A 104745-nucleotide genomic window follows, 5' to 3' on the forward strand; every position below is an offset into this window, starting at 1 on the left:
CTCCTGCTCTTTCTGAAACGCCGCCTTCATGAAGTCATCACAACATGGCTCCTCTATTATCCCTCTAACAATGTTTTACCACTGAGAAGTAACTCCTATAATGAGCTCAGCAGTTCCACCAGGTGTTTGCTAATTGTTGCTGAAGTCTGTAGTCTGAAGGAGCTGAGTGGGGCAGGAGCTGCACTTCGAAGGCGGGGCTAGGGCTAACCAGGCGTTTTGCACAGCTAAATGGTTGCCATGGAGATTAAAAGATTTCTCAAACATGCATGAAAGAATAAAATCAACACTCCAGGTTTGCTTAAGATGAGATAAAAACATTGTAAGACTTTGTTAAAAAGTTTGTTTTACGTAATTTTGTCCCTATAATGTATCTGATCAGCAGCAGATGGATTCTCCATTTTGATTCTTCTGATTTTATTTTTTTGTTCTTTAAACAATAAAATAAGAACGCTAAGTTTGGTTTCTTGTTTGAACATGTTATATAAAAAAATTAAGTTACAGAGAACATAAAAAGTTAACATGCTTTTATGATGAAACTTTTCCAGTTTTACTTTGAAAATTCTGATGTGATCAAACATTTTTCCTTCTTGGTGAAATTCTTCCTCCAGTTCTAATCAATCCCAGCAGCCAATCAGCTCTCAGCACTCTGTTACCACAGCAACCACGTAATCGATCTGCAGACCACGTTTTGCTGCTTCCTGTTTCCACCTGAACGGTTCTCACCTCTGCAGCAGTTTGACCTCTGACCTCTCAGGGCTCCCACAACAACAGCCGCATTCCAGAGTAACGGCTCAGCTCATGTATGTAAATGGCTGCTGACACACACACTGAGGCTAATCAATGGTCCACTGACAGCTCTGATTGTCTCAGCAGCTGCACTTTATTTCACATGTAAAAGCCTCGTTTAACAGCTTCCAACCAAACTGCAGATTTTCTCTCATTTCACAGAAGAAACATTACATGTTGCCACATATCCCGTTTCAAAATGGCCGCCAGGCGATTTGACTTTGATTCTGTTTTGCTCTCAACGTGTGAACACAACATTTATACAAAATATGAACAGATGGTTTAATTATTCTCAATGGTGCCGTTCTGGGCTCTCTGTATGTAACAGTGAATAATTAACAGCAATATTTGGATTATTTAGTTTGTCATAAAAGAAAAAAAAAGGGTTAGTTTTTCAAAGTAATATTTTCACCATGGTATTTATTCATTTGTAAATGTAAAAGCTACATATTTAATTAGCAAGCTAAAGAGTTAGCTAGTGTGGAGAATGATCTTTTCTCCAATAGGTTTTTGGAGAAAGGAGTCAGTGAGTTGAATTCATGAATTCCATTTAATAAGACTAAAAACAGCTAATCCATTTGTTCAGGCTATCCTTATGGGCTAACAGAGCAAAATGCCATCAGTCTAAGCTGCGCCCTAAAGTGGGCGTTCCCTAGTGTCTCATTTCCTTTAACCGTAGCTTTGCAACCAGCTAAAAGAGATAGAGGAAAACACAAAATTATATATTGTCAACACTAGCAAGCTAAATATTTAGTTCACAAAACAAAATATCTTAATTAAATATTTGGCACCAAATGAAATTTTTAGCTTCCAACGTAAAACAAAGTATATACCATGGAGATAAAGATTTAGGCTGAAGCTAAATACTAGCTAGCTAAATTGCAAACTCAAAATAAATATTTAGCTTCAAACTAAATATTTAACTCCAAACGACTAATCATTCAGCTTGGTACCAAATATTTAGTTTGCAAACTAAAAACATATTTTAAAACTGAATATTTAGCTCAGAGCTATATATTTTTTGACGCTAAATACTTAGTTAGAAAGCTAAATATTTAGCACCAACTCAAGCTAAATATTTAAATTAAAGCAATTTTTTGGTTACAAACTGAATATTTATCTTCATACTTCACACCGAATATTTAGCTCTGCGCTAATCATTTAACTAACATATAAAATCATTTGTCGATAAATACTGAGCTACAAGCTACAAGCTAAATATTGAATTTATATATACTGAATATCCCTGATTTGAAGTTGGAGTCCCTGCTAGAGTAATCTGTCTGACTCACCATACACAGCAGGAATATCTCATAAAATTATTGTTAGAGTCATTCTGATAATCTGGTGTCCCTAAAATTGTCAGAAGGAGAAGATTGAGTTTAAAAGTAGTGTAATTATCTTATCATATGAGTCTGTGTTCATCAGAGAGACAGTCATAGGAAATAAACAGTCTCTGTTGCACCAAGTTAAAGGTAAACGTCTAAACAGTTTGTGTCCAGAATCTGTGGGTTCTGCAGAGATGTTAGCCGCCATTAAAACCTGAGTTTTCTGTTGAATACAGGCAGATTTTATCACCATTATTTTGTAGTACTGCACCATGATCAAAAGAGCATTGTTGTCATTATTTTTATTATTACTGTTGTTGCTTAAACAGTAAATATGTGTTTAATGATACATCCCTGCTGTTTCTGCTAAATGTGTAAATAATCTTGGAGATTATTTACTCCCAGATTAGACAGACAGCTGGTAAACTCCTGATGATCTACAGGCTGAATAAATATTGATTATGTGATTTTTGTGTCCCTGAACACCAATAAAAACTCATTAAACATCGACAGTTTCAGTTATCAATTTAAATGAGATTAAAATAACGGACAGTCGCCGGTGGGAGTAGACGCGCAGTTGACTTTAAGCTCTGATTGGCTGGCAGAAGTCTGGAGGCGGGAAGGTTTGGACCTCTAAACGCTGTGATTGGTCGGAGCAGGAAGCGTGGTGCGCATGAGCAGCCTGTTAATTAGACGCCGGTTTGAGCTTTGGAGCAGACGGAGAGATGCTGCTGGTCTGAGCGGAGCCTCGCGGCTGGAAGTTAAAACAGTGAAAAAGGAGCAGGAAAAGCGTTTCTGCTGGATTAGCAGAGTCTCCTGCGGTTGACTGGAACAGTCTGGGACCATGGTCCAGCACAGGGAACATCCTGGAGCGGGAATCGCCAAGGAGTCCCGCGAGGCGACGGACACCGAGGAGGGTGAGCTGCTGGCGGCTTCGGCCTGCAGCGCCGTGCCGCTGAAGCCGGACTGGTGTAAAACGGCGTCGGGTCACATAAAGCGGCCCATGAATGCCTTCATGGTCTGGTCCAAGATCGAGCGGAGGAAGATCATGGAGCAAAGTCCGGACATGCACAACGCGGAGATCTCCAAGCGGCTCGGGAAGCGCTGGAAGATGTTGAAGGACACGGAGAAGATCCCGTTCATCCGGGAGGCGGAGCGGCTCCGACTCAAGCACATGGCCGACTACCCGGACTATAAGTACCGGCCCAAGAAGAAGCCCAAAACCGAGGGCTGCGCGTTTCCAGCGGGGAAGTCATCCGCTCAATCCCCGGAGAAGAGCACCGTGAGGTCGGTGAGTAAAAACCCCGGAGCCGCCAAGAAACTCTCCAAACTGAAGGCCGGGAAGACGGTGGCCGCGTCCGGCCGCGGGGGCAGCCACCTGCCGCCGCAGCCGGACCACCGGTACCGGTACATGGTGAGCACCAGCTTTAAAACCGTCAAACGGGAGTTTACCGACGACGAGGAGGAGGATGATGATGATGATGACGACGATGATGATGAAGGCTCTGAGGAAGAGTTCAAAGTGGAGGAGGAAGAGGAGGAGGAACCGTCCCGGTTCAGCCTGGCCAAGATCCCGTCCGAGCCGCAGTTCGAGTCCTCCGGCCGGCTCTTCTACAGCTTCAAGAACATCACCCGGCAGGGCGGCGGGGCCTCCTCCTACCCGGCCTCCCTCTCCCCCGCTTCCTCCTCCCGGTCCGGATCCACGTCCTCCTGCTGCGGGGAGGACCTGGACGACCTCCCGGCGGAGCGGGCCGACCTGGCGCTGGGCTTCCTGGGCGACCCCTGGGCCTCCTCCTGCAGCGCCGCCGCCGGGAACCTCAGCCTGTCCCTGGTGGACAAAGACCTGGACTCCTGCGGCAGCGAGGGCAGCCTCGGGTCCCACTTCGAGTTCCCGGATTACTGCACCCCGGAGCTGAGCGAGATGATCGCCGGGGACTGGCTGGAGGCCAACTTCTCGGACCTGGTCTTCACGTACTGACCGGTCGGAACCGAGGCCCAGATCCGGTGCTGATCGTGGAGGGGGGCGTGGCCGCTGCCGGCTCCCTGCCTGGACTCGGTACCGGTTTCGGAGCTTTGCTCCCTACCTGGACTAGGTACTCTCCAACAGGGTTTTTATGAATTAATTTTCCGTCTCAGGTCCGACCCATTTTCCGGACTATGCAGTCTCACTCAGTCCCATAAAGAACTGTAGAACCAGAACTGTAGGACTTCAGGTGTTTTTTAACGTCGGATACTTTTGCAGCAACTTTAAAAAGAACCAGAACCGAACTAGGCGTGGCAGGAAACCTTTTTGATATTTACATAACCAAACATACCTCATCTTTTTAAAGATATCAGAATAATAATAATAAAATGACTATTTTCTGGCATATTTTTGTACATTCAAAGGGAATGTCAGGCACTTGTTCCACTCTGGGTTTGTTTTTCTTTTTCCTGAAAACTGTTGGTTCCGGTTCTGCCTTGATTTGATGCCTTGCAGTTGTTTTAAAGCGCAGATGGAGGTGTACTGGGAGGTTTACTGGGAGTACTGGTCAGAGTGTAAATGTTGTGAATAAATAGATTAAAGTTTAGCAAGTTTGTGTGACTGGTTATAAAGATGGAGGAAAAGCTGGAGTTTCTGTTGCTTATTTTAATTATTTTTGTATCACTTCATCAGCAGCACACGTCTGTTTTGTTGCTCATTATTTTTGTGCAATATGAAAGAAAATGAACGTAAAGGGCCATCCTGAGTGTTTTGTAGCAGAAGGGAAACTGTGTGAACTTGTCCTTTATCATAAAGTCTGTACTCTGAATAAATCAGCTGGAACTGAATCAGATCATCTCATTATTGATCCTTCTGGACTCTGATTGGCTGATTAGTGGAAAATAGAAATGAAATACTCCTGCAGGTTTTGTTTTTTGGGGTAAAAGTTCTTCATTTGTCAGAATTGCATAAAACAAATTCATAACTTCTGACTAAACTGTTGACAAAAACATATGAAGTCATGTTTGATGGTTTAAATGCATCTGTTGCAAATTATTGCACATTTATCCAGCCTTTTTCCATATTCCTTCAAATATTATTCATATTGTAAAATTCTTATAGGAATTATTCTTGCAGATTTTGTTTTGTTAGTTCAGATAAATTTGACTCATTCTAGAAATGGAAAAATGTTATGAAAAATAATCCATCAATTCTAACTAATGTTCACAGAAATCAGTTTTTCTGCTTGAAATTCAACATTTTTCTTTTCCATTTGTCTTCTAACTGTATTCATATAAATGTAACGAATCAGGACTACAGATGCATCTAAATATCCAAAACTTAATTTATTTCAACAAATTGGTTCCTAAAATATTCATTACATGATATATTTCAAGCATTTCTTCCAAGTGTTTGGATTCCCCTGTTTGTGCACCTTTTTCTTTCCACTAAACTTTCCATTAATAAACATGGTTACAGTACTGTGAAGCTCCTGAAGTTGGCAGTTTTATAACATATTGGATTGATTGGAGGGAAATAATTTAAATTTGGGTTTTAAATGCCTCAGAAATTCTCTAGAATAACTCAAACAGTTGGAAAGTAAGGAAATAAATGAGCTTTTTGAGGTTTAAATTAATCCGCCGATTTCTCTCTTCCTCTCCTTCCAAAGGTGGGAAACAATTCTGAGCAAAAGTTTTAAACCAGGTCTGCTGAAAGGCAGATAAAATCCTGTTTTTTGTCTAAAATCTGTTTATGATTCAACAGTGACCTCTGACCTTTAACCCACTGTAGAAATCATGTCAGTAAATTAGTGAAAATTGGAGTGTTTCTGGACGTCTGAGGCTGAAATGAAGAGCAAACATCAGATTTTAAATCCTGGAAGCTGCAGACGTTACTTAGCTTCGTCTCCTGTCAGGTTCTGCTCCCATGCAGGAGCTGCTGCGGCCTGAAGGGTCGGGGTCCCGACCACAAAGTCAAACTGTTTTCACAACTGCAGCTCATTAACTGCAGGGATGGGCGACACAAACCGGCCTTCATCAGAGGAAGAGGAGGAGAGCCAGTCACATCTGTGCGTTTAGTTTCTGAGCGTCTTTTAGCCGTTTAGGTCTCATGACTCCTGCAGACAGACGTCTCCGTTTATAAGTGCTGCTGTTAACAGGCGGCGTTTAGAAATGCTCTGTAAAAAGCCGCTGGCTGCCGTCCAGATCCTGGAGCTTAAACGGTTCTGATTGAGATGTTAACGGAAAAGAAATGGCAGCAATAATTTGGGTTAGTTAGCTCATCATGAGAGGAAAAAGACAAAGTTTAACCCTATTATCACTTTTAAAAGTCACAGCTTAAAACTAAATATTTACAGTTAGCAAGCTAAATATTTAGTTTGCAAAATAAATATATTTAGATTACAAACTAAATATATAGTTAGCAAACTATTTAGTTTAGAAAGTAAATATTTGGTTAGCTTTCAGCTAGTTAAACATTTAGTTTACAAGCTAAATATTTCTGCTTCAAACTAAATTCACCTGTTGATACTGATTTGTTCTCTGGCTCGTCTTTTGCTTTAACCTGAAATGTTGGTGAAAAACGAGGAGAATAAATGTGATAAAAACGATAAAGCCACTTGAAAGCAGGAGTTTACAAAGAATGCTGGAAGACCCAGCTTTTATTTTGGTAGTCCACTTCCTGTTATCAGCAAGTCAATTTTCAAATACTTAGCTCTAAGTAAAATATTTAGCTTCAAACTAAATATTTATCTTTATCTTAACACATCTGAGACATTTATAAAAACAAATCAATAACATGGTGAAAATATAATTTGATTCTTTTTAGGCTGAACAAGTTATTGCGGCTAATTCTTCTAATACTGTAACTTTACAAACGTCACCTTGTGAGTTCCACTTCCTGTTTCAATCAGTGTTCAATAACTGCTTGTTTCTTTTCCTGATGATGAGACAAAATGTTGTTTTGATGCTTTCAGTGTTTAAACATGCAGATTGTGAAGGTTTAGCTAAAAGCAACCAGAAGCTGTAGGGATGCATCGCCCCCTCAGGCCGGAGGTTTCTGGTTCTGGTTGTTTTTACAGTGCAGGGTGGAGACGCAGTGAGCGTTCCCAACCAGCTCAGGGTTTCAGCAAGACGAGTTTTAAGGTTAAAGATCAGTCAGAGACACAATGTGTTCATCAGGAGCTGCAGTGAAACCGCTCAGTGTGACTGACGGGTCGATATGAGCCGGTTCTGGATCCGTTTAAAAGCCTCTTTAAGGCCTCGATGACAGAAGGGCTCATTTTACCTCCAGCCGCAGACAAAAGCGCCAGTGTTGGACGGCGGTGAGGTCACAGAGCAGAAACCACATCAGAAATATCACCTGACACCAGATACCAGCCAGTATCATCGGCCCGGCCCGGGACTGGTCTGGTTCTGATCAGCAGCAGAACGCTCCACACTAACATGAACTCTGTCGGGTCAGGCTGCTGATCCGAGACGGACGGGCGGACGCAGAACTTCAGCTGCTTCACCAGCGAAAAAGATCTCAAAACCAGAGAGAAACCTGAGGAGTCGCCAAACAGAAACTTTTAGTTCCTGCTGACGGACAAAACGGCTCCATTCGGGTCGGACTAACGGTGTGGTGACGCTGCAGAACGTAACTTTTATAAAGAAATGTTTTTTACATATTTGTTGGAACTGTCACCATGTTGAGTTTACTATGAGAAAGACAATCTGAAAAAAACACTGCTCCCGGTCAAAACAACCAATCAGAGGCAGGAGGAGGGTCTTAGTGCTGTCAATCATCCTCATGTACATGCTGCTAAATGTGGTGATGTCAGAAAAAACAACTTACCATTACAGGAAAACCATTAATCCACTGGTCATGTTAACTAGCCTTAGCATTCACAACAGGCTATGCTAATAGGGAGAACACAAGCATGATTGACAGCGCTAAGACCCACCTCCTGGTTCTGGTTGGTTGTTTCTAGTTTGCACAGGGAGCACTGGGAGAAGGCAGGGGATTATCTACAGTGACAGTTTCAACAAATATGTGAAAAATATTTTTATGTAAGTTACATACTGTACCTTTAATAGTAGCCCTTTAATTGACCTCTGACCTCTGGTCCTCCAAACCTCAGTCTGGGCTCGGTTGAAGTGGACTCTGGTTCGGTTTGAATGTGAACACCAAGCAGACCGGACACCGCTCCAAAAGCTGGAAGTGGACTGCAGCGCAGGGCATTCTGGGTAAATACAACCAAAACAAACATGATAACCTAGCGTTAGCAGGAGAAAACAAGATAAATCATCCAACTGCTAAAAACTGACGCCTCTCCATTTGTGTTTCTGAAGAAGCAAGTATCTTCTGGAGATCTTTTGTGTTGTTTCCTGGGTGCAGCGCCCCCACAGGCCAGGAGGGGAACAGGTTGGTTGGTTTGACTCAGAGCAGAGAGAAAGAGAACCACAGCAGCTGGAGGTGGAGCAGATGTTGAAGTTTTGGTTCCCAATTGGATCAAGTCTACCGGACTATCAGATGTAATCAAAAACTTTATCTTTTAAAATCAGAAAATTACCAGAGAGCCATTCACTGATTCAAGAAAACATTGGATGGACAACCTGTCCACCTGGTGTGGATTAAATGAGAGAATCAGTTGGATGTTATCAGCATAGATGATAAATGACAATAATAGTGGGACCAGAGCTGAGCCTTGTGGAACGCCACCAGCTAAACTCTGAGGAGAACCTGCCTGTCTACACAGAATGTCCTTGGAAGAGAACCGGTCCTGTTGACAAGGTTACACTGAGACCCAACAGGACCAACACAGAACATGTTGGTCTTACTGGACCAACATGTTAATGTCTCTCCATCAGCAGCCATTAACAGATCGTTGTAGACGTTCACTGGAGTGATGCTTCAGAAAGCCAGACTGAAAGTGAATCAACCGACAAAACCTGGATCTGAGTTGAGTTTCTACGACTTATTCAAGTAATTTACTGAGAAAATGCAGCTTGGAGACGGACAGAAGATCAGTTCAAGGTTAGTTTCACTCCAACCGTTTCAAAATACAATTGAATGGTTGCCATGGAGATTAAGCATGTCTGGAAAAACATCAAGGCAAAACTCCAGATTTGTTTTTGATGAGGATTAACATCATAAAATGATGGAATAAAAAGTCAATTTTACATAATCCTGAGCCTTTAATTACTGCAGATACTGTTGGGTTGATGATGTTAGAACCTGAACGAACAAAGACGGTTTATATTTCCAATGAACAGGTAGAGAGTTTCATTAATGAGCTCAGATTGTTTCATATAATCACAATGAAGGAAGTAAATGGCTGAACTCTGAGTCTCCAAGCTGCTTTTGCCTCATGTTTCTAACTTTCTGATTGGTTCTAGTTTGGTTCCTCCTTGCTTTCATGTTTTTATTATTCCACCTCGATGATCTGATGTTTTTCCCAGAACTGGTTCATGTAACTGGAGAATCAAACATTTGTGGAGTTTCTGAACCTAAATCTGGATCCCAACCTGACGGAACGAGACGAGCTGTCCTCCGTGGTAAACCAGCACACTGCAGCCGGCGCAGGAATTGGGAACGGGGGGAACTCAGAGGGGGCAGGAAGCCGGCGCTTGGCCCTGTCTGACCCCGTCTGATGTTTCCAGTGTGTGTGAACCAGTTCTCCCAGTTCACCAGAGCCGAGTGGTGGCAGGAAATGGTTTAAAGTGAGCCAGTCCTGCAGAGGTGTGACGACGTCTTCATCAGAAAAGTTTCATTTTGAAGAACGAAAGAAAAGAAAACGTCCCGATGTGGGCTGGACTCACCTGGTCCTGCTGATTGCCGGCGTATTTTTACCAGCTGGGTGTTAATGGGAGCTGTTCTGGAAACCATTCACACCCACCAGCAGTCAGCTTCCTGCTCTGGGTGTTTGTGCAGAGATTATTTCCTCTGGTTCTGCCACAGCCAAACGTAAAGCAAACAATGACAGATTTAAACCAGAAACCTTTGAATATTCTCTATTTTTAAACCCATTCAGAGTGAAAACTTTCAACCCTTCATTTAGTGAGATAAAAGAATGAAAATTAAACAATCAAAGTTGGATTTTCTGTAGAGAAAAAGGTTCAAACCCGATCTGCTCCCAACCAGATGGTATTTCTTCTTCAGCTCAAGCAGAAACAGAGGAAGGTGTAGATTTCTAAACTCATGTGGATTTGATTAGACCGTCCTGTTGGAGTCTGTAATCAGTGAGACAGAGGAGCTAAACTCACCAACACCAAGGAAACAAACCCTCTGAGGAAAAACCTCCCCGTAGTTTTCTGGTGTTTAATAATTATTCAGCGGTTCTGTAGTTTCTCTGTTTTCATCTGGTTTGGATCCTGATTGTTCAGCAAGACCTTTTTCAGGAACACAGAATCCAGATATTTAGAGTTTCTGCTAACAGGATGGTGATCAGATGTTGTGTTTCTGAAAAACTGGAATTTTATCATTGTGATAATGGCTTGACTTGTTCTTTATAGTCATTTAGTTCATTGGTAACCTGGTTAGTTGGTTGGTTGGGTGGTGAAGTGGTTCATCAGTAGGTAGGTTGGTTGGTAAGTTATCTGATTGCTGAAGTGTAGGATTGGTGAGCAGGTTGTTTGCTTGTTGGTCGGCTTTTTTCATGAAGCCTTTATGTCATTTTGATCCAGATCTTGGATCCCATCACCTTTTCTTTGTAGCATCCATCTATTTTAGAGCTTTGCTTTTTGCCTTTGGAGACCAAAGAAGAGAAAACATGAATTATTTCTTCCCAGGTTATTTGGAAAGCTGAATGGTCAGTTTGGTTTGGCTCTGAAATAAACAGGAGCACCATGAGTAGAAAAGGAATAAAGCTATAAGGCAAAGTAGCAGACTTGGTTTGAACCTTTTGTGTCCCTTCATTTAAACAATGTCATGATTTTTATCCAGAACTTTCTCCTTCAACTCTGCTAGACTCGGGAGTCGTTTCTTCTGGAGGAACTGAGTTGAGCTTCATGAAACACATTTTGATTCACTTACAAGAAAAGTGAAAACCAGGCTTTAGATGTTTTCCTTCAAGACGTCTGGAGAGTCAGAGCAAAGCTCCAAAGGTTTTGTTCCTAAATCTTCAGAGCAACGTTTCCGTCCGGATGGAGGAGCAGAGACTCAGCTGCTCTCACAGTAATCAGACTCATATCAGAGGAAATACTGAAGCAATCCGTTCGCTTCTCCATCTCTGCTGCTCTCTGATCAGATGTTTGGCAGCGGATCAAAGGCAGCAGCGGCTCAGCTGGATCGTCTCCAGCCTGATAAATCTGGGATTCTGCTCGGGATAATTGAGACCAACTCCAGGGCATTCTGGGTAACGGGGAGACAGGTTCGCACCGAGGTCAGAGGGGATTAAAAAAATTATGCTGAAACTTTTTACCTGCAGAACAGACATTGTTCTGGATAAAAATAGAGCAATAAAAATGATAAACTGAAACCTAACGCAGCAGGAACTCTGTGAGGGAAACTGCAGAAATCCTTCTCTGTAAAACAGGAAACATCATAAAATATGGCTGATCTGTCTCTGTAGTTATGCTGCCATAGGCCTCTTCTCACTTTCTTCTCCTACTACTCTCCAATTTGCATATTATTTGTAGTTATTTCAACTGTTAACTTTATCTGTTTCTGAAAAACAGATACAAAAAATGACTTTTTGTTTGTTTTTGAAAAGTGTCTCGGAACAAAATTTGTTGTTTTTGGTGCTATATTACGACGGATTATTAGGTCTAGTCAAAGCACGGTTTTCAAACTGAGCAGGACATTAAGCTTCATGGTGAAAATCCCTCCAATGTGTCTGAAAAGTCAGCAAAGTTAAAAACTCATTCATTAGAAAGTTACGGTGAAACATGTAAATAGATTAAGTTTCATAAACTTCATTAAATTACTGTATTGTTTTAAGTTGGAGCTGCATTCTGTTTTTTCAGTGTAAGAGAGGAACAACCAGCGGTTTAAGGTGGGATTACTTTTTCACACAGCGCCAGGTTGGTTTGGAGCTTCTTCAGAAACAGAAATCTCAAAAAGTTTTTCCCACCTCAGTCTGGATTCTGTTCGGGGAAAATGCTGCAGCGCTTCCTCCCGGGTTGCAGGTTCGAGTCCAGGTCAGTTGCGCTCTTATCTGCTTCCTCCCGCAGATATTTGCATATTTTCACTGTACCTTAAGCTCTTATCGGCGGCAGGTCGCCGTGAGACGTCACCTCTATCTGGAGCGTCGCACCAAACCAGCGCCGGGTTGAGTTTCTTTTCTCTCACGCTGCTCCCAGTTTGGTGACTCTGATCTGAACTCTGATCCGTTTCCAGATGTTTATCCGACATTTTGCTCATTAAAGTTTCGACCCAGAACGTTCTTTACGGTTACATCTGCTTCTTACACTTTATGTCTGAAACTCAAACTGCCTCTAAAGAGCATAAAATGAACATTATTGTGTTTAGAAATAACCAACAAATATTAAAAGTTTTTTAAAATGTTACATTTTTCTTCCTGATTTAGATTATCTACTGTTTTTGAAAGCAAGTCAGTCTATAGCGCCACCTGCTGGACACTAACGGTTACTTTGAGGCGATTACAGATAGAAAACCGAATCAGATCATCTGCTGTTATTTGTATTTATTTAACAACATTTAAAAAAACACACGGATTAAATTCAGATCAGATCCCAGACAATTTAAGCTCAATTAACACATCAAAATATCCGTTAAAAATGTAAATAAACTAATCAAATTAGTTTTTTCTTTTTCATGTTTATATATATTTTTTAACACAATAAGAAAGAAACGGACGAGACGAATAAAGAATGAATTAAATATTTTAAAATCACACAAAGAAAATTCTTTTTATGTTTTTTCAGTAAATGATTAGCAGTGTTCAACAAAACATAAAAATTACAAAACAAAAATACATAAGTAAATTGTCATTAATTAAGGTAATAATTGTAAAGAGATTAATAACATTTTCAGCTCATCAATAAACATATTCGATAAGATATAAAAAAGGGAGTGTCACACACAACGTAAACAAAACATAAATGAAAAAGTTCCACTGCAGCTTTGTTTGCATACAATTCGTTTTCCACACATTTTATAAATTGGGAGTCGTAAAAGACAGAAAATGCACCGCATAGCTGCAGCACCTTGTCTCCGGGTTTGGCTGCAGCACCTTGTCTCCGGGTTTGGCTGCAGCACCTTGTCTCCGGGTTTACCTGCAGCACCTTGTCTCCGGGTTTACCTGCAGCTCCGCAGCTCTCCTCTGACCAACGGCTCAAACATGCAAAGCATGACGGGAGGAGTGATTCTGCACAGGGCAACACCTGCTGCAGGAGGTAAACAGATTTTATCTTCCCCAAACATAGAAACTGCAGTTTTCTGGATGGATGTAGAAAATTAGCTGTATGATTAACTGTTTTCATGATATTTAATATTATTTATTAGGTTTGTAGAATTATTTGTTAGCTTAAGTTCTCCATTACGACACACAACCTCTAAACTACAGACAACGTCACATTTTTCACGCAGTTTGACATTTTGTCGTGTAAAATTAAAAGAAAAATAGTCTGAAAAACAGCCGGAAGCAGCATAAACGTTTAACATCCAGGTTTTATTGAGTGTTTTTGGTGGTCACATACAACACCAACACCATTTTCACTTAACACAGATTTAAATAACAGCCTGTTTATTCATCAGTCTGGCTTTTATTCTGAATGGACAACTTATACAGGAAGTTTGATAGGTATACTTTTAATTTTTTTTCATAATTTTAAGACTCTTCTAGAAGAATCTAAAAATATTTTTCACCACTGATTGAAACCTGATGAAATCCGCATAATTCCTGCGTGGCTCAAAACGAGCCTTTTTTTTTTTTTTTAACGTTTAAGGTTTTTCAGAATAAAAGCAGCTCTGAATGGAACAGCTTCACCAACACATCCACAGGTTTAGCATCAAGTCCACTAATTTTAGCAGGAAATAGCGACACCTGGTCCAGGTAGCAGCTAAGCAACATCGACAAGGACCGACCAAATTCAGAGCAAGCAGCAAAACTTTCAGCACGAAACTATTTCAGTTAAACACAAACAGGCTAAGCTAACGTGATCTACGTCACATTGACGGTTCTTAGTCTAAAGTCAGAGGTTCCAACGTCAGTCCTAAAGGGACGGCAACAACATGTAACAAACTGGTAAAATATGATGTGACACATACAAAGGTGTGACCACTGATTTTATTGGTCGCTTAACATAATTAAAAGGGGGTGAAAGTAGCGGAGTGTAGTACCGAGTTACACCACAAGGTGGCTGTGGTTTCCGTGAGACGGTTTGGTGCATCTTTTCCCCTCTCTACTTTACCAGGCCTCACCGATAAAGTGCACAAATGGTAAAGTCTCCGTCTTATATTTGTTTAATTAGATGTAGCTAATGTCCACCAAGGACACGGTGATGATTACAATAAACTGTTTATCATACAACATTTGTTACTGCATTAACTAGGTTTATAAACACTACGTTTTAAGAGTGAAATAACCGTTCTACTGTGTTAGCGTTTTTGGGGCTAGCATGCTAGTTGCCCCGCTAGCTTAGCAGCTAACTGCTAAACCGTTAGCGGTGATAATACCAGCTTGATACTTGATACATGATGCTACAGAGGCATACAATGATGCATTCAGTGGCGTTATTAGCCTTTCATAATGGTTTTCAGACTTTCGTTTAAAATAAAAAGTGAATTTACATTGACTGCACAGTAAAATGACGTGTTTTTTGTTGTGCTAGAACTTTAGCCCCGTGAAACCACGGTTAAAGTGGAGCTGTAGCTCCCAAATGTAAACTAAAGTGAGGGCACACTTCCGCTATTGCACCAACAGAGGAGTAAACGCTTTAGCATTTTTGCTGACTTTGAGAATACCTAGCTTTAACATAAATTACTTTTCCCCACAAATTCTAAAGCGCTAATTTACTTGGATATTTTGTCTTTTCAGTTGAATAAAGTTTGACATCTGAGTAAGCGCAAACGGTACAGGTAGGTGTATAATATGCTGGAGCATGTGTCATTGACAACAGGGTTGAAGCTTGTGCTTTAGCATTAGCTTTCATTAAATACTGTGCTGGCATAGCTCTTTAGTGCTTGCGAACTAATACTTATGATTAGTGCTTTAGGGTTAGCACAAATAACTTCTTACTTAATGGTGTCCTGACGTTGAAGACCCCTGTCCTGGTTCATTCATGGGCTACTGAAGAACCTGGAGCTAAAGAGACATCTAAAACACGAAGGACACCTTCTCTTGCAGACAGGAGTTGGTTCCTACAGACGAGAACATCACAACAACAACATGCAGCAGATTTTTTACGACACTACAAAGCATGCAACTACAGAAGATGGCTCTCCTTCGTCTTCATCATGCGCTCACAGGATGCTCTCGCGCTCCTCGCCGAAGGTGACGGTGTCAGAGGACACGGTGCAGATCTCTGGAGGATCACCGGGTTTCAGGCCCCTCTTCAGGTGGACCACTCGGACGTTCTCATTGTTGGGGCCGGGCCTGGTGGTGGTGGTCGGTGGGATGATGACGTCCCCGGTGGAGGTCTGGTTGGAGGAGGTGGAGCCCTCAGTGGGCGGGCGTGGTCGGCCTCCCTGCTGGGCGTTGGTGTTGTTGTTCAAGGTGACATTGCTGGGCGTGCGGTTGAGGTTGTAGCTCTTGGAGGAGGTCCAGCTCTCCTCAGGGCTGCTGGTCAGCAGGCTGCACTGGTCTTCGGAGCAGATGGACATCCGGGTCACGGCCGGGTCGTGGAGGCCGCTCAGGCTGCTGGGAATGCCGCGCTTCCTGGCAGTGCTCTCCTCGTCCAGCTCGATCAAGTTGGCCCTCTCCAGCTGCGACAGGTCGGCCTCCTCATCCTGAAGCGAGTGGTTGGGCGAGCTTTCGTTGGAGCGCACGCCAGAGTCAGACGAATCTTTCTTATCCAACATGGCGTCTGAAAGGTAATCCTTCCCCTTCAGCGCCAGTGACCCGCCAGGCAGCTTGGCATCGACCGGCTTCTTTCCGTCTTTTGGCAGGAGGGGGTTGTCGGACTCTTCAGACTCCTCGTCGTCACTAGTCAGCTTCTGGTAGCGCAGACTGCCACTACCGGCCTTCACCTTCAGGTCGCCGGCGCCCTGGAACAGCCCGCCTCTCTCGGCCGATAGCTTGCGGGTCAGCAGCGACTTTGAGGAACTGCTCTTCTCGTCCTCTTCGGTGATCGGATCCAGAGCGTCGCCACTAGAGGCAAAGTCGGTGTTGTCGGCTGGTAGTTTGGTGCTGCTTCTCTTGTTGAAGGACTTACGTCCATCTTGCTCCGTGCTGTCCTTGCTCTTGTCCCCGGCTGATGATGTCATGAACTGCCCCGGCTGCGGTTGGACGGGCTTCTCCCCGACTCCGCTCATCTCCAGCTGCGCCATCTGGGCGATGTACTCCTGGTAGGCGTTGCGGTACTCGGCCTGCTGCTTGTCGGTGAGCTTGCCGATGTCGTTGGAGGACTCCTGTGAGTTCAGGCTGGTCATGCTGGCTGTTCGGTGAGGGCCACCCTGTGGACGGTTGGTGGAATAACAGTTAGCAGCTGACATCATCGTCCCGTTGGGCGGTTCTGAGGGGACTCACCATCCAGGGCATGTTTCCGGGTCGCGGCGCCTCGTCTAAGCCCACGCCGCTCAGCTCCTCAAAGCTCAGGTTGAAGCTGTACATTGGTGACGCGTCGGCGTTGGCGGCTTCGGCGAGAGGCGGCGCCATGACCCGCCTTCCGACCTCTGTGGGGACACCGACTACGCTGCCTTGCTCGCTGGCGGTTTCCTCATGCAGCACCTGACTCTCAATATGACGCATCTCCAGGATCTGCAGCAGAATGAAGGGGAGCCATTAAACCCGGACCTGCTCTGTGTTCTGAACCGCCCCGGATGGACCGATACCGACCGTGGCTCTGAAGAGCTGCCAGTCTCCAAAGTTCATGTTCATCTCCTTCTTCAGCTCATCAATGTTGCACTGGGACAGAACTCTGCCGTTCACGTTGGCCTGCAGACAGAACATCAACACAACGCCGTTAGCCTCAGCCCGGTGGCGCCGCCACAGTCAGAGCGGGTCGGGATGCGGACCTTCTTGATGGTGGTGGTGTACTGGACCACCATGCTCTGGTCGATGCCCTCGGTCTGCCGCACGCGCTCACAGACACCATCCGTCGTCATGGAGCTGAGGAGGACGGCGGGAACACCTGACACGACCGAAGCCGAGCCCTGGAGGCGAACAGAACCAGCCATTACAAACCGGATCGACAGAACTTCATGAGATCTGAGTATTTATCATTAGTGTCGTCACGGAAACACGGGTCAGTAATTAGCTGCCAGGAAGACGGAACACATCAGGAAGATGGATTCCAGCTAAAATCTGGGAAACGGGGAAACTGAGAGGCTCAAACCAAACAATTTAATCAGGATCATGCAAACAGATCTGGTTACCATGGAGATCAACAGTCATATTTTAACAATGTGGTAATACAGCAGAACCTAATCTAATAAATGTTATGATTATTAAAAGTAATTATCATAATGAAAAAGACAGTAATATACTTAAAAAAAAATTATACTATAAAATTTAGTGAAGTTAATATATGGACATAAAGTTAAAGAAAAATTGAATATTTTATTCTGAATATTGAATATTTTAAAGAGACAAATATAATTTTCTCTCTTTAAATGAAACTACAGCTGGGGAGTGAAGTTAAAATAAATAAAAAATTAAAATATTTATCTTAATAAATATTTTTATTGTCATTATAAGACAATAAAAACTGACAGTCATCTAATTTTTAAATTATGTATATTTATTTGAATTAGATTTAAGTGAATTTATTACTAATATTGATAATAATAATAATCCTGAGAAGAAGATGAAGGAAAAAAAAGTTTTTTATTTTATTTATAGGACATTTAAGCTGAATCTAAACTGATGGTTTCACTTTTTATCTTAATAAACATTTGATGTTTTAATCAGAACCTTAATCTGTTGACCTTTAATCTGAAATCCTCCAGTATTTGAAATAATCCCTCAGTCAGGGTCAAAGTGCAGGTTGGGGGGTGGGTCAAACGTACGTTTCCCCAACAGGTGAGAAAGTTTTCAGGTGAGGAGATGAAAGTGCAAGTGAAGCTACAGGTTGTCCAGGCAAGGTGCATGCTGGGAAACCGACTCTTTATGTCCACAGAATCCAGTTAATCTGTGGAGGTTTCAGTTCAGAAACGATCAAATTAAAGAAATATGAGCAGATGCTAATGGCTAGCTAGCCGGACGCTAATCGTCTCGTATTTTAGAATGCAGAGGACTTCTGTGGACATATGAGGGACGGGGTGGGGAACGTCCAACATGGAGGGTTCAGTACCTGCTTCCTTTTAAAAGATGAACTCTTAGACTGCAGACAGACAGACAGGCGAGGGATGGACACATCAGGAAATGAATCTGATAACAATCATCAGCAGCTCTGACACAAACCAACCCACAGGAGAGGAAATGGAGGAAAAACAGAAGAAGAAGAAACTAAAACCCCTGAGGTCTGACTCTGCAGACCTGATGTCAACCTGGAGATAACAGAATCTGACATAAATGTAATCTTTATGAATCATTTATAATGCTTGTTTAGGATCAGCCGCTTCAGCTGCCACCAACATGCTCAGCAGTTGGTGTGCTGACCATCGGATATTTTGAACTGAACTGCAGCTAATTTCACCTGGCTTTCCTCTTGTGATGTCAGAACACCTAGACAGGTGAGTTTGGTGAGTCAAGTCTCTGATTTTTACTGATTCTTCACGTGGATAACTTACGGCTGCAGCGGCGCCGGCGTCCCGGCTGAAGGAGACTTTGGGCGGCGGCCGCAGGTGAAGATGTGGAGGGAAGGGAGCCACGAACGGGCGTGGCAGCTGGTAGAGGTGGTGGGAGAAATATGGCTGAACGGGGGTGAAAACCAAAATAAGGGTCATGGATGGAGGCGTTCAACAGAAAATAAACCCTGAATCTCTCAGAGATTCACTGCAAAACATGGAAATTAAATCAAAATGATGAAAAGAAATGAATGAAACCAAAGAAGGAGGTCACATGACATCACAGGCAGGTGGGCGGGGCCCGGACTCACCCTGTTGTAGAAGGGGTGCTGCGGGCCGGCCATGCCGCTGTAGTAGCTGCTGTGCGGCTGCGGGGAGATGACGCCCCCTACTGGCGGGTTGAACGGCCCGCTGAAGGAGGCGGAGGGCGAGCAGGCGGACGACACCTGGCTGTAGACGGAGGTGGGGCGGGGCTGGGCCTCCTGCAGTGGCATGGCGGGGTACGTGACCCCGCCCAGGTTCATCTGCTCCCGCGCCGCACGCACATCTGGAACGAGACGGAAAACATCTGGGATGAAACATCAAACAGAAACAGAACCGGATCCAAACTAAGAGAAGATGAACAAAATGAGGAGAAAACATCTGGAGAAACAAAAACTAGAATATCTGGATCAAACTGGAACATCTGATCCAAACTGGAGCGTCTGGCCCAGGCCTGGTTCTGGAGCTCTGACCTGCGATGATCTCCCTCAGCTTGGGGTCCAGGTTGACGGTGCAGGGCAGGAAGGTGCGGACGTCTCTGGCGGTCAGGACCGGTGTCCGTGACGACAGGAAGACCTCGAAGCTGCGGATGTCGCCGTCGATCTCCAGCAGCGGCTCCACGTCCTTGGTGGTGGGGATGTTCTTGGACACCCTGAGGAGCGGAGGACAGCAGCGGTTCAGACGGCGGGTCGGACCGGCGGCGGCAGCGGGAGGTGAATGTGCCCTCTGACCTTTCATAGATGCTCTTGAGCGCGGCCTGGTCGGGGACGCCGTCGGTCTCCTCCAGGTACAGGATGAGCCAGGACGTCCTGTAGGGCCACTGCTCCGTCAAGTTGATCCAGGACGCCAGCCGGTCCCAGTTGAAGTTGATCTGATTGGCTCTCAGGAGGCGACCTGGACAGAAAGAGGCGGAGTCAGACATGAAATGATGACCGTATGATAATCTGAGGTCAAAATATTATGGTTTGGTGAAGGGCTGAAGAATATGGCTGAAAAACGTATCATAATATCAGCATTTAAATCAGTCGATATTGATAAGTATTGATTAGCTTTTAGTTTTAGCTAAAAATTGAGTTTTGGCTGAAAATTGAGCCAAACTGGTGACGTGTCATTTCCTGTTTTATCCACCGTTCTCAACTCGTTATTTTAAGCAGTTATGAGGCATAGTGGCAAAACCTGAAACTGCTGCTGTGCAAGTTATTCAACTGGCTGTTGCTAGGCAACAACAAAGTGAGTGAGTTGATTCCACAAACCGAGCTTAGCGGTTGTGAGAGGCTCCTTTGACTGCATCTCCCAGAATGCTGTGCGGTTCGGAATCAGTTCAGTGAAATGATTGAACATTCTATTTATTATCTATTATCTATTGATACTGATCACATGTTATTGATTTACTGCTCAGCCCTAGTTTTGCTGTATTATGATTGCAGCTCTAAATTCTGTTATTTTGAATTTCTTTAGCATGTTTTGCAACTTTCGTAAGCGATTTGCTGCTCATTTGTGGGCTGATCTTCACTCTTTGACCTTTGACCTGTTGCTGTCAGATCCACCAGTGTTCTGAAAGGACATTCGTGAATTTAATTGGAATTTCAAATTAGCCTTTAACTTTAATCTCTGTAGTTATAGTCAGTTTTAATCATAAATATGAATGCTTGCTTACAAAGTACGTATTTGGGACTCGGTATTTTTAGCTTTCACTCAAAATTAGTTAAATTAACAAATCCAACGACTCCAAAACACTGCAGAAAACATGTTATTTGTTTCACTATTGCTAAATGCTAAAGGCAGCTCGTTTATTTGAAGGCAGCATAAACTTAACCGCTAACTGGCTCATGCCTGGTGTCCAGGTGTGAGCGATCGCCGAGGAGGAGGGCGGGGCTTACCTGTGACGGAGACAATGTTGAGCAGCCGCCTCATGGTCTGCGGGCTGATGTCGTTGAACCAGTCCTCTGTCACCATCAGCTTCGTCAGGTCGAACGACATCTGGCGCGTCACCGAGCGCTGCACCTGGCGCCGCCGGTACGTGTCCTGCACCAACGCAACAAAAGTCACATGACCTCAAGCAGCTGGAGGACCAGTCAAAGTCCCAGTTACCTCCTAGTCTGACTCACCCGGCGGTTCAGCGTCGTCTTGCTGCCGAATTTTGTTAACTCTCCCAGACTATGCTGAGACAACTTCCTGTCCAGCTCTTCGTGCCAACCCACTGAAAGCACACACACATGCACACGCTATTAAGATGTTTTAAGACCTTTATGAATGGCATTTAAGATTTATACAACCACAGAAATGTGCGAACTTTGTCCAGCCGACTGGTGATAATAGATGCAAAAAAGTTAGCTTGCTAGCAAGCAAGTTAGCAAGGATATATTAGCAGCTAGTCAGCAGTAGCTTCAACAGCCTCGAGTCGCTCAAACTTAAAAGTTTGAGACTCAAAATGTTGAATTTCTATATTACTACAGAAATATACAAACTTTGTCCAGCAAACTAGAGATAAATCTGCACTTACCCATGATCGACACAAAAGAACTAGTTTGCCAGGTAGCTAGCAAGCTAGCAAGGGCATATTAGCAGGTAATTAGCAGTAGCTTCCACTGTCTTCTGTCACTCAAACTTAAAAGTCTGAGAGAGACTCAAACCTTCTAGTGTCTCTTAAAAATTTGAGACTCAAGACTTTTGCCAAAAGTCCCACAATAAAAAAGTACATAGAATATTAAATTGACCTGCCATGACAAAATTTAAGACCTGTGATTAACATATTAAATTCAATTCAGAAAGACTTTATTGATGCAAAATTAAAATTAAATGTTGGTATAACATCAATTTAAGATATTTTAAGGCCTTAATTGTACATACATGAAATTAAGAAATTAAAAAAATGTGTGGACACCCTGCTTGCTTCCTTTCTCATCGTCATGGTTACCTTCAGAGTTGGCAGCGTCGCCGTTGGCGGGCGCGGTGGCACACATCTTCCTGGCGCTGGACAGCCCCCTGCTGTTGAGGAAGACGGGCAGGTGGACGATGTTCCTCATGTAGTCGTGTCCGTTGATGTTGGAGTCTCTGAGGACGCTGTTCAGGTTCTGGTTGATGGCTTTGATGATGATGTGGGGGTCGCTGGCGAAGATGGAGATGAACGGACCTTTGGAAAATAAAACCCGGACCTGCAGGAGGCGGAGAAGAAAGCCGTGTTTCTCAGTGGTGTCTAAATTTAACTAGGAGTTCCTCAGGGCTGCGTATTCAGGTCCATGTAGTTCACTCAGTGTCTTCTCACCGTGTCGAGCATCTGCAGGACTTTATCCTGCTCACAGGAGTCCAGACCATCGATGACGACCACCAGCCGGGTCTGGTGCTGCGTGAAGCTGTCGATGGTCTTCGCCATCTTCGCCATCAGCTCCACCTCGTTCTTCAACACCTGAGGAGAAAACCAGCGAAGTCTGCAGCGTTAAAACACTCCTTCAGGCATGATGGAGATCCTGCTAATAAGTGCCTGTGAAAATAAGAATGAAATAAATTAACTGAAAAATAAATAAATTAATAAAGTGAAAAAAAAGAAATTAAATATAAAAAATGAAATTATTGCCAGCATATAAAAAATACCTAAAAATATAATAAAAACAACAAAAATGAAGTAGCTGTCAGTAAAACTAATAACATAAAAACATTAAAATGAAAAATAATGAAGAACTGCTAAAAATAAATACAAATTAAACACAAAAATAAATTCATAAAAAAGAAGCTCCTGCCAGGAAAAATAAAATGATAAAAATTATAGCAAAAGTCATAGAAATAAAAAGGTAAAAAATAAATTAAAAATAAAATTTATAAATAAATGAGCAAAATAAGAATAAACAAAAAAGCTAAAATTAAATAGTAATAAAAAGATAAGAAAACCAAAAAAGATCATGTCAGGAAAAATAAATAAAAATGCAATAAAAAAAGTTGTGGGCAGACTAAAAGCTGGAATCCCGTCTGACCTTCATGAAGCCCTCGCTCTTCAGTTTGTGCATCCTGTTGGCGGCGCCGTGGAGCCTCTTCCTCTGCGAGTTCAGCACCGAGTCGGTGACCTGCCACCACGTCTTGCAGTTGAGCAGCAGGGCAAGGCCGACCACGCTGCCGATGGCGATCAGCACGGCGTTCACTGTCTGGTTCTCGCCGTCCACCTTAAAGACGGCCAGCAGCGCCATGCCGGTGATCAGGCAGGCCAGGACGAAGACGAAGAGGATGAAGGACGGCACACAGCACGTCTTCTTCCACTTCTTTTTACCTGCAGGAGGGCAGAGAGGAAGAGCTCCACTGTAAAAATATCCACATGATGTAAAACTAATATTACAGGTAAATATAGAAATGTTGATATAAAACTGATCAAAGATCCTTGAAAAAGATTTGAAGCATCTTTACTGCCCCCTGCTGGCTGGTTGGAATATTGACAGGATATAACAAAGCAATAAAATAATATTTTAATTCGTTTAAAGGATATTTTAAAATTAATTTTTCAATTCTAGCTTCACCTTTATTTGTCTTTTAATATACTTAAAGTTTATTGTCTTAATTTGTTAGAATAGAATACAACATGGTGTATGTTTTGAATAAAAGAGTTTCTAACTCAATAGAGTCGATAATTGAATCGGTATCAATAAATTCTTATCAGTTTCCATCCCTAATCGTCTAAGCATCTCACCTTGCGTCTCCTCCGTCTTAAACACCCTGAAAAGTCGTGTTGCTAGGAAACCAAACTCTCTCTCGCAGGCGTCCGACAGCGTTGCGATCATCTCCGCCATGGACGTCTCTCCTCCCACGCTGGACAGACGGTTGTAGTCCGTGAACAGGAACCTGCAGAGGAGGTCAGAGTATCATCAGCGCTCAGCTCTCCTGTGTTTCCACGGCGATAAATACAACTTCCATCTTGTCGTCTGTTTCTGGTCGGTTTTTTTTCCAAAGTTGTCAGAAAAGTAGAGAGATATATATAATATGGGTAAATATCGGTTATTGGCCAAAACAGTAATGTTAATATTGGATACTTATATCGGCCCAAATTTTCAGATCAATACATTCCTGATATTTACGTGTCAAAACTCGTTTTTGTGGATGTTTTTTGTATTTAATGTTTGTAACTGAAGCAAATGCTTCATTTTAAGGTGGTAAAAAAAAGCTTGTATTTCCTGTCTTCCACACTTTGAAGATTAAATGTTTCTGCTCCTGGTTTTATGTCCCTCCTGAGGAACTGCTGATGGAGCAGTCCGGTCTTAACAGATGTGGTAATTTAGACCCCATGAGTCTAAATTACCCTGAGCATGGTCCAGAGGGGTTGCGTGGGCTTTTACAAGGTTTCCCGCTGTCTGACTGTGACATCTGCCGCGCTCCTCCTGAGTGTTGAGCTATATTCCTGATCCAAGTTGAGATAACTGATGGTTTTACACCTGCCTTTTTAAAAAGCTCTTCCTTTGTGCTCTTTGCCACGCTGCTTCCTGTTTGCTCTGCTTTAATGCCGGCCAAACATCACTGTGGTTAGCTGGTAGGCTGCAGATCTCCATCGTTTCTACCATATTTATGATGCATTCCCACCAGGCTGTGAGCGACGTGCGTTACCTGACAGGCAGGGCTCTGGTGCTCTGCTCTGGCAGCTCTGGCGGGTTGACGAACATCAGCCTCAGCAGCAGCTCCAGGTAGCCGATGTGTCGGGCCAGGCGCGTGCTCAGCAGCCACGCCCACGTCCAGTTGTCGCCCTCGCGCCGCCCGCCGAAGTACACCACCACTGTGGAGCAAACAGACGGCTCCATCAGCAGTTCCTCTACAGGAGGAGGAAGAGAATAAACCCTGACGCACCGAAGAAGAGGTAGAGCAGCGCCAGCAGGCTGAGGGAGACAGCCATGGCGAGCTTGGGGTCGACGGTGAAGCCGAGGACGACGGCGACGGAGCCGCAGAACAGTAGAGACAGGAAGACGACGAGCCAGGAGAACTGGAAGAGCGGCTCGATCTGCTGACCGGCAAACGTCTTCATCTCATCTGAGGTGGAGGAGAAAAAGGAGGAGGAGGAAGTGGAGGAGGAGTGGCGTTAACTCGTAGGTATGAAGTCAGGGTTCAAACACACTTCACAGAAAAATTCAAGAACTTTTCAAGCATTTCAAGGTCATTTTTCAAACTTTTTCAGCTCCATACTTTGAAAGACGACAGTTTCAATTCACCGTTTTACCACATGATTTATTACTGTTATCAATCATGTTTTATGGTAGAATTTTACATTCCAGAACAGGGACAAGAAAAGCTAAAATATAACAAAACATTATGTTTCGAAACCTCTCTACGCACTGACTGTTCTGAGAAAGATTTTAATCAAACCTTATAGTTTATTAAACAAATTGTGCAGTTTGAATATCAAGCACTTTCAAGGATTTTATACAGAAATAAACCTTGAAGATAACACATTTCTTATCATAAGAATTGTAATTTATTGCGGTCTCAATAAATGTAATTTAATTATGTTAACTGAAAAACAAAATCTACATTATTTTCTCAACATTTTGCTCCACAAGAGCATCAATAAATATCAGTAAATTTGAAACAAGTGTGATTAACTGCAGTTACTGTTTGCAGTTTGGTGATATAAATCAGACTTCTTTAAATAAGAAACTTAAATGGTAACGTCTCTCAAGAGCTTTATTTGTGTTTGTGGTGACATGAATGCTGAAGTTACAACCATAAAGTTACCAAAAAATTTAGTTTTTACCATAATTTTTATCATTATCACAGTACTATAACAGAATATTGTAATAAAATGCTGTATTGTGTGTGTGTGTGTGTGTGTGTGTGTGCTGACCCTCCAGTTTCTTGAGCAGGAAGGACTTGCCGGAGCCCCACTGGGCGTACAGACCCACGCAGATGGGCGGCTGCATGGTGGGTTCGCTCAGGATGTCGGCCAGAGCCGAGCTGTACAGGTCGTAGCCCAGCATGTCGCCGTCCGTCTCCGTGGGCGACAGGTGACCTGTGGGGGGGCGGGGCACATGAGAGGTCAGGTCACCGTTAGGAACGGGTCACATGATCGTCAGGGAGGAGGAAGACGTACGAGCGCCGAAGATCTGGGTGAGGATGCTCTTCTGGTGGCTGCAGTCGATGTTGTACGGCGTCTCTCCGGCCTTGTTGGGCCGGTACAGCAGGCGGCCATCTTTGGGGTTGCGGAGCAGCAGTTCGGCGAGGCGACGGCTCCGGCCGCGGATGGCGACGTGGAGCGGAGTGTCTCCTTTCTGAGCAAACGGACAGAAGCAATGAGGAAGTCAGGTTACCGTTAGGAACGGTAGGACGTGTCTGTACCTGCGTTTCCATGACAAATGAGCGCAAATCTTTGTCTGCTAGTTTAAAAAAAACCAACAATTTCATAATTGTGGTGTTTCTATTTAATAATGCATTAAATTAAAAATGCATGAATAAGGTTGTTCACATGATAAATCATAAAAAATCATGGCAGAGACGGATACACACAGCTAAATAAGATATATTAATAATTCAGTCATCATCCATCAGCCAATCAAAGGAGATGTCGGAGTCTTCTTCAGCTGTTGGAGCGACAAGCCCCACCTACTTGTGGGGCTCTGTGTGCAGCGTTTTGGGGTCATTTTAGTTGTCCATTTTACATTAGAGCTGAGAATTCAACACAGAATGACACAACCTTTTATGAACCACAAAGAAGACCACTTCCTGTTGTCTTCTTTGTGGTTTTCGGCAGTAGTAACATCTGGATGTTGATCACGATTCGTTTGATATGAAAAAAGTTTTTCCAATACAGTTTTGTGAAATACATCTATTTCGATACGTCTGAAAGTTGCCTCATCCCAGCTTTTCTCCCAGAGTTTTTTTTTGTTAAATTGCCGTGTTTTCATTAAGCTAATTTACTTCATAGTTTCAGTTTGTGTAATTCTGCTGTTTATGGAAACGCAGTTTGTGTTTGGAGGTTTCTGTGACTCTGAGTCTCCCACCTTGTCCACAGCCGACACTTTGGCTCCTTTGTCCAGCAGCAGCTCCACGATGTCGATGTTCCTCATCTTAGTGGCTTTGATCAGCGGCGTTTCTCCGTCCTGACAGGAAAACACACACTCATCATTGATGTGATCAGCCCGGTGTGTGAACGCTCTCTGGGATCCAGTGGATTCACCTTGGTGCACGTCTCGGTGTCGGGGTTGCACTGCAGGATGTCCCGGACCATGGTGGTGTTTCCCTTCTCCACAGCCCAGTACAGAGCCGTCTTGTTCTCCTGGAGACGCAAAAGGTCCGACAAAAACATGAGGGAGGAAATCTGCTAACAACAAACAAGCTAAAACCCACAGAGGACGTTAGCTAGTTTATAATTCACCAACATCCTGGAACCAGAATGTCAGTTTATGTGTTTTTTCTCACTTAATCACTTTTATTTTCCAACATATTGATGGGCTGCAGCATCAAAAAGCTGTCAAAAGTTTTAAGGAAAATTCCACCAAAGTGGGCGGAGCCAGAAACAGAGGGGCGTGGCCAGGTCAACTGTTCAGACAAGCGACTCGCAACAAAAATACGACCTTAAAATCCGCCGACTTTTTACAAAAAAAGAGAGTAGCAACAAATGTAGTGACTTCTTTCAAAAATCCAAATAGTGAAAGATCTACAGACTTTCTTGAAAAAAGAGACTAGCAATGAATCTAGCAACTTATTTTTCCTCAAAATAGTGACTGGCGAGTCCTTAAAGTTTCATGTTTATGATCTGAGTAACCAGACCTTTACTTTGCACCCAGGAAACAGCCTAACAGAGTAACCGTCTCACGTTTTCTGCCCAGGAAATTGAACAAAAAGTCTCTGAAATTAAAACGTTCTTGTTTACCACCAGCAGGGGTCTTCATCTCCGTTTTTGGTTTGTTTTCCAAGAACAGACCCACCAAATATCAGAGAAACTGATCTCTGTGGTCCATTAACTCTTAGATTCTTAACATGGACACAATGTAAACGTTTCTACAAGAACTTGAATCCATTTTTAACGGTTTTGAGTTAAAGAGCAAAACACACAGGTTGAGGAGAAAGTTGTCAGTTACACAAAAACTAATAAAATACTTTAAAGTTTCCAGTTGTAACAGTGACAGTGATGCTGCAGTACTTTTTGACCTTTGACCTGCCGGTTGGATCTCACCTGTCCTCTGATGTCGATGTCGGCGTATTTGTGCAGCAGCGCTCTGACGATCTCCACATGGCCGCCCCTCACCGCTCCGATCAGAACCGTGTCCCCACTCTGCGAACACACACCGTGCCGTTAGCTTCCCAGTGGAGCAGAACCGGAACCAGAACCAGAACCGGTCGGGTCCTAACAGACGGCGCCTCACCCGGTCGGGGATGTTGACGTACGTCCCAGCGTCCAGCAGGTCCTGGACGATCTCGGTGTGGCCCTCCTTGGCGGCGATCATCAGCGCCGTGTTGCCGTCCTTGTCGGTCATGTTGACGTTGGGGTTCCTCTTCAGCAACTCCTTCACCACCTCCGTGTAGCCGCCCTTCACCGCCACGATCAGCGCCGTCATGGAGTTCTGTGGAGACCAGTGTCTGTTGTTTCAATGACAGCGATGCTTCAGCAGCAGAAATGTCTGCACTAAATGAGACCAGGATGCAAATTTCTGAACAGTTTCACCTCAAATGTGACGTGTAAAAATAGACTTATCAATTATTCTGATGATTATTCGACTATTCTAACAATTAATGAGATAAAAAATGTTGCCACTCTCTGCAGATTTTTCATTTAACCAGTTAAGCTTATAATCAATGTTAAAATACATAAAAATGCAAATAAACAAATAGTTTAATTCACTTTTTAAATAACAAACTAAACATTTAATTGCCTAAAATGCATTAACAACATTCCTTTAGTGAACACTGGATCATTTGCAGCACAGGATGCATCTACATGTGAAAAGCTCAGACCTTTTTGCTTGACTTAACATCAACACATTGTTGTGCTGATCTGATGATTATATTTATTTAAACGACAGAAAAAGATGCTCATGGGATTATTTTACAGAATCTGAACGAGCTGAAGCTAAAACTCTTGAGAAGTTCTTGGCAGAACAAATTTACAAATAAGATTTTTCTTCTTGAAAGCAAAATGGTTATATTTTGATACAGTTTTGGCCTAGTTACTGCTCTGAGTGTGTTCTTTCAGCAAAAGTTCTTTCATTAAAGAATCTAATAATCCAGTTCGGATCAAACGGCCCTGTTTGGGTCTCAGTTGTTCAGCAGAAATGTTTTAAATTTGTTTAGTCTCATGTACGGTGGCTGGGTGCGGACATACCGCCCCCTCCTGGTCGATGTCGGCTCCTTTCTCCAGCAGGTGCATCACGCAGTCGTAGTGTCCCTTCCTGGAGGCCCAGATCAGAGAGGTGGTGCCGTACTGTCCACAGAGACACACAGGGCTGTTCAGAGACAACATGGCTGCCGGTCATGATTCATTCTGCCTCTGACTGAGCGTCACCTTGTCTGAACAGTTGACTTTAGCTCCATGCTCCAGCAGCAGCTTAACGATGTCGGCGTGTCCCCGTCCCGCCGCCCAGATGATGGGATACACGCTGTACTGCTCAGACAGGAGGAAGACGAGAGCATGAGGGGGTGACGCTCTGCGGCGGGTCAGCAACATGTGGGGGTCTCACCTGTCCCGTGGTGTTGGGATTGGCTCCGTGCTCCAGCAGCAGCCGGGTCACCTCCACTCGACCTTTATAAGCCGCCCACATCAGCGCCGTCCAGCCGCCCTGAACCACACAACCTCATCTTAGACACACATCCACAGCACATCTGCTCCAACTACGTTTCCCATGAGGCATTGCTCTCCCACCATGTCTCTGTGCTCGATGTAGGCGCTGCTCTCCAGCAGCTCCTTCACCACCTCCAGGTGACCCTCTTTGGCTGCAGAGATCAGAGCCGACCAGCAGTCCTGGAAACACACAGGAAGGCCGTGTTACCATGGAAACAGCAGATAATCGACCCACTGGTGTCCTAGCAACCACACAAGATGGAATAAAAACACAGACGGGTGAGCGGCGTTGGGTTCGCTCACCACGTCATCCAGGTTGACGTTGGCTCCCCTCCTGATGAGCTCCTGGACGATCTCCAGGCTGCCCTGCTCCGCCGCCAGCATCAGCGGCGTCTGGCCGTTCTGCAAAATAAATAAACAAGTAAACAAACCAAAAGACGTGAGCAAACACAAACACATAAAAAACACGCAAACAAACCGAAACACATAATAAACCAAAACATGTCAACAAAACGAAACATGTCAAAAACACATGAGCAAACAGAAACATGAATAATTTCTGCATAAATAAATTTTTTGTTCAACAGACATGTTAAATAAATAAACCAGTACTTCAATAAATATTTTGATTAGTACATTTATATTGATTAATTCATTAGTCAACACATAAGCAACAATTTGATCAAATAAAAATAAAACAATTATTTAAAAATATTTGTATTAATACTTCATTATTAATGTTATTAATTTAACATTAATAATGATAACTTTTTAAAAATATAATTTTACAAGTTAAGATGAAAATATAATTTAAAAAATCTTATAAACTATATAAATTAAAATATTAACTACCAAGGAGAAAAAAAGACATTATTTATAAATCCATGAAATTATGAATTTACAAGATACATCATTTCGTAAATTATGAAGACAAAAAAAGAAACAGCAAACAGTCATATGTTACGGTACGGTGCAGTTTGGTTCAGTGCGGTTCGGTTTGGTTCGGTTCGGTTCAGTGCGGTTCGGCGCTGTGCAGTACGTACGTCACTGCGGCCGTCCACCTCCTTGAAGCGGTCCAGGTGAGCCTTCAGGGCAGCCAGGTTCTCCTCCTCTACGTAACTGAACAGGTTCTGGATGGCCAGAGTGGTCATCTTGATGGACGTGGTGGTGTCCATGTCTGCGTTTCCTCACTGCGCCCCCTGCAGGAAGACAGAGGAGTTTCAAACACCTCCAGAAGTTCACAGGTCTTTAAAATAAAAATAAAAGATGAGAGACTCCAGAGCTTCCTGCTGCGTCAGGAACGGTTTGAACCCGCTGAGCTAAAGCTGCTGCAGCTGATATGAAGGCCTGAGCTGACCCCAGATCAGCCTGCTGCCTCCGCTCCCCGCCGATAAACACTTCAATGGGGGCTGGATCTCATTTTCCATCACAGCCAGACGGTAAAATGTGGAGCTGTCGCCATGACAACAGCCTACACGTCTCCCATACAAAGAGGGAGCCAGTGAGCGAGTGAATGTTAATGCAAATGAACAAACAGGGCGTTAGCTACCAGCTGAATCTGGGAGTTCAGACCTGAGACCTGGGTGTGGATCCTTAATGTTCACCCTGACGCTGTAAAAATCCCTAAACGCTGCAATCTGGGGCGATTTCTCCATCCTAAAACCACAGAAACAGCTTCTGCTCGTTTTTAACGTGTAATCAGTCAGAGCCTTTAACAACAGCAGGATAATGAGCAGAATGCAGAATAAAAACATGGTTTTCTTCTCTAACACGGTTTTAACAAACCGAGCAAATAGACTGAAGCTGACGAACCGATTCCTACATGAAAACCTTTCTGATATTTAGGATTTCTGTTCCTGTTGTCTTTAAATCCAGTCAATAAACAACCCAGAATTTTTTTATTTCATATTAGTATTAATAATATGAAATATTATATTATTAATATTACATATTAACAGCATTACACACTTTTTCTGTATAAATTCCAACGTTTTATTATTTCTTCCATAATTATTACAGGTATTTATGTCAACAATGCAGTTAAAAGTGCAAATCTAAATTTAACTTAAAGTGTTTTTAAACATTATAAGTTTAAAAACACTTAATTAAATCCTAATTTTTATTCTCTCATTCATTTAGTATTTTTTCTATTATTATTATTTCATCACATAACTGAGTCTAATATGTGTTGTTTCTGCTTTTGTATGGAAATACAATTAATAAATACATGTTATCCTAATTTTTACACTACTGTTTCTATCGAATTGTGATAATAACAAAAATCATCAGTTGCTTTTAATAAAAACAATAATATACTTTATTTCTAAATGTATGATAACAGGCCACGCCCCCGGTGTTGTGTGGCTGCTGTAACCTGAACAACCTTCACACTGTCGGACACGTTCACTGATTTACGGCCTGCGGCGCCGAACCGCGCAGAAAACCACCTCAAAACAAACCAAAAACGAAACAATTAACAGCTAAAACCTCCATTATAGCGGAAAATACCAGAACCTCGGTGAGGATCTGATTCATTCCGACAGATTCCTCCGCGACAAGTGCGGATCAATAATTCATAGATGGCAGTGAAAGGATGCTGACGGTGAGAAGAGCGGAGAGAAGGAGATTTACCTTCAGAAAAGAACAGCTTTCAGCCTGAATAGCCCGGTTCCGGTTCGGGGTTCGGGTTTTAGGTGCGTTTCTTCGGCCTGTTTTCGGATGACAGTCTGAGGTTATTCTCCATCCCCGACAACAGCAGCCATCTTGATTAGAATAACAACCGAAACAGCAGCACGAGCCAATCACAATCCTCCAATGCGTCATGCGCCAAAAACGAGGACTTTATTTCCGCTTTATCCTGTCAAACTAAAAGCCCCAGTAACAGTTGTTTCCTGCATATAGGTTATTAATATCCGCCAACTTGATAACCCCGAGTTAATTATTTCTCAAAATGTCCACTTTCAACGTTAGTATTATACTAAAAAACATTTTTTTGAAAAGCCTGCCAGGTTTATATTCAACTGCTGCATAAAAATTAAGATATGCATGTTTATAAATATTTTAAATAACATGGTGTCAGAGTTTCCTTTTCTCCTTTATACAAGTTTAATTATTTCTTTGTTATCTTTGTTGTTTAAAACAGTTATAAATGTGTCCATAACATAAGGCCATAATGGATAAAAAAATAGACAATCGTCGTCATAAAAGTTCCAGAGCAGGTTTTGTTAGATGTACTCTGAACTCATAACAGCATCTCTGCTTTCTGAAACTTATTTATTTACGTCTCCAGCGGATGAAAACTTCCCCCAAAATACTTTTAGCTGTAACAACAGTGAAAGGTGGTTCAAATGATCAAAACCACAATTTTTAAACTACTTCTAAAACCAAAGTTATGCACTACTTTGCTTTGGTCCAGCACATAAAATACATATAAAGTACATAGAAGTTTGTGGTTGTAATGTTGATCAACATCAGGTTGTGTCAATATATTTGCATACCACTGCATGTCTGGCTACTTTTGGTTTCAATGTTTTCTTCTTTGAATCTGTTATGAATGCAGATTATAATCTGTGCAGTAAATCTACTTATCTTTATCAGTTCAGAGCATTAGCAGGAACTCTGCTCAGTATCAGTTTACTCAGGGTTAAAGTGCAGAAGTGTGATCTCATGAAAGTACAAGTACAGTGTTGGTATTAGGCCATTAGCTCTAATCGCAGCTGTATGATAACAGGCCACGCCCCCGGTGTTGTATACAGGTGTAGGTTATACAGATAATCTTGACTCTGCCTTCTCCCAGCCATTTGCCTACATTACTAATACTCTCACCTATCTATCTTCTTCTATCTAATGATTTATTTGTAAATTCATCTGACTCTCCAGTTCAATTTAGTGTCAACATACAAAGTGATAATAAGTTTATGTTTGTGGTTGTAAGACATTAAGGGGCTATATATTTATATGATTTTATATGATCCCTCATTAATGTGCTGTGCAATGATGAAAATAACTGGAAGCTTGGACACATTAAGTGTAAAAAAAATCCAACATTTATTCACATAATTTACAAAATAAACCAAATAAAATAAACAGTCAAAACAAACATGTCAAAACTACAAAGATAGGTGGCTGGTTTTTAATCACTGTTTTACATAAACATGTTTGTTAGCAGTCACATCTTTTCAACCAGGTGTTATGGCAGAAACCTAAAACTAGGAATACAACTGTAGAACAAATACAAAAACAAAGATTGAGATTTTTCTGTGTTTTAGAAGAAAAGAGGCAAAGAAAACACTGATTTTTACTGATTGGCAGAACTGCTGACTGTTAATACTCAGAGTAGTTTGGACGGAAAAATGAGATTAAATTGTTTAGATAAACTAAAACCAGAAGTTTGATGGAAGAGAACATTTACAGCAACTTTATATAAATGTCTTGTTTGATTCCTGCTGTGCTCTAGTTGTCTTGAAAGTTTGAAGTTAGAAAACCAGCTAAATTTTGTCTTCAAAAGCCAAACTAACAACTATAACCAACTCAACTCAAGAACATTTAATGAGAGAACAGTTTATTACTGTTTATTTTTTATCAAATTTTAAGGTGAGGGAGTGCAGGACAAATATTAGTTGGTTTTTATTTGAACACAGTTTTAGCTAGCTCCCTTGATGTACAGTTAGCTAACAATTAGCAAGCTTGAAGCTCAAAAGTAAACACAAAGTAGCTATTCCAGCACAATTTTTCAGCTACACTCAGTGTTAAAATAAATTAAACAACAAAAATATTGGTGATTAAATTTACACATGGATCAGTTTGGTACATAACTCAAAATATGAGCAGCTATAACTAAATTAAACCACTAGCTAACATTAAAGCAAACAGTTCAATACTGATTTTTTAAATTGAACAAAACAATGAAGGTTAGGTAAACTTTCCTTAAGCTGTTTTATTTTATCTCCCAAAGAAAACATTGATGGAACATAGAAGAACCTATAAAAATCATGGCTACAGCTTTACTCACAGCCAACACTCATCTAAACTTAAACAAATGTAGAAACTGGGCATTCAGGAAGTGAAACATTGTTGTAGCCAAGATGGAAAAACTAATTTATTTAAAGCTACAAGCTTTTTATCGCTACTTCCAGTGTGAGATTATTGTAAATCAACTGCTATAATACTGTTTTATGTCACTTTTGTCTCATCAAACTTACTTTATGGTCAAATACTATTTCATTCCTCATATCTTCTGTTTTGCAGGTGGAAATTTATTCAGTTAGCAAAACCCACCTAGCTGTAGCATCTTTGTAGTTGGATTTAAAAGCACTGTGAAAACTGATATATTTTCTGCAATTCAAATTTAAAACTGAACCAATATGGAATATTTTCTGTTTTATCTTTAAAGGTCATATTCTCTCACATGATGGAGCCAGACAACCTAGAATCTCACCACAGTGCCAAATCCTTAGGTTTTATACAAAAATCTGACTGTATTGTTGTCAATAAAGATTTTTCTAATGTTATTCTAATTCAGTCAGGTTGTGATGAAAACAAAAAACAAAACAAAATCAAAATTTCTAAACTTTTCTTCAGCATTTTTGACCAATAAACATAGAAGGGTAACCTCCATATTGTGAGTGGCACGGTCTCCTTGATAATTATTAGAACTGTGTGTGCAAACTGAATGTTCAAAATAAAATCCTGAAATTTCATTCAGCAAAATTACAAATTAAATTGTTTTACACACAATGAAACACTTATTTAGTATTACTGGCAAAAATATCTGCAAATCAGAATAAGCTAAATCACTATGAAACACAAACGCACTTAGATCTACATTAATTTACCTCTTAAAACATAACAGACCACTTAATTATTTAGTTTTTGTCATAACAACAAAACTGTATCTATTTTGTTTCTCCAGAAATATATGTGCTGTTCAAAAGGGTCGCTGTAAAATCTTTCAAGTGTTTCAAAATGCCACTCACAATATGTCTTTTACAGAGCCGTAGTTTCTACTCTTTTATGTCTATCGTTTTATCCACAATAATTAGCTGCAAGACCAAGCAGCTTTTCCTCTCCAGTGTCTGAGCTAAATGACATAATGAGAGTCTGAATGATGTGACAAACTATAAGCTGTAAAGGAATAAAATATTACCATCCTGAGCTACAAGCCCAAAACCAACTGGAAAGGAAAATATGTAAAAAAAAAATCATCAAACTTTAAAGGAAAACCATTTTCTGCTCATTTCTGAAGGTTTTGTAAAGTTGTTTATCTTCTGCTTATCAAACCACATCTTTTTATGGAATGAAACACATCAGTAAGATTTAAACCAAAGTTACACATGTAAACACATCAAGACTTTTCTCTTTTTTTTTAGAACAAATAAGGTGACTGAGTGAACAAACATTGGCACTTTTTTCAAAACTAACTTCTGTAAAATATTTAATAGCTTTCCTTTAATCAGTCTGACTTTTATTCACACAACCCCTGTTGTCATCAAATTGTATATTCCAGCTTTTCACCTCTTTTTCTTTTCAAATCTTTTCATATCATCATATATTTCCTCCTTAATCCACAAGTTTCTGACAAGTAAGAAAAGGGAGTTGGTTTAAAATCATGGTAGTTCAGGCAGTTTGCACTGATCACACGCAGCTCTCCCATGTAAACTCACATTAGGTATTTATATTCTTAAACATGGCAGGTTTTTCTGAGTCTGTTTGCTGTCATTTCTGGCAGTCAAGATTCCTTTAAGAAAAAAAAAAAGAAACCCAGAGCCTGCTTTCACTTTTATCCCCCACTGAATCCAAATTAATCAGGTTTGGCCTTTTTTCTGTACCTAGTCCAGCAGGAGCATCACTGGGTCCGTCCGGCTTCACATCCTCCCACACAAGTCCATGGAAATTTACAAGATGCTTTTGGCCCTGGCCTCAGGAGGCTTTCTCTTTGTGACTGTGGGTATCTGCAGCCTCCAGGGGCTTCAGGCCTGCATCCTGGGAGCAGCTTTTCTGCTGCTCTTTGAGGCGCAAATGTCTGGGTTTGACCGGCAGCGCTACAGCCAAGAGGATGCACATGATGTGGAGGCTGAAGTACCACGATCTGCAGGAAGGAAGAAATAAGGAACATGAACCTCAATTCCATGCAAATCTGATTGTCAAAGTACAAAATTAAATGTACAACCTGAAAAAAGAAAGAGATGGCTGACCTGTAAAACTTTAGGGACGGGCCCACAGACAGCAGGACAAAAGGCACCACCGTGTAGCAGATGGCGATCTGAGTGGCTGCCCACGTGATGACATCATAGAACAGTTTGTGGGCCGCAGAATGCAGGAAGTGGGGCCGAACTTTGTGTCTCACCTGAGAGGACAGAAGACGGACAGGTGAGGACTAAAGACGGACAGGTGAGGACGGACCATTACTCAGCCGCAGGACTGATAGAGTATTAATAACAAAGTACAATGATGTAATAATATTAGCCTGCCCATCCATCCATCCATCCATCCATCCATCCATCCATCCATCCATCCATCCATCCATCCATCCATCGTCTCACCGCTCTGGCCGCCAGAGTGACAACGATGCCGGTCAGGAAGGTTAGGTAGTATCCTGGATAGGCGCCGTGCCACATGGCGGACAGGATGAACGTGGCTGCTGTTGGGTGGTAGGGACATCGCTCGTAACAAACCCTGTTTTCCAACAGATAAAGACAATATGGTTACAGAAAAATGTGTCCTTTAACTGGCATAAACAGCCATGGATCTCCAGACAGACCTTTTGAGCCATTGCACCGTCTGAATGTTCCAGTTGTCAAGAAAAACTTTGAAACTAGTGGCAAGCTGGAAAACACAAAGTCTAATTAGTCCAGCTGCCAACCTATAATGTTCTAAAACATAATAAGGATATGTTCTCTCCTAACGATCCTGACCTCAATGTTGAGTATCCTCAGGTTGGAGATCAGGTCCCAGCGGGGTGCGCCATTACTGTCATAGCCGTTAAAACCAAAGCCGGCAGCATTGTTGATGGCATCAGCTGTTTGGTGAGACAGTCTCAGGTGAAATATGAGCAAACAGTCCAATAGAATAAAGAAGTTTGGGAAAGATGAACACAGTCACCCACCGAGTGTCCAGACAAAGTAATACTTGGGTCGTGTGGTTAGCATGGAGAGGTACAGGTAGACCACCTGGGCATAGAACGGCGTGTTGGCAATGAAGTCGTCCTCGATGTTTCGCTCCACTGGAAATACTTTACACACTGACAGGAAGACCAGCAGGCAGAAGAAGGAGGTGGCCACTTTACGAACCACCTCCATCTAAGGAGAGACACATTTGTTCTGGTCAAGTTTCTGCTTGTAGACAGGAAGATACTTTTGTCCCCATTTTCTCTCCAAGAAGGAACTTCCATCGCTTCCTCGTTGCTGATTGGAGCAGCAGTAAACCTTCAATGGCATGTTGAGCAGTAAATTTCTAACTGAATCTCTACATTATGGCCTTTTTGAGTTGTTTCACACATAAAACTCTAAATCAAGACATCATGAAATCAGGAAACAGCAATCATCGACTGTTCTCAAGCAAGACAATCTTTGTTGGATCTCTCTTCGTCAACATAATACAAGCAAAGCTATCCAACTGCCAAAGAACTAGCCGAGTGCAACAGGCTCTTGAGATTCTTTCACATCTGCAGAATAAGAACTGCTGCAAGACGCTGGCGGTGACAAAGATCTGCATCGTTAAGGATGTTATCCCAGCTGATAGTCTGGGAGACTCTATTTGATTGGGGACCAAAACTGCAACATTTGTTCCATTTTCCTCTGGTGCTGTTTTCTTTCACACTGCACTGGGTCAAACCAACCAAACCCTTTGAGCAACCCGTTTCTCCTCTCGCCTTTCGGGGTGCTGGACCGAGAACCACTGAAGGAAATGACACAAAAACCTCTGAAGAAGACACTGAGCGCAGCTGTGAGGTTTTAGCGGTTGGAGGATTTTTCTTTTGTCTTTGGGAAAAGACCACAAGCCATTTCTTCTGCTAGCACTACACTCCCTCATTTGTTTTCGTTGTGTTTACCCAGAAAGCCCTGCACTATAGTCCACTTGCTGCTTTTAGATTAGAGGTTTTAGGTAGAGAATAATCATTATCTTAATACTTTTTAAGCCATGTGATTGATTATGTCTGGTGGATGATTGCTATAGAGCCAAACCAGTAAGGTGACCTACGTTTGGCGATGGCTCGCCTTGACCCAGTCTGGTCTTGGACTTGTCGGCCTCTTGTTCTCGGTGGCGATGTGGTTTCCCCTCGATGAAGGCAATGTAGTCATTGTAAGAGCAGGTTGGACCGGCCAGAATCCCCATGAAGTTACAATTGTAGCTGAAATACTCGAGAAGGCTCGGCATTCGCCTAAAGAAACACACAAACACATAGGTGCTCAAACTTCCAGAGGGAAACTGCTTTAAACCCAATGTTAAATATTAAAAACAATGGAAAAAACCTTATGGCTAAAATCTTCTGTCCTGCGGTCAGATGTTCTTCCTTCCTAGCCATTCCTACCAAAACAAGAGAGACCTTTAACACCTGAGTCCCAGTCGTCCCAGTGTTGTACAACTACAGCAGAAGCAGCTCACCATCATGGATCTCAAAGGCCAGGCTTGTGATCTTCTGAGTTATCACCATCATGGGACTGGAAAAGGAAGCAAGACAGCAGATCAAACATCACTGATCATAACTCAAGGCTTTTTAACCAACATGACAAATAGGAGGAGTTTTACCCTGTGAAGTCAGCAGAGTACATGCCATAGTCAAAGACGTAGACTCGAGTGATCTGGCACAGACTCAGGTAGCTGAGAGCCACCACGAGGCAATACCTGCAACCAAAAGAGAGTCAAACCAACAACAGCTCACTGATCTCAGGTCAGTTAGTCTGTCTCCCTTAGAGAGACTTCAGAAAGACTTCCCCAACCTGCTTCTTTAGAGGTATGACCACAGTTTCAGCTCTTAAAACTAAATATGTAGTAACAATGTTGGGTCCAAAGACTTTAAAGGATGCATTGGGCTTCTTCTTTTCAAGTATCTCCAGAACATCTCCAGCCTGGATCATTGGAGTCATGACCCAAAGAAAGAGATCCTGGATGCAAACACCTGAAAATAGTTCCTAGGTAGAGTGATGAGGCTTGAATGTAAGGACACGGTAGAGTTAGAGTCAAGAGAGTGAAGGCACCCAGATACTCTGGCATATTCTGTGAGCCGTATGGACTCTGTATGAACAGATGAGATTTCACAGTAAATCTTGCAGATTGCCCACATTTCTTGTGACAAATTCCTGCATTTCTCGCAATCCAAAGTTTGGTGGGCTAATTGGGAACCCAGTTCTATTTCTGATTGACCAGGGCAGCCACTGCATATCCGTCAGTGCAGCACAGAGAGTGGCGATCACTCTATGCATCCTTTTGGCTGGTTGCGCCCACTTGCTGCCTTATTTTGGTATCGCACTATCTCCTGCTGAGGGTCTGCTATATGACACCAAGTGTCTGACACTCACTCATCGTTGCGTTCACTTGAGCACGTGTGGAGTACTCAAGTACTCACTGTACTCCTCCAAACTGGACTCAACTGATCAGGATACCTTCCAGATGGCTTGATCTGAGGGTTCTCTGGACATATTCCACAGAAAACCCTCCACACCCAGAACACACTGGAGGAAATCTGCACAACCTCTTTAGCTTGAAAACATCTTAAGATCTTTGAGGAGGAGGTGGATGGGATGGCCTGTACTTGTATGGCACTTCATCAAACCCAGAGGACTTAATTCACCCATTCATGAACACATTTACACACTGATGGCGGCAAGCTACCCGGCCTGGGTATATCTGACCCCTCAGACCACCAAGGCGGGTGAAGTGTCTTGACCTGGGACACAACAATGGAGACAGATGGAGCGCGGGATCATACCGGCATCCCACCAACTGCGGATTGAAGTCCTCCCACAGTCGACACCATTGGCCCAAGAAGAATGTTGGGGTTTTATTCCTGAACTGTTGACGATTGAAAGAAGGATACTGATTCCACCCATCTAGTTATCTTTGCCTCTTATTTAAGATGCGACTATTTTCTGAAACAAGTCCCCATGAAGGAATCCTTTTAGTGTCTTCTGGACTAGACAAAAGAGCTTTATAAGTACAGACCATTCACCATATGCCTCCGTCTGATATGGGGAAGCGGTGACTCTACTCTGGGCTCCTCCCTACGTTTGAGTCCAGCCTCCTGAAATCAGTTTGGCTCAGTACACGGCTAAAGCTCCTGTGTTGGAGCTTTAGCCGCTTGAATTCATTATCTTATTTATATTTTAGACTTCCTGATGTAAAACTGATACTTTTCAGTACTGAGTTTTAATCTTCAGTTTGTGTGAGTTCTGAATTAGTTGTATGACCATAACATAATCTACTTATTGGCAGTCTGCCTGGAAAAAGCATTCCACTATTTAATGTACACAAGGAGCAGGAAGTTGTTTTCTACGTGAACTGAGAAAACTGTGGAGTTTAATGGATCAAACAGATTAATTTCATGGCTGCTGCTTCCTCTGACAGTTTTAATGTCTCTATAACAATGCCATTATCTAAGGAGTCCATGATGCTCACTTGTGCATGTGCTCCACTCCGGTCAGGATCATGATGCCGTAGGTGAGTCCGCTCTGAAGCAGGAAGTGAAGCGCATACCTGAAAGAAAGAAGGAGCAGAGAGTCAAAGAAAAACTGATGGACCTTCTTTAAAGATGTGAACAATAACAATAAACAAACATTTAGCAATCATTGTGCCTGCTTTAGTATAAGTCCTATTTCAACCTGTCATTGATCACAGTGTGTCTGCTTCTGTTTTGGTAGCATCATGCTATGGGCTAACTGAAATAAGGTTGGAAATTTTCCTCAGTACTATGTTCTGTTCTTCACTTTGAGATCATTTTAGCGTTGAGACTCTGTGTTTTATCATGCAGGAAACCCAGAAAATCACCATCAAAGTGTTTCTGGATTGTTGGAAAAAGTTGATTCTGGAGGACATTTTGATCTCCATGGAAGAGTTGCTAGGATTGGAAAACTAAGTATTTAGTTGGCAAGCTAAACATTTAATTAGCTTTCAGCCAGCTAGCTTTGTCAAATATGTAGTTGACCAACAAACTATTTAGCTAGCTCAGAGCTAAATATTCAGATAATATGCAAATTCACTTGCATATTAGGCTGTAGGTCCATTGGTAAACGTCTGTACTGCCTTTAAAATGAATCATCTTTGTTTAAGCTGAAATGTTTGGAAAAAGAGGAAAAGAAACAATAAAGAAGTGATTTTCAAAGTTTATGTTTGACAGTCCACTTCTAGTTATTGGCAAGTAAATCTGAATATTACCTAATTAATTAGGTCAAATTAAATATTTAGCTATCTAACTAAATATTTTCGTTGGATAATTTGGTCAAATAACCAAATTATTGCTGTTAATGTTAGACTCAGTACAAACGGCACCCAAGGCTGGCCTCATGGCAGCTTGCAACGTTTCTTCTCCAAATGTCCCAAATAATCAGAATTTATCAGGAACATTAATTTCTTCTGCTAGCATTTTAGCCACTTTTCACCATTCTTCACCTCGAGGTGATCCAGAAATTAGTTTTTTCCACCGCAACATATTGATCAGTTTGGCAAAAACAAGCTAAAACTGGGAACCAGGAAGGTTTTGCAGCTGTCGCCTCACCAGCCGAAGCAGAACAGGGCGAAGTAGAGCCCCAGCACAGTTGCCACCACATGTCTAATGAAAGGACTGGTTTTACTGGGATGGAGGAAGAGACGGAACCAGAAGGCTGAGATCAGAGCACAGAGCTGACACACCACGAAGTTGACCTGCAGACGGAGCAGAGGGAGCAGAGGGAAAAGTGGCGTCAGAGTCAGGAAGGAGGAGGAGCTCACACACATCATCTCAGTTTCCCGTTAACACATCAGTGTCACTAGATTACATTAAAGTCTTGGAAAACCTTTTAAATGCAGCAGAGTCAAATTTATCTCCTGTTTCTCCAAACCAACAGGGAGAAATCCGACCTGCAAGACCTTCAGATTCGCCTCACTCCTTCACGTTAAAGAACCAGCAGAGCTGTGGTTGTTTTTTCTGCTGTTCTGAGTGAAGTTCTGGTCCTTCCTGTCCGTCCCAGCAGGAAGTCGACCGCAGCGGGTCAGACGAGGTTTGTTCAGCTGCTCAGATGGTTCCCATCAGCAGCAGCGTGACGAAGCCGGGTCAGGACAAGACGGCCCACATGGTGCGACACCTTTCAGTTCGCCCAACAGTGACAGATTTATCTCAACCATGAGAGGCGAACGAACTGATCTACCGTCAGAATCAGGAAGTAAACTTTATTCAAATCATCAGGTTTTACAGGCCAGAAACCAGAAATAAAAATACAAATGATAAAACAACAACCAGGTGGAATAAATGAGCCTTCTGCTGGAGTGGCCTAGTCAAAGTTTGGATTTTAGTCTGATGGAGATGCTATAACCTGGGTGTTTGTAGTAGGAAGCCCTCCAATGGATCTAAATGAAATCAATTCAGCAAAGCAGAGTGGGTCAGTATTGTGATGCTAAAGGCTAATTAGCAGATCTGATGACCTTGATGGTGGAACCAACAAATAAATCAGATAAAACAGACCGGAGCTCCAGAGTCAGATTTATTCACGCTTCCATCGAAGTGTGAGGAATTTTAAAACTTTGTGTTTTGATTAATGAGACTCGAGTCGGTTGGTTCCCGTCTGGATTTTTATTAGATGCGTCAACACGGGTCAGACTCGGTTTTACAGAGATTATTCTGAGGTGTCAGGAAGATTACATAGTGGGTCCATCGCCATGGCGCCCGTCATTATGAAGTAGGACGGGCTGGACACCATGCAGGAGAGAGAGTCTGTGTGTGAGTGTGTGTTGGTGTGTGTGTATCTGGGGAATGTAGCCCGGCGTCATCTGCTGAGTGACCTTCACTGCCACAGACATGAACATTTCTCTGCAGAGACGATCCAGTTCTGACAGCGCAGAGAAGTATTCACACCCCTCTACTCCATCCATCCATCCATCCATCATTTATCATTTCAGCCTCTTCTTCACCACAAACTGATCTAGAGACACCAACATCCTGAACTTCCCCAGACAGACATCGAATCCTGATCTCTGAGAACCGACATCTGGTGGAAGGTGGACTTACCAAAACCCAGCCTGTTTGGATTTAATACTCTGACTTTTCTGATCTATGCAGCCGTCATAAATCACCACCAAAACACACTAAATGCTCTGCTGTCACCAAATCTCACGGCCAACTGCAGGTCTGTGTTTCTGCTGATGACGAGCAGCATCTTCATCCCATGTAGTCTTGTATTTCCAGAGAGTGATCTCACTGAGCATCTGATCTGTCTGTAATCTGAGACCAAGTGTCATAAATAATAGAAAGTGTGTAAACTGAGCGATTACTCATCCGACACTAAACTCCGACCCGCAGCGGCTGGACTGAGACATTCGGTCTGGAGAAACGAAGATCATCTTTCCTTTTCTTTAGGAAGTTTAAACTGGGAGAAAAGATCCAGAAGTAGAAATGGAATCACAAAGTATTTCTGTTTGATGCTCTGAAGCAACATTCCAGGGCAGAACGATATCAGCAGTAGGCCTGTCGTAATGAGTAATAAATCAATAAATCAATTAATGACATAATAAATTAAAACAAGCTCAATAATTTCCATTCGCAAAGACTGGATGATAAAAGCTTTCAGTCTGGTGCTTTTGGCTCAGCTAAAGGACAGTCATGTTTACAGAGACGTCATCATTCATTTTATCTGTTGTTTCTGTTTCATTTATTTATTCTGGTTATTTAAAATGTCTTCCAGAGTTAAATGTTGATTAGAATTTAAGGTTTATTGATCTATGAGGATGAGTTCTTGCATTATTCTGCCATTATCATTAGATTAGTGGAAAATGGTCGAAAACAAAAAGTTTTATCACGACACTTTGTGATAATGAAAAAAGTGACGATAATAACTATTAAATACTTAATTTTTATGTGTGACTGAGTTACAGCAATGATATCCCCACAAACTATTGAAAAACATTTTTAATGTGCGTCTAAAAGAATCATGTAGTTATTTGTATCACTAAGCTGCACAATGTAAGTTTATTTCCATATTTTTCATATGTATTGTTGTTTTTTATTTAACAAACTGGATAAAATAGGAAAACTATGAATCCCAACAATAAGGAAAGTTTTAAACATCATTAATTGGAATTTATTCTGACGTCAATAAATCTAAATTTTAAATAAATCCCCATTTCTAGTTGTAAGAGACTGAAACCAGGAAAGACAAACTTCGGTTCATCTGATCAACCTGCAAACATTTTCATGAAACGTTTTTCCATTTTTCAGCCATTTTCTTCCCTGAATCAGATTTCGAACCGGTGAGACGGACAGATCTCGGTTCAGGACGCCATCTGGACGTTCGGGTCTCGGTATCACCAACCGGAGACCTTCTGACCTCCAGCAGCAGCACCAACCACCTGCATCCAGTCAGCTGGCTCTCAGCCAATCAGAGCGCAGCATTGTCTACCTGTTACACGCTGAGGTATCACCTGTTGGTCTGGAGGCTCAAAGCTCTTCAGGAAGTTTTTATCTTCTGTCAGCTGCAGGAATTAAAGTGTTGATGGTCGACGCAGCATTTCACAGCTTCAACAGAATATTAACCTTTGACCTTTAGCTTAGCTCGGTCAAACGCAACGTTGCCACATAGTTTATCTGCTAATTCATAAATGACTTTTTTTTTTTACATTTTATCACCATAACAACAGAAATATTTTGCTCTCCTATTGTTTGAATCAAACTAATTTATAATTTGAGACAAAAATAACCAATAATAATTTAATAACTTGAAGTCGAGTCTTTGGCATCATTTTTCAGGAAGTTTGACCTTCAGTGCTTTGATGAGTTCATTTCATTTAGACAAATTGGGAGATTTTTAAAATATAAATACTTGCTTGTGATCAGCCAGTGGAATCTGAATTTCTTTAGATTCGGGGTCGGGATGTGTTTGTGTTTTTGATTTATTGCAGATTTATTGATTTCATGCTGCCATGCAGGCCCTATTTGAGTGACTTTGTGATGAAGACGTATTTAAAACCGTCCCTAATTCATCAACTTTTATAAAACAAACAAACAGAATCCTAATCTACTTAAACATAATCCCAGAGCATGATACTCCCACTACCGTGGTTTTACTAATGTTACTGACTTGTTTTTGTCCCTAAAGGATCCAAAAGTTCAGATTTATTTCCCAAAGAGACATTCTCCAACGACAATCAGGAAGATTTTCGGCAGGTTTGAATGTTTTCCGTCAGAGGAGAATCCATGGAGACGACAGCAGATTATTGAGACCCAACACAGCCAGAAATTACTGCAGCTTTTCAGCGTTACAATAAGGCTCTTAGCAGCCTCTCTGATCGGTTTCTACATGCCGGTTCAGGATTTTTTCTCCATATTGTTCGTAAATCACATATAAAAAAATCAAAAGAAAACGCTATGTGGAAAGCTCAGATAGCTTAGATGCTAACTGCTAGTGGATGGTGTTTACAAAGCAGCCAATCCAGAAGCCATATTCATTTTCCTGGGTGCTGATTGGCCTGAAGAGCAGAAATAAGGAAGACTGTGGATGCTAGCTTCTGTGGCAGCGCTAAAGCTGTTTACACTGAGCGTACTGATGCATATCAAGGTATATTTACTGTTTGAACTGTAAAAATAAGCAGTTAGAGGCATTTTAGAGGAGGTCTCAACTATTTGTGGATTTTAGCTCTTTGAAACAGTTGTAATCCAAAATCCTCACAAATACCAGGCTGGTTAAACTGTTTTAAACCTTCTCCTGACTGGTACCTTGGATCTGATCCTTTGTAAACTCTCTACAAACGATAGCTTTACTAAATTATCCTACCAGGACATCTGAACTTTATTTATTGTTAATTATAATTCATATTAGGGTGTCTCAAACAAAATAGTGTGCAGCAGTTTGTTAATCCGTTAATATTTCTCTCCCTGTGCTTGTTTCAGCTGAAATCTGGATATTTTATGACACATTAAAGGTGGAAAATGTTGGAAAATTAGAGATTAACTGTAAATAGACCCCATATGTGAATGATATATCCCTGAATTTGGGAACCAGAGGAGAATATCTGAAGAAGTCAACACTAGTTCCTGTTGGTCTGGGCTCCAGAGTTGGGGGAATGATTGAATCACCTGATAACCGATTCTGTTATTGATGAACCCTTCATCCTGGTTGGACTCTAAGCTCCTCCTCAGCGTTTTATTTGGTATAAATGATCTGGATTTGCAGATGTTTGGGTGGTTGGAGCCTCTGCTGCAGACCAGGCTCATAGATTCCTGATTATTTCCACCACAAAGAGGCGCATCTTCTCCTCAGACCTGATCATCGTTACAAAACACATTCCCCTCCCACAGCTGGACTCTGAGAGGCCTCCGTCCAGCCAGGACTCATCGACCGCCTCGCCGCCCTGTTCAGGCATCTTTTGTTCGGCAGAGGCGCCTGTTGGAGACCCGATCCCCGCCTCGGAGCTGCGGCGCGGCGTCCGCCAGGCTCCGAGGCACGGCCCCCGGGAGGATGCATGGGGAAAGAGCCCGGTCCGGGTCCTACCTGGTCCAGCGGCAGGTTGGTCATCTCGCTGACCGGCTGCAGGAGGCTGGAGCCAGTGCAGGCCGTGGTTCGGGTGCTTTCGTCGGCCATGGCTCCGGCTGCGCTGCTTGGGGTTCCGGCTGCAGCAGCTCCGTGATCCACCGGGAGGCTGCTCTGTTAGTCTGCCTGAGCGTCGTCCTCTTCTTCCTGCTCCTCCTCCTCCTCCTCCTCCTCACCCTGTCTGTCTGCTCCCCCTCCTCCCTCGGAGCCCCTCTTTCTCCTCCCCCGTCACCCAGATCTTTACTTTCTCCTCCATCTGTATCCCTCAAACCTTCCCTTTTCTCTATAAACATATTCTACTATTTCTCCTGACTCAGTCACTGACATACCACAAATTACTGAGAAACAAAACATCAGCTTTTATTTATTTATTTGTTTGTTTGTTTGTTTGTTTGTATTAATTAAAATTGATGTATTTTTTATTTGAATAGTTTTTAATGTTTTTTAATGTTCTATTTTAATATTTTTCCGTATATTTCCATGTTATTATTTATAGTTTTTTAAGCACACCGAAAATTGCATATGAAACAAAATGTGTTTCTAAAATTGCAACCAAATTCTAATAATTGTAGAGAAAAAAGATAAAGAAACAAAGAATTGGAATGCAGTTTGTAAAACTATTTTTATGCCAAAAGAAACAAACAACTGAAGTGCAAACAATGTTTATTTATGCTATATTTTTATATGCCTTTAATTTTGTTTAACTTCTATTATTATTATTTTATGTTTATTTTCTATTCAATCACATCTACAGTTATTAGTACATTATAGTTAGTTTATAGAATAACCTTTATATTTGAATATGTTTGTGACGAAGCTGGTGTACATATTAATTAAACAAAGTATTATTTTTTATGCTAAAATGAAAAGGACGAGAAATACATTTGCATTGTAATTGTGATTTTCAAGCCAATTTAATTGGAAGTTTCATTTGTTTGATTCATTATTTTAATATTCATTTAACGTTTTTAATTTAATAACACTTCGAATTTCAGTAAACAACCTTTTGTGTTTTTAAACTTGCCATGTAAACCGGTTTGGTGGTAAACGGGTATTCATGGTGTCGTCCAGCAGGTGGCGGTAAACACCGGAAGGAGCATTAGCAGCAGCACTTCCGTATAGTTTGTTTTGGTCTGTTGTCCTGACAGCAGCGGCTAGCTTATATCCAGATGAACATGTCGGCTGCTGAAGATGATACCGAGCTGCGGGACCTGCTGATCCAGAACCTGGAGAACAGCGGAGTTCTCAACAAGCTGAAGGTCAGAGATCAGAACCGGAAACAGAACCGAGAAGCCCACGGTTAGCGGCTTTAGCTTAGCGGCTAGCATCGAGTTGCTAATGTACTGATGAGGCAGTTTAACCAGTTTAACTTTGAAGAAACAGCTTTAGCTAACTGTTGGTTAAAGTTGATGAGTATATAGCAAGTTTTATATTATTTTATTTTAATATATTACATAAAAAACGAAATAACAATTTAATATTCCCAGAAATATGTAATTAACATACTATATTTTAGTTGTTATTTTGAGGTCAGACCGTATCAGCACTCGTAGAATGATTTATGCGACCCATTTAGTACAGCCTGACTTGGAACAGTTCATACTGAACAAGAACTAGTTATAAATTCAATTCAGACCGGCTGAAATGAACTGATTCAACTCAATTCAAAAATCCTGTCGATCCCAAAGGAAATTAAATGTTGTCACAGCTCATAAATGTGAGTTATGTTGTCATAAATAAATAAAATAAAATTAAAAAAATAACTCCATTGCCTCTTTTCCACTAAGTGGTACGCCGGATCATAAACTTCCTTTAAAGAGTTGTTGTGGATGCTGATGCTGTGGGCAGAAAGGATCTCCAGTTGCAGTCAGTCGTGCAACAAAACTGAGGAGGCCTCTGACTGAAGACGGCTGCTGTATGACAGACTCATGACTGCAGTGACATGCTAACTGCTCCATATGCAGCAAGTTTACCACCTAAATATTTTAAACTTAGCTTACAGCCCCGACTTGAAGTAGTTCTTGTGTAATTTGCAAATTAGCATATGGATTTTATGCCATTATTAAACATATGTTTTATTCTCTATTCTAATACTTTCATCAGCAGCAACGAACACGTTGGCTGATTGTAACTGCGGCCACTTTTTAGCTCTTCTTACTATCAATTCATCGCTGGAGTGAATTTTCAGAAGTTATTTCTCTTTTGCCCTTTAAACCTTTAACCAAACATACAGCTATGGAGAAGAAGAGCCAAAAACTTAAAGCTGAATTTGATCCTGAAGGAAATTACTCACTTATTGCACTTTTGTTTTTGATAAATCTACAGCTGTAATGTCAAAATGAATTCAGGCTGTCTTTACTTTATCTTAGCCTCTAGCAGGAATTCACTGATCTGAACATTTGGGCCAATATTGATATTAATATTGCTGTTTCAGCCGATATTATACATTATTATAATTTTCCTACCATTTCAACGCTGTGAACAAATGACCACATTGTGATGCTGCATCACTGTCACATGACCAACCTCCTCATGAAACACAAACAGCAGCAAAATGGAAACAATCATAGGTTGAAATGAGTTTATCAATTTAAATTATTAGGAAATTATCCTCTACAGTACCATTGCTACTTGTGTTAGCAATGGTTATCTTCCAATAAAGTCTGTGTGTTTTTCCTGACAGGCGGAAATGAGGGCAGCCGTTTTTCTGGCCATGGAGGACCAGGACAGACTGGAGGTGAAGCTTCTTCCGGTTTGATCCACAGTTTGTGTTTTTATCAGCTGATGTTCACATTTATCATGTTTCTCTCAGAACAAAACTCCCCTCATCAATGAAAACCTGAAGAAATGCCTCCACACTAAAGACGGTGAGTTCAGGGTCTCTCTGGAAAGCAGATTGATTTTCCTCTCATGTAAAGATTTATCAGCTTTTTAAGAAAGTCTGGGCATGAGGAAGGAAAATCTAAAGAAATGATGGATGGATCGTGTTTGCTGTTGCAGCTGTTGACCACCAGGAGGCACTGTTGCACCATCAGACAGCAGTTTGCTTCAGACCTTTAAGCGTTTAGTTTCTGGATCGTTTCTCAGATCTGTGTGATGGGCCGTACAGCTGTGGTTCTGGTTCTGGTTCTGAACCCGTGTGTGTCCCACAGGACACCTGGTGGCCAGTCTCATCATGGACTTCCTGCAGGTGTTCAACCTGGACTTCAGCCTCTCCGTGTTCCAGCCGGAGATCAACTCGGTGAGTCCTGCGGCGTTCCTGTTAGCGCATCATGCTAGCAGCTGCAACTCAGAGCGTCTGTGTCTGTGAACGCTGGATCCCACAGAGAACTCAGCCCGGCTCCTGCTGCCTGAAAATGAAACTCTGAGACCGAACCAGCCAGCAGGAGAACTGCCTCACATCTGCAGATTTTCACATCATTTCTAACTGGACTGAATGGGGAACAGTCTGGTTTTCCACACTAGGCTTTAAAGAGGCAGTACTATGTGTTTTCCATTCACATAATGCCATTTTGTAGCCCAATCAAGTAACTATGTTACCTTCAGTTGTTATGAAAATGCTACATACATGAAATATAACTTGAAAGAAGTTTTACTTAGATATTTAACACCTTGAAATTGGGCCTCTGTCTCTTTAAAAACTCCTGCTCTGTCTGAAGCTCCGCCTCCAGGAAGTCATCCCAACATGGCTCCTCTTTAACCCTTTAACGTTTTTACCACGTTTATTCATCTGAGCAGCAGCTCCTATAATGAGCTCAGCAGATCCACCAGCTGTTTGCTAATTGCTGCTGGCTAGTCTGAAGGAGCTGAGTGGGGGAGGACCTGCGACTCGGAGGCGGGACCAGGTCCATTCATTCAGACTGATCTGAACCTGGAGGGGTTTGTTGTGGTTTTAAGTGTTTGACCTTTGACCTCTGTGCAGCTGAACGGTCTGGACAGCCGGGACCTGGTCTGCAGGGAGCTGGGCGTGTCCGATGCGGAGCTGAACCAGAACGCCCCGGTTCTGCTGGAGCTGGTCCGGAGGGCCCGGTGGAGTGGCGGCCTGTCCCTCTGCTCTGAGGTGAGACCCGGTTCCGACCCGGTCCAGGTTCTGATCCGACCCGATGGACACGTCGTCAAGGTGAGCTGAAGGTCGGATTCTGTGATTCAAAACCAAATCGAATCATTTGGGCCCAAACAAAGTAATCTGTTCTAGATCCTAAAGAAACAAAGAAGGTTCTGGAAACCAATCAGAAAAAAGATTAAGATGTAAATCATTCTAAATTAATGGCGTTCTGTGAAGTTTAAATAAATGTTAAATGTTCTTGTTCCATCGGCTCCTTTTGTTCTCTGCAGGATCTCTCTCAGAAACAGATCAGTCATGCTCGGAAGACGTTTGACTCTCACGATAAGGTCAGTGCCGCAGTTTAACGTTTTCCGACCAATCACTGACGGCGGTCTCACCTGCGCTCTCTGCTGCCACCTGCAGGATCAGAGTGGATCAGTGAGGAAGGAAGACCTGAAGTTTGTCTTCACAGATCTGCTGCCCGGCCTCAACAAGTAGGATCCATGTCCTAACTGGTTTCACTGGTCAGATTCCAGTTAGGTAGCCAGTAATCCGATGGCTCATCTGTGTTCCCTGTTGTGTTTGCAGGAGCATGCTGGAGAGGTTCGTCGACGAAGAGCTCCGAGCTGCAGACAAAGGTGAGTGTTTGTTTTTTAGCAGAAGCTAAGGCTAAAGCGCTACACAAACATGATATTTAGCAGAAGCTAATGCTAAAACATTAAATTCAGCCATGTTGATACGTTCCCCTCGTCAGTGACAGGTGGTACAACACACTGTGTTGGTAGGTAATTACAGACCTACCTGTATGACTGTGCTGATGTTTTGCGAACTGTTGCTGATTTTCCCCAACTGAACACCGTAGTATTTCAGTCAGAAAACCTGCAGGACTGCAGTAGATTTTATTATTAATGTTATAAAGTAACATATTATTGTGTTGTTCTGTTTTCTGCAGAGGTCGACTTCCAGACCTTCCTGTCAACATACAAACGCCTCTTCGATCAGTGCAGGAGTGTGGTGAGAGATTCACTTATTCTCATATTTTCCTCCTTCAGGCCAGAAATCTGAAGGGTTTTTCTCAGTTCTTTCACTCTAGAGCCTCGTTTGAATAAAATCCAAACTGTTTCTGCTCCTTATAAAACGTTTTCTAAAAAGGAATCCCAATCTAATGGACTCAGTTGGAGATGAAATGGAGAAAATCTTTTGGAAAAGTTTTTATCTTTTGGCTGCTCCAGGAAACCCAAACTGAGCTGTTTGTCTGAACTGCTTGCAGGTCGTTTCGGACTCAGAGGAGAGTCGACATCAGACCCAGACTGCTGAAGACAAATCGGGTTCTCTGCCTGCCAGTAAGGTACAGGGGTCAAGTTTTATTTTTCCCTCGAAGAAACAGAGAAATTAACTGGGAATCAGAGAAAATCAGAGAAAGAGGAACACATGGATTAGAAGTTGGAAAAATCTGCTTCTGTGATGTGCAAATAAAATATAGGAAAACTTGGGACAGTATGGGAAATACTGGTGATTGCTTGGTTCTGCAACCAGAACCAGAACCACAGCTGAACGGCCCATCACACAGATCTGAGATATCAACATGATTGTTGATATCTCATTCAACAGCCATCTCGTTCTTTTGATCCTTCGTAGTTCCAGTACTCTCCCAAGTTTTGGTTTTTATTCAATAGAACAGTAAAAGTATATTTAGAAATGGTTCTAGACTTTAGGTCTGTAACTCAGCAGAGCAAAGCCTGCTGTTGGTCTCTGAGTGAGGCGCACAGCATCCAGTCTGTCTGTCTGATGGCTGCTGTCTGTGTTGTGCACAGATCCCCAGATTCAAAGCTCAGAGGAGCCAGACAGCAGCGAAGGTAAAAACAAAGAGGGCAGCACTAACACCATCACTATAAACAGCATCTTATCTCACTAACTGGATCCCTGCTGCATCTAACTCACCATCACATCTCATCCACTGCCTCGTTTCCACTATGCACATCATAAAAAAACGCACTGAACTGCTCAGTGGAAACGTTTCTAAACTGTCACCCAGTGAGTAGCACAGAGGGGTTTACTACAGAGCTGCTCCAATCCTGCCCTGCTGAGCTGCTTGGGTCCAAAGTTTCTGCTTAAAATCACTGGAAGAAGCTTCAGATTATTTTTCTGATCAAATCTCAGGCAGAAACAACATTTAATCTGAAAAGAGATTAGATATACAAATACATATTTTAAGAGTTTAAACACCAAATATATTTTAACCTGCATTAATGTGCTTAGCGCTACAGCAGAAGCTAATATCTAAAGTTTTTCTTATTTCTGCTCCTGGTATGGCTGCTTTGCAAACAGCAGGTTGTTCAGCTTCCCAAGCTGCATTTTCTATTGAGTGTCGTAGATTTACTCTACAAAAACCCACAAATACAGAACCATGAACTGTACTGGTCCTCTGCACTGGTCCTCTGCACTGGTCCTCTGTACTGGTCTCTGCACTGGTCCTCTGCACTGGTCTCTGCACTGGTCCTCTGTACTGGTCTCTGCACTGGTCCTCTGCACTGGTCCTCTGCACTGGTCCTCTGCACTGGTCCTCTGCACTGGTCCTCTGTACTGGTCTCTGCACTGGTCCTCTGTACTGGTCTCTGCACTGGTCCTCTGCACTGGTCCTCTGTACTGGTCTCTGCACTGGTCCTCTGCACTGGTCCTCTGTACTGGTCTCTGCACTGGTCCTCTGTACTCATTTGAACTGGATTTCCCAAAACAGGAAAGTAAAAACTCTAAAAACATCTGAGATAAACCAATTTCTAGGCCGTTTAAGTTAAAGCTTTTGGAGATTTTTGTTACAACTTAAATGGCAGAAAAAATGTATTTCATGATTAATTTACACATCTGACAGTAATCAGCTGCATTTCTTAAAGCTTTGAACTGAAGATGGATCAGAACCAGGTTCTTTTAGATTCTGCTGATGCAGAGAAAGCACTGACTCTCTGTAGCAAACCCTTCTAATGATAGGTTTCAGTCCTTGGCACCATTCTTTATGTTGGATGTGTTTGTTGGAACTTATTCTGTTTTAGACGCTTGGTTAGAAACTGGTCACGGTTCTGAACGGTCCCACAGTTCTTAAAAATAACCCAGTTTTCCTCCACTGGTTGCTGATCTGCTTCCATGTTTATTATTTGCTCTTTTTAAATACAGTTGAGCCTCTAACTCTCTAGGACTTGGTGGTTCTTTGTAAATGTTTTAATTAATAGAGTAGCGCATCGTTGCAGCTCCAAACCCAATGAAACCCGTCCAAGACTGGAGTAATCGTTAACGGTTTAATAATTATACCTGTTCAACGCTGTAGTGTTGTTGTTCAGGTTAGCATACAAAAACAGATCTGAACACCCACTTTAAAAATACTAATCCAACCAGCAGGGAGAGTTTGGGAGGTTATGAACCTGCGAGATTCAAATGAATGGAAAACCTCTGAATCCCGGACAGGCCCTCATTTTTAATTTGTACATGAGAAAAAACCTACAAAAAAACACCACTGTCTTTGGTTTCCGTATTGATCTAATGCTGGCATTAAATTAATGCGAGATCAACAAATCCCTGCATTTTTTTCACATTAATGCATAATTATGAGTTTATTATTAATTTTCTGCATAAACGGTGAAAAATATTGGCTTTGTGTGATTGATAACTCCCACCTGAAGGTGGCAGTGTTTCTTACTGCTACAACTCTGCTATTTAAACATTGAGCTATTCAATCTGCCTGCTTGTGGGTTTTGGAAAGGGATTTGATTTGGACAAAATACTGCACAAATACTTTCAAATATTTATAAAGTACCACTACAAAATCAGTCAGTTTGACTGACTCCAAAAACCATTAGATCCCGGACAGGACCCCAATTTAAACAACAGCCTCGTTGGGAACAATCCCACCAACAAGCAGCAACAGAAACAGTGGAAAGCGTCCAGTCGTTTCCGTTCAGGGTCAGTTTGTTTCTGCGCTGCTTTGTAAGCTTTGCCAATTTATCACCAAACATTTGTTTTTAACAAACCGCGTCATAGCAACACTAGCGTCTCTGTTTATTTCTGTTAGAAGTCAAGAGATTTAAGGAAACAAATAAGTACAAACATGCACATTTTTCTGAAGGATTTACATCAACATCCTACTTTTACTTTCCTTTGTGGTTCTGATTCCTGTCGGACTCAAAGCAGGTAAAAACCTCCACTTGCTGATCACCAGTTGATGTGTAGTCGGTAAGAAACATATTTTCTCTGAAAACGGAGGTGTAACAGAAAAAAGTTGGACAAAATGACCAGTAGAAATGGTTTCAACTGATCTGTCGTCACACAAAATGCCGTTACTGATGAGACAAAACGACTGGGCCGGCATGAGGGAGAACCTTCAGAAACATCAGCTCCTGTTTCCTGTTTCATACCAGACGGTTCCTGGAACAATCCTCTGTCTTTGTTTGTAACCAGCGTTGCCTCAGTTTGTTGCTCAGCTGTGGAAACTGTTTGTTATCCAGGACTTGGAGCAGGTCCTCTCCCTGCCCAAACGGTACCTGCAGCAGCAGCCGTCAGCTGGGAGCGTGGAGCATCTGGACCTGGAGCTGGACGGAGAAGTGGACCATGATGAAGGAGACTCCTTCTTCGACGACCCGCTGCCCAAACCGTTCAAGACTTACGGCTGGTGAGAAAAACTCCTTTGGGTTGGAGGAAACAGGCTGGAGACCAGAGAGCCAGCAGAGAGAAAACGTTTATATCTACAAATCTCATATTTAATCATCTGTAATGTTGCATCAGCTGCATTTAGAAATGAGGAATAAATGACGACTAACAAGACAACCAGCAAGGCAAAAACAATTATGCTTTTCCAAATTGTTTGCAAATTTTATTTTGTAAGAAAAAATAATAATGGATTCTGAATTTTAAAAAGAAAGCTGAAGGTTTTGTTCTTTGGTTGCTTTTTTCTTTTGAAGAACTATAAAATGTTTTTTTTTTATATATTGTAAAAAGTAAAATAAAAAAACGACAAAAATCCCATAAAAATAATAAACTAAATAAATATTTTTGACATAATAAATATATATTTTAAGAAATTTAAAGGACTTTTCAGGATTGAGGTTTTAAAATGATTTGTTATCAGCTATTAAAGAAAAAACGGAATTGATAATGAAACACTGGAGTTATATTCAGTATGTATCAAATGTTTATTTTTATTTCATTTTGCATCTAGAATATATTTTCAAACAATAAATTATCTTTTCTACATGTTAGATATCTGAAAAAATTACTCTGGACTTTTTTTCCAGAATATTTTGAAATGAATATTTAACAAATGTCAAACATATTTGTTTTAAATGTCTGTAAATTTTCTGTGAAATTTGAAACCATTGAATTTAAATTTCTCAGACTTTTGGATCTGATTTTGTTCTGGATTTTTCATGTTTGGACTCAGATAAATCAATAAAAATAATCTGCAATGTGCCGTTTTCATCGGACGAGGATCAGGTTTAGCGTTTAAACAAACTGAACGTCTGTGTCTCTCTGGTGTTTCGTTTCTCTTCCTGCTGCTTCGGAAGCTCTCCGATCGGAGAAAAGGACTCATCAGAGAAGACAAACAGCCCCAAGGAGTGAGTACAAAACCCGAGTCAGAGGAGGGGAAAATCAGAAGGTTAAAGGTCATTTAGGAGAAGAAGGAAGAAAGTATACTTTATTATAAGAAACTTCAGTTTGGGATTTTCTTCCTCCTCTCCGTCCTCTCAGTGAACTCTCACCTGTCCACTCTGTTTCCCTCTGACCGTCTCTGAAGCGTCTCTGTCCCTGTCCTGCTTTATCCCGTCCTGTAGCGTTGTCCCGCTGAGGGAGGAGAGTCTGTCTGGGCCGCCCGTCTCCCTGATGAGACGAGGCCAAAGCCTCAGCGAGTGAGTGTGCATGCGCCGTCCAACCAGACCAGCCTCGTTAACGCTAACGAGCCCGCCGCGTCTAAACCGAATCAGACCTGATTCAACTCGCCTCCTGCAGCGAGGCGCTTACAGACCTCAGGAGACGATGACTGCAGGATTCAAGAGGGATTCAGGAAGCACGAGAAAACGTTTCCACAAACTCTTAGAGAGGAAGCAGAATCAGCTGCGATGATTGAAATCATCTAAAAGTCTAACATCTGTTTCGGTTGTCGCAGAAAAAGGTTTTAGCAGTAAACAAAAACAGACTTCTTGATGTCAGACCTGTCAAGATAACACATTTTGCTAAACAATAAATTGTCCCAGAAGTTATCTGATAAACGATAATATTGTGGTTTTGAAATCATGTTTGAGTCATATAATGATAAAAGCATAAAAATCCAAAACCACATTCTGAAAGACCGATAAACTTTAAATCCTAAAAACATTTAACTGAACTGGAAATGGAAGACATTTTAAATATCAAAAATAAATAAAACAACAAATAAATGAGTTATGAAGTCTCTCCCTCTCAGCTCCTTCAGACTAGCCAGGAGTAATTAGCAAACAGCTGGTCAACCTGTGCTGCTCGTTATAGGAGCTGCTGCTCAGGTAAAAACTTCGTTAAAGGGTTAATATAGGCGGAGCTACAGGAAGAGCAGGAGTTTTTAAAGAAACGGGTTCAATTTTAAGACTTTAAATCAGGAAATCAGTATCATATTTGATACATACAGCATTTTAAAAACAACTGAAGGTAACACAGTTATGAGTGTGCTATAAAATGACATCATTTACCTGGAAAACACATAATACTGCCCCTTTAATGACTTATCATGTGAACAGGCTTATTCACGTGATTTTAAATTAATTTCTTATTTAATGGAAACACTGCACTTGTGAAATTGTGTTTGTTTATCAACATTAGCAGAATGTAGTCAAAGATTTGCGTGTATTTCTAATTGAAACGCAGCCAGTGTTGGATTTTTCTTGGCCGGTTGAGTAAAATCAGCTGATTCCTCTGAGAATTAAAACTCTTCTACCCTCCAGATAAGGAGGTTTATGTGAGCTGAGAGCCTCTCAGGTGTTTTCTCAGGTGAGTTCCTGAATGTTTTGGTTGGGCTGGACCCGATGAATCCTGCAGATCTCTCTGATTGGACAGATTTACCCGCCGCCGCTGTTTGGTGTCTGTGCCCCGCCTGCAGCAGGTCCCTGTATCTGTGACCGCTGCGTCCCATCATGTCAGCCGACTCGCTGGGCTCGCATGGGGCCCGCAGGGCGCCCACAGGGGGCCCCCGGGCGACCGGAGCCCAGTCAGATCACACTCCGCCGTGGGCTGCATGAAAATTTAATGCAGGAGGAGAAGAGCTGAACGGTCGCCGTGGTCCGAGTCTCTGCGCCTGCTTGTTTAACACCTCGGGGTGTGTGTGTGTGTGTGTGTGTGTGTGTGTGTGTTCTCAGACACATGACGCTCTCTGATTCTCTCTTTCTGTCCCTTTTCTTCCTCCTCCTCCTCTTCACTGGTTTCAGCCTCTCGGTTCTGGCTGCAGACCCAGAACCCGAGCGAGGCGAACCCGTCTCGGATCTCGGCTCAGAGCTCAGGTGAGCTGCAGGTCGTCTTCCCCCTCTGGGATGAACCCAGCAGAACTCTGGGTCTACACCTGCTGGTTCTGGTTCTTTGGGATCGGATCTTGGTTTTATAAAACCATTTTGATTAAAGCGTTTTGATTCATCAGAACATAAATATTAGGATTTTTTATATTTTCCTGCTTTTCACACCTGGAATTAGATTGGATAATCTGGAAAAAGACGACAGCAGGGAAGTAAACTAATGAACTTATTAACTGAAAGAGGCTAATTTTCTGGAGAAAAGCTGCTGACAGGGGAACAAGTGTTTCCTCGCAATCAAAGGTTTGACTCCAACTTCCTCCTGTAATCCAAGATAATAATAAAATAATAATCCAACATAATTTCCTTCAGATGTTTTCAGCGTCGCCTCTGTTAGTGTGTGAAAGTCCTGTAACCTTTATTTAAACCTCTGCCTGAACAAACGGGTCAGAAAACCCGACCAGCTCATTTTTTGATCCAATGTCTGGAATCTGATCTGGGTTTTTCCGTCCCCAGCTGAACATTCTGGGTTTGTTTTGGTTCTGGTTCTGGTTTGACTGAAGGAACCGATGGGAACATGGAGGACGGAATCAACCGGGTTCTGTGTTCTGACCCACAGGAAGCCGGAGGCGTCCGGTACCAGAGGGAGTCCAGCGGGAAGCATCGGGTCGGAAGCGGGCCACAGCAGGAACGGTCAGCTTCACTCAGCCGACCCACAAGGAGGATGAATCTTCTTTCTTTCTTTCTTAGAGAATCAGTTTCTGAAGATCAAATCTTTTTCTTTCCTGTAGGAGAGAAAGACTTCAAAGAGAAATATTTTAAGTCTCCGAGCGACAGAACCGGGTCTCTGCATTTGGGTCAGAACCATTTGATCTGCTTCTTCCTTTTGCTTCCATTAGTTCCAGGAAGGAAACCGGGTCTAACAGTTGGATTGAATTTTTTGTCTCCACAGACGAAGACGTGGAATACGACGACGACTTCAACAGGTGAGACGCCGAAACGTTGAGGTTTTACCGTCATCTGATGATTGAGCTGCTGCAGAGGCAGGTTGGAGTAGGGGATGTGTTGGAGTAGGGGATGTGTTGGAGTAGGGGATATGTTGGCGTAGGGGATATGTTGGAGTAGGGGATGTGTTGAAGTGGGGGATATGTTGGAGTAGGGGATATGTTGGAGTAGGGGATATGTTGGAGTAGGGGATGTGTTGGAGTAGGGGATGTGTTGGAGTAGGGGATATGTTGGAGTAGGGGATGTGTTGGAGTAGGGGATGTGTTGGAGTAGGGGATGTGTTGGAGTAGGGGATGTGTTGGAGTAGGGGATGTGTTGGAGTAGGGGATGTGTTGGAGTAGGGGATATGTTGGAGTAGGGGATATGTTGGAGTAGGGGATATGTTGGAGTAGGGGATATGTTGGAGTAGGGGATGTGTTGGAGTAGGGGATGTGTTGGAGGAGGGGATGTGTTGGAAGAGCTTCAGTCTGAGGAACCTGAGTTTCCCTCCACCTTCTTCAAGTCTAACAACATTATTGTCAAACTTCTGTGCAGTACGAATTTCCGTTTTTGCCGCTATTATTTTAAAGATTTTAAGAAGTTTCTGGAGGTCATCAGAGGTCATCATGAATATCTTCAATGCAAAAGCAGCACAGGCTGAGCTGATTGACCCCCAATGTGTTGGATTTTGTAAATGTAAGCGGGGAGTGTTTGACCTCTGATGACCTCTGGAAACTTATATTAATATCTTTAAAATGATAGCAGCACAAATTAAATTTTTGCTGCACAACCAAAATGTTTGACACCAGTTTTGTTTGATTTGAAGGAAGTGGAGACCCGGTCAGACCCGGCTTCACTCAGGTCTGACCAACAGCAGGAAAACAAATTCAAATTCAAAAACACTTTATTGACCCCAAAGGGAACGTAAACTCGGCAGCTTCAGCTTTAAGGAAGGAAGTTTTGTGTTTCAGCCATCGGTCGGACCTTTCCAACGGCGAGCTGAGCATCGGCGAGGAGATCGAGGAGGTTTCCATCGAGGGTCCGGAGACGAGCGACAAGGTTTAACCCTCTTCTGTCTGGTCTGAGCGTCTGACCTGAGGTCAGTTCCAGCTCTGAATGTCTGTCTGTCTGTCTGTCGCTCAGCTTGACGAAACCACGCAGGATCTGAGCGTCTCTCAGATCAGTCAGAGTCACGGAGCCGACTACATGGAGGACGTGTCCTGAAGCTCCCATCATGCACCTCTTGCCCTCTGGATATTTAAATCTGTACAGTTTGATTAAAGCAATAAAAGGTTTTGTTTTACTGGATTCACCTGGATGGAAAGTTTCTGTTCCAGTTTCTGCCTGAAGGAAACTTTACGAGCTCAAAGAAACGTACGGAAGGCCATTAAGGACAAAAAAATTAATATTAATATAAAGGTAATACATTCATTGGTCTGTGGAATAAATGCTACAATAAATAAGTTACACTAAACAATAAGAAATATATGTGACATAAGGAAATAAGAGATGTATTTCAAAATAAAAGTAATACAGAAAATAATTTTTTACTTTTTATTGAAAGTAGCCAAAATCAAGGAAGCATGCACAATAATATTTTCTTGTAAAATATTAAATAAATGTTAATAAGTAAAAGCTCCCTGACTTAAATGCGTGTAGGATTTCAAAATAAAAGTCATGCTATATAAATCATTGATGATGACTTTAATGATAATTAATTAATGATAAATCAAACCAAACATGTGAATGTGCATTTACAAAATAAAAGCACTCCATAACAAATTATGTTTTCTAAGTAATAAAATTTCATCAATTTGATATTTTACATATTTTAGATATAAAATAACAAATAGCATCAATCAATATGACCTAAAATAAAATAAAATTCTTCCAAAACAAATAAAAAATGCATCTAAATTCACAACAAAGACAAAACAGGCAACTGCTGAGAAAACTCTAGATCTCCATATGTAAACGGCTCATCCAGCTAAGTACAGCAGTGGAGGTATGATACTGTGGGAGATTTCTTTCCAAACAAGAAAAAAACCAGAAATGCAACAACAGAACGTCTGATTTAACGGCCTAATCAAAGTTCGGACCTCAAAAAGTTCTACTTTAAATCCACTGGATGGTGGATTTAAATAGCAAACAATAAGTTCTGTTTTATTCTGAAGCAGAGCAGCACTCTGATGAAGAGACGGTTCCCGTTGCTGGTCTGCTGGACGGTTTGCAGCTGCTGCATGATTTATTAATCGCCCTCTGATGTTTACAGGCTGAACCAGAGAGATGAGATCGGACCTCTGAAAGCTCTTCAGATGAGTCAGAACCAAATGCTGCGCTGATAGTTTATGCCTGCCTCAGCTGGCTTCGTTAAAAGGTCCAGAATGTTTGCAGAAGAGCCATAAATAAGACGTCCGTTTCTGCGTCGTAAATAAAGTGATGTAAGTTTAAATAAACGTGAGAGGGCGAAGCTTCGAGTTCAGCAGGAGGAAGCTGGAAGGACAAAGCAAAGATCACTTCTGCTGGGGCTGAAAGAGGAAGACTTCAGCAGGTTTCACACACACACACACACACACACAGTTTCCCTTTTATCAGCAGGGTTTTAGTGTGTGATGTTGAGCAGCAGCATCAGTCTCGCCGCCGCTGCTCCCACGCTGCATCACCAACATCAGCCCTACTTCCAGGTGAGCTCTAAATATTTTCTCTAAATGTTTTTTGCTTTAATCTGTTGAGTCTTAAAGTTTTTAAAGCTTTGCTTTAGCCGTTTGGTTTTCTTGCTTTCTGCTGTTTTGTCAGTTCAGGTAGAAACATTTCGGCTGAGGGTCCATCAGATTTGAGTCTCTTCGTGTCGTTTAAATCATGATGTAATGTCTGTTGTCTCAGATGACGCCACACAGCTGCTCACTTTTATCTCCTTATCTCTAAAATCTTCACGATGTGGTCATGTTCACGTTTGTCTATTTAAAGCCTTTTCACGCTGGCAGACCACAGATGAATATCAGTGAAACTGACGATGCGCGTTCTGACTGTGTTAAACCCTCAGATAACAACCTGCTGCTCTTAAATGTAACTGCGTCTGTTAAACTGAGTCTCTAAGACGGCTGGGTGGAAAAAAGACAGATATTATGCTTTCTTGTCTCTGAGGTTCATCTGAATCTAATCTATTAAGAAAATGTTTGAGCTCAGAGCGAAGTGTGTGAAGCTCAGAGCCACAGTTTCCTGTATCGTTTTTTATTTGAGTTTTTTTTTAACACCTTCAATTCATTATGTTCCAACTGCAGGTTAAAGGTTAAACATGTTGGTCATTTGCACAACTTTCACTTTGTTTTTAATCATAAATCCACCAAATTAAGAACAAAATTCTTGCTGTTCATGCATTTTAGTCAGAATCTGTTTATGTTGTGCAGCTTTTATTAGGCTGCAGCGACATGTTTATTTGTTTAACCTGAGCTTTATGAGGAAATGTTTGAGAACTGGTTTACAGCCACTAGGTTGTAATTAATTGTTAATTTTGACTTAAAAACAAATAAAAACAGTATAAAACTAAAAGTAGTTTGACTTTATCCCAGTTATAGAAATGTATCGGCTTTTATTTTAACTAGAAAGGAAATTATTCTTACTGCTGCTGAAATAATGTAGCATTAATGTATTTAGAGATTCTTCATTATGATTTTAGTTGTTGTTTTTTTTTTACATATTTTTGTTGATATAGACTTATTGTAATTATTATTATTAAAGTTTTTATTTTTAATACATTTTTAAAATTATATTTACTTGCAAAAAATAAATCCTAATCCCTACATTTAGCTGTTGTTTCTTAAGACTTTCTGCTCTTTATTCAAGCTAACACCAGCATGTTAGCTGGTGAATTAGTCAGGCTCTCTGCTCCGGTAGCTAGTCCGTTTAGCAGAAATGCTAACATTAGCTTGCTAGCTGTGGTTTTTGTACAGCGGTATCTTAATGAGAGTGAAGGCTGCTACTCTTTGTGTTTGGGAACCCGCAAGCCTAAAGGAAACCCAAACACTCTGACCCAAAGTATCGGAAAAAGGAACCAGAGTTCTCCCGGTCCGGACCGGCTCGAGTTTCTGCTGTGAAGAGAGAAGCTCTGAAACAGAGAAACAGGAACGCATTGTACTGTAATTCAATTAGTCATTTCCAGCTCTGGTTTCTGGTTTCTGGATGGACCAGAACCAGAAGTCGGTCGGGTTCTGCTGCATAAACGGCTCAAATGGACACAAATGAATGGATTCAGTTTTTAGACAAGAATGACTCTTTGAGACTCGGTTGGAAATTCATAAATACAGTTTTGTTCTTACTGTGTGTGAACCTTGAACTGCTCCAATGATGCAGCATAAAATGAAAACACTAACAAGTTTCTGAAGGTTTTTTTTATCTCATCTATGACTGAAATCGTTTTGCATCATCAAGGTTCATATTTTACTGTGACCTGAAGATGAGAGGCGTTAGATTTTCCCCACACAGAGAGACACGTATCAGTTATTTATTTCATTTTGAGTAAAACTCAGATTGTTAAAGAATCACATTGTTATATCAGAGTAAGACTTTTAGGAAAGAAATTAAATGTTTTGGAAAAAGTAATGATGGGAAAAATGACTCAAGTTTAATAACAGGAAGTTGAGTGGAAGGAAAAAGTGTGATAGGAATGAGAGACGACAAAGCAGACGAGCAGAAGGCCAACCTGGGCTTCCTGAACACCTCAGCAGAACTTCATGTTCCTGTGACTCTTTAACATCAATGATTTGAATTCTTGTTTCAATTTGCAGTAAGAAAATCCAGGTTGGATGGAGAATTAAAGTTATTTTAAAAGGTGAAAGTTCCTCAAAAGCTTCAAGTTCCTGATCTGTACTTCTGCTCAATGGACAGACTTTGGTCTTCACCGACTTCTCAAATTTAAAATTTCAGTTTCAGCCACAAGGAAGAACAAGCTGACCTCACTGCTCTACGCTGGTTCTCTGGCTCTCTGGGTCTCTGGTTCTGGTTCTGGTTCTCTGGTTCTCTGGTTCTGGTTCTCTGTTTTGACGTTTTCACCTTTAAAAGATGAAAACTGAACGTTTCATAATTCAGTTTCCCAAAGTTTTCAGGATTTTAGTTCCTTTTCTTATTGTTTCGACGTCGGCTTGTTTCTCAAAGGAACCAGAACCAGAACCAGTTGGAGCAACACAATGATTATAAATAATAATAATGAATTATCAATATTATTAATAATTGTTATTGTCATAATAATAATTATTGTTTTAACATAATAAAATAAAAATTGTAGTTATTATTTTTATTAATAAAAATACAAAACATTATTGAAGATAATGATATTATTTCAATTAATAATAAAATAATTATTAACAATAGTAATTAAATATTTTAATACATTCAAATAAAAGATATTATTTTTATAATTATTGATATTAAAAATATTATTATGATTATCTTAAATAGATGCAGGGTTGATGGACTGATCCATGGATTCTCAAAACAAAGTAACAAATATTGGAAATAAGACATTTACTTTTTCTCAATAGTCAATAATTGTTAACTTACAGCTGCTCTGTCTAAAGAAGTTACTTGAAAGTAACTGTAACTGTGGAAACTAGACAAAGTATTTGGTGAGATTTTGTGTTTTTCAATGTAACAAAGCAGATGAAATAAAATATTACATGGTAAGGAACCATTTTCTGTCTGTCGGCTGAACTCAGCTGGTTGTTACGTTTATTTTCCGTCTGAAGTGCATGAGAGACGCAGCACAAGTCACAAAATGTACGGCACAAAAAAGAGAAACTGCACCTTTAGTTTTGATAGAAGTAAATAAAAAAGAGGAAAGTAACAGAGGAAATGCACATGTGCTTTTATTTCTATAGAGATTGTCTCATTGACTTGAATTGAGCTGCACTGATAAAGAACAAAACGGTTCCATGATGCTGAATTTTACTCAGGTTTGTGCATTAATTAAATTTCCTCTTCAGAAGGTCACAAAGCTGTAAAAAGCTGCTGAACTGCTGGAATAAATGAACTAATGTCCCTTATATTGGTAACTAAATACGTCAACAATAAGATACCATCCTTCTAGACTCTTTTCATGTTTTCATCTTTTGGTTTTTCCCCAGATGTGAAATTGTGAGATTCTGTATTTACTCAGTTTTGTAATTTGCGGTTCTGATCTGTGCTGGGGAGGGAAAGAAACCACTCGTGAACTGGGTCACTCCGAGTCAGGCTGACCTCTTTTCTGCAAACTTCCTCCCAGCTCCGACTCTTGTAAAAAACAAACCCATCTCACCTTCAGACCTTCTGCAGACCACAACTGGGACGTCCTGGTCTGATGCCTCCACGCTCTTTACCAGCAGAACCAACCTTTTCAAACGCCAAAACGTCTGGGTACTGATCAGATCATTTAAATATCTAATGTCAGGGTTTCTGAACTTCTTCCGTCGCATTGAATAAAACTGACAGAAAGTCAAATGAGAAACAATTTTTGTCTCAACCTGGCAACGTGGAGGTGGAAAAGTGTGTCAGTGACAAATACCTGAAAGCAGTTTCTTATGATCTCCTGAGGTGTAGCTGCAGCAGTGGTTCAATGGTTTTGTACATATTTCCTGTTGATTAGAACTTTATAATGAGAAATCTGCTGCTTCTGCTGTTAACAGACATTTGAACCAGAAACAGAGGAAGAAATGACAGGAAGTAGAAGCATCTGCACAGAAAGTTCTGCACTCATTTATCACACGACCTATTTAACAATATCCTTTTGTAACCACAAATGTGTAATTTATTCAGAAAAGTGCCAGAGGTGCCTTAGGTGACTCTACTAGGGGCATGAAGCCCCAGTGTGACAGTAAAGCTCAGGGGTTTCATTGAGTGTCCCAATGATCTCCAGAGTTATTGGAGGCACTCAGACTCCTCCACCACAGTGAGATGGCAGCTCAGGGAGGGGAATTTCTCCTCTTGTTTTCAAAATGTTTCTCAGTGTTTCTTGCCTAAATACATAAATCAGATCACCGAAGCTTTGATACATGCAGAACTTTAGTCAGATCTTCTTTGACTTTCTGTCTGTACTTTTTAATTCATGATATCAACTGAAAACAATATCTACACTCAAGCTATAATTTAAAAAGAATTTTCTGACTTGGAATGTTTTTACTTGTTGACCGTTCAGCTTGTGTTTAATGTTCACATTATTTCCACCTGCAGGTTTTTAATGACGGTTAGAGTATTTTGTTTGGAATTACTGTTTTTTATTGTCTTATTTTAATATATTAACAATAAAGTTTCTCTTTAACTTTTCTTACAGCAAAACAAGATGAACATCTCCAATGACTCCACTTTTGCTCCCTATGACGATTATGACAATTACCCTGGTTATGAACCGTGTTCTTTCAGTAACAACAACAGTTTGAACGTTGTGGTTGGTCCTTACATTCACTCCATCATCTGCATCCTGGGCTTGGTGGGGAACAGCCTGGTCATCCTCACCTATGCCCTCTACAAGAGAACCAAATCCATGACTGACGTCTACCTGCTCAATGTGGCCATCGCTGACCTGCTGTTCGTGCTGGCTCTACCTTTCATCGTCTACAACGAGCTGTACTCTTGGCCGATGGGGCAGGTGGCCTGTAAGCTGCTGCGTGGTTCCTACAGCGTCAACCTGTACAGCGGCATGCTAATGTTAGCGTGCATCAGCACCGACCGCTACATCGCCATCGTCCAGGCTCGCCGGAGCTTCAGGTTACGTTCGGTGTCAAACAGTCTCATTATCTGTTTCCTGATCTGGATCTTTGCCTTACTGGTGTCTGTTCCCACTTTCCATTTCCACCATTGGTACGAACCATCACATAATAACATCACCTGGTTCAACAGCAACGAACAGGAAGAGACAACAGATCCACAGTTCGTCTGTGAGTGGAAATTTGATGACAGCAACACTGCTAGCATAGTGAAGGTTGCTGTTCCCAGCACCCAACTGGCCATTGGCTTCTTCCTGCCGCTATTCATCATGATCTTCTGCTACACTTCAGTCATCATCACCCTGCAGAAAGCTAAAAACTTCCAGCGACACAAAGCGGTCCGAGTGGTGATGGTGGTGGTGCTGGTCTTCATCGTCTGCCACTTGCCTTACAACCTGGCCTTGTTCTATAAGACAGTCAATTTGTTCAAACAGAGCGATTGTGACGAGGAGGACTCACTGCGTACGGCGATGTCTGTGCTGCAGATGGTCGCCTACCTGCACTGCTGCCTGAACCCGCTGCTGTACGCCTTCATCGGAGTGAACTTCAGGAACCACTTCAGGAGGATCTTCCGTGACCTGTGGTGTTTGGGTAAGAGGTACATCGACCCGCGCCGTTTCTCCAGGGTCACTTCGGACACCTTCATGTCCACAATTCGTCGCTCGGTGGATAGCTCCAGTGAAAACGGCACGTCTTTTACCATGTGATCAGATTGAGGCCTGCAGGTCTCTAAAATTCAAACTTGAGTCTTGTTTTTTACTCTAAAGCAAATTTTAGCCACAATGTGATGAATTTAAACAGAGAAAACAGAACATGACAAACTCCTTAGGTTTGTTGTGTTGATTGTTGCTCTGCTGCCATTAGGATCCTGGCATATTAGGCATAATGATGTCTAAAGGTAAAACTAACCAAATTTAATTGGAAAGAAGAAGAAAAGTCCAGATTTTCTTCTGTCTGCAGGAGTTTGGTTAAAAAGAGAAAAATGTTCTGACAGCTGATTCCTGGTGTCTGTTTGTGGTTCAGTCTTTGATGCACCAACTTTGATTCTCAATGTTTCTATTTAGGATAAATTTGGACAAGACAAAAAATGGTTCTGGATTTTCCAGTGGTTTGAGACGATGGTTTGTGTCCACCACCTTGTTAAAAGGCAACGTTAAACATTTTATGTGACAAATATCTGTAGCTTATTGGAAAACCAATAAATTAGATACAATACATTATTTTTCTCATCTTAAACTAACACTTTGTTCAAACACCTTTAGGTTAAAGTTCAGCGTTTCTGTAGGAGTTTATCTGCATCTTGACTTATCTTTTTTAAAAAGTCAAATCTTTTTATCTGTGAGGCCATCCACTGCATTTTCTGGATTACCCCAGGAATTTAGTTCTGGACTTTGACTAGGACTGCAGTCTGAAACCTTTGCATCCATAGAGCCACTTTTATCCTCAGTTTATCTAAATAAACTCATTAAAAAAGAAAGCAAATGATGATTTATGATGAACATGTCCAGGAAAGGTGTCATTTATAAAGAAGCACTATTATATTTCTGTAATAAGGATTCACATAAAATATAATCAGAGGATGTTTCGCTGATATTTGTGAAAAGTTATTTAAAAAGCAGGTAGTTTCCCACTTAATGAGAAAATACGGATCTAAAAATAATATTTCTGGTACTTTGGTTTCATTCTTTAGTGGAGATTCAATGTAATTATTCCTTGGAAAGTTGGAAAAACTCTGAAACCTCCATTTTATAATCTGTATATTGTTTTATTGAACAATATTAGTTATTGAGACGAAGTTAAGAATCCTTGTGGTTCATTGCTGCAGATTCTCAGGTAAAGAACTTTAACTTCGTTTTGTTAATTTCCAAATACGATTGGATTCACTATGACACAGAACCACCGACGTAACCCCACAGCCTGATGCTGCCACCACCATGCTCCACTGGGGGTTTGGTGCCATCTTGGAGTTGTGACCCAAAAGTCCAGATTTTCAGATCAGAACAGAGCACATCCTTGTAAGGTTTAGGGTTACAGATTTAGCCTCTAAAACTGTTACATTTTTCAAACTCTTTGGAAAATGTTAATCAAAATACAAATTGTAGTTAAATGTTTTTTACTGACTTGGAGATTTTTTTTTTTTTGTACATTTTTTGGACTTGTGTAACCTGAGGATGTTAAATATAGAGACGTTATTTCTCAGAAGGATGCAGCTCTAGTTGTTTTTTAATGTTCCAGCTTTTCTCTGCTCAAACTTAATCAGCTTTTAAGGATTAAACTCTGAAACCTTTGCCAGCCTTGAGGCTTTTATTTTGATGCTTTGAGCTGAAAGAGTCTTCCTGTCATACTTTAAGCAACGTTAATGTGTGTGAATGTTGTGGCTGATATAAAATCTGTATTTTGGGGTATTTTTGTGTCAAAATAAATATTTTTTTTTTAACATAAAGTTGTTTGTTGTGGATTTCTCACCCTGGTGGTAATTCGACTGTCGATACTGTGAAGACGTCTCGATCGGTTTGGCCTTTTTCTTGACGTGTTCTAAATGTGTTTGAGTCGCAGCATCGTGAACCCACAGAGGTGAGAAAACCTCACTGTGAGTTTAGTCATTTATCACAGGAAGAAGAAGAGAGTCGGTGGTGGAAACACGACGTGTAAAACTGCAGCAATGTCTTATAATAACTCTGCCCTTATTGTTGAATTTCCTCAGTAGAAATTGCAGCAGTTTAATTTTTGTCACGCAAAGTCAAATCCAGAATAAGTCATAAATCTATATTTACTGCATATTGTGTAATATGGTTTAGAATGTTGAATTACAATTTATTTGTAGTTAAAATCCTGATTTATTAATTTAAGAGAAACAAAACCTTAAACGAAGCCAGTTTGTCATGGTAATAAACTTTATGGTGATGCCCAGCAGAGGGCGCTGTTGCATGGAGGGGACTGATGAGAACAAGCTCCAGGAAATAACTGAAAAAACTCCAAATGTTATTTATATCAGTGTTAAATCAGCATCATTATCACACTCTCTACTTTTAAGACTATGCTTAAAATGAACTTTTTAAAACTGATAGTTAAACTGGCTCAGGTCGTCCTGATCACCTGTACAGTCCTGCTGCTGAGGCCTCAGGATAACCACCTCCTACTCTCACAGTTTGCTTTATTTGCTATTATTTTATGTTGACTGAATCTTTTCTGTCAGTTTTTAACTTTTTATAGAAAATACACCTGGTCTGGTGTTCTGTTTACCTGTAACACCTTGCTGGAGAGCGGGGCTTTTATTGTGAAATACCTTGAGGCGACATGTTGTGAATTAGTTATGTATAATTAAATCAATTAATCAGCAGTAGTGTTCTTAAAAGCCCATTTACAGTTTTATTATTATATTTTATTTTGATAAAAAAGATGTGATTTAATCCTTTTCTGTTCTAAAACCTCATAGTTTACTTAAACTCGGGGCCCTAAAGGCCCAAATCCTTCGCTCTGATTGGACCAAAGTATCCTATTATTGTCTGGGAACATATTAGATCAAAATAAATAGGAGAAGGGAAAAACTGAGGCTGATTGAACTGTCCCTGCGACAGACTGGCGACCTGTCCAGGGTGTACCCCGCCTCTCGCCCGGAACGTAGCTGGAGATGGGCACCAGCAACCCTCCCGACCCCATTAGGGACAAGGGTGAACGGAAAATGGATGGATGGATGGATGATTGAACTGTAAGTTTCCTTCCTAAATGTGACATGTAAATATCAATTTAGCTGAAAAAATGTACATTTTGGCCAGAAAATACCTCAAAGTATCTAATAACGGGCTGTTAGCAAAGCCAGCTACGATTTAATCTGCAGTAAAAAGTTTTCCAGGGCCAGAGAAGCAGCTCAGATGCAGGGAAATGGAAGAAACTGGAGTCAAGTGAACACTAGAACTGGTTTGGAACTGGTGAAGATGGAAAATGTAACTGTGTTGCCCAGGATTCACAGATAAATATCAGAATATCATCTGCATATCGAGGAATTTCTGCTGCTTTTTCTTTTATTTGATGGAAACAAACAGTTCAAGCACAGGACCTTGTGGGATACCTCAGTATTTATTTATAGACCTGCTGGGGAAACACCTGTTTGTTATTTGAGGACAGAGGACTAGTTCAATCCCTGAGTTTGGGAACTTTAACATTAAAAAACTAAATTTTTTAAAGAATTTCTGATTAATGTGGGTCAAAGCACTAAAGTCTAAAAAACAATTTTTACAGAGCCACATTATGAGATAACAGGAAGGTCTGACTGCTTGGATGTGACAAAAACTTTATGGATAAAAAGCAGTAAATACATTTTAAAGATGTAAGAGTTCAGCATAAACAACAGAATATAAGCCAAAGTTGATCCATATTTGATTTCCATAAAATACTCATAAAATCAGACATTTTCCAATCATTTCCAAATCTCATGTTTCTGTAATTTCAGGTCTAAAAGTTGGATTTTATGTCTGGATTATATTTTCTCTCAGATGATTGCTTCATGTTGCAGCTCAGGATCACATTAGTAATCCAGACACATGCAGGATATTAAACTGAGGAGAGGAAATATGAAAGAGAGCCATTCAGGCCGGAGACACGGCAGCTCTGTTGGCTGTTTGAGGGAAGCAAAGCGCTGACTGCAGGAAACACAGCCGTTCACTCACAGCTCCAAGGATAAAACTGTTTCTGCTCGTCAGATTCCAGCCTGAGGAAGAGGAGGAGAGATTCAGAGGAAGGAGACACAAACCTGTTAAATACTGGAGGCAGCTTTATTCTCCAGTCGGATCAGAGTGAAACATTCAAGACTTGAAAACTAAGACATCATTTTAGTTTAATCTGACAGGAAGCAGAAACAGCCCTTAATCTAATCTGGTCCTGATGGGAAAAACTCCCAAATCATCAAACCTCCACCAACTTTTCGGTACATTTTGAGGGTATTTGCTGCTGTTCAAAGATTGATGGACAGCAACAGTTGCTTCTCTAAAGGCATTGCTGGTTGTCTTTTCACCTGGATGTGGTTGACACACCTGTGTGCTCCAGAGCAGGAAAAATCCAAAACGTTTTATTCCACCAATAACCAGGCAATCAACCCAGTGGGACCAGAGCATGCCTTACATTTCTGTTGAAACATTTATGAGTTCATGTTTATCACAGATTACTGACCTCAGGATGTGACACCGTCGACCTGAGAGGTTTTGGGCTCTTCGGCCCTCAAAAGGCTCTTAATATTTTAATAAACAGACAACCAATGCTAAGCTAGCAGTCTCTGTGTGATTTGACGTCACATCTATAAAACTTATTTTTGTTTATTTGTTTCATGTAAATCGTACTTTATTTCTTAATGTTGCCTTTATTTATTTCTAGTTGTCCTCATTTTTTAAAAGATATTTTCAATATATTTCATTCTATTCTTCTTTTTCTGCTCAATAAAGATAATTTATCCGGCGATAAACCAAATTATCATTGATTAACACATATATGTTTTTATTAGCTGTAAGCAATAATAATCAAAATGAATGTATTTAATTTACAAATTGCACTTTTTGAACTGAATTACTGGTTAAATTAACTGATACTTTTACTGAACTGGGACTCGAACCAGCAACCTCCCACCGGAAGGCACCGCGGCTGACCCGGTTCGGGTCACTTGTCCAGGCTGAGGACGAACGGTACCAGGGACCCGCGGGCCTCCGCGGGACCCGGAAGCACCTCCGACAGGAAGCCCTCGCGCTCCTCACGCACCTCGAACTGCAGCGCGTGGCCGCGGCTCACGCAATAGATGCGGTCTCCGAGCACCGCACAGCGGAACGGCTGCGGGTTGTCGAGCGGGAAGCGCGCGCCGCCGAGCCACACCTTCACCAGCGTGTTGTACCTGTACACGCTCACGGCTGCGCGCTCCCGCTCCACGTCGAAGCGGTAGATGAGGCTGCGGTGCTCCACCATGTCGGCGGAGCGCCGCCGGCTCTCGTTGAACGGACACTCCTCCCACTCGTCGCGGCGGCTGTCGTATCGCAGCAGGCGGTAGAAGAGCGAGCCGCCGGACACGAACAGCGCGTCGCCGCACGCAACAGCCTCGTGCGCGACCGCAAAGGAGCCCCTGGGCAGCGGAGCCACGTGAGCCCACCTGTCCGCGCGCGGGTCGTAGCGCTCCACGGTGAACAGACACTCCCCCCCGATGGCGTACAGGTGTCCGTCCATGGAGACCAGCCGCAGCTGGCAGCGCGGCTGCGTCAGCGGGCGGACCCGGGTCCAGAGGCCGGTCCGCGGGTTGAAGCAGAACACCCGGTCCGACGCCTTGGAGCGGCCGTCCTGCGTCCCCATCCCTCCCGCCACGAACAGGTAGTTGTAGAGGGTGCACATCCCGGAGCCTTTAGCCGGGACTTCCTCCGGCAGTACGGTCAGCAGCTCCCAGCGCTGGGAGTCCGGGTGGAGGCAGAACACCCGGCGCGGGGCGGGGTCCTCCCGCTGCGGGCTCTGCGGGCGGCTGCTGTCCAGCACCTCGGAGGTCTCGGCCACCGCCAGCACCTTCCGCCCCTCCATCCTGCGGGCCAGGATGAGCTCCCTCTCCGCGGCGGTGAGCCGGCCGAACACGGCGGGGCTCCGCAGAACCTGCAGGTACTGGTCACTCATGAAGTCCAGCAGCCGCTGCTTGTCGCGCTCGGAGCCGCAGCGCTTCGCCTCTTCCAGCAGATCGTAGCAGTTTTCCGCGGTGATCTGCGGCAGGTTGTCGCTGCGGTCTGGATGCTTCACCTCGTCCGCTGCCATCTGGTCCATAGTTACCGGCTCGGTTCGATCGGGATCCTGTCAGGCCCAGTGATCACCTTTTTAATAAAATCCTCAGCAGTTGACGCCCAGTTCGCTGCGCTCTTTCATTCACTCTGTTGCTTCAAGTTTCCCTCCTGCTCTTCTTCTCCTCCGGGGCGCGGCGGCTGCAGCCGGGCCGTGTCTCCGGACACAAGGCCGGACACTGACCGCTGGACTCCTCCTCCTCCTCCTCCTCCTCCTCCTCCTCCTCCTCTAGACTGGACTTCGCGTCTACGCCCTGCAGGCGGAACTCCGGCTGTTTGGTGGAACAATGGCTTTGCAGAACCTCCCAGACTGCAGAAAGTTGGGCGGGAAGAAAAAAATATAAAAAAAACCCATAAATGGATGATAAATTCTGAAATAAAACACAAAATGCTGGTTTGTTTCTGTGTTTCTATATGAAGCGAGTTGCTGTCCTTGGTGCTGAACCGGGACCAGGTTGACCCAGCAGGATGTGCAGCAACCAGAACCAACAAGCAATTCGGACAAATTACAAGCAACTCCATCTATATCAGGCAGAACCTCTAAACAAATGAAGATCCGGACTCAAATCGATCATTAATTAACTCCTTAGCTTAATTAAAAGGTTAATTTATTATTTTCCTGAATGCATTAACAGGATTTCTGCACATTCTGGTTTCCAAGCTATGTAATAATAATAATAATAATAATAATAATAATAATAATAACGTTTAGGTGGAGAATTTGATGCTAAATCCGTTAAAACCGTTTCTGTCAGACTGAAATGTTCAGTCAGCAGGAGAATTTTCTCCTTCAACAACCTGCAGTCCAATTAAAGCTAATGCGTCTTTTCTGTAAATCAATGAAAGTGCATGAGATGTTTCTCAAATGAAATGTCAGCGAATTTACTGCCGAACAGCTCCCCCTGCTGGATGGATGTCGAAGTCACTTTTCTGTTGGTTATAACATATTTTTAAAAACGTTCCAGTTGAATTTCCCTTCGGAAACAGTTGAATGCGATCATGTCTGTCTGTACAGGTAGAGATTAAAATGTTACTCCATCAGTTCCAAAGCCTCAAATGTTTTACTTTGACTGGGCCACTGCAAAATCTTCATTCCTGTTGTATATTTTCTACTTTTAAGTCAACGTAGTGACAGCAATGTTGAGAAGCTGCAGAGTCCCCGGTCACGATTCCTCCACCACCGTGTGAGCATGTTGATGAGATCTAATGTTTGACTCAATCCACTCATTTACTTCAATAAAATCCCATCATCACGTTTCCAGCTGCTTCATTAAAAATAAAAGTTACAAAGGGAAAAATCCTCCTGATTTTCTTATTCTGTTATTTTGCATCTTTGTTATTTGTTCATTATTTACAATCTATGTAAAGTTTTAGTTAAATGATGTCATGCATGAACAAATATCAAGCTGGTTATTCCAAAGCTCTACTTTAAAATTCAAACCAGGATTATTATTAAACTATGACAACAAAATGAATATTTTCAGTTTTTATGTTGAAGCTTGTTTTCATCAGTTCTCTTCTAGCAACAGCGCCCCCTGCTGTGGAACAAATGCGTTAAGAAATCCTACTTGCAGCTACAAATATATCACAAAACAATTGCCACTGAAATTGGAAATTGTTTTTATAACCAAGATATTATTTGGTTATAAAACAATAACCAAATAATATTAAATATAAACTGTAAATGTAGATTTATCCTCTTTCTTTCTGGCTCAGTAAAAAGTAAAAGTGCTGTGAAATCTGCTGATGACATTTAGGAACAAAATGACAGATTTATTATGGGGAAGTGAAGATTTGAACATGTTTTTATCACTGAATTGTTAAGTTATAAAACTGTTTATATAAGAAAAATACAAACCAGTTGATTCATCTTCCAGGTAGTTTTTATCAAAACAAGTGGGACCAATAAACCTGATGGCAGATCAGAGGAGAAAAGACAGAATCAGTTTTATGTTGGTTAGTTGATATTCCTGGTTCATGTTCTAGATAATCTACTGACTCTTTACATCATCAATGACATCATCCAAACACTTTCCTGCACAACCCATTTCTCATATTCTCTGCATCTGTTTTAGTGAAAACGTGTGAGCAGAAAAAAAAAGCTCAACTTTCCAGGCTTGACCTGGTTTCTGCATTTATCAAAGATGCTGCATCAGCTCCAACTGACAAACGTCCTCCTGGTTTCCTAGGAAACCACCTGATGCTGCCAGTAAACAACAAATAAAACCAGACAGGAAAAAGTTCAGAGGAGTGAGACCTCCTCAGGGTCAGAGTTTATTGCTTTAGATAACAAAAACACAAGACAAGCAACAAATATTACATGTTATCAAAATCCATAAACATAAAATATAAAATATATGGATCAATGTTTCAGTTATTATTAATCAAAGCAGCTCTAACCAGCTGGTTTTTAGCCTGGATTTAGAGGAGCTCAGTGTTTCGGCTGTTTTGCCGTTTTCTGGAAGTTTGTTCCAGATTTGTGGTGCATAGAAGCTGAAAGCTGCTTCTCCATGTTTGGTTCTGGTTCTGATGCAGAGCAGACCCAGAACCAGAACCAGAACCAGAAGAAATATTATGGTGCTGAACGGTTCAGTGATTTTTAAATTAAAAGAAGCCTTGCTCTTCTTTCCTGGTTTTAGTCAGAACTCCAGCAGCAGCGTTCTGGATTTGCTGCGACTGAGGATTGATTTGTAGTCAGACCTGTGAAGACGCTGCTGCAGTAATCGACTAAAGAGAAACACATGGATGAGTTTCTCTAGGTCTCCCTGAGACATTAGTCCTCTCATCATGGAGATGTTCTTCAGGTGATAGAAGGCCGACTTTGTAACTGTCTTTATGTGGCTCTGAATGTTCAGGTCAGAGGTCATCACTACTCCCAGGTTTCAGCCTGACCCTATAAAGGTCTTTTGAGCCAGTGCCAAGGAACATGTAAACCAAAAATAAGTTCCCCAAAACAGAACCCTGAGGTTCTGTTTGGTCTCAGTGTCTTAAAGGAGACACTAATTTGAAGCAGTGAATAAGAAAACAGTTAATGTTGTTTCAGAGTTTTTCAGCCTTCCAAGGTTTAGTTACATGGAATCTCCACAACAGAAAGATGCTAAAAGTAACAGAAACCTAAAAACATAAATAAAATGTTGGTTCTTTAAAAAAAGTAACACATTTTCCAGACCACGTCTTCAGTTGTAATTTGTCTTTTTTGTAACATTAGAAGTTCAAAGTGAGTTTATGTAGCTGGACTGAGGATAAAACTGGCTCAACAGATGTCAAGGTTCAACTCCTATGGGAGTCAAAGTCCAAGTCTCGGGGGTCTCCCTCCAACAAGAAACTTTATCTGCAGGGACATCCGGGTAGAATAAAGGTGAACTAAACACCCAGAGAGGCATGAATGTCCTCACAGAAGCATCAACTGAGCAGCGGATATTGGAGGACCACCATGGAGAAGCGACTCAGGCTGCGGGGTGATGATCTTCTTACCAGCACAGGTTCTGGAAGGTCCTCCTGAAGTGGTTCCTGAAGTTCACTCCGATGAAGGCGTACAGCAGCGGGTTCAGGCAGCAGTGCAGGTAGGCGACGGTCTGCAGCACAGACATCGCCGTACGCAGTGAAGACTCAGCGTCACAATCACGATGTTCGAAATAACTGACGGTGTCATACAACAGGGTGAGGTTGTAAGGCAAGTGGCAGACGATGAAGACCAGCATCACCACCATCACCACTCTGACCGCTTTGTGTCGCTGGAAGTTTTTAGCTTTCTGCAGGGTGATGATGACTGAAGTGTAGCAGAAGATCATGATGAATAGCGGCAGGAAGAAGCCAATGGCCAGTTGGGTGCTGGGAACAGCAACCTTCACTATGCTAGCAGTGTTGCTGTCATCAAATTTCCACTCACAGACGTATTGTGGATCTGTTGGCTCTTCCTGTTCGGTGATGTTGAACCAGGTGATCTCATTATGTGTTGGTTCGTACCAATGGTAGAAATGGAAAGTGGGAACAGACACCAGTAAGGCAAAGATCCAGATCAGGAAACAGATAATGCGACTGTTTGACACCGAACGTAACCCGAAACTCCGGCGAGCCTGGACGATGGCGATGTAGCGGTCGGTGCTGATACAGGCTAACATTAGCATGCCGCTGTACAGGTTGACGCTGTAGGAACCACGCAGCAGCTTACAGGCCACCTGCCCCATCGGCCAAGAGTACAGCTCGTTGTAGACGATGAAAGGTAGAGCCAGCACGAACAGCAGGTCAGCGATGGCCACATTGAGCAGGTAGACGTCAGTCATGGATTTGGTTCTCTTGTAGAGGGCATAGGTGAAGATGACCAGGCTGTTCCCCACCAAGCCCAGGATGCAGATGATGGAGTGAATGTAAGGACCAACCACAACGTTCAAACTGTTGCTGTCACTGAAAGAACACGGTTCAGAAAGTCCATCATCATTGCTCTCGTTGTAATCGTAGGCTGAATAATCAGAGTTAATGGAGAAGTTCATCTTGTTGCACTGTGATAAAAGTCAACAAGAAAGTCAATCAAATATGTTAAATTAAGATAACAGAAAGCATTGATTCCAAACAAAACACTTTCTGTTATTGTCTTTCATGTCTGGTCCTTTGGCACCACGGCCTGCATGTTTTAGGTGTTACCTTTCTGATTCACAGCCGTCTGCAGCACCTGATGGCAAGCAGAGGAGGTCATGCAATCATCTCAATCAGGTGTTGTGCAACAGAGAAAATATAAAATATGGAGGGCAGTAGTCCATGAGAACAGGGATTCAGACATTGGACATGCCCAGAAAATTTCCATCATCTGTGGTTTGGGTACTTTAGGATCTCAGAGCTGAGATCCTAAAGTCTCAGAACTTAGGATCTCAGGCATATTTGTGGAGAGAACTATACACATGTTTAAGGCTTTCATATGTTCATAAAAGCCAGAAACAAGATCAGTGTCAAAGGTCAGCCCTGGCAGAGTCCAACTCATACCTGGAAGAGATGAGACTTTGTGCTGCTTTTGCTTTGGGCAAACAAGGATTGGATATTCATCGGAAGCCACCTGGATACTCCCTAGAGGACACAGACTTACGCCTTCTCCAGATCCACAAAACACGTTGACCAGATACTCCTTAGAAATGTTTCAGCCATTCTGCAAGAGTGAAACTCTCTTCCACAGTTCAGATTTCAAAAGAGCCACATCTCTGCTGCAAAGGGAGCCACCTGGCAATTTGACAAAATATTAGTCCATGTGGTCAATGGTGACGTTACATGGAGAGGTGTGATTTACTCCAGCACACCTTGACCCAATCAATGACTGAAGACCAAATTTGAAATGCAAATTGTTGCCCTGTGAGTTGGAGACACAGAAAACTGATCACAACCTGGTGACAAAGTGGATCTTATAATATGATGGACTGGTTTCCCAGGAGTCCATCAGGGTCGACCCATTTCATCCACCCAATTGGTGTTTGGCAAGAAAACATCAGGGTGGCGACGTGGAGCAGCAGCTTTACCGGATCATTTTATTCACCTTCCTTCCTTCAGCAGACACTGGAATCTCTCACAGTCATGCAAAAAGTTGTTGCAGAGATCACACTCTGATGTTTCGCTCTGTCAGTTAATCAGTGTTTGTGAAAAAACACACACACAAAAAAACACACAACACATAAAAAACACACAACACATAAAAAACACACACACAAAAAACCCACACAACACATAAAAAACACACAACACAATGTAACCCATGTTATCTTGGTGAATATGAATTATAGCTTGTAATACACTGTATTGCCGATAGGTGGCAGTAAATAGCTTCAAAATAGTCTGAAGCTCCAGTGATGTGCTACAGAATATGAGCTAGAACAACCCTAGCTCTCATATAGAGTTGTTTCTTCTTCTTCTGTGAAAACATTCTGTGGTCACTTTATTGACAAAACTCAATTTTATTTTCAATATTTTTCAATAATTAGTTTTCATCTGTGGTTAAGTTTTGATTCCTGTGTATCTGGATCCGGAAGAAGTTTGTTTTTTGAGATTAAATTTCCTTCTTTTTCTTACTGCGAATCTCTGGTGACTTCCATCCATCCATCCATCTCCTGTTCACCCTTGTCCCTAATGGGGTCGGGAGGGTTGCTGGTGCCTATCTCCAGCTACGTTCCGGGCGAGAGGCGGGGTCACCCTGGACAGGTCGCCAGTCTGTCGCAGGGCCTCTGGTGACTTCTGTGCTATAATTAGCTTCGTTAGCTAACGATTAGCCACAAGCTAATATTTTGCTGTTATGTAATAAAAGTTATATTGCAATTTAATTTTATAGTTTCAAAACAATCGGAGATACATGTTTATGGGTAAGAATGCATGTTCTCTACATGACGGTTTGTCAATGCTCATTATGACTAACTCACAAAGGCTGTTCTGCTAATATTGCGCCTTTTCTTGTTGAAGTGCTGATACTGATGAAGTATTTAGTGACAGTGAGTTATTTATTCCACTGTTTGGAATTTAAGAGTGCTGAAAAAAAGATATCGATGTCAATTCAGTGAATATTATGTTGTGATGGCTTTTTTGAACTGAAAGACAAAAGTTATTTATCACAATAATTTTATCTACACGGAGTGAGGAGATAAAATTTCACTGAAGTGACTTAAAATCGTATATGACACTACAGTGAAAGATGTTTCTGCTGCATGCAGGTTGGGTTTTTTGTGATGAGAGGCAACGCACGAAGAACGGCGAGCCAGGATCCACAAGAGCGGATTCACATTGTGTCCACTACGATGCCAAAGAAGAACCTGCGTCTGTTCCACCAGATCGGTGGGTTTGCACATATGAACTCCACCCGGGTCGCTACAATACAACATTCAGGTCTGAAAACTGAACTGAAAACAAATCAAAGGAAAAGAAACTCTTGAACTTGTACGACTTGACTATTAAAAGGAAACAGTGACTATTTTGTTCTGTTAGTGTTATTGTCAAAATGTGTAATAAATATGTGTTTTGTTCAACGCAGTGTTTCCCTTGCTGCTCCTGAGATGAACCTAGTTCTGATACGTTATTTGATTATAAAGATTCATAGTCACTGATTCCCTTATCGCAGGTGACTGACCAGGTTAGTAGATCTTATAACAAAAAGCACACAACACACAAAAAAACCACAACACATAAACCACAAAACACACAAACACTATCCGGAAGAAAAAACCACTAAAAACAAAACAAAGCAGATAAAAAAAGAGAAGTTCTTTGCAGAATCTTCCCACAGTGTTAGCTGTGGCATGAAGTCAGACTTTTATCTTTATTGCAGCTATAAAACTTTTATCAACCATAAAACTATGAAAAGGTCAAAGGTTACTGCAGTACCTACTATTAAATAAACACTAACCCTTAACATGTCAGTTCATTGTCCAGAATAAATGTCAGGCGTTGCTAAAAGGTCACTGTTATAGTTCCACTTTAACAACTCAGTCAGACCTGAAATGTCATCATCATGAGAATTTGCTCTGCATCGTCACTGAAAGATATGATACCTGCACTATATATATATATTATATGTAAAAATACAGATGTAATTTTCTTTAGTCCTTAGCAATAATAAGAGCACGCCCTGTAAAATTATTAAGAACTTATTCATCCAAACCATCCAGCATTAACTGATCTTCAGCTTCATATTACAGCAGGATTCTCACCTCCTGAAGTCGATGTACAGACGGTTTCCTCCTTCCTGTGGTGAATTCACGCTCAGATACCAGAACCTGATTGTTTCCAGCTCAGAGCTGCTTTTTATGTCAAAATGATCCAACTGCTGCTAAACATCCTTGTTGCTCCGGTGCCTCATAAAACTCACTCTGTCCTGTGAGGTTGTTCCTCCATTCGTCCACCTAGTGGAGTAAATGTGCCAAACACATTTACCACATTTCCTCCATATGCAGAAAACACAAACCGTCTGCCCTCCAGAGCCGGGGAGTCCAAACTGCGGTCCGGAGTTCATTCTGGATGGTTCTGTTCGCCTCCCTCCTCTTTGCTTCTTCTTAACAAAAACTCTTTACATTTTCATAGAGTGAGATTTTTGAAGAGGAAAAAATTTAAAATATATATTTTTTTTTAATTTTTGACACAACACAAAGCATTTGTCTGGTATTAACAGCTGTTATGCTTAACTAATAACTGAAAGTCCTGATCCATGTCCTGCTTCTGTTGAAGTGAATCCAAAGCAAGGCTTTCAACCGTTATGATGCTTTAGACAAAAAAAGATTTAGATTCCTTTTATACAAACAATACATTTATTTGTTTACTAAATGAAAATATTGTACATTGTTATAGTTTGTAATAATAACAATAACAACAACAATAATAATAATATATTAATGATAATGATTTGGTGAGCATGGCAAGTTCGCAATTTGGCCACTCCCCCTAGATATGGTCAAAAACTCAAGATTTTGATAACTTTTAACCCCCCATTTCTTAACTGCATATTGAAAGAGGCTGAAGCCAATAGCTCAAAACCATTGGAGGAAGACTCCAAAGTTTGAGTTGTGTAAATGTGAAAAGAGGCTGAAATGACCCAAAACAGCAACCTCCCTGTAGATTTCAGGACATATTTAAGAGACTTTGTTTACTTGATCTTTGGAGCAGTTTCAAATCCCTAGAATGTACTATTTTTATCTGTTTACACGTTGAGCAGTTTGGCCACACCCACTTTTGATTCCATTAAAAAGTTTTAATGCGAGGGACAAATGTGGTGAAAATTGGTGAGTTTTCAGATATCGTCAGGTTCCTAAATTAGTGATTTTGGATGGAAAAGCAGAAACTGAGCAACAATTAACACAGATAATGAAGTTTATTTTTGTTTTCTCTTTTAATCCTTTTTAAGTCTAACATATTGTGGCTGAACTGTGCTTGAGAATAAAAGTAATTTTCATTTTTAGTCAAGTTTGGCATTTATAGACCTCCATGGCAAGATCAGAGCTTCTCACACAAATATCTTCATGTAAGAAAAGATGTGCTGGTTCTGCTGGGACCGTCAACCGAGCGGCGAATTGTGGACATGTAGATATCGGAGGTGACCCCTGGATAAGTGTCGCGGGGCGATGTACCTCTTACCCGCACACCACAGCTCATGGATGATCCTCCTGAAGTGGTTCCTGAAGTTCACTCCGATGAAGGCGTACAGCAGCGGGTTCAGGCAGCAGTGCAGGTAGGCGACCATCTGCAGCACAGACATCGCCGTACGCAGTGAAGACTCAGCGTCACAATCACGATGTTCGAAATAACTGATGGTGTCATACAACAGGGTGAGGTTGTAAGGCAAGTGGCAGACGATGAAGACCAGCATCACCACCATCACCACTCGGACCGCTTTCCCAAACCTCTGTGACCACAGAGCCGATAAAAGTCCAACAGGTTCGGTCGGTTCGTGAGTCCAGCAGCAACACACCACAGAACCGATTCCAGAAGAAAATCCAGTAAAACCCCCAACATACCAAACATGAATTTAGAATAATCAAACCCGGATGACGATGTAGAAGCAGCAGTGATAGTTTGTGGCTCATTTTAAAAGACGAAACAAAAAGAAAAGGCGTTTGATAAAAGATGGCGGAGCAGCTGCTCTTTGCTGCACTATGATCTGGAGGTGAGTTATGTTTTTTCATAGTTAACATTTTTAACTGAATAAACAGTTAAATATAAACATTATATATGTTTATTTATGTATAATAAACATATATAAAAATGACCTTTTCATGTAGTAATAAACATTTCCACATATCACCTCTGATGTCCACCGGACTCTCAGTTGCCATGACAACGGTTTGGGATTCCCCTCCGTTCTTACGTCACCGTGCTTTCTGATTGGCTACCTGTCACATTCAACAGGCTGCGTTTCGCTCCCAGTCAGTAAAAACCCACAGGATGAGATAATCAGGCCACGACAAGATAAAAACAACAACAATAATAATAATAATTATAATAATAATATTGATCCAAAACAACAATCTACATTCAGAGTTTATGCTCATCTAATGTGGAACAAATTCACAGAAAATTTCACTCTAATTAAAATGTATCAGTTATCTCAGGCATCAGTTAGCTGTGCAACCACAAACATCACAACACAAATCTTTTGATTAAAATGATTTTTATTGTTATGCTTAAAATCTCAAGTATGCAGATTTTAGCTCAGTATCAATGGTAACATTCAAACAGCATATAAATGTAGCCTAAAGTGTAACATCAGTGCCTGAAGTTCTGACTCCTTAAACATTTAGCAGCAAATAAAAGCATCAAAGTTGGCAAAACGCTCAGAGTTTAATCCTTAAAACTGAATCCAAGGCTGATTAAGTTTGAACAGAAAACAGCTGGAGGGAAACTGACAGAGAGAAACAACAAACATATCAAACATCCTCATGTTATACAAATTCAACAAATCATCAAAAGTCATACAAACATAAGGTTTTATTTACAAAGATGTACTTTAGGTAAAAATGTTCCAGTCTGAAGAAATTAGCCAGTTTTTGGGTCTAAATCTACAACCTGAATAGCAACGATATTTTACAGCAGCTTTTCCCTGATTCACACATTTAAGCTGAGATTTTATTCAAATACGTTTTATTCAGTTTTAACTGCGTCTCCCTGAGGTCAGCCTGCCATCATGGTGAATCTGGTCAACTTGAAATAAAACTTTGTTGTCCTAGACAATAACACAAGTTGTAGATATTAAATATTTCTATACAATAACTAAATAGTATCTCAACAGTAACATAGCATCATGAATGCTCTCATGTAATTCACGCACATGTCCACCAGGCGACGTGTTTGGCGAATCTCCCAAGTCACCTTCAGTTCAGTTCAGTCTGAGTCCAACAGCAAGTCTTTAAGGTTAGGCTAAGAACTGACAGGAGGAATTGTCACTTCCTGTTTCCTCATATATTGGCCACGACTTGCTGCAGGCTTTTGAACACATTATGTTAGTGGATACCCTTACAATCTCCTGTCACACACTGGGACATACCGGAGAATTCAATCTGGAGAGACTCAGACGGAGAAAAGGGAAGCAATTAGAAAAGTTTATTAGCAGCATGATTTAAATCTTTGGCGCTCGGGCCCCGGCTGAGGACTTTGATTATCGCAAACTTGCGATGGGCTCGGATGAGCATTCCATATGCTGTTAGGAATGTCATCCCCCGGGACCCGGCACTGGTGGTGGAGGCCATGAAGGATGCGGCCGGATAGCCGAGCGAGTGGAGGTGAAGGGGTGGAGGTGGGTTGAGCTCTGCTGGAAAGCGCAGGATGCCATGGATGGTGGTCCTTATCAGCTAGAGCTTGGACGGTGATTGGACGTGATGAGTCTTGGACCGGCGCTGATCAATCAACAGTGATGAGCCGGAAGCTTCGGTTGGATGATGTAGGTGGGGCTAAAAGAGGCTTCGAGTTTGAATTTGCGCCTAGGCTTCATGTCACCAGTTTGTTCATTGAGTGGGCGGGGCTTAGGTGATGTCATAAATATCATCAAGGTCTTACATATCCAGTTTGGTGCAAATCGGACAATGCGTGTTGATTTAGAGCCAACTGGATGCAAACGGCGAAGGATTGGAATTCGCCAATCTGCCAGGCCCAGTTTGGTAAAATAAGCGACTTCCTTTTGGAAGGGGGCGGGGCTAAAGTGATGTCACCATCTGACTATGTGAATGTGATGATTGCTGGTCTGTTATGACACAGGAAGTGAGATGAAGCTGGGAGTTGGCACGAGAACATCTTGGTGTTTTATGGCGAATGGTCAGATTTTGAAGCTTCGCCACGCCCGCATGCTTTCATAAAGCAAAAAAAACAAACAGTGGGAGGAGTTTGCTCAGATCTGTGTGCAAAAGAGATAAAATAGTGACTTTGATCCAAAATGGCCAACTTCCTGTGGAAGTTACACATATATACAATTTCATTGCTGTTGATCAAAGGATGGGTTGGGGTTGATTTTTAAAAAAATTGTAGGGGGATGAATTATTCCACACAAACTAAATATTAGGATTAGGACTGATCATATCGAATGTGGAGCAGATCGACTGAAACATTTAGAGCCAGGCGTATGAACACAGGGGCAGGGATGTGATGATGTCAGCATATAGCCACATAGTAACATCCAGTATACAACATGGATGACTCAGATTAAGGCTGGTGTAATTCAGCCATTGTTGTGAAAGTTACAGCATTTCCTTTGATTTGGTGAGCATGCCAAGTTCGCAATTTGGCCACTCTCCCTAGACATGGCCAAAACCACAAGATTTTGATAACTTTTAATCCCCCATTTCTTAACTGCATATTGAAAGAGGCTGAAGCCAATAGCTCAAAACCATTGGAGGAGACTCCAAAGTTTGAGTTGTGTAAATGTGAAAAGAGGCTGAAATGACCCAAAACAGCAACCTCCCTGTAGATTTCAGGACATATTTCAGAGACTTTGTTTACTTGATTTTTGGAGCAGTTTCAAATCCCTAGAATGTACTATTTTTATCTGTTTACACGTTGAGCAGTTTGGCCACACCCACTTTTGATTCCATTAAAAAGTTTTAATGCGAGGGACAAATGTGGTGAAAATTGGTGAGTTTTCAGATATGCTCAGGTTCCTGAATTAGTGTTTTTGGATGGAAAAGCAGAAACTGAGCAACAATTAACACAGATAATGAAGTTTGTTTTTGTTTTCTCTTTTAATCCTTTTTAAGTCTAACATATTGTGGCTGAACTGTGCTTGAGAATAAAAGTAATTTTCATTTTTAGTCAAGTTTGGCATTTATAGACCTCCATGGCAAGATCAGAGCTTCTCACACAAATATCTTCATGTAAGAAAAGATGTGCTGGTTCTGCTGGGACCATCAACCGAGCGGCGAATTGTGGACATGTAGATATCGGAGGTGACCCTGGATGAGTGGCGCGGGGCGATGTACCTCTTACCCGCACACCACAGGTCATGGAAGATCCTCATGAAGTGGTTCCTGAAGTTCACTCCGATGAAGGCGTACAGCAGCGGGTTCAGGCAGCAGTGCAGGTAGGCGACCATCTGCAGCACAGACATCGCCGTACGCAGTGAAGACTCAGCGTCACAATCACGATGTTCGAAATAACTGATGGTGTCATACAACAGGGCCAGGTTGTAAGGCAAGTGGCAGACGATGAAGACCAGCATCACCACCATCACCACTCTCACCGCTTTATGTCGCTTGTAGTTTTTAGCTTTCTGCAGGGTGATGATGACTGAAGTGTAGCAGAAGATCATGATGAATAGCGGCAGGAAGAAGCCAATGGCCAGTTGGGTGCTGGGAACAGCAACCTTCACTATGCTAGCAGTGTTAATGTCATCAAATTTCCACTCACAGACGTATTGTGGATCTGTTGTCTCTTCCTGTTCGGTACTGTTGAACCAGGTGATCTCATAATGTGATGGTTCGTACCAATGGTAGAAATGGAAAGTGGGAACAGACACCAGTAAGGCAAAGATCCAGATCAGGAAACAGACAATGTGGCTGCTTGACTTCGAGCGTAACCCGAAGCTCCGGCGAGCCTGGACGATGGCGATGTAGCGGTCGGTGCTGATGCAGGCTAACATTAGCATGCCGCTGTACAGGTTGACGCTGTAGGAACCACGCAGCAGCTTACAGGCCACCTGCCCCATCGGCCAAGAGTACAGCTCGTTGTAGACGATGAAAGGTAGAGCCAGCACGAACAGCAGGTCAGCGATGGCCACATTGAGCAGGTAGACGTCAGTCATGGATTTGGTTCTCTTGTAGAGGGCATAGGTGAGGATGACCAGGCTGTTCCCCACCAAGCCCAGGATGCAGATGATGGAGTGAATGTAAGGACCAACCACAACGTTCAAACTGTTGCTGTCACTGAAAGAACACGGTTCATAACCAGAATGGTCGTAATAATAGTCGTCTGTGTAATTATCTGAGGAGTTCATCTTGTTTTGCTGTAATAAAAGCCAAAGAGAAAGTTAATTAAAATATGTTACAATTAAGGCATTTGTTACTTCAAGGCTGTAGTTCTGTAATTCTTTAGAATGCATCAATTTGTTTCTGTTTGTGTTTTAAGTGCCTTAAAGTGACATTTCTTATGACTTTAAGAATGTTTCACTGATTTCACCAAACAGGTTCTCTGTTCAGTTTTAGAAAACCTCAGGATGAAGGACGGATGTTTCCAACAGTTTGAACAAAAAGCTAAACAACATTCACTGACTGGCTGTTTCTCTGTCTCTGTATGTAGATGTGTTCATAATCATCTCTTCACACAGCCTGCCTTTTCTCACAAGAGGAAGGAAAAACACAAACCATATTATATGCAAATAGTCACATGAATGTCAGAGGAAGTTAAAATGACCTTTAAATAAGTAAATATGTTTACTCAAAATCAAGTTTCCTTAGAAGGTCCATTCAGAGATTAGGAAAAACATTTTAACAGTAACAATTGGGTAATAAACTGATTACATATTCACTGCAAGATTTTTACAATTTCTTACTTTGTTGTCTTTTAAATTTTTCTAAAATTCTCATTCTGAAAAAACAGTTTCCAATCAATCAAACTTTATCTGTAGATAAGTTTCAATAGAAATGGCTTAAGTGCACTGTCCTGGTTAAAACAGGCAGACAGGAAAAAAAACACAAAGCAGGAGTTAACTTTTTACATCAACTGTACAAAGGGAAAAGACAAATGCTTCCTTACATTCCCTGCTGTGCTTTTCCTGAACTGATTGGTCATTTTATTGTTTTCACAATAAACGTATATTAAATATGGCGTAGAATATAAAGTTAAATTATTTCATTCCCATGTGTTATTTCCTGGAGTGACACATCACCACATACTGGGTGAATAAAACATTTTGGCAAAATCTGAGATTCTACTGTGTGACCATAATATGTATTGGTCTTAAATACAATCTACAATATAATCACTGAACCGTGAAACAATAAGATGAACCAAAGCTGCAGGATCAATAGAAGATCTCTGCATTCATCCACAGTCATTCAAACCAAACATCTTTTCAGTTTCCATAAGAGTAATGGGAACACAATCTTTAAAACAACTGAGATTTTACTCAATCATCTAAACAATCCAGCTTCAAACTAAAAACTTATCTGCAGCGTTTCTCTCAGCAGTAGCTGTTCGATCTGGATTCTCACCTTCTGAGGCTGATTGACAGACAGTTTCCTCCTGGTTGTGGTGAATTAAAGCTCAGACTAAAGAAGCCGATCCTTTCCAAGTCAGAGCTGCTTTCTGTGCAAATGCCTTTTTGTTGCTTCGGTGTCTAAAAAACAAAATCACTCAGAGAAATATTAGGAACTATCTGAACAACTGTTGTTCCACTTTAGCTTTTTAAAGGTCATTTTAAAGTTCCTCAGTACTTACTCTGAATTTCATTTTTATATTTATATCAATATTTGCATATATAATTGTCTGCGTTCCTCCTTCCTCATGCGAACTGGAAGAGAAGGTTACAAAAACACAACAGAGTAACAGACAGAGGCTAGCTGGTCATCAGTGAAGGTTGGCTTCAAATCAGGAACTTATTTTGTTTAAATTCTTGTTCAGCATCTGTGAAAACATCAATCCATCATTGTAAAGTTTTCCAAACCATAACTGGTTCCAGTCCTAAAATGGTGCTTGTACTGGGCCAGTTCCAAGGACCCATTTGGACTTCAAGTTAAAACAGTGAAAACTTTAAGAGGCAGCAATATGCATTTTCCAGGCACATGATGTTAATTCCTAGCACTATCACGTAACTGTTTCCTTCAGTTGTGATAAAATTGCTCCATACACAAAAAGTAATTTATAAAATTGACTTGTAAATGGTTGCCATGGGAGATTAAATGATTTCTCAAACACGCATGAAAGAATTAAAACAACACTCCAGGTATGTTTTTAATGAGATAATAACATCATAATGTGATGCAAAACTCCAGGAAGTCAAAGGTAAAATGATTAATGTTTTATTTGTTTAATATTTCTGCTTCTATTCTGCTGCATTTTGTCCTCATTACTCATCTTCAGCTGTGCTTTATTGCTAAGTGAAGATCCAACTTCTTGAGAACAACTTAAAGGGAATGAACTCAATCTCACCCCCCAGTGGACAACTGCGGAACTACATGAACAAACATAATGGCAAACGGAAAGTGACAGGAAACAGAACGTACAGCTTCCTCTTTCAAAGCAAATCATGAACACATAACACAAAAAGGTTAGTATGAGAACATTATCCAACATATTCAAATCAACTGATCAGAAATAATTAGGGTTTAATGATACATATATCTCAGTTTAATTAACCAAACAATAAGAATTGATTCCACAATATAAAAATTACATTTATGAAAGAAAAGGAAAAGGATTTGTACCTCACATTTGATCAACAAAGCAATTCAAAGTGTTTCACATGAAAAACTAAAATAAAAATAAAAAACAGACAATTAACTTTACACTGCAGTGACAAACCCAATGCTTAAAAAGAAACAACAATCAAGACAAATTGCTTTAAAGTAAACCTACCAACCTTCCAATCATCAACAAAATCATTTAAAAAGCTGCTTCAACAGTTAAACAGGTTTAGTGACCTGAACCTGTAGAGACACATAAAGACAGTTACAAAACCAGCCTTCTATGGCCTGCAGAACATTTCCAGGGAGGATTTTCTGGGTGTTTCCTTATTAATTTACTGGTTGTTCATCAGTATTAATTTTATCACCTTATAGTTATTTATCGCTTTGTGGCAACATGCTTTAAAAATAAAATTAATAACATTTAAGATCTAATGAACACAAAAAGATCTTGAGAAGTTTATCCATCCATTTATCTTTAGTTAAATTGATTGCTGCAACATGGTTCAAGTGTTTACACCATAAAAACATAATGCAGAAACCAATTATAAAACAGCAATTAACATGATTTTTTTGTTAAATGCCATCATCAAAATCATCAAGAAAATAGATTAGAAGATTTGGAGAACTTTGAAAGGTTAAGATACAGATAGACTCCTACCTGAAAAGTGAAATTTAATTGAAAGTGCTTGAACAAATTCTTATTTTAAGGGTGTGAATCTGACTACAGAGGATCATGACGTATTTATTGGGTTTCCAGGTAAAAACTGCAGGATTTATGTCACAAATTTTGTTAAATTGCCTCAGGGCAGTTCAGGCTACAATGTAGTAGCTCAGCACCATCAGCGTGTAAATGTGTGTGTGAACGGGTGAATGGGTGAATGCAGTGTGAAGCGCTTTGGAGTCATCTAGATAAAGTATTATACAAAAACAGGCCATGTACATAAACAGTCTAATGTTTCCTTTTCAGAAGGTGGTGGACACTTCCTCTAAAAACTCTGAACTATCAGAAACATCTTCCGGTATTTTTGGATCAGTCCAGAAAAATATGATGAAATTTTGATGTCTTGTCCAAATGTATTCAAAACAGAGATGTTTATTCCTTTACACATCGATATGCCTCAAGCAGAAACCATTTTCATCAGCAGCCAAGATTCTTATGGAAATTAAGCAACAATAAACACAATGAGACCTCAGGAGTTTGTAATGTTTTGATTTTTCTTTTGAATAATTTCTAACATCTTCCATTTGTGGTCAGATTTTGCTTTGGAGATCTGCAGATCTCAATCAGAGCTCCTGAGACAATTAGCTTCACATGCTAAAAGACGTACTGTCTTCATTGGTCCAATCAATGGAGAGGCGGCGCGGGGCGATGTACCTCTGACCCAAACAGCACAGGTTCTGGATGATCCTCCTGAAGTGGTTCCTGAAGTTCACTCCGATGCAGGCGTACAGCAGCGGGTTCAGACAGCAGTGCAGGTAGGCGACGGTCTGCAGCACAGATATTGCCGTCTGCAGCAAGTCCTCCTCGTCACAATCGCTGTATTCGAACAAATTGACTGTCTTATAGAACAAGGCCAGGTTGTAAGGCAAGTGACAGACAATGAACACCAATGCCACCACCATCACCACTCGGACCGCTTTGTGTCGCTGGAAGTTTTTAGCTTTCTGCAGGGTGATGATGACTGAAGTGTAGCAGAAGATCATGATGAATAGCGGCAGGAAGAAGCCAATGGCCAGTTGGGTCCTAGGAACAGCAACCTTCACTATGCTAGCAGTGTTAATGTCATCAAATTTCCACTCACAGACGTATTGTGGATCTGTTGTCTCTTCCTGTTCGTTGCTGTTGAACCAGGTGATCTCATAATGTGATGGTTCGTACCAATGGTGGAAATGGAAAGTGGGAACAGACACCAGTAAGGCAAAGATCCAGATCAGGAAACAGATAATGAGACTGTTTGACACCGAACGTAACCTGAAGCTCCGGCGAGCCTGGACGATGGCGATGTAGCGGTCGGTGCTGATGCAGGCTAACATTAGCATGCCGCTGTACAGGTTGACGCTGTAGGAACCACGCAGCAGCTTACAGGCCACCTGCCCCATCGGCCAAGAGTACAGCTCGTTGTAGACGATGAAAGGTAGAGCCAGCACGAACAGCAGGTCAGCGATGGCCACATTGAGCAGGTGGACGTCAGTCATGGATTTGGTTCTCTTGTAGAGGGCATAGGTGAAGATGACCAGGCTGTTCCCCACCAAGCCCAGGATGCAGATGATGGAGTGAATGTAAGGACCAACCACAACGTTCAAACTGTTGCTGTCACTGAAAGAACACGGTTCATAACCAGGGTAATTGTCATAATCGTCATAGGGAGCAAAAGTGGAGTCATTGGAGATGTTCATCTTGTTTTGCTGTAATAAAAGCCAAGAAAATATTTATCAAAATATGTCAAAATGACAAAAGAAAGAAAACGATTTGAAACAAAAATGCTTTAATGGTCATAAAGAATCAGCAGGTGGCGATAATGTTGACATTAAGACAAGTTGAAATATTGAGAAGGAAAACATTCAAAGCACCGTGAGGCTTCCTTTCTTTTTAATTCTACTTAGTTGTACAACTAATATGTAGAATTGGTGATTAATTTTTGCAGTTCAGAAAATAAGATTTATTAATGAACATTATACAAAATACATTGGTATTAACACTGTAATAGAGGAATAATTTGAATAAAACGTTTAATATAAAGTTTTCCAACAAGTCTGAATCTTCTACATTGAAAATAAAACATATAAAAGCTGGAGCTGCCAGAGGGAGGAGGTATAATAAATAGCTCTGACTCCACAGGGTTCAGTTTTGGAGTCAGTTCACTTGACTATATGTGTAAAGTGCAAAAGTTCGAGTAAGGGATGGCGACGACGCACAGGCATATTTATCATTCCTATTTGGTAAGAAACTGATAAACTCTCATTTTGGAGTAAACTATCAGTCAGTCAAACTTTATTTGCAGGTAACTTTTCGTACAAATGACAGAAACACATACGATACTATTGGTAAAAAACCTCAATTAAAACATGAAGCAGGAGTGTGTAAACATTTTAGATTAACTTTATTTCCAAAGAAAAATGCTTTCTTTCCTTCTCCTTGTTCTTTGACTCAACTGATTTGAGCTTCATTTTACTTGTTTCTCACATCTAAACATGAATATTAAGTTAAATTATTTCATTTCCTTGTATTATTTCCTGGAGTGATAGAGCACCATGACTGGGTGAGAATATAATTAAACAATAAGCAACAATAACATGAAACAAAGCTGCTAATCTAGCAGAAGAGCTCTACATTCCTCCACAGTCATTCTAACAAAAAATCTTTTCACTCTTATTTCACAATTTAAAATAATTAAGATTTCATAAAATCATATAAACAGTTAAATATTTCTGTTATCAGTCTTTGTTAAATCAGGATTCTCACCTTCTGAAGCTGATTTACAGACAGTTTCCTCCTTCCTGTATTGAATAAAAGCTCAGGCAGAAAGCCGGCGGGTTCAAAGTCAGAGTTACTTTCTGTGTCAAAATGATTCGACTGCTGCTAAATATTCCTGTTGCTTCAGCAATTAATTAAACACAAACCCTCAGAGGGACTTGAGGAACTGAGCAAAAACTCTCCAGTCGTTCTGCTTTAGTGAATCAACTTTATTTCTACAGCACATTTCAAAACCACGATGAAAGCCAAAGTCCTTTACACTAAAAGAGAAATACGTAAGAAACATAAAACCTATAAAATGTACACAAACAATTTCTATGTTCCCCTCTGATACACTGAGTTTTATTTTTACATTCATGTAACTATTTGCATATTTTATGGTCTATATTCCAAACAGTTCACTAAATCTCTATCTTTGTTTTGTTAGAAACAGTTTTTACCTCTGAGGTTTTCTGAGTGTCTGTTTTTTGTCAAATGTGATTTTAAAAAATGTCCATACCTCACCTGAACACTAGAGGGCTCCTCACCGCACCGTCTCTACACAAAACATTTGCACTCATGTCTGAAGAAAGATAAGTGTTCAAATAATGGTGTATGTTGGATTTTTTTTGATTTCCTGCATAATGTGCATTGTATGTTTTGCAGCTTTAAGTAAACATAAGTTTAAGGAGAACTGGGAACACCAACCCCCATCTGAAACTGGATTTTGGACTTCCTCTCAGAGACCACAGGTTGTGACGGGAAGAAGATTTCTGCTGAGCTTACAGGCAGCACAGGACTGTAGCCTCAGTCTTAAACTCTTCACATCATACACACAAACTGTACTTTTACACAAGGAAACAATATTTTCATTAAGTACAATGACGATATGACTATACTTAGCCGCATTAAAGGAAAGGTCATCAGTCCATCAGAGGGAAATCCAGAGACAGACAGGATAAACCACCATGTACACGCACGCCCACACCCACACCCACACACATACAAAATCAGGTTTATGTGTATTAAACAGACTTTTTTTTTTTTTTGCATTTTTGGGGTTAATGGACCAATTAGGCCTTTCTACGTTTTTAGATTTTTGTCAAAATTAGCAGGACACCTCTTCTGTCCTGTTAATTCAAAATGTCCTTCTTGTGTTGTGTGTATTCTGACAAAATGTCCTGCTAAATGCATGTACCAATGCACACACACACACATATGCACACCCCCACAACCCATACACTCAGGTAGCTGGAACATAAACTCCACGCAGAAAAACTCCAGGCTGGGATTCAAACCAGGATCTTCTTACTGCAATGTAACAATCTTTTCAACTGGGCATCAGAAATATCTTACGGTTATTTTAGTCAGCCCAGAAAAACATCTTTCAAATAAAACATCTTATTTCTTCATATCCTGTCCAAATGTATCCATAACAGAGACTTTGTAAGTCAGGTTGGTTTTTCCATCTGATCAACTGAATGTAAACATTTACAGAGTCGTCTGTCTGGAAATCTATTCTTCTTTCCCCCTAACAACTTCTCAACTCTTTTAGACAAAAAACATTTTTTTCAGCTGGTTTTCAGTAAAATTTTAAGTACTTGTACCTAGAGTCATAATTATGCCTATAGGTGACGGTCTGCAGCACAGACATCGCCATGTGCAGAGAGTCCTCCTCGTCACAATCGATGTGTTTGAACAAATGGACGGTCTTATACAATCATACAATACACAGTACTGTATTGTCAACAGTAGCCAGTATTCTTATGGAGAATGAGCAACAATCAGCTCAACATAACAAAACTTATGGATATTGTCATGTTTTTTTTTCTTTTGAAATCATCATACTGGTGGTAAAAGTCCAGTTTGAATATTAAAATGTCATGAAGTGGTGGATGAGGTGGTGAGGCAGACTCAGCAGACCCAGGTAAAATGAATGAAGATGATTTAATGGTGAAAACAACTCGAAAAACAGTTCGAAGCACAATCCAAATTGAGTCCAAACAGCCAGGCAACTGGAGAACCGAATGGACACAGTGCGGACAGTTCACACATATGACAAGGACCCGACAGAGAAGCAAAGACACAGGTGACATTAAATACACAGGAGGAAATCAGGGAACGAGACACACCTGGGAACAATCAAGGGGAGGACAGGACAACACGGAGACTCAGAAGACAAAGAAACTCAAAATAAACACAGAAAAACAGAGATCACAACATTAAAAACCTGAATGTCTCAATCAGATCTTCTGAGATCAACATCTTCACATGATTAAAGATGAACAGTTTTCAGCAGAACCATCCACTGAATGGTGAACTGTGGTCATGCAGATATCTGAGGTGATCCGGCGCGGGGCGATGTACCTCTGACCTAAACCGCACAAGTTCTGGAAGATCCTCCTGAAGTGGTTCCTGAAGTTCACTCCGATGAAGGCGTACAGCAGCGGGTTCAGGCAGCAGTGCAGGTAGGCGACCATCTGCAGCACAGACATCGCCGTACGCAGTGAGTCCTCCTCGTCACAATCGCTCTGTTTGAACAAATTGACTGTCTTATAGAACAAGGCCAGGTTGTAAGGCAAGTGGCAGACGATGAAGACCAGCACCACCACCATCACCACTCGGACCGCTTTGCGTCGCTTGTAGTTTTTAGCTTTCTGCAGGGTGATGATGACTGAAGTGTAGCAGAAGATCATGATGAATAGCGGCAGGAAGAAGCCAATGGCCAGTTGGGTGCTGGGAACAGCAACCTTCACTATGCTAGCAGTGTTAATGTCATCAAATTTCCACTCACAGACATACTGTGGATCTGTTGTCTCTTCCTGTTCGTTGCTGTTGAACCAGGTGATGTTATTATGTGATGGTTCGTACCAATGGTGGAAATGGAAAGTGGGAACAGACACCAGTAAGGCAAAGATCCAGATCAGGAAACAGATAATGCGGCTGTTTGACACCGAACGTAACCTAAAGCTCCGGCGAGCCTGGACGATGGCGATGTAGCGGTCGGTGCTGATGCACGCTAACATTAGCATGCCGCTGTACAGGTTGACGCTGTAGGAACCACGCAGCAGCTTACAGGCCACCTGCCCCATCGGCCAAGAGTACAGCTCGTTGTAGACGATGAAAGGTAGAGCCAGCACGAACAGCAGGTCAGCGATGGCCACATTGAGCAGGTAGACGTCAGTCATGGATTTGGTTCTCTTGTAGAGGGCATAGGTGAAGATGACCAGGCTGTTCCCCACCAAGCCCAGGATGCAGATGATGGAGTGAATGTAAGGACCAACCACAACGTTCAAACTGTTGCTGTCACTGAAAGAACACGGTTCATAACCAGGGTAATTGTCATAATAGTCATAGGGAGCAAAAGTGGAGTCATTGGAGATGTTCATCTTGTTTTGCTGTAAGAAAAGTTAAAGAGCAACTTTATTAAAATATGTGACAAAAGCAGCGATTCACAAAAAATGTTTCATTGCTCATGAAAATCCAGCAGGTGGCGATAATGTTGACATTATAGAAGAGTTGAAATATTGTGGATGAAAACCATTGAGTGAGAAATTTGTTTTTTGTTGTTTTACTTTTTTATATCAGTTAATCTATATGTATGTTTCACTTACTGATAACGTTGATGAAATAAATGTGATTTCTAATAACATTATTATTGATTAGATAATATAGATTCATATGGTTTTCATTTAAAAAAGTCTTTTAAAGGTTTAGTTTAATGAGGAAGGAGGAACACAAAAATGAAACTAAAGAAAAGTTAGTTAATTAAAAAGATTTTTAAATAAATACACTTCTTTATAAAACTTTTTACGTAGTTTAAAAACTGATAAAGTACTTATTGCAATATTTTTATACCTTCTATCTTCAACGTCCTAAACTGGAAATTCAGATTATTTTTCATAAGAAATTCTGGAGTAATAATTATCAGTCACTTAAACTTTATCTGTAAAAATGCTGCCAAACAAATGACAGTAACACATACTGTGGAGGTTTATGCAAGTTAGCAACAGATAGCAGGTAAAACAGAAGCATTAAACAGGAGAGTGTAAAGTTTGTAGTATTTCCTCTTTTCCTAGAAATAAATATACTAGTTGATGTCATGAAGAAAATGAATAGCAGCTTCTGATGTTTTAAAATGATAAACTTGGTTTGTATTCAGCATGTTTACAAAGTAAACCTGAGCAACAAGCTGCATGTTTGATGGGAACACAGGGCTGCTTATCACTACCATTGATTGATTGATTGATTATCACAACATAATTATCTGTTTTAAAGCCAACATTCACTGATGGCATAAAAGTTGTCTTTTCATAACCATTTCTCACAGACAGCCTGCCTTCTTCACGTCAGGAAGGAGGACTGCAGATTATAATAAATGCAAATATCAAACATTTATCTGCAGAGAACTTTTCATGCAAATGACAGAAACACATACTCTAGTTCTTTACACAGGTTATAAAAACCCAGGGGACACCTGAAGGAGGGTTGTGTAAACATGTTAGATTGTCTGATTGCAGAGGAATCCAGTTTACAGAAACTTTCTGAACCATCAGACACATGAAGATCATCTGTAAAATCATCTTCTGCCTCCTGACGTCTCTGTTCCCTCAGCAGAACTTTACTAATTTACCAGAACTAAACATGTGTTGAATAGAAAGTTACTAAGTTATTTTCTGTCCTGGATTTGTCATGATGGGTTTAAGTTTTCTAGCCCACATGCAGAACACAAGACAGGAGAGTTGAAATCAGTTTAAGTGATTTATTAAGATTACACAATTATCAGAATGTGGCAAAAGTGGTCTGGTCCAAGGAATCGACGGTAACGGGCAGCAGTGGTTCACTGCGAGGGGAAAGAGCAGACTGGTGAGTTCAGGGGTCGTGGGAATATGGAAATCTCAGATAAAACATAGGTTGTTCTTACTTGTGGTGGTTGGATCTGAATCTTGAAGGGTAACTGAGTATGTCCAGGGTCTCGGTCTCTTAGTGGGTCCAGGAACAACGGAGGAGTGCGGCGGAGGACGGACAGGTGGGCTCCGGTGCAACGGAGACACAGAGGAGTGGTTCGACCGCCAGCCGTGGGATCCAGGAGATACTTGTAAACAACGGAGAGGTGAGTCTGGGAACTCGGGCAACCAGTGGGTACTTTCCACGGCGTCACGAGGGAGGTTCTGAAACCAGGAAAACTGCCAGGATCTAGTCAGCGGGTCCAGAGTGTCAAAGGTAGTGATGTTACGTAATGTGCCGAGGCTTCGAGGCGTGTGTCGAGTAATGGACTTAGCACCGTAAAGCACTTATCGGCTCCTCATTTAGGGGAGGAGCCGAAAACGATGACGTCCGAAGCCGGCTGTACCACGTGACTGCTTCGGGAAGTGGCTCAGATTTTGGCGCGGGGTTTGACGGCTTTAGAAACCCCACAGGCTCCATTCAAAATGTGGGTTGTTGTAGGCGAGTTGCGGTCAGTTGAGAGAGTGGATAGTTTGGATAGCAGAGTTTGGATAGTGGTTATTTAGTTTGAGACAGTTAGTTCGGTGTTTGGAGAGTTTAGGAGATAGATAGATAGATAGATAGATAGAGATAGATAGATTAGATAGGAGATTTAGGAGCGCGAGGACAGGATAGGAGAAGGATGGAGCCGGCGAGAAAGAGGAGGATTTCTCTTATGTGGGAACATTTCGATTTGATAAGCCCTAACAAGGTAAGGTGAACTGAACATTTGCAGATGCATTAGGTTTGCTTATGAGGAACTGTATTTTTCACTGTTTCTTATTTTCTGTAAAGGTGAGGTGTTTATTGTGCTCCAAGGAGTTGGGGTACAATAATAACACCTCATCCATGTAGTGTCAAAAAAGTGAAATCGTTTGAAACCAAAAACTGTGGAGAAATTGTTGTTTCTTAATAAAAATGCATGAAATCATCCAAGTTACACAAGCATTAGCCTATTCACTGCCCCTCCCTGGTTCCACAAGCACTTTCACTGTCCTCTGCCTGATTAAGCCCAGGCCATTTTTCTAGAGTCACAGAAAAACATTATTACACAACATGCCATATCACATGACACTACTATTTTGGGAATAATTACACACAGAGAATACATTCAAACAATATTTTATTATACACATATGTGTATACATAATTTATGTAGACAAATGATTTCGTCCTACACCTTTTGTGAAGTTATTCTCAAGAGCCATAATAGACAAAAATTCAATGCATCACACGTGTTAAGATACAGCTGGCTGTGATTATACACCTGGCCAGTAGGTGGTTTTGTGTGCACATGAAGCTTCAAGTGGTTCAATGCCTCATGAGGCTTCATCTCACCATCACTAGTCAAAGGGATCACCTGAAGGCAACAGAGAAACACAAAGAGAATCACTGGAAGGCTCAAGGCAACGAGGAACACAGAGACAGGCTCAATGGGGCTCAGAGGTACCGTGACTGGCAAACACTCAGGCGACGCTGGACTGGCGGTCAACTCCTAAAGTATGCTCCGCTGATGAGGGTAATCGATGACAGCTGAGGATGATGATGATACCACCGCACTCCAACTGGAACCTGTCGCCATCTGGTGGTAAGAGGTGGAAAAGGCGCACAGGAAAACCCCGGTCAAGAGAACCAGAGAACCCCGGAACATAACAGGATTGACGCCAGAACAAGATACTAGTGAACAAAACATTTGAAAAAATATCAGAATTTCTGCTTTGTTGACCATTTATTAGTTTTAGAAATAATCTAAACAATATTTATCAGTGCAACAATAAGATGAACCAAAGCTGCCGGATCAATAGAAGATCTCTGCATTCATCCACAGTCATGAAAACCAAACTTTTCAGTTCCCAAAGGAGTAAAAGGAGCACAAACTTTAAAACAATTGAGATTTTACCAAACAATCCAGCTTCAAACTAAAAACTGATCTTCTGCAGCGTTTCTCTCAGCAGTTTCTGTTGGATCAGGATTCTCACATCCTGAGGCTGATTGACAGACAGTTTCCTCCTGGTTGTGTGAATTAAAGCTCAGACAGAAGAAGCTGATCGTTTCCAAGTCAGATGATCCGACTGAACATCGTTGATGTTTCAGCGTCTAAGAGAAAACAAAAACTGACTGAGGACTGGTTGAACCGCGGACCTAAAACTCCCCAGTTGTTTTCACTTTAGTTATTTAAAGGTTATTTTTAACTTTCCCTGACTATCACCCTGAAGGTCATCTTGTCTTTTAACTATTTGCATATTTGGGGAATGCACTGCATCCCTCCTTCCTCATGTGAACAAGGCAGGCTGTGTGTAAGAGATGGTTAGCATGTTAGCATGTTAGCGTGTCTTCATTAATATTGGGCTTCATGTCAGATAATTGACTGGTTGAACTTTTTGTCCAAACTCTTTGAAACATCTGTCCTGCATCCTGAAGGTTCTAGAGGTTCATGACTGGTTCTGATCCAGTTCTAAGAACCCGTTTGGATTTCCAGTGAAACAACAAAACACTTTTAAAGCATCAATTCATAAAAATCACCTCAAAACGCAGAAAACAAACGGATCCAGAAAAACATTTGGCTTCATTTTGGGCTTTAAGTTTGTGAAGAATTACAATGTTTTAATTTCTAATTTTGGTGATATTGTTTTGGCATGTTTCTTTTCTAAATGACATTTAAAGTTCAAACCTTTACTAGTTTCTTTATATTATCGTTGGAGGTGATTTTCATGGCCTCCGGTCAGAATGGCTGAACTCTCCAGATGTTTTATGTCTTCAGGACTTCTGTTATAATCGACTGATCAGAAATAATCAGGATTAAATGATCAATAAAACTGAGTGTCATCAACCAAATCAAGGAGACTGACTGCAAATGTAACTTATCATGAAAATACCAAGGTAAAGAAATATATTTTTATAACATTTCAGCAACAAACAATCAAGAAATATTACATAACAGTGGAAAAATAAACATGAGTTTCTTAAGATCTTGTTGGGATTTTAATCCTGAAAATGTTCTTCAGGTGACAGAAGGCCGACTTTCTAACCGTCTTTATGTGACTCTGAAGGTTCATTTTATTAATGGTTCACATGGAGTCTGGCTTATTTTGTTCCCCTTTTTGACAATTTCTTCTGTCACTTCTTACTAGTGGAGCAATTCTCCACGGAGATTTCTTCCTACAACCTTCAGTGTAACGAGAAAATCCAATCAGACCAACTGAGATACATGATGAAAAGGAGACGGGAGAGTAAAATTAATTCAACATTTCATCTGTGTTGTCCTCAAAAAACGTTTCGTTATAATACAAATGAGTCAACGGAAAAATAAAATAATAATAAAATAATAATAAATTAATAATAATAATAATAATGATAATAATAATAATAATAATAATGATAATAATAATAATAATAATAGTTAGATGTAGTTTTACTGTTGGCCACTAGATGGTGATGTTGAACCAACAGAATGACAGGATGAGTCACGTCTTCATCTTCAAAGTTTCTCTTATTCGCCTTTTCAAGGCATCTAAAGTTCAGTCAGTTTGGGAGAAAAATATCTGAACCTTCATTTGTAGCCTTGACTGAGATTCCAGTCTGGACTTTAACTAGGCCGTTCCAACACATAGATATGTTTTGATCCAAAGTGCAGAGCGAGGAGATAAATGTGCATTACCTCCACCTAGTGGTCATGCAGTGGAACAACAGGAGAGTCCGACAGGTCAGACCAGTTCCTCCTTCTGTTTTCTGAAGCAACAAGGTTGTTGATGAGCCGCCGGATCATTTGACCAGCAAGCAGCTCTGACTGGGAACGATCAGCTTCCTGTCTGAGCTTCAATTCAGCACCAAGAAGGAACTGAATCCGCTCCGGAAGGTGAGAATCCTGGTTTTGCATGAGAGAAAAGTTGCAGAAGATTAATTTGATGCTGGATTTATTAGATAAAATCTCGATCATTTCACAGGGAGTGTTGCTCTTATAGAAAGTGAAAAGGTGTTTGGTTTGAATGACTGGAGGAATGTGGAGCTCTTCCTCCGGATCAGCAGCTTTTCTTCACGGTACCATGATTAACATGGCTTAGATTATATTTAAGACCAATAAATATTATGGTCAACAAAGCAGAATCTCTGACGTTGTTTTGCTCACCATCATCTTCCTCTCCGTCTGTTTTAACTGGTTTTAATTTCTCCAGTGTTTCTGTTGATTGGAGGAAAAGTTGCAGAAAAAATCTGGACGATGCTTCAAACACAAAATATAAAAACCTTTCAACAATTATTTCTTTTTTCTTTCTAAACTTTATTAGGCCCGAGCAGCAAAGCGCTGCGAAGGCCAATTGTTTTGTTTATTTTATTTGTACTTAATAAACTCATAAACAACAGACATTATTAAACATGAGGTTCAGGAGCCAACCGATCCGAAGTCTTTGTCTTTTCTGTCTTTTAAAATAGACTTGAATTGGTTCAAAGTTCTGAGAGACGATCATTTTTAATCCTTCTCCATTTTATTTAAATTCTTTTCATCCAGTTCAGCTTTTATGTTTAAGATCAAAATAATGTCCTGAGAGTTCAGACATGAAGTCTGAAGCTTTTCCCAGAAGTGAGAGAAATTATGTTGTAAGAAGCAGAAGGTTGAATCATCCATCAGAGGGAGAAATCAGGCGTCTTCTGTGTATATTATGGTCTGGATTCTCCGCTCCCATTGGCTGCTGACGTCACAAACCAGAAATCTGCTGCTCAGCTTCACTTCAAACTCTTTAACTTCATCCTGACGTTTTCTAAACCATCACTGGTTCCAGTCCTAAAATGGAGCGTGTACTGGCCGGTTCTAAGAACCTGTTTGGATTTCCAGTATAAACAGCGAAACATTTTAAAACCAAGTGAAAAGAAAAATGATCTGGAGGATCTGAAAGCCAAACTGATTCATTCCTTCAGTTTTATGATATTAAAGAATTACAGTAATCCAGCAACAGACGCACTAAACAGTTTTACTGGGTATCAGAATATTTATGAACCTGAGATTATTATGAATGTTTAATATTTAACTGACATATCAAACTTTACTAAGTTTCTTATGTTGCTGATGGAGTCATTTAATGACTGACTGACCAGTTTGACCAGTTTGACCAGTTTGTCCTGTTCAGACAGTGAAGTTAATTAATTCTTTTCAAACAATAAAATTTGATTTAAAATTTTTGCTTTAGCAGGTGATTCAAAGTTCTTCACATGATAAAAACAAAACAATAAGCTTCATGTTGCTGTGGCAACAAAAACACCTGGATGAGTTTCTCCAGATGTTTATATTT

At 41.3% G+C, this 104745-nt stretch overlaps 9 protein-coding genes and 1 pseudogene across 20 annotated transcripts; 3 read left to right on the plus strand and 7 right to left on the minus strand.

Moving 5' to 3' along the window:
* The first annotated feature begins 2557 nt into the window (after positions 1-2557).
* Positions 2558-4925, plus strand: sox11b (SRY-box transcription factor 11b). The gene has a single exon (XM_028041287.1). It carries the CDS (start codon positions 2959-2961, stop codon positions 4090-4092), a length of 1134 nt encoding a protein of 377 aa, XP_027897088.1. The 5' UTR covers positions 2558-2958; the 3' UTR covers positions 4093-4925.
* Positions 4926-13671: 8746 nt separating this feature from the next.
* On the minus strand, positions 13672-32705 carry kidins220b (kinase D-interacting substrate 220b). 3 transcript variants are annotated; one of them, XM_028039853.1, is made up of 30 exons: positions 32540-32705; positions 30952-31107; positions 30212-30310; positions 29990-30088; positions 29808-29906; positions 29633-29731; positions 29453-29551; positions 28497-28694; positions 28307-28405; positions 27308-27406; positions 27132-27230; positions 26225-26402; positions 25979-26143; positions 24988-25167; positions 24751-24916; positions 23843-23994; positions 23139-23428; positions 22436-22576; positions 22088-22325; positions 21279-21370; positions 21051-21195; positions 19902-20064; positions 19644-19822; positions 19221-19456; positions 18913-19035; positions 18474-18503; positions 17197-17334; positions 17018-17116; positions 16709-16939; positions 13672-16635 (listed from the first exon to the last, which is right to left on the minus strand). In XM_028039853.1, exons 2-30 carry the CDS (start codon positions 31081-31083, stop codon positions 15484-15486), a joined length of 5220 nt encoding a protein of 1739 aa, XP_027895654.1. In that variant the 5' UTR covers positions 31084-31107; positions 32540-32705; the 3' UTR covers positions 13672-15483. The 3 variants fall into 3 exon arrangements, with proteins under 3 accessions (XP_027895654.1, XP_027895655.1, XP_027895656.1); XM_028039854.1 differs by lacking the exon at positions 18474-18503 and having other exon boundaries at positions 32540-32704; XM_028039855.1 differs by lacking the exons at positions 18474-18503; positions 18913-19035 and having other exon boundaries at positions 15484-16635; positions 32540-32704.
* A 1226-nt stretch (positions 32706-33931) lies between these two features.
* Positions 33932-47798, minus strand: mboat2b (membrane bound O-acyltransferase domain containing 2b). The gene is made up of 13 exons (XM_028040687.1): positions 47578-47798; positions 42618-42763; positions 41522-41599; positions 39656-39751; positions 39512-39567; positions 39379-39433; positions 39107-39287; positions 38013-38205; positions 37822-37925; positions 37668-37732; positions 37450-37582; positions 37102-37253; positions 33932-36995 (listed from the first exon to the last, which is right to left on the minus strand). Exons 1-13 carry the CDS (start codon positions 47665-47667, stop codon positions 36827-36829), a joined length of 1518 nt encoding a protein of 505 aa, XP_027896488.1. The 5' UTR covers positions 47668-47798; the 3' UTR covers positions 33932-36826.
* An 897-nt stretch (positions 47799-48695) lies between these two features.
* On the plus strand, positions 48696-61467 carry cep43 (centrosomal protein 43). Of its 7 annotated transcripts, none has more exons than XM_028040976.1 (20): positions 48699-48875; positions 50300-50353; positions 50429-50483; positions 50769-50857; positions 51539-51676; positions 51952-52008; positions 52085-52155; positions 52250-52299; positions 52614-52675; positions 52932-53009; positions 53476-53517; positions 56155-56318; positions 57211-57261; positions 57478-57552; positions 59098-59169; positions 59795-59868; positions 59967-60032; positions 60128-60161; positions 61131-61218; positions 61303-61467. In XM_028040976.1, exons 1-20 carry the CDS (start codon positions 48786-48788, stop codon positions 61381-61383), a joined length of 1491 nt encoding a protein of 496 aa, XP_027896777.1. In that variant the 5' UTR covers positions 48699-48785; the 3' UTR covers positions 61384-61467. The 7 variants fall into 7 exon arrangements, with proteins under 7 accessions (XP_027896779.1, XP_027896777.1, XP_027896774.1 ...); XM_028040973.1 differs by having other exon boundaries at positions 48701-48875; positions 51539-51736; XM_028040978.1 differs by lacking the exons at positions 61131-61218; positions 61303-61467 and adding an exon at positions 60986-61085 and having other exon boundaries at positions 48696-48875; positions 51539-51736.
* A 608-nt stretch (positions 61468-62075) lies between these two features.
* On the plus strand, positions 62076-70335 carry ccr6a (chemokine (C-C motif) receptor 6a). 3 transcript variants are annotated; one of them, XM_028039398.1, is made up of 3 exons: positions 62076-62843; positions 66455-66546; positions 67460-70335. In XM_028039398.1, the coding sequence occupies exon 3, from the start codon at positions 67469-67471 to the stop codon at positions 68597-68599; it is 1131 nt and encodes a 376-aa protein (XP_027895199.1). In that variant the 5' UTR covers positions 62076-62843; positions 66455-66546; positions 67460-67468; the 3' UTR covers positions 68600-70335. The 3 variants fall into 3 exon arrangements, with proteins under 3 accessions (XP_027895199.1, XP_027895197.1, XP_027895198.1); XM_028039396.1 differs by lacking the exon at positions 66455-66546; XM_028039397.1 differs by lacking the exon at positions 62076-62843 and having other exon boundaries at positions 65545-66546.
* A 1618-nt stretch (positions 70336-71953) lies between these two features.
* On the minus strand, positions 71954-76388 carry LOC114158188 (kelch repeat and BTB domain-containing protein 11-like). The gene has a single exon (XM_028039501.1). It carries the CDS (start codon positions 74667-74669, stop codon positions 73539-73541), a length of 1131 nt encoding a protein of 376 aa, XP_027895302.1. The 5' UTR covers positions 74670-76388; the 3' UTR covers positions 71954-73538.
* Positions 76389-77492: 1104 nt separating this feature from the next.
* On the minus strand, positions 77493-80349 carry LOC114158301 (C-C chemokine receptor type 6-like; annotated as a pseudogene).
* Positions 80350-85366: 5017 nt separating this feature from the next.
* LOC114159143 (C-C chemokine receptor type 6-like) lies at positions 85367-90009 on the minus strand. The gene is made up of 2 exons (XM_028041258.1): positions 89830-90009; positions 85367-88622 (listed from the first exon to the last, which is right to left on the minus strand). The coding sequence occupies exon 2, from the start codon at positions 88611-88613 to the stop codon at positions 87492-87494; it is 1122 nt and encodes a 373-aa protein (XP_027897059.1). The 5' UTR covers positions 88614-88622; positions 89830-90009; the 3' UTR covers positions 85367-87491.
* A 545-nt stretch (positions 90010-90554) lies between these two features.
* LOC114159145 (C-C chemokine receptor type 6-like) lies at positions 90555-94639 on the minus strand. Its single transcript, XM_028041260.1, has 2 exons — positions 94487-94639; positions 90555-93429 (listed from the first exon to the last, which is right to left on the minus strand). The coding sequence occupies exon 2, from the start codon at positions 93418-93420 to the stop codon at positions 92332-92334; it is 1089 nt and encodes a 362-aa protein (XP_027897061.1). The 5' UTR covers positions 93421-93429; positions 94487-94639; the 3' UTR covers positions 90555-92331.
* Positions 94640-95569: 930 nt separating this feature from the next.
* LOC114159144 (C-C chemokine receptor type 6-like) lies at positions 95570-99543 on the minus strand. Of its 2 annotated transcripts, none has more exons than XM_028041259.1 (2): positions 99402-99479; positions 95570-97875 (listed from the first exon to the last, which is right to left on the minus strand). In XM_028041259.1, the coding sequence occupies exon 2, from the start codon at positions 97864-97866 to the stop codon at positions 96745-96747; it is 1122 nt and encodes a 373-aa protein (XP_027897060.1). In that variant the 5' UTR covers positions 97867-97875; positions 99402-99479; the 3' UTR covers positions 95570-96744. The 2 variants fall into 2 exon arrangements, 1 of the variants encoding a protein (XP_027897060.1); XR_003598552.1 differs by lacking the exon at positions 95570-97875 and adding an exon at positions 99260-99320 and having other exon boundaries at positions 99402-99543.
* Positions 99544-104745: the final 5202 nt, after the last annotated feature.

Source organism: Xiphophorus couchianus, chromosome 15 (genome assembly GCF_001444195.1).
Source record: "Xiphophorus couchianus chromosome 15, X_couchianus-1.0, whole genome shotgun sequence".
Taxonomy (NCBI): domain Eukaryota; kingdom Metazoa; phylum Chordata; class Actinopteri; order Cyprinodontiformes; family Poeciliidae; genus Xiphophorus; species Xiphophorus couchianus.

What these genes read in the sequence shown, in the direction of transcription:
- LOC114159145 (XM_028041260.1), bottom strand. Translation starts at nt 93,420, where the DNA reads ATGAACATCTCCAATGACTCCACTTTTGCTCCCTATGACGATTATGAC.
- LOC114159143 (XM_028041258.1), bottom strand. Translation starts at nt 88,613, where the DNA reads ATGAACTCCTCAGATAATTACACAGACGACTATTATTACGACCATTCT.
- LOC114159144 (XM_028041259.1), bottom strand. Translation starts at nt 97,866, where the DNA reads ATGAACATCTCCAATGACTCCACTTTTGCTCCCTATGACTATTATGAC.
- kidins220b (XM_028039853.1), bottom strand. Translation starts at nt 31,083, where the DNA reads ATGGACACCACCACGTCCATCAAGATGACCACTCTGGCCATCCAGAAC. An exon ending in ACGTCAACCTGGATGACGTG is followed by an intron (nt 30,089 to 30,211) that starts GTGAGCGAACCC and finishes GTGTGTTTCCAG; the next exon opens with GACTGCTGGTCGGCTCTGAT. An exon ending in ACGCCGGCGCCGCTGCAGCC is followed by an intron (nt 18,504 to 18,912) that starts GTAAGTTATCCA and finishes GTCTGTCTGCAG; the next exon opens with TCTAAGAGTTCATCTTTTAA.
- cep43 (XM_028040973.1), top strand. Translation starts at nt 48,786, where the DNA reads ATGAACATGTCGGCTGCTGAAGATGATACCGAGCTGCGGGACCTGCTG. An exon ending in TCCAGCCGGAGATCAACTCG is followed by an intron (nt 50,858 to 51,538) that starts GTGAGTCCTGCG and finishes ACCTCTGTGCAG; the next exon opens with CTGAACGGTCTGGACAGCCG. An exon ending in CCGTTCAAGACTTACGGCTG is followed by an intron (nt 56,319 to 57,210) that starts GTGAGAAAAACT and finishes CTGCTTCGGAAG; the next exon opens with CTCTCCGATCGGAGAAAAGG.
- mboat2b (XM_028040687.1), bottom strand. Translation starts at nt 47,667, where the DNA reads ATGGCCGACGAAAGCACCCGAACCACGGCCTGCACTGGCTCCAGCCTC. An exon ending in TACTCTGCTGACTTCACAGG is followed by an intron (nt 39,568 to 39,655) that starts GTAAAACTCCTC and finishes TTCCTTTTCCAG; the next exon opens with TCCCATGATGGTGATAACTC. An exon ending in CCGTCCCTAAAGTTTTACAG is followed by an intron (nt 36,996 to 37,101) that starts GTCAGCCATCTC and finishes TCCTTCCTGCAG; the next exon opens with ATCGTGGTACTTCAGCCTCC.
- ccr6a (XM_028039396.1), top strand. Translation starts at nt 62,772, where the DNA reads ATGTTGAGCAGCAGCATCAGTCTCGCCGCCGCTGCTCCCACGCTGCAT. An exon ending in AACATCAGCCCTACTTCCAG is followed by an intron (nt 62,844 to 67,459) that starts GTGAGCTCTAAA and finishes CTTTTCTTACAG; the next exon opens with CAAAACAAGATGAACATCTC.
- LOC114158188 (XM_028039501.1), bottom strand. Translation starts at nt 74,669, where the DNA reads ATGGACCAGATGGCAGCGGACGAGGTGAAGCATCCAGACCGCAGCGAC.
- sox11b (XM_028041287.1), top strand. Translation starts at nt 2,959, where the DNA reads ATGGTCCAGCACAGGGAACATCCTGGAGCGGGAATCGCCAAGGAGTCC.